This window comes from Mytilus galloprovincialis, chromosome 2 (genome assembly GCF_965363235.1).
Source record: "Mytilus galloprovincialis chromosome 2, xbMytGall1.hap1.1, whole genome shotgun sequence".
Taxonomy (NCBI): Eukaryota; Metazoa; Mollusca; class Bivalvia; order Mytilida; family Mytilidae; genus Mytilus; species Mytilus galloprovincialis.
Genome location: NC_134839.1, coordinates 108,443,260 through 108,558,044, shown reverse-complemented (window position 1 = coordinate 108,558,044; position 114,785 = coordinate 108,443,260). Strand labels below are relative to the sequence as shown.

At 32.7% G+C, this 114,785-nt stretch overlaps 2 protein-coding genes across 13 annotated transcripts; one reads left to right on the top strand and one right to left on the bottom strand.

Annotated features, from left to right (window-relative positions):
- Positions 1 to 25,227: 25,227 nt before the first annotated feature.
- Positions 25,228 to 91,045, top strand: LOC143065325 (ATP-dependent translocase ABCB1-like). Of its 12 annotated transcripts, none has more exons than XM_076238833.1 (31): positions 25,228 to 25,356; positions 27,314 to 27,385; positions 30,842 to 30,889; positions 32,942 to 32,983; positions 34,140 to 34,163; positions 38,115 to 38,278; positions 38,629 to 38,852; positions 40,309 to 40,421; positions 41,024 to 41,195; positions 41,748 to 41,919; positions 43,419 to 43,543; positions 46,402 to 46,579; positions 47,807 to 47,920; positions 48,391 to 48,501; positions 51,185 to 51,310; positions 51,886 to 52,089; positions 53,064 to 53,234; positions 54,025 to 54,186; positions 54,647 to 54,668; positions 56,973 to 56,984; positions 62,549 to 62,703; positions 63,377 to 63,538; positions 64,724 to 64,828; positions 66,092 to 66,169; positions 78,772 to 78,855; positions 81,613 to 82,058; positions 84,863 to 85,025; positions 85,733 to 85,930; positions 86,122 to 86,328; positions 86,847 to 86,993; positions 87,968 to 91,045. In XM_076238833.1, exons 2-31 carry the CDS (start codon positions 27,340 to 27,342, stop codon positions 88,166 to 88,168), a joined length of 4,176 nt encoding a protein of 1,391 aa, XP_076094948.1. In that variant the 5' UTR covers positions 25,228 to 25,356; positions 27,314 to 27,339; the 3' UTR covers positions 88,169 to 91,045. The 12 variants fall into 12 exon arrangements, with proteins under 12 accessions (XP_076094948.1, XP_076094947.1, XP_076094953.1 ...); XM_076238832.1 differs by lacking the exons at positions 78,772 to 78,855; positions 81,613 to 82,058; positions 84,863 to 85,025; ... (2 more) ...; positions 86,847 to 86,993; positions 87,968 to 91,045 and adding exons at positions 70,134 to 70,217; positions 71,114 to 71,559; positions 72,312 to 72,474; ... (2 more) ...; positions 74,400 to 74,546; positions 74,745 to 77,675; XM_076238838.1 differs by lacking the exons at positions 30,842 to 30,889; positions 78,772 to 78,855; positions 81,613 to 82,058; ... (3 more) ...; positions 86,847 to 86,993; positions 87,968 to 91,045 and adding exons at positions 70,134 to 70,217; positions 71,114 to 71,559; positions 72,312 to 72,474; ... (2 more) ...; positions 74,400 to 74,546; positions 74,745 to 77,675.
- Positions 91,046 to 92,784: 1,739 nt separating this feature from the next.
- Positions 92,785 to 106,801, bottom strand: LOC143065328 (carbonic anhydrase 1-like). Its single transcript, XM_076238847.1, has 7 exons — positions 106,622 to 106,801; positions 97,543 to 97,695; positions 96,788 to 96,951; positions 96,179 to 96,271; positions 95,059 to 95,131; positions 93,777 to 93,925; positions 92,785 to 93,137 (listed from the first exon to the last, which is right to left on the bottom strand). The coding sequence occupies exons 1-7, from the start codon at positions 106,764 to 106,766 to the stop codon at positions 93,015 to 93,017; spliced, it is 900 nt and encodes a 299-aa protein (XP_076094962.1). The 5' UTR covers positions 106,767 to 106,801; the 3' UTR covers positions 92,785 to 93,014.
- Between the last annotated feature and the right edge of the window lie 7,984 nt (positions 106,802 to 114,785).

Sequence of the window (114,785 nt, the reverse complement as noted above, 5' to 3'; positions counted from 1 at the left end):
AGGGTATAATGTTTTTGACCCGTCCATCTGTCCATCCGTCTGTCCGTCAGTCCTGTTTCTTGTCAACGCAACTACTCTCAAACCACACAACAGAATTTCATGAAACCTATTAGATAATAAGGACATACTATGTAGATGTGCATATCAACAGGAAATAACGATTCAATTTTTTTTCTAGGAGTTACACCCCCTTTGAACTTATTTGCTTCAAAATACTACTGCAACAGTTTGTCATCTCAGCTCCTCTCAAACCACACAACAGAATTTTATGAAACCTTTTTAGATAATAAGGACATACATGTACTATGAAGATGTGCATATCGACAGGAAGTTACGATTAATTATTTTTGTGAGTTACACCCCTTTGAATTTATTTGCTTCAATATACTTCTGCAACAGTTTGTCATCGCAACTCATCTGAAACCTTTTGAGATAATAAGGACATACTATGTAGATGTGCATATTGACAGGAAATTACGATTCAATTTTTTTCTACGAGTTACGCCCCGCCCCTTTGAATTTATTTGCTTCAATATACTTCTGCAACAGTTTGTCATCGCAACTCCTCTGAAACCACACAACAGAATTTCATGAAACTTTGAAGATAATAAGGACATAAAATGTAGATGTGCATATCAACAGGAAATTATGATTCAATTTTTTTTCTTATACAATTTTTTTTTCTTAGTTATTTTATTTCTCCAGTGACAATTTGGGGACGTGGGGTATGTGAGCGCGCGCTCACTAAGGTTCTTTAATTAAACATACCTTCAAAATGTGGTTTGCAGACAATAACCAGGTTAAGAGAAGATTTGGGCTCATCAGCCTCATATACATGTTTCACCTGGACACATTCTGCATGTCTCTCCCAATACAGGTGCCCGTCCCAAGTCAGGAGCCTGTAATTCAGTGATTGTTGTTGATTGCTATCAGTCACATCATTTTTCATTAATTGTTTTGTATCAGATCATTGGTTTTCAACTTGAGTTTTATATTTTGTCCTGCTGTTTCCTTAAATATCTTACTACACAAACACAGTATTATTTATGGTCGTTGTTGAAGGCCATTAGGCAACCTTTAGTTGCTTACACAAATGTAGGATATCTGCTTAATATCGGATATTTTTATTGATATTTTTATTTATTTACTCTGCCCTTTCGACTTACCTGGGCATGTGAGGTTTCAGTATAAAGATAGCATTCATGTAGTCAAAAACTGTATATGTATTATCAATTTTCAAAATTTGTATCACTAATTTTGAGATAAACAAAACATATTGCATTGGTCACATTATTCTATATCCTATACATGAATAGTTCTCAAAGGTACCAGGATTCTAATTAGGTACGCCAGACGGGCATTTCGTCTACACAAGACTCATCAGTAACGCTCATATCAAAATATTCATAAACCCAAACAAGTACAAAGTTGAAGAGCATTGAAGATCAAAAATTCCAAAAAGTTGTGTATGAATGAATATACCCTCAGATATTGAAGTTGCCAAATGATATTTGTGTATAACCATACTTGTCCAGAAACTTGTGTAAGGTGCATCAATCTAATATCTGTTATAAAATTTCAATAAGTTCATTGTTAAGTAATCTTTTAAACAAATTGGTGTTATCTTCCTTTGTCTATAATTGTAGTTGAACCAACAAAAATATACATTTTCAATTTGTAGTGTTGTCTACCTAAGATTAAAACAATGCTATGTTTAATTTTTATAATGTCGCACAAGCCAAACATAAGTTTTGCATTTCCAGTGACGTTGACGGTCAATTCTTCTTTTTTTTATAATTCCCTCAAATATTGTGATCCCTTGATGGAACAGTTAAAACGAATGTGACCTACCAAATCAGACTATTTACCGGGTTTGTAATAACAGGAGCTTCACAACAGGTGCCACATGTGGAACAGGATCTGCTTACCCTTCCGGAGCACCTTAGATCACCTCCAGTTTTTGGTGGGATTTGTTTTGCCAAGTCTTTAGTTTTTTATGCTGTATCTTGTGTACACTCCTTTTTCTTTTTTAGCCATGGCGTTTTCAGTTTATTTTCGATCTATGAGTTTGAAAATCCCTCTGGTAATCTCCTCTAGCGTATTCACATCAAGGTATACCAAAGTTAAAATGATGAAAAATCCTCACCAGAAGATTTGCACATGCACAAAAACTATTTACAGAAATGAAATTATTATAAACAGGTAGCACTCATAAGTTTGTCAAGATTATATATTAATCTAATATGAACTGTCTACAATGATTTAACTGTTCTGACGTTGTACTGTTATACCACTGTCCCAAGTTAGGGGAGTGTTGGGGTCCTGCTAACATATTTAATCCCACCACATTTACCGTTTGAATTGTTTGATATACTTGATGTGCAGAAATTGTCACTACATAATTTATCTACCCTAAAACACATATGCTGGATGTGCAAAAGTTGTTACAATTGATGTATCACCCCAAAGGCATATACTTGATGTGCAGAAGTTGTTACACTTAATGCATCACCACAACACATAGACTTGATGTGCAGAAGTTGTAACAATTAAATAAACTCATCATAGATACCAGGACTAAATTTATCACCCCAAAACACATTCTGGATGTGCTGAAGGTGTTACTACACAATGTATAATCCCAAACACATAAAATTGATGTGCAGAAGTTGTAACAATTAATGTATCACCCCAATATACATATACTGGATGTGCTGAAGTTGTCACTACAGAATATATCACCCCAAACACATATTTGATGTGCACAAGTTGTCATTACACAATGTATCACCCCAAACACATATACCTGATGTGCAGACGTTGTTACAATGAATGTATCACCCAAATACGCATACTGGATGTGCTGAAGTTGTCACTACACAAGCTATCACCCCAGACACATATACTTGATGTGCAGAAGTTGTCATTACACAATGTATCACCCCAAACACATATACCTGATGTGCAGACGTTGTTACAATGAATGTATCACCCCAATACACATACTGAATGTGCTGAAATTGTCACTACACAATATATCACCCCAAACACATATACTTGATGTGCAGACGTTGTTACAATTAATGTATCACCCCAATACACATACTGGATGTGCTGAAGTTGCCACTGCACAATGTATCACCCCAAACACATATACTTGATGTGCTGAAGCTGTCACTAGACAATGTATCATCCCAATAAAAATTAAAATCACAAAAATACTAAACTCAGAGAAAAATCTAATCGGAAAGTCTATAATCACATGGCAAAATCAAATGACAAATCACATCAAAAACGAATGGACAAGAACCGTCACATTCCCGACTTGGTACAGGCATTTTCAAATAACACACATTCTGCATGTGCAGAAGTTGTCACAACACAATGTATCACCCCGAAACACATATACTTGATGTGCAGAATTTGTTACAATTAATGTTTCTTTCCTAAAACACATATACTGAATAAGCAGAAGTTTTCACTATACAATGTATCACCACTAAAACACAAATACAGGATATGCAGAAGTTGTCACTACACGATGCATCACCCCAAAACACATACTGCATGTGTGGAGGTTGTCACAACAAAACGTACCACCCCAAAAAAAAAACCACACATACTTGATGAGCAACAGTCGTCACTACACGATGTATCACCCCTAAAACACATATACTGAATACGCAGAAGTTGTCACTATACAGAGTATCACCCCTAAAACACAAACTGGATGTGCAGAAGTTGTCACTAAACAATATATCACCCAAAACACGCATATAATTGAGGTGAAGATGTTGTCATTACTCAATTTTTCTACCCTAAAACACATATATACTGAATGTGCAGAAGTTGTCACTATACAATTTTCACCCCAAAAACACATATACTGGATGTGCAGAAGTTGTCACTACATAATGTATAACCACCAAAACACTTATAAAGGATGTGCAGATTAGTCAGAAGTTAGTTGTCACTGCACAATGTATCACCCCAAAACACATATACTGAATGTGCAGAAATTTATACACAATTATACCTATTCGTATCAAGCCAAGGTTTTCCCTCGGTTTTTGAAAATAATAATGGCGGAGCATTTAGACTTCAACTTTATAAACGGTATGTATAATGAATGGCGAATGGGCATGTGCATTGCTGGAGTTATTGTTCGTACCACAAGTTGAGACGTGTCTGATTTGCACGGATTTCGTAGACCAGACGTACGTCAGAGGAAAGACCCTGCCTTTACTTCAATAGGCAGGGGTTTTGAACGAAGATATCGGGAACATTCAACATCGTGTATGAAAAACCAATTTACTTAAGAGTAACCGGATCCAATTTGTTTCAAATCGAATTCGTCTTGAGGGTCGACAATCTCAAATTCTGTCGCCCGTAAGACGAGCACATGTTTTGCTAACTGCACTTTCGAAAGAAACCTGCAGAAAGGGTGAAGATGTTCAGTTGACCTATGTCGTAGCTTTTATTCTTGGCCTCACGACCTTCGACCACATATGAAAAAAAACAAGCATTCCAAGGCCGTAACTAGGCATATTATATTATAATATTACTGAGCCGAGCCCAGCGAGGCTAAAACAAATTTGGGAGGGTACTGAATGAATGGTGCAAAATCCTGCATTCTAGGCATTTCCAGAGTTTCACAATGTTTTAAATTTGGACACTTTTTATATAATTTTTTCATATTTAAAGAATTTACTAGCACCAAATTTTTAACAAAAATGTCTAAAATATGTCAGATAAACATCCAGATATCAATTTCAGTCTGTTGCCCGAACACAGAACAAACATCGATTAAGTAATTTTTCTATGACCGGTTTCGTCAAATCGTTTCAGAATATTTAGTCTGCTGACATCCTTATCGCGATGAACAATGAGCATGGCAAGACCGCACAATCTCTCGCCACTCATGCATGCCCTTCCCCAAGTTTTCAGTCGTTTTAGGGCAGTCTGTGATTCTAACGATAGCATACTATCATCAACATAATGATCGACATCTTCTTCCGATTCCTTCTCCTTCAGCAATTCGGTAGCAGCATCGGTAGTAACAGTTGCGTCTACAAAAGGGAATTAAGCTTTCCCGTAAGCACCATCGTACAGTCGCTGTTACAAAATCATAAACTCGCTTTTATGCTGACAAAGAGTAACTTGATCAAACTAGGGATAGAATGAGATAAGATACATGTATATTATTCTATCTATTATAGTATACTAGTAGTTAGTTTACTTGTGTGATATGGGTACATGGGAATTGGACTGGAGTTTTCGTCGTTTTCGTGTAGGTCCGTGATTTCAAATTATTTCTGGAAATAGTCAGTGGTAAGATATTTTAGTTCTAGAATCGATAAATTTAGGGGTTATGGGTTTAGGGTGTCCGATCCCTAAATCCGAAATATGAGGACACGAAATTCCGTAGTTCCAAATTCGAAAAGGCAAAATCATACCGTTTTAAAGGTCTGACCGTTCCTCAATAATGTCAAGCTATATAGCCACTCTATGGGAAAATAACATTGCTTCTGCGAGTGGAATTTCACCGCAGTATTCTGGTCGATATAGAAAATGTGACTTTTTCGATCCCAGTATGAGGAAAATGATCATGGCGTATTCGATGATTTGATGTCAACATCGGATTTACAGAGGGCAGTAGTCCTCTTAAATGAATTTGTGTATGACGTTATTCAGCAACAAATGGAAGTTTTTAACGACCTTGACTGGCTATACAGCCCTTGCACGGTCGGGCGTTATTCAGCCATATAATATTGCAGGTTTTTTTTTCATTGGTTGAAAAATGATGTCGTGTGTTGCATCATCAATGCCACCATAATCCGATTAGACAAATATGTCCTTATACAGATTAATGAATAGGGGATAACATCCTTATTTGGTTATATGATTTTGCAGTTTTAACATTGGTCGAAATTTTTGTCATTCGTCATACGTTCTTCATCGGATTATACCTTCAATATTTAGTGTGCCTGAGGGGAATTCCATGATGGCCGCCATCTTATACCCTATGTTTTGTAGGTTTCATAAAAACCCTCAATCAGTACTACTGGTTGAAAACCCCAGAACCCTTGTCCTGAATCCCCCACTGTGCACAACTATGTACAACATAATCAAGTCGTGCACATATACAACATAGAAAGCAGGTTCCATCCACCTACAGCAGGAAAGTTATGCACTAAATCAGGAATATGACAAATGTTTCCATTCGTTTGATGTGCTTGAGCTCTGCTTGATTATGTCATTTGTTGTTAAAAGACTTTCCGTTTTGAATTTTCCTTGGACTTCCACATTTTTTTTTATTTGACTATTTTTGAGAGTACAAGATCAAACACACAGAATGTTCTTATAAAGTAAACTTGAAGACAAGAACAAATGTTAAAAGGTAGTTGCAACTTTCAAAATCACATTGAGATAGGTTAAATAACTAAAATTGGCACACAATGGCAGAGACCATGCATATAAAAAAAACACATTAGTTTTGGTTCGAAATACTTACATGAGCTGCCAGCCAAATGTTTATCACGTTCTTGAAATGGATTTAAAGATAATTACTTACGCAACTCATTTGGTAGCTCATTCCGACGTTAAGCACCTGTATACCTTAAATAAAGTTGAGAATGAAAATCATATATATGTCAAAGAGACGCCAACCCGACCAAAGTGCAGACAACAGCCGAAGGCCACCAATGGGTCTTGAACACATCGGGAAAATCCCGCATCCGGAGGTAGTCCTCCATCAGCTGGCCCCCATTTTGAATTGTGTACTAGTTCAGTGAAAATGGACGTCACACTTAACTCCAAAACATATAAATGACCTAAAAGAAAACATACAAAACTAACAAAGGCTAGAGGCTCCTGGCTTCGGAAAGGGGCAAAAATGCGACTAGGTTAATCATGTTTTATGATATCTCAACCCTCCCCCTATACCTCTAGCCAATGTAGAATAAATAAACACATAAAGCAATACGCAAGTAGGAAAACTCAGTTAAGAAGAAGTCCTAGTCCGATGTCAGAAAAGGTAACAAAAGAAGCGAAGCAAAATGACAATAATACATAAATAACAACAGAATACTAGCAGTAATTGACATGCGAGCTACAGACCTCAATTTAACTGATTGAAGGATTATGTCTTCATCATATGAAAATTAAATACAATCCCTCCAGTTAGGGGTTGAGTATCATACCATCATAAAGTATATGAGAAGAATTTCCTGTATTTTGTGTTGCAGAATATTCGTTTTCATCCTGTCTCCTGCAAGCTTATTCATTGTCAGCTCTTACAAGGCCAATATATCCATTTTCCAAACCCTCTTCTAGAAATCAAATCCTAGTCCAGCAGAGACATGCAATAATAACGTGAGGGCATCCAAATTTCACCTATTTTGTCATTTTTTTTATTCATCTTCATTTATTTATGAACCCGACAGAGGTTCCGTTCTGTGTTTACTTTGAAGATGAATCTCTAGTTACTATTTAGTTCCACTCAAATGTTGACTTTGAATCCTTGTTGAATCATAGAAAAACGTCGTGTTTGAATCGATCTGCAAACGATCCATGATTCTGTAATGAGGATTATTCTTCTTCTTTTTCCAAATATTTCCTATATTCAACACGATGACTATTCTGGTAAGTTACATATGATTTAATACTGGTTAAAAAAATTGTTGAGGTGATTAGTTATAGAGATTTTCGTCTCAAGAGACTTTGCTGTGGCGAAATATGGAGGCAGTGTGCTCAAATCCTTGACGATGTTCAAAAGTGCTTTCACTTTGTCTGATGTTTCGCCTTTAACATGTGCAATAACTACTATACTTGGGGTTATTTGGTGAATAATTCATTTGTACATTTGTTTGTTTCACTTCGAATGCCATAATGGTGCAATTTATGCAGGCGTTACCTATGGGACACCTTGTTAAAAGTCTTTGAAAAGTCTTTTTTTTTCGTTTTCCATTTCTTTTTGGTGGTATCGTCGATACATTCAAGGAGTTGTGTCTCGCATGATCTTTTTCTCCTGAAGCCATGTTGAAGAGGGTATAGAATTTCATTAACTATAAAAAAAAAATAAAAAAAAGAAGATGTGGTATGATTGCCAATGAGAAAACTGTCCACAAGAGACCAAAATGACAGCCATTAACAACTATAGGTCACCGTTCGGCCTTTAACAATGAGCAAAGCCCATACCGCATAGTCAGCTTAACCTCTGCTTCATGATGTTAGGGAACGACTATTTAACTTCAAAAGAGGGGTTATGATTTTTTTTCTAAAAAAAACATTCTGATCCCCAATTTAATGAACAAAAAATATTGTGGTCAGTCAGATGACAAAAATATTTATTCTTGATCCAGATTTTCCATAATCCTGATATATGGCATTCAATTTGTTTTATTTAGATTTTTTTTGGATTGATAGCGTCGAAAACTGACTAAAACATTTTGCGCAAAAACAAATTTCTGACTCAAACTTTAAAAAACACAACATTTAAAGTTAATTGTTATGTGAATCTTTCAAATCAGACTAAACCATATAAGAAATTGCCTGATATCTGCATATACAATTGATATTGAGAATGGAAATGGGGAATATGTCAAAGAGACAACAACCCAACAATAGAGCAGACAACAGCAGAAGGTCACCAACAGGTCTTCAATGCAGCGAGAAATTCCCGCACCCGGAGGTGTCCTTCAGCTGGCCCCTAAACAAGTATATGTATACTAGTTCAGTGATAATGAACGCCATACTAAACTCCAAATTGTACACAAGAAACTAAAATTAAAAATAAAACAAGACTAACAAAGGCCAGAGGCTCCTGACTTTGGACAGGCGCAAAAATGCGGCGCGGTTAAACATGTTTTTGAGATCTCAACCCTCCCCCTATACCTCTAGCTAATGCAGATGTATCACAAGATATAAAGTGATGTTCTAGCTTCTGTCTCAACTTCAGTGCAAGATTTGCAAAAACGTTGTTCTCTTGGAATTCTGGATTTATCAAATATTTTTATTGATGATGTCGTAAAAGATTTATTCAATGGTAGCTGTGAACCAGTTAGAGTTGGTGATTTGTCTGTAAATTATTTATTATATGCTGATGATATTGTATTACTATCAGAAAGCAAAACTGGTTTACAAACCAGTCTCAATATTCTTGGTACATATTGCTAAAATTGGAAGCTACATGTTAATGTTCAAAAATCAAAGGTATTAGTATTTAATTCTAATGGTAAAACATATCTAAACGAGTTTTTCTATAATAATAATGCCTTACAAACCGTCTCCAAATATTGTTACCTGGGAATAATGTTAAAGTGTAATGGCAACTTTATCTTAGCTGTATCCTTACTAATGGAAAAAGCTAGGAAAGCATGTTTTAAGATTAAGAAAACAATTGGATTGGATAATCCTTGTAAACTTTTAGAAAAGTTATTTGATTCATTAGTAAGCCCCATATTGCTGTATTGTAGTGAGATTTGGGGTGTTTTTGATAGTTCAGGAGACAATTCCATTTTGGAAAAATTCCATATGAAATTCATAAAAGAAATTCTAGGGATTCATTGCAAAGCAATTAATGCTGCGTGTAGAGCTGAACTCTGCAGGCTACCGCTATGGTCAAAAATAACAACGTCTTCACTGTATTAAGTTTTTTTTTTATTATATTTTAAGGTCTGAAAACACACTTGTATCCAAGGTTTTTCTAGCAACTGAAAAAAAGAACCCCTGGACAAAGAAACTTTATTCTATTTTAAACAATCTAGGATTTTCAAACCTAGCTGGGGGAAACTTTTCTATTAAACAATATCTACCAAGTATTAAACAACGAGTGATTGATCAGTGCACACAGGATCAATCATAAAAAATTCATGATTCATCAAAATTAAAATTTTACCAACAATTTCATAATTCAAATCAGCGTAGTTCTTATGTTGATGTTCTAAGTAATAGATTAGAAAGGTCATCTCTGTGTAAAATAAGATTGAGTGCACACAATCTTGCTATTGAAAAGGGGCGATATTTAGGCTTACCGCCACCGATGAACGAGTTTGTTATGTATGTAAATCAGGTGAGGTAGAAGATGAAAATCACTTTTTACTGAAATGTGAAATTTTTTCCAACCATAGAATTAACTTTGAAAATATTATATTGAATATACTTCCTACATGTTGTAGTGAAAATCAGCTAAATATTTATAGATGCATTAATAGTAATTCTTTAAAAGTCCTGAAAGTGACTAGTTCTTATATAAATAAATGTGTGGTGTATAGAAATGAGATATTAGCTTCTTAATCATAACATATTTAACTACTAGTATGCTGTATTTATTGTTGTAATGCACTGAAATATGGGCCTTTGCCAATTATTGTAATTGTGTTTGTGACAATCAAATATTTGTATTTGTGTTTGTATTTCTACCCGTTCTATTTTTAAACAATGAGCACTGATACGTAGTTGTGTCATTTTACTTTTATATAAATGATATGTTTTGCTAAGATTGGTTTGAACATAGAAGACTATGATAGAAGGGAACAAAATTTTGAATAATGCGGTCCTCAAATATAAAGATTTTTTGTGTCTTTGCGAAATATTGAAAGATTTTCGCTGATAGTTCTGCTAAATGGGTACAGAGGATCAGTGCAATTTTGGTACTCGGTGCAATTTTTACATGTCCAAGTAATGTGATCACCAACAACATTAGTTTACTTGAACTATTCCTTCTTTACCTTCAGTATCGCTTTTCCCTTTTCTGCAAGAGCCTGTTTTTAACGATTATCATTACTAGGTTAATGAAATCGAGAAACAACACCCGTTGAAATGATGAGTTATATCCAGGAGGAATAATTTAAATGGAATGATTACAAATTATAAAATTTAGGTTGCGACAGAACAACAAATGTCTATTATATTTCGTATTTAATTACCATAAAAATAATCAAGTGTCGAAATTTTAGTCTCAATGGTAGTTACGGCCTTGCATTCCCAGCAGCAGAGAAGAGTACGCAGTACCTTAGCAGCAGCAACGACAAGACTGTTATTAATCCGTCTACCATCATGATCGTTTCTAAACCGACCTCTTGTGGAAAGACGTTTTTTTAAATGAAAATCATTCTACAAGAAGTAAGGAGGGTGTGCCAACCATACACACTGACAGAAAGGATTGTGTGGTTTTAAAAAAAATATGACAGCCACTCTATGGGAAAATAACATTGCTTCTACGAGTGGAATTTCACCGCAGTATTCTGGTCGATATAGAAAATGTGACTTTTTCGATCCCAGTATGAGGAAAATGATCATGGCGTATTCGATGATTTGATGTCAACATCGGATTTACAGAGGGCAGTAGTCCTCTTAAATGAATTTGTGTATGACGTTATTCAGCAACAAATGGAAGTTTTTAACGACCTTGGCTGGCTATACAGCCCTTGCACGGTCGGGCTTTATTCAGCCATGTAATATTGCAGTTTTTTCGTTGGTTGAAAAATGACGTCGTGTGTTGCATCATCAATGCCACCATAATCCGATTAGACAAATATGTCCTTATACAGATTTGACAATAAGGGATAACATCTTTATTTGGTTATATGATTTTGCAGTTTTTACATTGGTCGAAATATTTGTCATTCGTCATACGTTCTTCATCGAACTATACCTTCAATATTTAGTGTGCCTGAGGGGAATTCCATGATGGCCGCCATCTTATACCCTATGTTTTTTTTAGGTTTCATAAAAACCCTCAATCAGTACTACTGGTTGAAAACCCCAGAACCCTTGTCCTGGATCCCTCACTGTGCACAACTATGTACAACATAATCAAGTCGTGCACATATACAACATAGAAAGCAGGTTCCTTCGATCTTTTATATCTGGGCGTCACTGGTGAGTCTTGTGTGGACGAGGCGCGTTTTTGGCGTATTAAATTTTAAACCTGATGCTTTTTGTTATTCATTAATCATGTGTTTCTTTGTCTAATAATAATTGAATTCCTAGTATCGGATAACCCTTCACATTCTAGGATAAAATGTTCCAGCGTTTCGTCCCCTTGGTGACATATAAGACAGATCGGGTCTGTTTCATTTTCATACATTTTGATTCTGTGTGACTGCAGAATGTATGTGCCGGTTAGCATTTATAGAATTCTTCCTATGTCTCTAGCTGATTGACATTTGATTTTTAGTAGTGGATGTAGCTTCCCTTGGTGAAATTCCGTGTAATTTAAGTGTTGTAGGCCTTTGTAGTAAGGAACCATTCTTGTTATTGAGTCACTCCAGTGTTTTTGGATAATTCAGTTTATCAATGTGATCCATTTTTCTTTCTTCATAGGTATATCTAGGTAGGTGTTGATTTCATCCATGTTATATTTTGTAAGGATCTTTTTTGAGTTGTATAAACCAGCTATTACTGTCCAGGGATTTAACACTGATTTGTCTCCGCGCCAGTTGTTTTTCCGTGCTGCTTTCATCTTGGTTACAGATGTTGTTAAATAATCCCAGTGCTCTTTTGTCAATTTGCGCTTCGACGGGTAGAATTCCTGATAGTATGTACACCGCCTGGTCTGGTGTTGATGTTGGAAGTGAAAGCAGCTGTTTCAGTAATCTTTTCTGGAATTTTTCTAGTTGAAGTAGCATAGCTGTTTTGGGTAGTAATAGTTCCATTCCGTAGAGTAACACAGGGCTTATGTAAGTTTTAAATAGGTGTACCAATGTTTCTGGATCTAGTCCATTATGTCCATGGAAACCACCGCCAAATAAGCCGTATGCACTTCTTCCAGCTTTCTTGATATTTTCCTCCACATTTATAGCAACGTTTTCCTTCATTGATGTTGTTCGAATTATTCCAAGATGTAGTGCCTGCTTGACATTTGGCATAACGTTATTTCCAATGTTGAATATGCACTCGTTGGTATTGTTCTTTTTAAGAGTTTTTGACAGCAGGTTTAAGGCCACACTTTTTTTGGGCTGTAGCTCATAGCCTTCCATATACGCAAAATCGTGCGCCATATGTATCAGGACTTGTGTGTCGTCTTCTTTTGTACTCATTAAAGCTATATCATCAGCACAGGCGCTGGCATTGCTTGTTATATTACCAATCCTTATACCAAGATTTGAGTTTTCCAATCTGTCTAGTAGTGGATTTACGTACAGTTTGTATAGGTCTGTGCTGAGTATTCCACCTTGACGAACACCCAATGAGACTGGGAGGCACTCAGAGATATTTCCTCCCATTTGATGGTACTGGCAGCATTTTGGTGCAGACTACTTATTAGTGACCAATGTTTGTCTTCGATACCTGCTTGGTACACTCTTCTCATCATATGGGTATGTATCACTTTGTCAAACGCTGATTTGGCATCTAGCAGTATTATTTGTGCTTCTGTTTCACCGTCATGAACTTCACGGTACACTTCTTCTACTGGTAGTGCTGAGTTCATTGGTCCTGAACCACTTGTGAATCCACGTTGATATTTATGTTGCACGGCTTTTACTGATGGTTGTGTTCTATTTTTTAGCACTGTGTCTATTATTTTGCTCACTACAGGCAGCACTGTTATTCCTCTGTAATTTCCTGCATCATTCTTACTTCCTTTGTTTTTGAAAATTGGTGTGAGAAGTCCGATTTTTAGGAGATCTGGCACATATCCTTGTTGGAATATTTCATTTATGATGTTTTGGAGCAAGATGACCATGATTTCTCCCGCATTAACTATATGTTCAATTGTGATGCCGTAGTAGTCAGCAGATTTACCCTTGTTGATATTTTTGATTGCGTTTGAAATTTCTTCCCTTGATGCATCAGGAATGTTCTTGCCTTTGACCAGTTGATTTATTATATGAATTTCATGTTCCACATTTTGATGATAGTCGTTGTCAATGTTGATGTTTTCATCGTATGTTGCTAGTGTGCGGAAATGTTCCTTGAAGCCTGCTAGTATGTTTTCATCTCCAGTATAGCAGTGTCCATTTATATTCAAGTCCATTATAATTTCTCCGCCTTTTTTACGTGTATTTCTGACTAGCCTATGGAATAGTTTCATATTTCTGGTTCTAGTTTCCATGATCAGCTCTTTTTCGTCCTCTCTTCTTTTTGCAATTTCTACACAAACTGTTTTTCGAAATAGTTGTTTTGTTCGTCGTTTCTCCAGGAAAAGGACATTATCTAGATCTTCATGTTTTCCAGATTTTGCCCACACATTGTAGCTATTTCGCATCTCCTTAAGAGCAACCTGTACTGCAGGTGTCCATACTTTGAGTTACGGTTTTGCATTGTACGAGGGTTTGATGTTGGAGGATTTAATGGCTGAGTTGGCCATTATCTCACATGTCGTCTGAATAGATTCTTCCAGTCCTATCTGATTATTATCTAATTTTTCCAATATCAACTTTGATGATGTGTCGACCATAGCTTTATATAGGTCCATGTCCATTTTGTCCTATTTTATTTTAGGGGTGACGTTGCTACCTTTCCTTTGCTTTTGTGCGACCTTCGTGAAATCAAGCACACACGTCATTTGTACTGGACGATGATCTGACACATTCATTTTTACGGAGTGTAGAACTGTTTTGTTTGAGTATAACTTTGGGTCTTTGAGAGTGTGTAGAAAATAATCAAGTTCTGAACATTCTACTCCAGATGCCTTTATGAAGGTTTTTCCTGCATTGTTGAAGGAGAAGTTACACTCTGAGATAAAGTTTCTCAAATATCTATTTCTTTTGCTTGACGTCGCAGTATCATTTAAGTCCTCGTTTAGGTCTCCTGCAATTATTATGTCGTGCGTTCCATAGTATTTTTGATAAAGTTTGTAGAGTTTGGTCAATACATTCTAAAAATTCCTCAACATGGTCTCGACTTACGGTAAGTAAACTGACACTAGCAGCAAGTTGTGCGCACTATTGCTTAATATTTCTATGCATTGCATCTTTTCTGATCCTTCAGATAATGGTTTTATTAGATGATCAATACTTTTTTGCCATATGATAGCAACACCGCCATAGCCTCTTGACATATACATCGGGAGTAAAGGGTTATTAATATCGACTCCCTTTTCTGCATAGTTGATTTCTGAGTGCAGATCACTTAACATATGAATTTGTGATTGGAAAAGCCAGTGTTCTTGTAATAAGATTAAGTGATTTGATTTTATCAGTTCATCGATTGCATGGCCACAGGTTTTGATGTTTTTGCAGTTATATGAGGCTATTGTTAGATGTCCCTTCCCCTTGTTGCTATCGATATGTGTTCCTGCTATATGTTCTGATTCTTGACGCCTGGTCTGTCTAAAAAATGAGCATTTGTTGGTTGTATAATTTTCTCTGTGGTTGTATTGTTTATCATCTGTGGGTTGCTTCTGCCTTGGTTGAATGGGGCACCTGCTTGGTCAATAGGTTGTTGCAAACTGTATGTCTGGTATCCTCTGTATACAAGTGGTTGACCTGTTAGGCTGTTGGCTAGGTTCCATTTGTTAGCAGTATTACTTGGTTGCATATATCGTTGTGGATTGTTCTGTACCGGCTGCCCCGCATGGGGAGCAGTTTCTGCTGCGTTCTTGGTGGTAATAGGTGTTTTGTCCTATTTTGATTGCAACAGTGTATTTCTTTCGATGTTGTTAAGTTGAGGATTTATTTCTTCCGTTTCTTTTTGGTCCTGTTTTGATTGTAATGTTGTAGATCTTTCAACATTATACATTTCAGGATTTATTTTCTCCATTTCATTCATATCTGCCAAGCTAATTTTGTCCAGTTGTTCGTCTATTTTAGAGAAGACTATGTTTGTTAGCTTTTCGTGTAGGGCCAGAACCTTGTCGAGCAATACGTACTTTTTGTCCTACAATTTCTGGTGCATTTTATACAAGCAATGTTTTCAGAATCTTTATCTTGTGTATTTTGGCTATTGACTTCTTCATACTTCATTTGATTTGCATTTAATATGTTAGTCAGCTGTTCCCGTAACATACGATTAAGGTCATCAATATCAAGTTTAGTGTTATTGCTTGTACTAGAAGAAATAATATTGTGGATGTTCTGCAAGTCTCTATCAATAAAGTCAGACACATTTTTACCATTCACCAGTAGTCTGCTTGTTGTACAGTATATATTCACTGTGTAGCTTTTGTTCGGTGGTTGTACTACTCGCACAGTGTTTTGGACTGTATGGAGTCGAGTGCTGTCTGCTGTTTTCTTTATGTGTGCGACTTCATGATTTGGGGGGAGTGTTTCATAATATCTCATTGCCGCCATTCTGAAGAGTTCAAATGTTGCTGCATCGGATGTGATAACCACGCCTCCGTTGGTAAATTTGTATTCAACATGTTGTAAACGTTTTGTGGCTTCAAGTTTTTTCTTCAGTGTTTTTTCAACATTAAGAGTGTAGTCACCAATTACAAGCTCTGTCACCTTTTTGTGCGAGTCTGTTGTTTTTGCTCTCAGTATAAGGGAACTTGCCATTCATGTTTTAGTATTAGATGTTATTGAGGTAGTCCAGTTGTTTTTATGCCGATCAGACAGTGTATTGACAGATTGATATCAAGTACTTAAAGGTGTCAGTGTGGCTTGGTCATTCCATGCCTCCTGATCTTCAAGCATTAATATAAGTGTCACTTTGTTATGCCCTACAGTCTTTCTGAACTTGTTCCACTATTTCTGCTAGCCAGGCTTTATCTAACAGCTGCTTTGGGTGAATACCGTCTTTGTACAATTTGACGTTATAATACTTTTTGCAAGGCTTATGTTTCCCTCTTGATTGTTGTTTTCAAGCACGAAGATGATGGTTGAGTAATGGAGAGCGACTACCAAGTTCCTGGTTTGTTGTGTGGATCCACTCGTTTATGTTTTCAATTTGTTTTTGCAATTGGTTATCTTGGTCTTTAAAGGTTCCAGGGTTTTAATGTCCTTTGTACCTGTTCCATTCTGTGATAGAGTAGACTGGGATTTCAAGTATAGTTAGTTTTGAGGATGGATATTTTTTTAACAATATGACAAATTGGCCAAGTTTGCTAATTATTTCATCTGTGAAGTGTTCCTGTTGCGATGTAAGGGTGACTTCGCCTTTTTTATTCTTGGAAGTAAGGTTACATGTGCCAAGGAATATGTATACACTGATGTTGCCAAGTTGTTCAATTTGTTTAACAATGTTTGACTTCAGCCAATGATATCGGTTATCAATGGTTGCTCCTCCTTTACACCACCAGATTATGTTTCTGTCAGACTTATTGACTACCTGGTCTCTGAGGTATGACCCTTTGCTATCAGAAAGAATTGCTGGGGTAAGTTGTTGTTTACCCGCAAGTGGTTTCCTTGCTGTTTGCAGAAATTTCACGAGTTTTGTCTCAGACATAAAGTTTACGGTTATGCTTTTTGTTTTGTTTACTTTATGTTTATAGTAGCGACAATGTTTATAATATAGCAGTTGTAGAATAAACGCACTTTATTTTTCAGTCGGCCATATTGTAGTGGTGGCCCTGGTCATCTGGCCGGAATATTGAAGTGTTTGTGTGGGCTTGCTAATAACTTACCAACAATAACTGTCAGATTAGCGTAGCTTCTATATATTCTTTATACTTCTTGTAGGAGCTGTGTAACACACCTCAGACATAGACCATGGGTTAGAACAGGAAGCCCCGAATTGGAAGATCTCACTTCCGGCTAAGGAGATATATTTCTCCTGAGAGTAGGAGCACCTCCGAGATTCACTACACTCCTCCCTGTCATCTTCTTTTTGTTGACCATTCTCATGGTTGTAGAGGCAATTGCAGTAATGTTCCTATCCGCAGAATTTCCATTTATCCAGGTCTTGATATACATAACACGTTATTGCGAATATCCATATATTTAAAATCCGATTCAATGTAATTAAATGTTAAGAACTCGTCGGAATGACATGAGTGACTTTGAACGTTCCTTCACCATTCCGATCTCCTTCCTTACATAAAACTCTAGGTGAACAGCACAGCTGTCGCATACTAGAATTGCGCATAACATAAATTACTCTGATTCTTCATCATCCTATCCTTACACAAAACTCTAAGTGAACAGCACAGCTCTCGTACACTAGAATTCCGCATAACATAAATTACTCTGATTCTTCATCATCCTATCCTTACACAAAACTCTAGGTGAACAGCACAGCTGTCGCACACTAGAATTCCGCATAGCATAAATTACTCTGATTCTTCATCATCCTATCCTTACACAAAACTCTAGGTGAACAGCACAGCTGTCGCACACTAGAATTCCGCATAGCATAAATTACTCTGATTCTTCATCATCCTATCCTTACACAAAACTCTAGGTGAACAGCACAGCTGTCGCACACTAGAATTCCGCATAACATAAATTACTCTGATTCTTCATCCTCCTATCTCATTCCTTCCACCAATATAATTAGTTACATATATAGATATAAATGTCCATCATTCACACATTCTTTAAATCCTTTTAAAGAAGTAATATTATTATTAGCCCACATAAAAAAATATGTACATATATATAAAAAGTCACAAGTATTTATATCTCACTGTAATTTATAGATTTTCTTTGAATTTTCCGTAGTAATTTTGATGACATCCTCAATTGGTTGCTGTAAAAGCTCAGATATTTTCATTGCTACTGCATGTATTGAATAAGGATTTCCAATGGTGTGAGAATGTAGAGGGATATAGGGAGCGTCTGATTCCAAAACTACATGTGTAATGCCAAAAGTTTTCATAATTTCTGCAATATTTGAGTACCGGTCTTTTAAAATAAATGGGGTAATGCCAAAAACAATATTAGAGAACTGACTGACGGCTGCTGAGTAAAGTTGAGTGGTGCAGGTGAAACAATGCCAATGAATAAATTGATCTGGTTTATATATTTCACTTAAAGTTGCCAAAACATGTTCATGCAGTGATGGTTTTCCTCTTGAATGGATAACTACGGTTAATTTCAATTCTGCGGCCAAATAAAGTTGCTTTCTAAAATATGTTATCTGACGTTCAAAATCTCTTCTTGAAGGGTTAGTAGAGTCATCTAAACCAATCTCTCCAACAGCCACTGTTTTTGTTGATTTTAGTAAATTTTGAAGATCAGTCCAATAATGTTCAAGAGATGATGTTGACGATGAGCTTACAATTTTAGGATGAATGCCAAAGGTGAATCTTAAACGGTTATCTTTCCTGAATTCGCTGCGCTGTGCTGAGTTTGGCCAAGCTGACGGAAAAACAAAGTTAGCAATGGCATATTTTAGTTCTGTCTTATAAATGCTTTGGGAGCCAAGGTCATCCAGATCCTGGAAAGCTCCACTACCCATCTGCCTGCATAGTTGATCTAGATGGAAGTGAGAATCTATAATATGTAGTGGTCCGGATAACTTTGTACTCAACTGTCCAATTTGAAGTCCTTCTTTGTTTTTCCTTTCCTCGAATTTTAACAGCCAGAGTTGTTCATCTGAATTTAAATAGCCAATGAGATTTTTCAGAATTTTCCAATGTAGAATGTGATAAATTTCCAATAATGGAGTAGCTGGAATTTTGTAATCAGCGGGAGGTTCCAATCCATTTAATTTCAAGAAAGAATCCACGAGTTTAACTTCTGAAATATGAAATTCTGTAGGCGGCAATTGTGTCCTTACTCTCATTATGGCATTCAGTTTCTCTTCAAGACCTACAGGGAAGGAGGTACCTAGTGCACGTGCTAACTCTCGTAGAAGACCGTTCATTAGCTCAGCGTACATCACTTCTCTGTTCTTAAAGGTAGCATCAATAGCATTTGTGGGATGACAGCGAGTTATGTGCTTGTTCAGGAAATTGGCTGTCTGTTCCTGAGTACCACAAATCCAACAGGCAGTCTCTGGTGCCACATACCATGGTAGATGAGTTTGAATAGTGTGTCTTCTTGGGTTGGTAAATGTGTGAAAGCAAATATCACACTCCCTGTGCCTCAAGCGGACATTTGTAGCCTCACCTCTGATAGCTACCTGCCTTTTAGGTTCAGTTAAGTGGTCCTGGTTCTCCTCCTCCTCATAATCCAATTCTTCCTCACTCATTATACCAGTCTAGAAAATACTGAATGAACCTACTAATTATTTATTGTTACTTAATTTTTTTTTTTATAAGGCTTTGAAAATGAGCAAGTACTATTACCTTTATGTGTATTCATAAAATAAAAATAAAAAAAAATAGGAAAAATATTACATACTTTAACATACTACACAAAAATATTTAAAAACATTTGTGACGAACATCATCACTCAAAACTCTTCGCTAACTACATCCACCACATAATCTGACAAATAGCTTGGCAGAAACCTCTTTCTTTTTACTCTATCTGTTATTTCAGTTTTATCAGGTACTTTTAAAGTATTCTTATCAGGAGACAAGAGAACAGCACTGCTGTCACTATTGCCATTACTCATGTTAGCCAAATCCAATGGATCAGCACAACTACCATGATTAATATCATTCTCACTGTCTAAATCCAATCCAGGTACTTTTAAAGTATTCTTATCAGGAGACAAGAGAACAGCACTGCTGTCACTATTGCCACTACTTTCATCATTCCTATTCAATTGGACAGCACTGCTGTCACAGTTTGAATTTGGAAGTGAAAATAACACATCTGACCAACCATCAGGCAACTCGTTTTGTTCTTTTCTTGAATCCATATTCCCCTCTGGAACACACTGACCAAACAGACGGTTTCGAAGTCTCTTTATCCACAATGGGACAATTTCGTCGTCACATTGTTTTATCCTATCATGATGTATTACCATCTCTTTCTTTCTACCTGTAATTTCATACAACACAGGGGACAATACTCTGGTTACTACATAGGGTCCCTGCCAGGGAGCCCTGAGTTTCTTGCTCTGACCTACTTTTGATGTTGAATCCAACTTAAAAACAATATCTCCTACTTCGTAAGTTTTATGATATAATTTTATATCGTACGTTCTTTTCTGACGAAGCTGAGCTGCCTGTAATTTCTTGCCCGCTAACTTATGAGCTTCCTGTAGAGTATTTTTCAAGTCAATTACATGATGAACTGTTTCCTTGGCCTCAAAATTGACAGAACAAGTTCCTGTCAGTAAATTGATTGGATGTAGTACTTCCCGACCTAACATCATCATGTAAGGTGTAAACCCTGTCTGTCTATTTACAGTTGATCGTATAGCCACAGCAATGCTTTGCAAATTAAGGTCCCAATCTTTCTGTTTTCCCTTCAAGTAACATCTGATGGCTTGTAAAATGGTTCGATTAAATCGCTCAACTTGTCCGTTTGAACACGGTCTATATGGAGTGGTCCTAGTCTTGACGATTTGTAATAGTCTGCAAATATCATGAAACAAATGACCATCAAAATTTTTCCCTTGATCAGTGTGAATTTGAACTGGACATCCCAATCTTGAAATGAAGCCGTCTAGTAATGTTTTAGCCACAGTAATTGTGTTTTGGTTAGGTAACGGGAACATTTCCATCCATTTTGTAAATTGATCTTCTAACACTAATACATATTTGTTAGCAGAAGAACTCTCATGTAGTGGTCCTAGAATGTCCATGTGCAATTTTTCCATAGGAATTCCTGCATGAAATTGACCTAAAGGCCCCTTTGGTTTGACGTTGGCTTTTTGTTGACATTACAAGTATGACAAGACTTCACATAATTTCTTGCATCTTCCCTTAAACCATACCAAATGTAATTCTGTTTTAATCTTTCAATAGTTTTTGCTTGTCCAAAATGCCCTGATAGTTTAGTGTCATGACAATTCTCTAAGATTTTGTGTCTTAAAGATCTCGGAACAACTAGTAACAGTCTTGAATGAACTGGATCTAACTATTTATAGCACAATATACCATTCTTAAGTACTAATTGATGTTTACAATTCCATAAATGTTTAATAGAAGGGCTACATAAATATAATTCATGCTCCTCTGGTTCTTTTTTATCCTCTAACCATACTATCAATCTGCTAAGTTCCTGGTCTTCCCTTTGTTCAGCTCCCATATCGGTAATTTCAGACTCGCTTATCCAATTACAATTCACTAAACTATCTAAATTGGTTTCATCCAAATCTTCTTCTTGCTCTGAAACACTCCTCACAGACAATGGAACTACATAATCAACATCATCTTCAAAGGAACTCCAGACTTTTTGTGCTCGAGTACAATATGAGCAACCACCGCAAGGTAGCAATTTTATATCTGCACCAGCATAATAACAATTACAAGAGTCTAAATCATCTGGTCTCCTTGATAGCCCATCTGCATTGGTGTGTAATTTCCCTGCTCTATATTGTATTACCATGCCATATTGAGACAATTCCTCTAAGCATCTTGCTAGTTGTCCTTCGATCATTTTAAACCTTAGTAGCCATGTCAAACTGTTATGATCTGTCCTTATGATGAATTGTTGGCCTAATAAATAATTCCTGAATTGTCTAGTAAATACTACAATCGCTAGCAGTTCTTTTCTAGTGGTACAATATTTCCTTTGGGCTGGTGCCAATACCCTACTTGCATAACATATAACATACTCTTTTCCACCAATTACTTGTAATAATTCTGCTCCAATGGTGGTGTGAGAGGCATCAGTATCTAAAATGAACTTTTCCTTTGAATCTGGATATGCTAATGTAACTGAGTTGACAAGTGCCTGTTGTAATGATTCAAAAGCTATCTGATGTTGCTTTTCCCATTGAAAAGTTACTTTCTTCTTTGTCAGAGCTTACAAAGGCTCAGCAAGGGTGGCAAATCTTTTAATATGCTCCCTATGATAGTTGGTAAACCCAAGGAAAGATTCAACAGCTTTCTTCGTCAGAGGAACCGGCCAATTCAATATAACTTCTCTACTAGAGGGATTAACAGCTATTCCTTTCTCATTTACTAGTTTACCTAAGAAAATAACTTCTTTTTGGAAAAATTTGCATTTTTGTGGCTTTAGTTTCAAATTGTTTTCCCTTTTCGTGTAACCTTTGTTTTGATAATTGTCTCCCTTCGTGTAACAAACTGAAATTCAGTTCATACGGTTTATATTTTATTTGTTTTCACCTTTATTCAAGTGAAATGAGTATATTCAATTCAATGGTTCAAAGTTGTATTGGTAATGGTGTGGAAATAATGCGTGAATGTTCAATTCACAGGAATAACACGGTTCAATTGACAAATTTGACCCGCGAAAATCAAAATTTCAACACGACGCGTTTCGCGTTGAAAAGACTATTTTCCACCTGTGTCAATTACTTTTACATCTGACACCAGTGAAGTGTTTGTGTGGCTTTTTCCCAGAGGTTGATGGTTCTACTAGTAGGTTTGGGTCTTGTTACTTTAGCTGCTAGGTCTAATAGTACGATGTCGTGGTCACTGTTTCCGATTGGAGGAAGTGTCTTACATCTCTCAAGATGACCTGGATGGGATGTAAACATAAGGTCCAAAGTGTTCTCCCCTCTTGTTGGTTTGTTCACTAATTGTTGGACGCTCAGGTCTGCGGTCATCCTAATAAAAGCTTGATTGACCTGTGCTGGTACTTGATTGCTGTGGGTATCATATGAGGTCCAATCAATGTCCGGAAGATTAAAGTCACCTCCTAATAGGAAAATATTGTTCTTATTTTTCTCACGCAGGTTTTTTATTTCTGCCACTGCTGTATCTATATATTCTAGGTCTTGTTTATTTGGTGGTCTATAAAAACAGTTGAGCGATATTGATTTCCTAGGTCCTATTTTGATGTTTCCTGAAATTAGTTCTGTTTTGTCGCTACAAAAACTCTGTGTGACATATAGACATATACACTTTGACATATAATAGAGCTGTCTCATTGGCCTTCATACCATCCTTATCTTCATATTTATATCTTTTATAATATAAATATATAAATGTATAATTCAAACTCAAATAAGGAACAGATGCTGTTCAGTTTTATTTTCCTTCGAGGACACAATTTAATAACATTTACTAGAGTGGGGCGCTCATATTCGCCGTGGACACAATTTCGCCGTTTTATGATTTTGAGGTGTAAAAACTTCAAAGGATGGCTGAAATGGCAGAAATATGCCGATAAATTATATTTTTATAACAAATATGATTATTTTTGAAAATGAGACCAACTTTCGGCACTTACCGCAAAGGACCGAAAAACGGACTACGATTTTCAGCCAATTTCCTGAAAGATTTCAGAGAAGTATGTCTTAGTAATTCTTTGACTGATTGCCCTAAATTTCAGTTTTTTACACCTTTCAAATGTCTGCTATTCATCTATACTGAAATTTATTTGATAATTATTTTTTAAAGCTGCAGTTATTTGGTTTTAGATAGATGTGTAAAAACGGCGAATATGTGTCCCCCGTTGACAAAAAATCAGGAAATTTTAAACACCCTTTAATCCAACTTTTCAGATGATTTTCTCAAAACAAACACGTTTTCAAGCTAAGAATATTTTGCATTTGAAGTTATCTTCATATAGAAATATCAGTATACTTCAAAAACATAAAGACCTGAACATAAACTGAAGAAAACATGGAAAGATATGGCGAAAATGAGCACCCCACTCTACAAAAATTGCTGTAAAATGCTGCCCACTTAGGAGACAGTATTGCATGGCAGTGGACATTATTTATTTTCTATTGACTTCTTCTCTGACATACACTTCCTTCCTATTGTTATTCTTTCATTGTCATTAATTACCATTTGCTGGGAACAAAATTTTGAATAATGCGGTCCTCAAATATAAAGATTTTTTGTCTTTGCGAAATATTGTAAGATTTTCGCTGATAGTTCTGCTAAATGGGTACAGAGGATCAGTGCAATGAATTTGGGTACTCGGTGCAATTTTTACATGTCCAAATAAAAAAATCTTATAAGAAAACACTGCATGAATTTTGTTTGTATTTAGTAATTAACCTCAGTACCTTGTGCTTCAACTGAGTCCCCATCCCGTTTCATACAAAAAGAAAAACATGCGCATGTGGTGATTATTCACTGACTTGATTGAGATATTTTTATTTTATGATTGATAATATATAATAGTAGATCCCCTAGACAGAAGAGAGAAATACCACGCGGAATGAATAATTTCTATGTCCACTTGTACCTGGGCTTGTGTGCACGCAATAAAATATCATACGAGTCTTCTGCAATTCACACAATAAATAAAAATTTAAAAAGCATACACATGACAATGACTGACTTTTTTTTCAGACCGTCCTAATAATTGACATAAGAAAGGTCAAGGTCATACAAAATAAAGAGCTCTCGAAAAACTACTAATATTTTTTTTTCACCTGACCCGGACGTGACGTACGTCAACAACTGGAGGGAGATATATAAAGGTTGGGATTCCACGGTTATCTAATTTGGATTAAGCCAAACATATCAAAACCATATATGCTGTAAGTATTTAACGTACACATAGCACCATATAGATATTGAGAACCTACAAAACAAATAAAAAACGGGTTCGAAATGTTCTGACTTATGTAATCGCCTATGTTTCAGTAAGTCGGTCACCAGTGTCAGTGAAGTTGGTTCGTCTAAACGCCGGTAACGGAGTCTAATATTTGAGTTACAACTTCAACCAAATTGTTTTTCAAGTGTTAAAATTCTGTTAACTTAATTGCAAACAAAGAGACGTATAAGTAAAAAAGTTTAGACAAGGAGCTGACAGAAGAGGATTCCTCAGGAATCCTACAGTCAGAAGAGGATCTGTGAGTATCTGTGAGTATAAGTGTAAAGCAAAATATTGGGTACCACAAGACAATATTTCATATATGTATCATGAAATATTGTCCTCGTCTATGGAAAAATGTCCAGAGAAGGACAAATTTGCATAGTGAAATTGTGTCTGTATAGAGACAATATTTCACAGATGAATACTATGGAATTTTGTCTTGTTAAAGGGAGGTTATATGTTGTGTGAATTAAGACAATATTTCATAGATAAATACTACAAAATTGTGTCCTGTTAAAGGGAGGTTATATTTTGGTTATATTTCATTAGTATTGAGACAATACTTCATAGACAGATTGTCATGAAATTTGGCTCATGAATGGGAAGTTATCAACATATGTTCATGTATATGATTTGATGGCCTTATTATTGGAACCCCACTTTTTTTGGACAATCAATGCATTTGAATGGGGACATATAGTTGGAACCCCTACCCCCCCCCCCCCCCCCATCCACACTTTATCCTGGGTTGGGAACCCCCCTTTTTAAAATGGCTGGATCCGCCCCTGTCTTAGCAGTTTATTGTTGGATCTGCTGATCACCAGAATATAATATTACAGTGCTATGTTATCAAGGTGTCAGACATATGTCAGATATGTTTTTTTTAAATCTTAACCAAGATGCTATTCCAAATTCAAATAAATTAGTTAATAGATTAAGAATGGATAAAAATTGTGCCTTAATCATAATAATATCAGGGAAACATTTGATGCTCTTTGAAAAATACAGAGGAGAACAGGGTGAAACTTGCATATTTATACTTTAAAATTCCATTATTAGTTTGGTTCTAATGATAATGTTCAATTATCCCCCTTTTTTTTGCTGTGTTGCCAGTGAAATATATTTATCCATGAAATTGAATTACCCAGATTGCATACATGTATGTTGGTATTAATATTGATTAACTCATAGGGTGTTTGCATTGGAAATAAACATATTTATTTTAAAACCAGTTGTTGGCAATGGCATGATATGGGTTATGTTTTGAAATATTTTATAATGGCATAATGCTAAACCTGTAACAGGAGGGGTTATGCTATATTTTCATATGTTGAAGACATACTTAATCTTTCTTCTTTAAAAGTAAAACTGAGTTAACTGTGCATATTAATTGTTCTGAGGTAGAATAATTAGCTAGAGGTATAGAGGGGAGGGTTGAGATCTTACATAAACATTATTAACCCAGCTAATTTAGTGCCTATCCCAAATCAAGGCCTCTAGAATTTGTTAGTCTTGTATGATTTTGTATTTTATTTTATTTTATTGTCTCTGTGACATATTCTCCGTTTCCATTCTCAATTTTTATACATGTACATGTACATGTATGTCAAGTTTAGAAAAGTTGTACATCATGTACATTTTTTACATGTAAATAAATTGAAAAGAGAATTTGATGTTAACAAAATAAGAAGAAAAAACCCTACTTTACAAATGGAGACGATTTTTATTGATCCTAGCTGGTTGCATGCTTATTTTACCTCTGAAAAAAAATCTAGGTCCAATGTAAATGACTCTGTCTGAAAAAAATCTAGGTTCAATATGTAAATGTACATGATATAAAATGAATTACAATTTATATCAGCTCATGTACAAATGTGATTTGTTTTTATGATTTTCAGTTTGTTGAAAATTAGAGTAAAGAGTTATGCCTGAACCAGAATTATTAGGATATAAGCCTACAGCTACAGAAGGTATGTCAGATAGAGAAACATTTCAAATGTCTGAATTATTTTGTTGTAGGATTTATATTTCTAATGAAGTTATTGGTGTTCATTGTTTGCAACAACTAAATAAGTGCTCAGAATCTACATGTACCTTCAAAAGTTTGTATTTGTTTTTGATTGTTGTATAAATGGAATGATACATTTTTCTGAGTTAAAAAACTACTGAAAACGAAATGTAAATACTGCCACTCTACCTGATACTTTCAATAAACTATCATGACTATGTACTTGTTAAATGTTTAATTTACATTGGAGAGAAAATACATTTATTATTAGATAAGATAAGATCAGATTTATTTTATTTAAGTGTCACCATCCATTACAATATCAATATATATATATATACTATTTGACCTGTTTAAGTATTATTTTTAACCATAGTAGATTTTTAATTAATAAGGGTAATGTCAATTAAACAGAAATCATGAGGCTAAAAATAGTTTCAAACTGATTAATAAAGTTTTATGCATAGGAACCTATAACACAGTTTGAGTTTTACACATTTAATTCTTTCAAAACTAGATTAAATCTGAAATGTCTGTGACTATGAGAACAATATATTAATGACTGATATCTGTAGACGTATGTTGTCTGTTTGTTTACCACTTGTGCATGAACCAGTTTAAATATTTTACATGTGTATATTCAATGTTAGGTAAATTGTCAAAAAAGACCCTCATTCATATATGTTATAAAATTTCCTCTCCATTCTATTGTAACTTGATCAGTTGTTTTATAGATGAAAACTATAACACCAAATATTTTATTTAAACAAGTATTAGATTTTGTTTGTCACTTCATCTTCAATTTGCACTAAATGTTAAAAGTTTTTTTCATCAAATTTCACAGGTATTTGTCGACATAGTCAGCTTCTTGTCATTATTCAAATTTATTTAAGTCTTGAGGACTTTAAACAAACAGAAATCCATTGTTATATGACCACTGGTACACACAAAAATCAATTGGTATTTATTTAAGCATATGTGTATAAATGCCAGAAACTGGGACAGTTCACCTCTAAGGATTTAATGTCAATACTAGTATTCTTGTACCTGTATTAAAATTCTATATTCAAGGTGCCAAATCAAGATGTACTTAGTTACTTCATTGAACTTGTACAAAACAGGGAAACTACCCTTTGATGTGTGTCATTTTGAACATTAGTACTGATATATTACATAAGACAAACATTTTTTGGAATATTGACACAAAATTGAAACATTTATTTTAAATTTTTATTTTTCCTTCCTTAAATACTATTTATGTTTTAAACAATTGACATACTATTTGTATATTTGCTTTTTTATTGAATAAAATCACAAGCTTTAGTAAGAGACTCACAATTACAAAGTTGATATAAAATAAAGTAAGCACTTTAAGTATTGACAGACTGCAGGATATGAACAGATCTAATGAAAAAGGAGGACTTCACATTGAAAGCTTGTAGCCCATTTTGAATAGACCTTTCTGAAAAATAGTCATTGTAGCATGGACTTCACATTGAAAGCTTGTAGCCATTTTGAATAGACCTTTCTGAAGAATAGTCATTGTAGCATGGACTTCACATTGAAAGCTTGTAGCCATTTTGAATAGACCTTTCTGAAGAATAGTCATTGTAGCATGGACTTCACATTGAAAGCTTGTAGCCATTTTGAATAGACCTTTCTGAAGAATAGTCATTGTAGCATGGACTTCACATTGAATGGTTGTAGCCCATTTTGAATAGACCTTTCTGAAGAACGGTCATGGTAGCATTGAAGGGTCGTAGGCAGTCTAAATAGACTCCCCTAATAAGTCATTCTGTTTAAACATTTTGTCATTTGTAGCTTGCAAATTAATAAAATAATACTTTTATAATACCCAGATGAATGTAAAGATTATCAATGTCTACATTTTTTCTCAATTATTAGTTAGGTCAAACATCTGCTGTTAAAGATATCATTATAAGTTTATACTCATGTACATTTGTACATGTACATGAATAAAAAATGACCACTTCAAGAGATTAGTGTCAAACCTGTATTTAAAAGTATTATTAAGTAAAACTTCCATGTACAGCAGTTTAATGGATAGTTTGTAATTCATTATATCAGTAAATTAATATTTCAAACCATAAAAACTTTTTGGCAAAATGTTTATAGGTATAATTTCTGTGTGGCTTTTAATATTTTGTGAGGTTTATGTCTGCACCATATCAAAATTTATAACAGGAAATATTCAGACTCTCAATACTGAACAATAATTTATAAACCTAATAAAGTACATATTTGATATTATTGATTTTCTCCATGTTTTCTCTAACCATTCCTTAATGTCTTTATTTCCAACAATATATATTTTGCTCCTATCAGAGGATTTCCTATTATTTTTACCTTATTAGTTCTGCTGGAATTGATTTTATTCTATAGGTAAAAAATGATTTTGGGTCAGATCTCACAGGTGTTATATGTTAATGTACTTAAAAGGAAATTTAACTTCGGAATGTCATCAGAATTTTTTTTATTCAGATTAAATAAAAGTCATTGCTGGATGACAATAATATTCCTTTGCCAATCCTCAGATTTTTGTTATATCATTCCTAAATTTAGTTTTGTAAATCACCTCTAAGGGAGAATAAATTAAGTCAGAAATATAGTGCATACACATGTTATATTGAATTCATGATCTATAAATAGATGTGATATAATGTTTACGTTTCCTTATAAGGCCAGAGGTATTAACTAGACCTGTCTTATAAATGGAACACAAATCAAAAAGGCGGGATGAATTCTTTAAATGAAAAATCTTTTAAACAATTTACATATAAATATAGAAAAAAAGAATTTGTAACAAGAAAATAGCATGGCTGATCATCTGTAGCTTATTCTGTTGTGTTTTATTATTTTCATTTTCTTTTAATGCCATAAATATACAAAACTCTATACTATACATGTAGTTTGAATAATTTTGTTCTTGTTATTTCGTAATTTTTTACTTGAAATTCAAATATTTGTGTGATTTCATTATACCTGCTGTTTTTAGTTCAGTTGTCATATACACAAAATATCTCCACTAGGTAATAGTAATATATTTTGCTGAATGTAAGATTTTGACACTTTTTTTCCACCAGATTAGTTTTGCTTCATACCCATTCCAAAATATTGTTTGTGAATTTTATTTTTTTGAAAGGTTTGCTTGTACATTTAGTTGTTGTGATTGAAAAATCTTCCCCACACACATGTTTCAGTAACAATAACATGCTAAGTTGCATGTACATGTATCAGTCCTTATGTCACAGTTATATTGTAAAGCCTTTGTTCTTTTCCTGCATTGTGTAGTACATGTTTATTAATGTTTTCATTGTAATGTATCTTAACTCCCACATTAATGTGTTAGTGTTTGTTTATGTTGCTATGGTAATGCATGATATTTTTTGCATAATAGCTGGACAAGGCCAATTGCTCAATGGAGCAGACTGGCATCCACCAGGAGGTAAATATACTACACCCTGTAGCTCTCTGTTCACTTCTACAAGTATTACCTTCTTCCTATTATGGAACCAGTGGGTAGACATAACTCTGGTTTTATTTCTGTAGTACAGATGGCTACAATGTCCATCACACAGTTATCATTATAATTTATACTAACCAACAATTTTTATTTTCATTATAGTTGCACTATTTACTGACCAGTATAATGTAGTTCTTCAGTCTCTTATAGTTTATTTCATGTATCCTTACTTTTATATAACTGTTAACAGATTTTATTCTACAAAGGGGGTTTTGCTAAAATTCATTTCATGTACCTTACTTATAAGTAGCTATTTTAATTGCTAAAATTTATTTCCTCATCAAATTGTCCAATTACACCTTCTCTGTCACACTATTTTTGATTGCATTAGTATTTTATTCATATACTAGGTAGAACCATGAAAGTATTATATTGTCAATACATGTATACTACTTTCATGGTATCACAAAATGCAAGTCTAGTTTATAGTAAGGTGTTGGGTCTAGAAAGTTAGAGGTAAAATAAGTAGCCCATATATACGTAGTGTTTTGTATAATAAATTCCTTTTTTGGGGTTTTATCTTGATAAGTTTCAACTCAAAACCCTAAAACTTTCTATACAGTTTGATACATTGAAGAACTTACTAACACAAAGCCCACATTCTATAATGTTACATACATTAGAGACCTTACTAACACAAAGCCCACATTCTATAATGTTACATACATTAGAGACCTTACTAACACAAAGCCCACATTCTATAATGTTACATACATTAGAGACCTTACTAACACAAAGCCCACATTCTATAATGTTACATACATTAGAGACCTTACTAACACAAAGCCCACATTCTATAATGTTACATACATTAGAGACCTTACTAACACAAAGCCCACATTCTATAATGTTACATACATTAGAGACCTTACTAACACAAAGCCCACATTCTATAATGTTACATACATTAGAGACCTTACTAACACCAAGCCCACATTCTATAATGTTACATACATTAGAGACCTTACTAACCACAAGCATTGTACCTACATGTATCCAATTGAGAATCAGACTGCTGATATATTACAAGATAATATTTTATTACATTTATCCCTCCATATATACTTCTTGTTCAGTTGTTCTAGTTCAGAGACTTTTCTATTTTATACAAATGTCAACTAGATTGATTGGTCAGATAATGTACTACGTTTTAGCAGTTGGAATTCTCAGGGAATATATGCTTTTATAGATCAGATGAACAGAATGGATAAATATCGTATTACACTCGATGCAGTGGTGGAATCTATATTTATAGATCAGATGAGCAGAATGGATAAAAGATTCAACCATTAGAATTCATTAGTTCCTTTCTAAAAAAATTAATAATTGTGATTTTTTCCAATGTTTGATAAAGTGATAAACTTCTCCCGACTTTAATTCTTTACTATAAAATGTAATAAAGTGATAAACTTCTCCCGGCTTTAATTCTTTACTATAAAATGTAATAAAGTGATAAACTTCTCCCGACTTTAATTCTTTACTCTAAAATGTAATAAAAAACTAGCAAACAAATCTTAATTGTTTGCCAACATAAGTTATCATACATATAGTGGAAATTTCTCTTTTTCCATTAATTCAAACACTGACTTATAAAATCATCTAACCCAAAGGGTATGCCACCCCATTTTCTTGTTCTGATATTGATTCTGCTAAAGCTTACAAAGGGAGACAAATCATTCCCTATTGACTATTTATTAAAAACAGGATTACAAATTGATCTTTCGATACATTATTTTCTATTTCACATATTTGGTTATAATTTTATTTATGTATATCATGACTTGCATATATTTGTCCAAATCTTTACTAATATATTTTGATATCTGTAGAAGCATTCATTATTTCATAGATTTTCTGGGACAAAAAAAATCATTTTTTTAACCAGAATTTTTCATCACTTTTTCTAAATTAGCTATGCTTATATGTTTTGTTGATGTTGCCTTGGTAATAGTGCATGATATTTTTGCATGACAGGAAATGGTCAGTTACAACAGAATGGTGCTAATGGGATACCAGGTAAATATCAGTTAGTCTCTAACTCAAACTTCACTGTAGTTGTCAGTAATCAATGCACTACATTCAACTTTCTTTGATTTCTTTAGACAGAAAGAATAAGAATACAAAGTCCCACAAAATTATGTAATTCACTGTTTAAGGATCTAATGCATTATGAGTAATATTTTCAAAAGCATACTTCAAAATGCAGTGATTGGCTAACAGCTTCCTACTAAACAGTTCAAATTCAACCAATGACTTGACATCAATTGGTCAAATTTTGAAGTATGAACAGTGGAATTTCCAAAATCTTAAGATTCTGAAACAGTAAACAATATCTTATCTTGAAGTTCAGCTATTATGTTAACGATTTATTAATAAGAATTGCTCAATCTCACATCTGGCATTCAGTCTCATTTCAACTACAATGAAAGTCGAGGAAGAGAATTTTCTAATGTTTAAATACTAATCTGCTACAATATACTAACATTTTAACAATTTTAATGACCCACCATCATTGTTTAATTGTAACATGCATGTATTTTCCATGTACAAGGATGTTCACTAAAAAAAAGAGAGCTCAATTTCATTCCAATTGGAAAAAAATGCAAAAACATGGTAGTTATCGTATTATATTGTTTGTATTGTGTAAGATTTATGTTATTAATCATAGAATTAATCTTGATCCCCCAGAAAACCAGTCACTGACCATTTAAACTCATTTCTTCAATATTGACCTTTCATACTTGTGTTGCATTCATGGTTTGAACTTTACAACTTAGCTTGTTACATACCATACAAGTCTATATCTTTTGCTTGCATTACACATGTTATTATTTTATTGTCTATAATAAATTACTGCTTGAGTGTATCATTAATGTTTGCTCTGACATTCAAGGGTCAATAATGCTTATGTAGTCGATCCTACTTTCTATGCACATGACCAGACAATAAGATGACATGCACATTTTATAACATTTTATTAAATATAAAAAACATGCTTGAAAAATGTCATGCAACATTGTGATGTTTTTAGTTATAAACTATAGTCAGATGTCTGAAATATATTAATCTGTATTCATACATGAAATGAATAATATAATTTTGATTTCTATTGCACTACCCAGTCCTGCTCACCTGCTTTCAATGTTAGGTCTATATATTCTTCCTATTTCAGTGAAGAAAAAAGAGTTTCTCTCAGGTAATACTAACCTAAGCCAGAGACTGTAGTTTGTCTTTCTGTGTTTAACCTGCTTTTAATACTTGTAGTGAACTCTTTGCACTCTGATTGGATAACCATAATCCAAACTGTAGTTTGTCTTTCTGTGTTCAAACTGCTTTTAATACTTGCAGTGAACTCTTTGCACTCTGATTGGATAACCTGCTTTTAACACTTGCAGTGAACTCTTTGCACTCTGATTGGATAACCATAATCCAAAAGTTCTTCCTCTTGTAACCATTCTTTCCTTCAGGCAAATAAGTTGCTGAGTTTAGCATCTTACATTTGTCTTCAGTATAGCAAGAATTTACACAACTGAGAATTATGTGAAGCAATTAACAAATAATATTTGACTTCGGCTTTTTTTTTTCATTGTAAATAGCCTCTTCTGCTGTTTACCACACATCTGATGTTTTGGAGATGATATCTAGTATCTAGTCCTTTCAAATAAGTGTTCCTTGTATTTTTGTAATAATTAATGGCTTAATAGGTGTACTTTCTAATGTAATACAAACAATAAAATTGAGAATGGAAAAGGGGAATGTGTCAAAGAGACAACAACCCGACCATAGAACAGACAACAACAGAAGGTCACCAATAGGTCTTCAATGCAGCTAGAAGTTCCTGCACCCCAAGGCGTCCTTCAGCCGGCCCCTAAACAAATATAAATATACTAGTTCTGTGATAATGAATGCCATACTAAACTCCAAATTGTACACAAGAAACTAAAATTAAAAATAGTACAAGACTAACAAACACGACAAAGGCCAGAGGCTCCTGACTTGGGACAGGCGCAAAAATGTGGCAGGGTTAAACATGTTTATGAGATCTCAACACTCCCCCTATACCTCTAGCCAATGTAGAAAAGTAAACGCATAACAATACGCACATTAAAATTCAGTTCAAGAGAAGTCTGAGTCTGATGTTGTCATTTCTCAATGTTTCTACCCTAACACGCATAAACTGGATGTGCAGAAGTTGTCACTACATAATGTATAACTCTGATGAACTCTACAACTCTGATTTTCTTGTTGAATGTTGATCGGTAACTGTCTCATAGACTTTACCCTACACAATGGTGACAATACTGCAGTATTCTTCTTTGAGCAGAAAAAATATAGATTTAAAAAAAGCAATAGGCTAAATTTTCCTTACAAAGTAGTAAGCACATTTTAATGAAGAAAGTAAGAATGTTACTTTCATATTTTAGGTTGTATGTGAATAGAAAATTCATATAGACACAATAGAAGTTATATGAAGTCAACCTATTTTCAATTTTGTATTTGAGTCCAGCATGAATATTATCATGTTTTCTCTCATGTCTATATACATACAGTAGTAGTTCACAGTAGATAGCAATCATTGATCTGTCATTTCTTAGTAACAAAGAATTGAAGAAACAAAAATCCATTAATGTCTTGTGCTCTGATATAGAAATTTATTTAAACAAAAAGAAATCTGGCGAATTATAATTAAATTAAAAATCCAATTGGAGGAATAAATTGACTTTTGAGGATCCTTTAAAAATGTTTTTAAATCCTTAGGAAACACAGGACAGATGGGATTCCTAATACAGGGGTCTTCTTTCAAATGTGGAAGATATCATATCTTTGGTATTTAGTTCAGCAACTTAATTTTTTATACGCCCGTCAAAATTTTGACGGGACGTATTATGGTATACAAATGTCCGGTGTCCGTCCGTCTGTCCGTCCGTCTGTCCGTCCGTCCGTCCGTCTGTCCGTCTGTCCGGCGTAAACATGTCGCACCGTAACTTGAGAACGACTTATCCAAATTTCATGAAACTTAATAAAGTTGTTTCTTATGATGGTCAAATGATCTGTATACTTTTTGGTGAAAATAAGATTTAAACTTTTTGAGTTACGGCACTTTGTAACTAAAACAGGGGTGTGTTTTTTTTCACATGTCGCACCGTATCTCAAAAACGTTTCTTGATTATTGCTTAAAACTTTACACACTTCTTAGTTATATTAATCTTAATATCTGTATACTTTTTGGTGATGATTCAAAATTTCATTTTTGAGTTTTTGAGTATTTTATAAAAAAGGGGGAGGGTTTTTTTACATGTCGCGCCGTATCTCAAAAACGATTTTTGATTATTGCTTAAAACTTTACACACTTCTTTGTTATATTAATCTAAAGATCTGTATACTTTTTGGTGATGATTCAAAATTTCATTTTTGAGTTATTGAGTATTTTGTAAAAAAGGGGGAGTGTTTTTTTACATGTCGTGCTGTATCTCAAAAACGATTTATGATTATTGCTTAAAACTTTACACACTTCTTTGTTGTATTAATCTAAAGATCTGTATACTTTTTGGTGATGACTCAAAATTTTATTTTTGAGTTATTGAGTATTTTGTAAATAAGGGGAGGTTTTTTTTACATGTCGCGCCGTATCTCAAAAAAATTTATGATTATTGCTTGAAACTGTACACACTTCTTTGTTATACTAATTTAAAGATCTGTATACTTTTTGGTTTCATTCAAAATTTTATTTTAGTGATATTTGTAAAAAAATGACAGGGTGAGGAGGGGGGGGGTTCACATGTCCCGCCGTGTCTCAAAAACAATAAATGGTAATTGCATAAAACTTTCACACAAGACGTCGGGCGTATCATGCGCTCATGGCGCAGCTGTTTATTTTATAGGAAATAGATTGGTGTTAACCATGTTTCTACACTTCCTCTCTATACTACCTTGGTATTTAAAGTATTTATAAACAAACAGTTTCATTGATTACTGTGATTACTGTGTTTACACTAGCTATATACAGTTTGATTTAGCATGTGGTAAAATGGTTTTCATCACCACTAATCAGATTAATTTTGTAGATATATAATACAACACTTATGTTAGCATATAAACGTAGACAATACAAACTTTTAAATTAAGCTTATTAAAATCAAACTGAGATTTGTGGTGTCATCTGAAAGAAAAGTTCATTCATGAAAATATGAATTAGAAAAACTCTGTAAAGAAACCAAGTCCTATCAAGCTTCAGAGAAAGGATACATTAGCTATCCCTCTCAAAAATGAGGGTTTGATTATACAAACTGACATCATGATATCTTGTAAATAATGAACTGAAATTGAAAGAAACAACATTAACTCTAGGCGTCTGGAAGTGGTGTTACCCAAGTTAATATTTTAAGAACGATTTTTACTTTTCAGTTGTAGGGGGATGCTACTTGTGGAAATGCAAGAAAACTAAATTACAAATTTCATTTTATGTCATTTCATTCAATTCAATGTAGCAGTGCTGAGCAGAGAAAAAGTAAATTGGTCATAACATTTGATAAAGCCAAAACTTCAAAAAATGTTTTTTCTCTTTGGAAATGATTTTGGTGACCATTTTGGAACATTTGTGCCACTGAGGACCACTGATATGTTCCACTTGTTGTTGCCACAGTTATTTTCTCTTCATCCATTGTGATATCACCCAATTAGACTTGTGTCTATATTTAAACTTGACATGAGCAACACAGTGTACCCGTGTCACTTGTTAAGGAGCATCTGATTACCAGTTTGGATCACCTAAGATCACCTAATGTTTTTGGTGAGGTACATAATGCTCACTCAGTCTTACATTTTCTATTTTGTATTTTGCTAACTGTTGCTTAACTTATCTCTCCTTTGTTTTTGAGATGGTGTTGTTTGTTTTTCTCTGCTTTGAATCTTCTGTCTATTTATTTTTAAAGTAGCAGACAGATTGTTAATTTAAATCCTTGTTTTTGGTGTATAGATATTGTCACTAAACTTGCTTTCGACATTTTATAATTAAAGAAACTATATATGCTTTGTAATATGTATTTTCCCTTTTATTTTGTGTATAGTAAGGTTTGACTTGATCAGTCCCTGTAATATATATTTTATTGAGTATAATAAGGTTTATATATTGACTTGATATATATAGATCCTGATATTGATACAAGACCAACATCCACTGCAGATCCAGACAAAGTAAATTTTAAGAATGGACGAGTGTCTCCTACAGATAAAAGTGACAAAGATGAAAAAGATAAAGATAAAGATAAAGAGAAGAAAGAACCAGAAAAAATGGTCGGCTTCTTTGAAGTGGTAAGTGAAAAGCAATATGAAATGCATTGGGTTACAGTTGTCATGGTTATAGTGTATGTTGTTATTTTTGCTTTTCCACAATGCCTATAACTTGTTTTCAGTTAAGGTAAAAACATATTCAAAGAAAATTAAAGCTGTAAACAAGGATTGGATGTGACATTTCAACTAAGCATCATTTGGGAGGTATGATCTGACAGTTTTACCAAGAATCCTTAAGATTGGAAAACATGATTTTTCAAACTGATTAAATATCTTACCAATAACAAGGAAATGGTTTTGAATCTGAATTTTTATTAAAAAGCAAAATTAAACTGTTTTAGAAATGAAGATATTTTATTTGTATTTTGCAGTTTAAATTCTCCACATGTGTAGACAAGTTACTTATGATTTTTGGTTCCATCTTTGCCTTGGCCCACGGAGCAGCATTACCAGCTATGATTATTGTGTTTGGAGACATGACAGATTTGTTTGTAGAATCAGGGATGTTTGAACAATTTTTAAACGATATTAGAAGTTATTTACCTACACTTGGATACACATACGATCAAGTCTACGACAATCCTTTATTACTGAAGTAAGTAACTGTATACTAGGATAAACATATAAAAAAATTCTTTACAATCCTTATTCCTAGCTGCCAACCTCTAGCAATGAAAACCATGTCATTATAAAAATAAGAAGAAGCGATATGATAGCCAATGAGACAACTCTCGGCCAATGACCTAATAATGTTGAAAGTTAGCTTCAATAGGTTAGGGAATCACCTACTTCAATGAGCAAAATCCATACCTCATAGCAAATGATTAAGAGGCCAAAAAAGAAAAAGATTGTAAAACTTTTCAAATGAGACAACTAACAGCCCAATAATTTCAGACAACATGTATCAAAAAACAAATATAATCAACAACTGCTGAATTATAGGACCATGATTTGGAAAAGGCACACACATAATGTGAAGGTGTAAAACTTATTTGTGGACGGGTAAACACTCTCCCTCAGATGGGACAGTGGTGTTACAGCACATTATAAAATCCCCAATAATAATCAGTTGAACAGGACTTAACTCATCAGTTCTGTACGAACCTCAAAAAGCAGAAAAATCAACTAAAATACAAAAGACACAAGTAAAGATCTATGAGTACACTCACAGTTACTGAAAGCTAATTGAAAGCCAATAATAATAATGATTTGGTTAGTGATCACTTTCTCTCAAACCTATAAAATAAAATTGAGAATGGGAATGGGGAATGTGACAAAGAACAAAATGAAGAGAGAACAACCCAACCAAAGAGCAGAAAACAGCACAAGGCCACCAATTGGTCTTCAATACAGCTTCAGCTGGTACCTAAGAAAATGTGTACTAGTTCAATGAAAATGGATGTCACACCAAACTACAAAACATAAAAATGAACTAAATTTAAAAACATAGAAGACATACAAAAGCCAGAGGCTCCTGACTTGAGACAGGCACAGTCACTGACAAACACATGCTCCAGACCTCAATTAAAATGATTGAAAGATTATATCATCATCACATACATATCAAGCACAATCCTCCCGTTATGGATTAAGTGTCATACCATCATAAAATATATATGAAGAACATAACTTGTATCATAACAACAACTGATTGTAGAATAAATGTGTTTATTTCTGATGCAAAGACCCTATAAGTGAATCAATATTTTGAGGAAATAGTAGTTACAAAAACTAAAGATTGTAGATACAAAAACTAAAGATTGTAGATACAAAAACTAAAGATTGTAGATACAAAAACTAAAGATTGTAGATACAAAAACTAAAGATATTATCAGCCTTTATGTTATGGACACAAGAGATTGTTTTGACAGCCTTTCGGAATAACTGAACCTAAATTGTTAAAATGTACAGGTCATGTTAGATATGTTTTTTTATGAGAGATTTATTTTTTTATGGTATTAATTATTCCTTAATTTGTTGCAATACCTCTCTTTAATAACATGGTTGTAATATTGAATACATGATTTAATAAATTACTAATTATTTTGCAGTAATAACCGCACAGCAATTCAAGCACAATTGAACTATACTATTGACTGGAAATGGCTTGAAGTCCAAGATGAACTCCTGGATCAAATGAAAACATTTGCATTATATTACATAGGTGAAAATTATACTGATAATAAATAATTGTTCTAATCTTTTTGCTTCTGTGAGATTTAATAACTAAGTTGGACTGTTGGTTTAATGTCCAGAGGTATTATCAAAGTTAAGACCTACCTTTACGGTTCATATTGGTATTCATGTTGAGAAGATCGTTAGCAACTACTTGGCGTTATTTTCATATTTCAGGTTTCTGTCACTGAAATGAAATCTATATCTCACACTTCATTGCTTTTAAAAGTTCTTAATTACACAACAAAGATCATATTTAAGGTACTGTTTGATTTAGATTTTTCTTGATTTTAAATGTAATTATTACAATAATTAGAGTGTCAGCATCCAGGTGAAAGAAAGTTAGTTTGACCTCATCTTCATTTTGTAATGCTTGTGTTTTTGCTATTAGATTTATATCATAACTGCCTGCTTTTCATATTATTTGACTTTGGTTTATGTTAACATCCATATCCTATCCCAGATATTATAAGATTTAGTAGAACTTCTGTATCAGACATTTTACCTGTCCACCAATGTATGAAACAACCTTGCATGTCCAGAAATTAGTTTGATACTTTAATTGACCTATTATATAATTGATGTTTTTAGCCATAGCTGGTGGTGTTATGGTATGTGGCTACGTCCAGGTCAGTTTTTGGGCAGTTGCAGCCGAGAGACAAGCACACAGAATAAGGGACATGTTTCTACGAAATGTTCTTAGACAAGAGATTGGATGGTTTGATACACATGAGACAGGAGAACTCAACACTCGTTTATCAGAGTAAGAAATTTCAATAAAAAATTTTATTACTGCAGAAAATGTGGTATAGATATATCATAAACGATGGATTCATTTATTTTGTTTCACATCAGTTATTGTCGTCAGAAAAACAAATAAACCAAAGCCCCTTTCCAAGGACATAAATGCAATAGTAGTTTCCGTAATTTAGACAAAGGTTTTGGTCATTGAGTTACATTATATGGACAAGTTTTGGGAATTAGACATGTTGTAGGGAAAAGATGTGTTTCTGAGGTGTAACATACATACTGCAGATACTCCGGGAATTTTTTCTACATAATAATGGAAAGTTCACAATAGAAAAAAATTACATCTTTTGTTTTAGCTTTTTGTTAGAGACTGACCCTCACCGCAATTTTCTTAGGTGCAAGATATGAAGCCGGTTTAATTTTTAAACTTTCAAATCCAATATAAAATATTTTATATTTCAAGAACACATTTTCTATTTTTAATTTTATGTTATTTATCTGATCTAAGATTCATGCACATTTGTTATAAATAATAGATTAAGTCAGAATTAATTTTATTTTTCAGTGACATCAATAAGATTCATGAAGGTATTGGTGACAAGATGGGTTCCTGTCTACAGTGGACCTCTGGTTTCCTGACTGGATTTATCATTGGATTCATATATGGGTGGAAACTTACCTTGGTTATATTGGCCATCAGTCCTTTATTAGCTGTTACAGGATTTGTAATGAATAAGGTAAAAATCTTCTGTAATAAATAAGGTAGCAGAAACCAGTTTATTTCAATAATTCTATAGAATTTCATTGATGTTTTATCTAATTTTCCCGAAAAAAAGTTTATATTCAAATAAAAGCAGTTTTGCTTATATTTCAAGAAAGAAACTGATAAATTTTTTGGAAGAAATGGGTATTTATATTAATATTTATTTCCTTGGTATAATTTGGTCTTTGTTTTTTATTAAGTTTTTTTTATATATCTGTACAAAGTCCTACTGTTGATTTTTATCTCGCCTTGGCGGAGTCAAAAAGTGAGACATAGGTATGCTGTTCCCGGCGGTGGCGGCGATGGCGTCAACGATTTATTAGTTTGTGATTAGGTCTAGTTTATGGTGAACCACCAGTGGTTGGTCAATCATATTTGGTATGCAGTTGTATAAGCATTGGCACATCTCATTTTCATGGTGATTATTTGGCCCTGCCCCTTCAGTCATGGTCTATTGACTTCAAAACTTTTGCTTATTTTACATGTATTAGTTTGAGATTAGGTCAATTTATGTGGAACCACAAGTGGTAGGTCAATGATATTTTGTATGCAGTTGTATAAGCATTGGCACATCTCATTTCCATGGAGATTATTTGGCCCTGTCCCTTAGTCATGGTCTATTGACTTTGAATGGTTTGCTTACTTTACATGAATTAGTTAGTGATTAGGTCAGTTTATGGTGAACCCCCAGTGGTAGGTCAATGATAATTGGTATGCAGTTGTGTTAGCATTGTCATATCTCATTTCCATGGAGATAATTTGGCTCCACCCCCTTAGTCATGGTCTATTGACTTTGAAAATTTTTCAAAGTTATCAGTCTTAGTTTATGATAAGGTCATTTCAAGGGGAACCACTAGTGGAAGGCCAATAATGTATAAGCATTGGCACATCTCATTTCCATGGAGAATATTTGGCCTCGCCCCTCAGTCACAGTCAAATGACTTAGAAACATATCTTAGTTTACATGTATTAGTTTGTGATCAAATCAGTTTAAGATGAACTGCTAATGTTAAGTCAATGATATTTGGTATGCATATTTATTGGCATCTGGAAGTATTGTTTCCATGGAGATTATTTAGCCCCCTCTTCATGGTTCATTGACTTTGAATTTTTATCATAGTTTTCAAGTTAATGTTTGTATTCAGGTTTGGAAACAACTTATAATAAGTCAGTGGTATTTGGTATGCAGTTGTAGTAGCATTGGAACATCTCATTTACATGGAGATTGTTGAGCCATGTTACTCAGTCAAGGTTCATTGACTTTGAATATTTGCATAGCTTGTACATGTGCAAGATGTTAAAGTATTGCTATTTTGATTTCAACATTTGCATAATTAAAAATACAAAATAGCGTGACAATCTCTGTGATAACAGTTTATTTTTATTGTTTTTTTACTGCCAGCTCTGTATTGGTGTTAAATATTTTTAAATCATTCAATTATTAATACTTTCATGACTGTTTTATGTTTACAGCTTGTAGCAGACATGTCTTCTAAAGAATCTGAAGCTTATGCTAAAGCAGGGGCCATTGCAGAGGAAGTATTTAGTTCTATTAGAACAGTGGTCAGTTTTGGTGGACAGCAAAAGGAATGCCAAAGGTATTAATTGATGAATAGCTCACTTCAAAAAGGCTATGCAAACTTTTCTCATCAATTGGCTTCCTGCATCTTCAGTCTTCCCTTGTCCCTTGTTCATTATTTTTTTTTACAAAAATGTTCTCCTCTGAAAGTACTGGTCAAAATGAAAGCAAACTTGACCTTGATGATCTTAAGGGGTTTTTCGTTTAGAAAATTAGTCTCATTTATGTGATTCTTTTGGTTGAAGGAATAATCTGATTTTCAAGACCTGTTCAAAATTAGAATTTTCTGCTTTTTGATATTTTAACAGAGGAATCTCATTGGTCTTAATTTTAGTTATACTATCCATGTCATTCCATCATGACCATGATATTGATATTTGTCACTGATGAAGGTAATTTGTTACAACAAAATTCTTGAAATTAAAACAGTTAAGTGGCTTTACTTGACAGCTTGGGTATCAAACATACTGTAAAATAATGTGTGTTACCTCAGCCTTAGTCTGAGGTTATAAATAGTCTGTGACTTGCAAATATTTTTGGCAATATTGTGTATTTCTAACACATTTAGCAGTATAAATTTCAAGTTACTCCCCTTGTTTTACCTTGTTTCTGCCTCTTAAAAGAATATTTATTGGTTACATTTAAAAGCAAATGAAATGCAAAGTTACATACAAGGATTTTAACTTACTGATGATAAACTGAAAAGGATATTGAAAACTATATTATACATTTCTTTAAATGCTAAACTTTTATAAGACATTTACTTGCTGTTTCGACAAAAGCTATCTGAAAAGTTCTAATGATGGATTGTATCAATTTTATGCATTGTTGCCAGATAGTTTTTCGGTCTGTGTGTCTGTTCCTTCATTCGTTCGTCTGTTCATTTGTTCATCAGTTTGTCTGTCCTGCTTCAGGTTAAACTTTTTGGTCAAGGTAGTTTTTGATGAAGTTGAAGTCCAATCAACTTGAAACCTAGTACACATGTTCTCTATGAAAGGATCAAGTTTTTACCCCAATTTCACAGTCCACTGAACATAGAAAATGATAGTGCAAGTGGAGCTTCCATGTACTATGGACAAGTTCTTGAAATTGGGAACCTACTAAATACTGAACATGGAATGACTATGAAAAACTATTTACAATTCCAAATCATAAACCAAGTCATATATGTGACACTTTAACAGATAAATTTATTATTATGACCATTAAATTTATTTCTAGGTACAATTCCCACCTATACACCAAGTCATATATGACCATTAAATCTATTTATAGGTACAATTCCCACCTATACACCAAGTGATATATGACCATTATAACTATTTATAGGTACAATACCAAATTAAGTATGACCATTTTAACTATATCTAGGTACAATTCTCACCTATACACCAAGTCATATATGACCATTAAATCTATTTATAGGTACAATTCCCACTTATACACCATGTCGTATATGACCATTATAACTATTCATATGTACAATTCCTACCTACAGAATGTCATATATGACCATTAAATCTATTTATAGGTACTGTTGTGAACGTTAAATATCGCGGCAGTACCTTTTTATAAATGTAATGTCGTTCCCGGCAAATTTGACAGTTGCTGATTTAAGGTTACGAAATTCCGCCAACATGTGGCGTTCGAATATCATCTTTGTTTTCTAGCTTGTTATGAATCCTACATTTCTTTAGTTACTTGTATTTACATGCTTTATATTGTTGAATCGGTGTCGAGACTTATGACATTGTGCTTGCTTTCTTTATAATTCATATTTATTTACGCACTGACAGTTATTTACATGATAGACCTTGACCGGCAACGAACTATATTCGTACACGCAAGGATAAGGCGTGCTAAGAACTATAAAAACCGGACTTTTCTTATAACGAAATGAATTTGAACTGATCTTGAAAGATTCCAAGAGGTAATAACGCATACATGAAAAACACATTCAAACGTTTTAACATATTGTATTTCATTTACCTGTATTTATTATTATTGATAATAATAATCTCTGATACTTTTGAAAGTTGTTTAGTCATTATTTAATATCCAGAAACCAAAGATATTGTTTTTAAACTAAAGATTGGCAGCAATCTTTACAGGTACAATTCCCACCTATACACCAAGTCGTATATGACCATTAAATCTATTTCTAGGTACAATTCTCACCTATACACCAAGTCGTATATGACCATTAAATCTATTTCTAGGTACAATTCTCACCTATACACCAAGTCGTATATGACCATTAAATCTATTTCTAGGTACAATTCTCACCTATACACCAAGTCGTATATGACCATTATAACTACGGGTATTCATATGTACAATTCCTACCTTCAGAATGTCATATATGACCATTAAATCTATTTATAGGTACAATTCCCACCTATACACCTAGTTGTATATGACCATTATAACTATTCATATGTACAATTCCTACCTACAGAATGTCATATATGACCATTAAATCTATTTATAGGTACAATTCCCACCTATACACTAAGTCGTATATGACCATTAACTCTATTTCTAGGTACAATTCTCACCTATACACCAAGTCGTATATGACCAGTAAATCTATTTCTAGGTACAATTCTCACCTATACACCAAGTCATATATGACCATTAAATCTATTTATAGGTACAATTCCCACTTATACACCAAGTCGTATTATCTCGTATATGACCATTATAACTATTCATATGTACAATTCCTACCTACAGAATGTCATATATGACCATTAAATCTATTTCTAGGTACAATTCCCACCTATACACCAAGTCGTATATGACCATTAAATCTATTTCTAGGTACAATTCCCGCCTATACACCAAGTCATATATGACCATTAAATCTATTTCTAGGTACAATTCCCACCTACAGACTGCCAAGGATGTTGGTATTAAGAAGGGTTATACTAATGGCTTTTCTGTGGGATTAGTATATGTTGTTATGTTTGGAGCCTATGCTCTTGGGTTTTGGTATGGAGCCAAACTGGTTAGAGAGGAATCTGACACCTACACCATTGGAAAAGTTTTGATTGTAAGTTCTTAATATATGATAAAATGAACATAGAAAATATGCAAAACACATAAAGAAAAAACCTTGAAATTAAATGAATTCACAGTAACTTTACAACAACCCTTAAGAAATTTGTCAATGTTCCTTTCCAGACTATAAAGGCTGTTGTTTAACATTTTCATTTTTAAAAGGACCACAAGGACCAGATGATATATTTGGGTGTTTTCAGTATTCTTGATGTATTTCTTGCCATTCCTAACATATAAGATGCTTAAAAGGAAGCCAAACTAAAAATCTAGAATTTGTATTTAAAGTAAAATTTTATATATTTTCTTAATATTGTATGTTTGTAATTAAAGTGATACTGCCACACATTTAGAGAGATGACAGGATTTAAAGATATGCCAGGGTTATAAGAGATAATAGGGTTAAAAAAGAAAACTTCTCCTCATGTTATTTTGTGTCTGACATTTCAGACAGTTTTCTTTTTTGATTGGTGCATTGTCCATTGGAATCAGTCTCCACCATTTGACTTTTATTTCAGATATTTTTCTCTGTTTTGATTGGTCCATTGGTATAGGTCTTCACCAGTTTACTTTTTATTTCAGATATTTTTCTCTGTTTTGATTGGTCCATTGGTATCAGTCTTCACCATTTTACTTTTTATTTCAGATATTTTTCTCTGTTTTGATTGGTCCATAGGTATCAGTCTTCACCATTTTACTTTTTATTTCAGATATTTTTCTCTGTTTTGATTGGTCCATTGTTATCAGTCTTCACCATTTTACTTTTTATTTCAGATATTTTTCTCTGTTTTGATTGGTCCATTGGTATCAGTCTTCACCATTTTACTTTTTATTTCAGATATTTTTCTCTGTTTTGATTGGTCCATTGGTATCAGTCTTCACCATTTTACTTTTTATTTCAGATATTTTTCTCTGTTTTGATTGGTCCATTGGTATCAGTCTTCACCATTTTACTTTTTATTTCAGATATTTTTCTCTGTTTTGATTGGTCCATTGGTATCAGTCTTCACCATTTTACTTTTTATTTCAGATATTTTTCTCTGTTTTGATTGGTCCATTGGTATCAGTCTTCACCATTTTACTTTTTATTTCAGATATTTTTCTCTGTTTTGATTGGTCCATTGGTATCAGTCTTCACCATTTTACTTTTTATTTCAGATATTTTTCTCTGTTTTGACTGGTCCATTGGTATCAGTCTTCACCATTTTACTTTTTATTTCAGATATTTTTCTCTGTTTTGATTGGTGCGTGGTCCATTGGTAATGTTGCTCCACCACTTCAATCATTGGCATCGGCCAGGGGAGCAGCTTTTGTTGTCTTTGACATCATAAAATTGGTAAGGCTTAGTCTATTGGTAGCAAAACAAACCTGAAATAATGATGGATAATGCCAAATTAACATTACTAATATTATGTATGATAGTGTAAGTTAAGCTCAAAAATGCTCTTTACAGATCAATTTATTATTTATTAAACTTTTAAATTTCTTTTAATATGAATTTTATGAATATTGAAGCTCATATCAAAACAAGTTTTGTTACAGTAAACCAAAACACAAAGCTGAATCAAAGCTTTTAATAGAATTCCACAAATTCCTTCCGAAATCCGGATTCTTACTACAGTTTGTTTAACTTGAAGGTGAATATGTATCTTTTCAAAGAATCATGCCTTTTTCAAAAAGAGTTCTATTAATTTTGTTATAGACTATTTATATGATACGTGTATATATGTTTAGGTTCCATAGATATATGATATGTGTATATATGTTTAGGTTCCAGAGATATATGATATGTGTATATATGTTTAGGTTCCAGAGATTGACAGCTATTCTGAAGAAGGATCAAAGCCTGACAAGGTGACAGGAAATATACAGTTCAGGAATGTTAAATTTACCTATCCTGCTAGGAAGGAAGTACAGGTATGTATAAAAACCACTTATATCATAGCTCTATTTCTTTAGATGTTAAATTCTACATCTTCAAGCATTCATAGCTGCATTGACTTAAGTGCAAATAAAATTCAGGATTTACGTTGGACACAGCATATATATAGGAATTAAAATTGATGATAATTTTTACAGCTATTTACTAACTTGATATTTTTGTTTTAAAATAAAAGACCTAATTCAAGACACCAAATAAGAAGGTAAAAGTGTAGGGATTTTTAGGGCTTACTTAATTAAGGATTAAGGAATATAAGGCACATCGAGAAGTGTATACTCTTTAGTGTTAGTGAATTGAAACTGGAAAATGGTTGTTATATAAGTTTTGAAACTCCCTAAAAGTCATTTACAGCATTCAAGGCAATGACAATCCAAAATTGAGAAATCAAAAGCGAGACATAGCCAACCAACCCACTTTCCTTCATCAGTGGCGTCCACAAATTTTACTCTGTGGTTGAAGTTTTTTCAATTTTGATAACTTTCCTAAAGTATCCTTGATTTCTACTAAACTTGAACAGAAGCCTTTTTATGATCATAAGATAAATTTCAAGAAGTTAATTTTGTAAAAAATAAAAATTCAGTTTTTCTGTATTTTACTTATGTATGAAATTATGAACTTAGTTTTTATGCCAGGTAACATTACATTCACACTGTGGTTAAAGTTTTTAAAATTTTAACAACTTCTCTAAAATACCCTGGATTTCTACCAAACTTGGACAAAAGCTTTTTTATGATCATAAGATACTCGATTCAGAAGTAATATTTGCAACAAAAAAAATCCTTTTCGTATATAACTTATAAATGGACTATTTTTTCAGTTAACATTACATACACTCTGCAGTTAAGGTTTTTGTCGAGCCTGCGACTCTAGTTGCAGAAAGCTAGACATAGGGATAGTGATCCGGCGGCGGTGGCGGTGTTAGCTCACTTCTTAAAAGATTTATACTTTAGAAGGTAGAAGACCTGGATGCTTCATACTTTGTATATGGAGGCCTCATGTTACGAAGTTTCCGTCAGTCACATGTCCAATGTCCTTGACCTCATTTTCATGGTTCAGTGACTACTTGAAAAAAAAGTTAAAAATTTTTGTAATGTTAAGTTCTCTCTTATTATAAGTAGTAGGATAACTATATTTGGTATGTGCATACCTTGCAAGGTCCTCATGCCGTCAGACAGTTTTCACCTGACCTCAACCTCATTTCATGGATCAGTGAACAAGGTTAAGTTTTTGTGGTCAAGTCCATAGCTCAGATACTATAAGCAATAGGTCTAGAATATTTGTTGTATGGAAGGACTGTAAGGTGTACATGTCCAGCTGGCATGTGTCATCTGACCTTGACCTCATTTTCATGGTTCAGTGGTTATAGTTAAGTTTTTGTGTTTTGGTCTGTTTTGCTTATACTGTATGCAAATGGTCTATTATATTTGGTGTATGGAATGATTGTAAGGTGTACATGTCTAGCTGGTAGGTGTCATCTGACCTTTACCTCATTTTCATGGTTCAGTGGTCAAAGTTAAGTTTTTGAGGTTTGGTATATTTTTCTAATACAATAAGCAATAGGCCAACTATATTTGGTGAATGTAAATATTTTAAGATCTATATGTCAGCCACGCAGATTTTATTTGACCTTGACCTCATTCTCACAGTTTATTGCTCAGTGTTAAGTTTTTTGTGTTTTGGTCTGTTTTTCTTAAACTATAAGCTATAGGTCAACTATATTTGTTGTATGAAAGAATTGTTAGCTGTACATGTCTGCCTGGCATGGTTTATCATGTTTATCTGACCTTGACATCATTTTCATGGTTCATTGATCAATGTTTGGTTATCTTGGTTAATGTTAAGTTTATGTGACAGTTGTAATAAAGCTTTACATTTAGGACTATCAAAATAACATCAATGATTAGTAAAGAAGGCGAGATATTTCAGTGTGCGCACTCTTGTTAAAACATTTATTAGATTTCACAACCCCTCCTGGATTTTTACCAAATTTGGACAGAATCTTCCTACAGTACTAGTCAAAAGATAGTGTCTAGAGGATTTGTTTCCCCCATTTTTTTTTAGCCTGCAACTAACAGCAAAAGTAGGCGAGGCACTGGTTTTCGTAAAACCCTTACAATTTTATTAGCTAAATACATCGGTAACCCATCTCCAGCGGGGGTTGAATTGAAGGTCACATGAATACGTATTCAATGAGGTCAAATTATTAACTTAAAAGTGCAAAACTCATCAACCATGTTCCTCAGCTTATTTAACGAAAAAGAACCAGATTGGCTGCTAAAAGTGAATTATAATTTAACTATTATATCATTTTTATTAATGATTTAACAATAAAAAAAAATCATATTTAGTTTTTTCTTATTTCTCGTAGCTAATGCACCTATAACAAAAAGATACATTTTAGGCTGATCACCTTTTTAAGAGTACTCGCTAATTTTCTAGTTAGTATAACCATAACTTTTGATTACAACATTGTTTTAACAGTTAGTAAATAGGTGTAAAAATTCAATTTAAAATTAGTAATTACTGGTAATTACTGGGCCATTTTAGGAATTACTTGTATTTACTAAGTGCATCGGGAATTACATGTAATTCCTAAATTTTAGTAATTACATGTAATTCCTAATTTCACCTATTTACTGTAACATATATATCACACAGGTTTTGAAGGGTGTGGACCTTACTGTACAACCTGGTCAGACAGTGGCCCTGGTAGGATCAAGTGGGTGTGGTAAAAGTACATGTGTACAGTTAATGACCAGATTTTACGACCCGGAAGGAGGAACTGTAAGTTTGATTCAATAAGTTTGAAAGGCAATACATGAAGTTGAGATAACTCACAAAAGAGTGTCAATAAACTGGAAAATCTTTGATAAATAAGGACAATATAGGAAGAATGAAGACAAAACCAATATGCATATGTAACAATATAATTTTAGTTTTCTGTCTATCCGTCTGTTCATCATTCCACCCATAAATATTTTTCATCACATCTTTCTCGAGAACATCATCGTAAGGGTTTTTGAAATTTGGATTCAGGGTTTATATAAGTCAACTTTACCGTGTAACTTCCTGTTATCCAAACACTTACATACACTATTAAAATTAGTCAGTTGTGGCCTGGTTATCATCAGTGATCAGTAGCTCACAGTTTTCCTATTTTTTTATTAACTCAAATGGTGAGAATAAAGTATTTAGACAAGTAAGGTATGACAGACATCATTTTTGTACAAGGACACATATAAACAACAGTAAAATATAAATGATTTATACTCTCATGAATAATTTGATAAAACAAGAGATGATACAGGAAGTTTTATGTGTATTTTTGTTGTAATCGGTGTTTATTTATCTATATATAGATTACTCTGGATGGAAATAATCTGAAGGATTTAAATGTGAAATGGTTGAGAGAACATATTGGTATTGTCAGCCAGGAACCAATCTTGTTTGCCATGTCAATCAAAGATAATATAAGAATGGGACGGAATAATGTTACTGATGATGAAGTCATTGCAGCCACCAAAATGGCTAATGCTTACAACTTTATAATGGATCTCCCTGAAGTAAGTTAATGGTATAAAGTAGTAGACGTATTATTAAAGAGAAAATAGACTGAAAACAAACAGCTTAATAGATAATTATCTGAGACTGAAAACAAACAGCTTAATAGATAATTATCTGAGACTGAAAACAAACAGCTTTATAGATAATTATCTGAGACTGAAAACAAACAGCTTAATAGATAATTATCTGAGACTGAAAACAAACAGCTTAATAGATAATTATCTGAGACTGAAAACAAACAGCTTTATAGATAATTATCTGAGACTGAAAACAAACAGCTTAATAGATAATTATCTGAGACTGAAAACAAACAGCTTTATAGATAATTATCTGAGACTGAAAACAAACAGCTAATTATCTGAGACTGAAAACAAACAGCTTAATAGATAATTATCTGAGACTGAAAACAAACAGCTTTATAGATAATTATCTGAGACTGAAAGCAAAGAGCTTTATAGATAATTACTGGAAAATGTTACATGGGTACCAAGCCTACATATAAAGTCACATGTAATCAGAAGATTCCTATAGATTCTGCGGTCAATATTAAGGATACTACATGGGAACCAAGCCTACATATATATAGTCACATGTTATCAGAAGATTCCTATAGATTTTGAGGTCAATACTTCAAGGACAAAGTAATTTATATGGATATATCTGCTGAAAATGCTATTTCTATATTTACTTAAAGACACTACATAAGTTTGTAACCACACTTGGATTTATGCTAATATATAGAGTGATGTCCTAATGATTTTAAACCTCAAATATTTTATATGGAGTATTGTGATATAGCTCTTGAAGGTTTTTTCTTTGTTAACAAGTTGCTAGTTACACTATGATATCTTGTGGCAATATTCCCTCACTGAATACACACAATTAGGTTATTAACATTCCCATTACATGAATCAAGAATTTACTTATGGTAGTTAACATTTCAAGTTTTAACAAAGTTTTGCAATATTTGTAGAAATTTGATACATTAGTTGGTGAGAGAGGAGCCCAGCTTAGTGGGGGACAAAAACAGAGAGTGGCCATTGCTAGAGCACTTGTACGAGATCCAAAAATACTTCTTCTTGATGAAGCTACTTCAGCCCTAGACACAGAAAGTGAGTCCATAGTACAGGAAGCTTTAGACAAAGTAAGTCAAACATTAAAAGTTTTAAGTGTAGGCATAATAAACTGATATAGGAAACAAAGTATGCAAGAGTTTATCTAGTTTATATTTTCTAGATCACATCTTCAATATTAAATAATTTCAGTTATAACATGACTTGCACATTTTTAAAATCGCAATGCAAGACTAACAAACACATGCTTTCTATTATATTTTTTTTTTTAAAGATTCACAATTGTCGATCAATCTATATATAGAAATAAGAAGACTGGTATGATTGACAATGAGACAACTTTCCACAAGAGACCAACTTGTAGAAGTGAGCAACTACAGGTTGCACTTCTGTAAATATAGACAATGCAATTTCCCATACAAATTACAAACTCCCTTTACAGCTAAAGCTGTGACACTTTTACTATTTTGTTTAAAAAAAAATCATATCCAAGAATAGAAAGTTGATATGCACTAATATTTTATTGAAAGGTCATAACATAGGGCTGTGTGGCAAATTTTCAACAAAACTTATACTAAAATTCTGTACTACCCCTCCCTTCACTTTCGGTCTTCCTCAGAAACAGTACGTAATTAAACAAAGCAAAATATATGAATATTATATATCTCTTTAAAAGGGGTGTGGTTTGTGAAACAGCCGCATTTACAAAGTGAAACCTAGGTCTTCCTATAGCAGCTTGCAACAAATTAGAAAAACATATACCGCATAACAAGCTATACAAGACCTTAAAGTGGAAAAAGAGAAAACGGATGGGCTGATTTGTAACGGTTAAAACTTATTAACGATATCCTATCTTTTCAGGCTAGAGCAGGTAGAACAACACTAGTTATTGCTCATAGACTTTCCACCATCAAAAACGCTGATATTATTGCTGGCTTTAAGGAGGGTGTGATTGTAGAACAAGGAACTCATGATCAACTGATGGCTAAGAGTGGAGTCTATAACTCACTTGTGACACTACAGGTAAATGAATGAATACTTTATTGTAAAAAGCATATATATGCTATGGCAAAGAAAGTATATTTTCATCATGACAAATGATAAACAGCAGAGAACAATACATACAAAGCATTATAAGAAAACAAATAAAATAACAATATGGCTACAATATGTGATTTGATTGGCCATGTAGATTTTATGTAATTACACAATTTCTTAATGTGTAAAACAGAAGTTAATTTTACCATGGTATTCACGTCAAACCTTTGGTTGAAAGTATTACAGTGAAAACATTACATTTACAGTATGTACAATTTACTGTTTACACTTGAGGTAAAAATTGAACATATAACTTAAGACTAATTTATAGCTTGGCAGAAACTTAACTTTTGACAGAATTCATGATATATCCTATTGTTGTTGACTAATACTATGATTTAGGTGGAAAGAAAGCTAAAATGTAGATTTTATTTGTATATTTCAGACAAAGAAAGTAGATGTAGAAGGTATGTTACCATTTATTGCTATATTTACATTTTTAATGCTATAATGTATTTGCAATGAGGTACTGGGAATTCTTTTATTTGGCCTGTGTACAAATTTTCCTGGATTGGGGAACTTATGTGTTTTTAGTGATTAAAAAAATCAACATACAAGCCTATGGGAAATTTTTGCTTTGCTGATCAGTTAAATTCATGATTCACCTTAACTCACATAATCCATGAAAACAAGAACTCTGTGAATACACAACTCTTAATCCAGGAAAATTAGTATATCACAAATTCTTCTGAATTCACAGTACATAAGAAGAGTATATCAATAGCTTAAGTTAGATAACTAATATAGCACTAGTTTCCATTTATATTTATTATAGAACTGCTTCACAAAAATTTTAACAGTATATTATAGAACTGCTTCACAAAAAATCTAACAGTATTTTATAGAAATGCTTCACAAAAAATCTAACAGGTTCATGATTTGCAATTCACTGTTTTAATGTGGTAGGCTGTTTCAATAGAAAAGGAACATTCCACTTAAAAACATTTCAACATTTCAAAATCATTTATTGATTTAACAATTTTTGATCGCATAGTTCTGTATAAAGCTGAAAGTTATTAGGACTGCTGAAATGTTCCCAAATGTTGTTTTAGAATTATTTTTTGAGGCTTCTTGTAACTACAAATGCTTATGCTAAATATGTGTAGCCAAACACAGATGCAGTATATGATATATACATATATACAAACATTTTGACATAAATGTTTCATTACATTTAAGATTAATCGAAAGTAAAATCTTTCACAAAAACATTGATGAAAAAAACCCACCAAAAAACAGACTTTACCTAAATTATTTAATAACATCTAACATATAATTACCAAGGTAACTGGAAGTATAATAACAAAATATATGGTTAATAAATTAATGTGCAGATTAATTAATAATATGATAAAAAAACATTAATATTTATTATAAAATATAAACAGGAAATGTATGTTCCTTTTTATAAATTTTCTGAATCTGAATTTAGTTTTTAAAATGCAAAGAATACAAATCTAATTAATGGATCAAATATTAATGAAAGGGAGAACTATTGTTATAAATGTTAATGTTATTGGGAAAGTATTTTCTTTTTGACCCAAGTTAAGCCTAAAATGTGTTAGTTTCTCTAAAGTAGGTAATTCATTTTATAATTACACATTCATCATTTCATTCATTAGTTTGAAGGCTAATAAATGTGTGCATTATGGGTCCGACATGGAAACAGTCTTGAGTTTGTGTCCATGCAATAAATGGTCTAAATATTCCGACTGTGGATCTCTCAGAGAGACATCTGAATATGCAGATATTTTAACAGATAACAGTTCTTATTTAGATATCCAGAAACATTTGGCAATGTATTAAAGATAAAAATCTGAAGAACTTATTGAATTCCAAGTATGAATGATCTGATTGAAGCTGTTTTCAAATCGATACTTCAGTAGTTAATTTGACTATGGAGAAATTATACAGGCTGATACTAATTTTCTGAAGTTATGGTGTGATTTAGAAGTTGTCACATTGGTTTCTTTGCCTTTTATTTTTTATTGCCATTTGACTATATGTTTGTCTGGTAAACTTGTCTTTGTCAGTTTCTGTCATGTTTACATATTTAAGGTTATATGAGGGTAGGAATGCCCTTTAGTGTCAGATGTCCAACGGTCAGCTACTGCTCAGAATGAATTGGTTAAAATTTTGTTATGATTTGTCAGAGGTTGTCAAATAGTTATCCCTTACCGTAAGTTTTGGAAAGAAGTTTAACATGATTTGTAAAAATCAGTCAATATTTTTATACAACCGCAAAAATGGATATTGGACCATAATAGGTAAATGTCCAATTTAAAATTTTTAAGTTTTTAAGTTTAAGTTCTTAGACCACATTCATTCTGTGTCAGAAACCTATGTTGTGTCAACTATTTAATCACAATCCAAATTCAGAGCTGTACATATCAAGCTTAAATGTTGTGTCCATACTTGCCCCAACTGTTCAGGGTTCGATCTCTGCGGTCGTATAAAGCTGCACCCTGCGGAGCATCTGGTTATAAAGAAAATGTAAATTTTTATTGACATGAACAAAAATAGACTGTTGACGTCATTTGGCAAGACTTTTTATTATTATTCCTCTTGAAGGTACCCCCATTACGACCCTATTATATATGTTACATTTAAGATGGATCCATAATGCACACATCAGAGGTCATAGATTGTAGTGTGCACACATAATAATCACTGAATTTGTTTTATTTTCATACATCTCTGGATTTTACTAGTTGAGGCAGAAGGTATAGTATTAGCTTCTTTTTTACATTGTTATAAAAATAACTCTTTAAATGATATGTCTTGATTATTTGATTTACATAAGGATGTTCCTTGGGATCTATAGATCATTCAGGGATTACCACATCCTTTTTATGGCTAGAGATACTACACCTCTGTATGTTTAGCCCTATCCTTGGGATCTATAGATCATTCAGGGATTACCACATCCTTTTTATGGGTAGAGATACTACACCTCTGTATGTTTAGCCCTATCCTTGGGATCTATAGATCATTCAGGGATTACCACATCCTTTTTATGGCTAGAGATACTACACCTCTGTATTTTTAGCCCTATCCTTGGGATCTATAGATCATTCAGGGATTACCACATCCTTTTTATGGCTAGAGATACTACACCTCTGTATTTTTAGCCCTATCCTTGGGATTTTCAGCACCACTTGTCAATTTTTCAAAGCCAACCTTAAATTTTTTTGATTTTCTGTGGTGATTTTTGATTTAATACAAATTGATACATAACATACTTTAATTTTGTGTATTAAGTTCATCAGCCCCTGTTTGATTTGATTCTAAGAAAGAGTTATAAATTTATTCCTTGATGTTAAAGATAAATTGAACCTATTTTTTGTGGCTTTTTTCTATATTGAGGATGGAATGGAAAAAAGGGGGTTGGGTAATTAACTCTGTTATTTTGACAAACTTTTCTCCTTCAAATTGTTTGTAAGAGGTGGGACAATAATGTATTTTTCATCCTGTAGAGTTCATTGGTAAAGTACATTTGATCTTATATATATGTTGTACTGTTTGGCATGCTAATTATTTTGATGTTCTTTATTTTCAATGTTACAATGATTTTTTACTGTTTTTTTTTTAAATTTTTGTTTCTGCTGACAGGAAAATTATCTTAGCATTTCTTTTCTTTATGCTGACACATCAAATTCAGTGATGCCAGTTGATGATCTTTTAATTGTAACTTTTGTTGAAACTATCAAATATTTCATGCATGTTTGTTTTTTTGTTTTTATTAGTTGATAAATTCTGTTAAAAAAAAAGAAAATATTTGAAATCAGGATTATGTATGCATCTAATTTAATTAAATTGATGCATTGCTTCTGCTTGAGAAAAAGATAACTAATACCTAGGTCAGGAGTAAAAGGTCAATGGTATATGATGACATATCAAAAACAAAATGCTTATAGGCACATACATTTCAGCTTCTTGTTTCTATTATTCTTAAGACTTTAGAATTAGAAGAGATAAACAAGTTGATTTGATAATATCTTAAGATTGATTGTATGGTGTTTTTTTTAAAAGGCAATGTTCTATCTTCAACAAAGTTAAGATTATTATACAATATTCATTACTAATTTCATGTATACTAACATCTCAAAAGAAAGATTATAATATTCAGAACTGTAAACAATATTTCAGAAAGTTGTTTTTAATGAAATAAAACACTTTGGTTTTCAATGTTTTGAATGGATAAAATATTTATGCTGTTGTGTAAAGAAATGCTAATTTTAGAAATATTTAATTTCATGCAATCTGTGATTTAGTTGTAGAACCAGAAGGTAATGCTATATTTATTTATCCGAAAATACAAGATCCTGAAAAGGATACTAGTCCCAACAATTTGGATGATTTCAAACCCCTATTCCCTGTCTTATCAAAGTTTAGAAGGACAGATAAAGTAACTTTGTCATTCCCATCTGTGTTCACATGCATGAAACTATTTGATATATAGCTATATAAACAATGTGCATATGAATATTTGATAGTCTGATAATATTTAAGAAGTAAAGGTCACTTGTCATATTCATGGTTCACTTATTTATTCTACGTCCAAATCTTACATTACAAGCTAAAAGTTTATTATAAATTCACAGCTGCAGATGCATGAAAATTAACTTATGATAAGGATTCATCTACAATATTCTTCACTGTTCTATATTTAAACCTCTTTGACTCGATTAAGTTTCCGTTTACACTTATGATCATATAACTTGGTGATATGATGTTTATTAGGTTTCTAAAATCAGTCCTAAATATTTAAATTAAGACTACAGTCGTAAGGCATGGTAATATAGCCGCATGATAAACAATTTCTTGGGGTAATTTCTGTAAACATTATCATGTCTATCTTAGATTTAAAGTGCTTTCATGAAGATCAAGGCAAATTTTAATTATAAATAAAGTGAGCGGTGTATATCATATGCTTGACCCTTTTCAATGTTATTGTCAGATGCCCTACCTTTATCTATTGCCGAGTCTCATGCTTCATCCCTCACAACATGCTTGACCCTAATCCAGTACAGTATCATTAGCTTGCATCCAGGATATTCCTATTCAAACCTTTTTAACTCACCTGGCCCAAAGGGCCAAGTGAGCTTTTCTCATCACTTTGCGTCCGTCGTCGTCGTCCGTCGTCGTTAACTTTTACAAAAATCTTTTCCTCTGAAACTACTGGGCCAAATTAACCAAACTTGGCCACAATCATTATTGAGGTATCTAGTTTTAAAAAAATGTGTCCGGTGACCTGACCAACCAACCAAGATGGCCACCATGGCTAAAAATAGAAAATAGGGGTAAAATGTAGATTTTGGCTTATATCTCTGAAACCAAAGCATTTAGAGCAAATCTGACTTGGTGTAAAATTGTTTATCAGGTCAACATCTATCTGCTCTGAAATTTTCAGATGAATCGAAGAACCTGTTGTTAGGTTGCTTACCCTAAAAAGTAATTTAAAGGAAATTTTGCCGTTTTTGGTTATTATCTTGAATATTTTTATAGATAGAGGTAAACTGTGAACAGCAATAATGTTCAGCAAAGTAAGATCTACAAATAAGTCAACATTATCAAAATGGTCGACCCCTTAAGGAGTTATTGCCCTTTATAGTCAATTTTTAACAATTTTTCGTAAATTTTATTTATCTTTTACAAAAATCTTTTCCTCTGAAACTACTAAGGCAAATTTAACCAAACTTTTCCACAATCATCATTAGGGTATGTAGTTTATAAAATGTGTCTGTTGACCCGGCCAGCCAATCAACAATAGCAGCTATGGCTAAAAATAGAACATAGGGGTAAAATATAGATTTTGGCTTATAACTCTGAAACCAAAGCATTTAGAGCAAATCTGACAAAATTGTTTATCAAGTCATCATCTATCTGCCCTGAAATTTTCAGATGAATCGGACAACCCGTTGTTTGGTTGCTACCCCTTAATTGGTAATTTTAAGGAAATTTTGCCGGTTTTGGTTATTATCTTGAATATTATTATAGATAGAGATAAACTGTAAACAGCAATAATGTTCAGCAAAGTAAGATTTACAAATAAGTCGAATGACCAAAATGTTCAAACCTCTGAAACTACTAAGACAAAATGTAACCAAACTTGTCCACAATCATCATAAGAGTATCTAGTTTAAAAAATGTATCTGATGACCCTGCCCGCGAACCAAGATGGCAGACATGGCTAAAAATAGTACATAGGGTAAAATGCAGTTTTTGGTTTATATCTCTGAAACTGGAGCATTTAGAGCAAATCTGACTGGTGGCAAAAATGTTCATCAGATTTAGATATATCTGCTCTGAAATTTCAGACAAATCCTACAACCAGTTAGTAATTTTATGGAAATTTTGCAGTTTTTTGCTATTATCTTAGATATTATTATAGTATCTAATGATATCTTATATTATTGTATAGCAATATAATATTTCCCACAGAAAGTAACCAAAAGTTAGCGTGCAATAAATTCCAATATTGCACTAGTGCAATAAATCTTCAAAATTCATGACGTCATCAACGACAAAATCTTAGTTTAAACAATTTTTTACTTTCAAATATTATATTGCTATACAATAAAAGGGTTATTGCATGAATATTGGAGAATATTGTCCCTCGTAGAACATATATTGCACTCGCAAGCTCGTGCAATATAAAGTTCTACTCGGGACAATATTCCCCAATATTCATGCAATAACCCTATACTATAAATAATGATTTTAACCTTATTTTACATGATTTCCAAAGCATCAGTAAATACAGGTGAGCGACACAGGCTCTTTAGAGCCTCTAGATTTATAAAGGCAGTGTCACATGTTTGACCTATATACAGGGCATTGTTGAATGTTTGACCAATGTTGAGGGCAGTGTTATATGTTGGAACTTTGTCAAAGGCAGTGTCACTTACTTGCCCTTTATCCAGGACAGGGTCACTTACTTGCCCTTTATCAAGGATAGGGTCACTTAACTGATATCCAGGGTAGTGTCTCATAAGTTTTGTTAAACCAGAGCATTGTCACATATTTGAACTTTATTAAAAGCAGTGTCATATGTATGATATTTGTCCAGACCAGTGTCATATGTATGATATTTGTCCAGACCAGTGTCATATGTATGATATTTGCCCAGAGTTTGGGTCAAAAAGATCGTGAATTATGTAAAAATGACCGAAAAAGCCTTGAAAACTAAAATGTATATGACCGTTTCATGCTTTGCCCAACCGGACTTTTACCGGACATTATACAAATGACCGGAATATACGACCGTTTTGGAAGCCCTGGTCCAGACCAGTGTCATATGTACATCTACTCTATTCATAAATATAAACATTTTTTCTTTTCTTTTGACCGATAGATATTCTTTACCCATCAGTTTACAAGAAAAAGTATCTTGTGTAAAACACAGTTTGAATTTCTAAGGAAATATGACTTGATGATTATTAAATACTGTGCAAGTACTTTTATTCCTTGGTATCAATTTTCGTAGATTGAGCAAAAAAAACATGTATATGGATTTATGAATTCATGGATTTGAGTTTTCTGGAAAAAAAATTGAGTCAAGAATTTAAAGTCATTAGAAACAAAGATTCTTGAATCTAATTATTTGTTGTTTTATAATGATTTGTGGGACTTTGTTTTCATTTCATTCCTTGTTCGTCTTTCATTACTGTCTACCTTGACAAAATTTTTAATAAAATAATTGCTTATGTATATAAGCTGATTCATTTATGCTTACACATCTTCTTAAAGGATATTTTATATTATCGTTCATGAAAACAACCAAAATTTGGTACCCTATGAATAAAAGTATTTTCACAGCATATATTTCACATATTGATAATGCATATGCATTTTCCCATGTAATTGTATCCATATTTTTAATTTCATAAAAAAGTATTAAGAAACCTCTTCGAGAATGTTTTATATCCATAAGTTTTGTTTTACTGATATCTAAATTTGTAATTTTACCTTTTTAAGAAATAAAATATATTAACTAACATTAAGTTATAAATGTTAGCTGTTGTTTACATCTATCTTGTAGAAATAACATTTACTATCATAAGAAATTTTCCTGTTTGAAAGTAATGCTAAACTGCAGCAGTTTCCTTATTAATTTTTAAATGATAAAATATATAATTGTAAACACATACTATGACCTTGACCATGTGGCTTGTGTTTCGTTTTTGAATGCCATTTCAAGATTTTGATACCATATATAGCTTGTATGGTTTTAATATACTAACAGATACAAGATTTACAATAAGAAGAATATTTTGATTTTCAGAGGAAGAATTAATAAAGGAATACACAGAAGGAATTAAAGATACAGACAAGAAGAAATTACACCGTGGGATGTCTACTTTATCAGATGGCAAATCGGCAGCTCTAGAGAAACAAGAATCTGTGACCGATAAAAAGAAAAAGAAGAAAGGAAAGAAGGTTTGTGATGTACTCATGATCATAGTTTAGTAACCCATACAGTATAGTCAGTTATAAAAGGCCCAGAAATGACAAATGTAAACAAATTCAAAAAGATATCTAATGGCATAATTTATATGCAATTAATGAATGAAAAACGAATATTATAGCCTGTTATTAAAGATTTTAGTTATCAGGATCTGCGGTCATTATCTTTAATGAAGTGGACATTTGTTAAATTTCCTATTTTATTTCACATAATAACGAAGAAAATGTTCAAAAAGAATACTTTTTTCTCTCCTTTTGCAACTGAACAAACACTGCTAAATCATACCTTTTTAAAATCAATGACATCTGCTTCGGCACACACTATGGAATTGTTACCCTGATAATGTTGCATGATAAAATCAGAATGAACATTGGAGTGAGTTTTTGTTCCTATTAGAAGGTCTTACTATGACTTTAAGATGAAGAAAAGCGAGTAAAGTGTTATTCCTTTGCTTGTGATTTTTGCTGTGCATGTACTGATTTTGTTTCATGATCTTTTCTTTTCTATAACAAACAACAATCCATTAGAAACAAGTACTATTATTGGAAGACCAGAGAACATCAATAGTTGATATAACTTTGAAAGGAAAACATTAAATAATTTTATTCAGTCTTCTGACATATTATGTTTTATTTTTTTTTAAAGGGAGAAGAGGAAGAAAAGGAAAAGAAACCTGATGTAGGATTTGGTCGAATTATTCGTTATAATGCTCCTGAATGGCCGTATATTTTGGTTGGCTGTATTGCTGCATGTTTGAATGGTGGAGTTCAGCCAGCATTTGCTGTCATCTTTGCAGAATTAATCGGAGTAAGCATTGTTATAATACTTTTTACCATCAATTATAATATGATGATGTTTCTTCATTCAATTTTTTTGTCTGTTGTCTTTAGTGCAAAAGATTTAGGAACATCAAAGGCCTTGTTAAACCACAAACTTTAAAACCTGTATTTACTGCTTATCCAACAAAATATGTAGACTGTAATCAGCTACTACCACTGATATACAGATTCCTGACTATATTTAGGCACATGCAGAATGTGGCGGAGTTAAAGCATCATTCAGAGGATAATGGGGACAGCACAAAATAAGAATAAACTTTAAAATTCAGTTGGAAATGTCTTGACAAATCAGATTAGCATGAAGCAAAACATTTTGTGTGCATTCATGTCAAAATTGACTGTATGACCAATAATTATAACTTTGGGTCCGCTTTTTCTTTGTCTCAAAAAATAATTTCTGAAAGTAACTTACCAATTTAAACCAAACCTGTCCTGTTTCGTTGGGGAGACGTGGTTGTATATCAGAACAGATTAGCTAAAGTTTAAAGGAAGGCATTATCTCTTTGCTGCATGCTATGACCAGTGTCACACTACATTATTTCTTACAAAGCAGAATGATCTGTTTATCAAAGTATATTGTGAAAACATTGACCAATAACAATCAGTTATATCATATGATGACAGAGATCATTGACCAATAACAATCAGTTATATCATATGATGACAGAGATAAAACATTAACCAATAACAATCAGTTGTATCATATGATGACAGAGATAAAACATTAACCAATAACAATCAGTTATATCATATGATGACAGAGATCATTAACCAATAACAATCAGTTATATCATATGATGACAGAGATCATTAACCAATAACAATCAGTTATATCATATGATGACAGAGATCATTGACCAATAACAATCAGTTATATCATATGATGACAGAGATAAAACATTAACCAATAACAATCAGTTATATCATATGATGACAGAGATAAAACATTAACCAATAACAATCAGTTATATCATATGATGACAGAGATAAAACATTAACCAATAACAATCAGTTATATCATATGATGACAGAGATCATTGACCAATAACAATCAGTTATATCATATGATGACAGAGATCATAATGTCATTCAAAGTTTGGGTAGTATCTCATATTGATAAGATAATGTCAACATATCTTATTATTATTTTCAGGTTTTTGCAGAACAAGATCCAGACAAACAGGAAAAAGAAGTTCTAATGTATTGTTTGATATTACTTGGTATTGGTGTAGCAGGTTTCATAGGATTCTTTTTACAGGTAATTATACCTCAAATCTAGGCGTAGGGGGGCAGGGGGTCTATATTACATTCACCTTGTCCATCCATCTGTCTGTCTCTTATTTATCCATTTGTCCAACTTTTCTCACTTACCAAATAACAAAATGACTTCAAATTTAGTCAGCAGCTTAGTAATGATGAGTTGTAAAGTGTGAAGCATTTTCAATTCTGTCAGATAGCTAATTATTGGTTTTCTGAATTAACTTTAAAAAAAAAAATTCTTCACACTTTTCTCAAGTACCACAATTCAGAAAGACTTCATATTTAGTTTGCAGTGTTTTGGTAAAAATTAATTGTAACATGATATGACTGTTTGAAGAGAAGTAGGATTATGACTAGCAAGAGAATGCATGCAATCTTGTTCATCTTATCCCAGTATTTTTATGCCCTGCCGTAGTTATGGTTGGGGCATTATCATAGTTTATCCTTGTTTAACAGTATCACTCGAAATTGGTTTGGGTTGTCTACCTTTAGTTTGCCTCAACCAAATGAAACTTATACACAACTTATCACCACAAAAAAATCACTTTTAAACAGGAAAAACGACAATAAACATACTTTTTAACCTACAATATGAAATCAAACAGACCTAGAGAAATCCAATTGCATGTGGAGGCAATATTTTTATATTTATATGTGAATCAAATCAGTCAACCAAATGATTTATCCTTGTTTCACTTTCAATGTTGACATTTTCCCCCCTTTTAATAGCTGAATACATGCATTTAAGCGAAGGGGTTAAAATAAAGGTCACATGAAACAGTTTCAATGTGGTTAAAGTATCAATGTTTCTTATCTTAGTTTGACAAAATTGAACCAAAATGGCTGCTAAAAGCAAATTATTATTTCTCTATATCACTTTCACTAATGATTGGACCAAAAGAAAATCATATTTTCGTTATATCTCATAGCTAATGCCCCTTTAAAACCATCTACTGACAGATTTTTGATTGATCAGTGAACCATTTCAGAAATTCAACTTCTTTCCATCTTAAAATATTGCTTATTATCGAATTTGTGATTAACGATTTCTTTTCTGCTAATGACATCAAAATGAATTCATATTATAATGTGTATAATCTGAAAAATAAAAATCTTTTTAGACACAGTCTTTTACGATTATGGAAGAGTCAGATTCCGTTTAACAAAAAAATCATCCGTTAGGGTTTATAGAATGTAATACTTATTTTTAGAATTTTCTATTCGTTTTAATATCATGTAAAAAAATGATTTTTTTTTTCAGGGTGCCATGTTTGGTAGATCTGGAGAAAACTTGACCATGAGAATCAGAAAAAATACATTCAGGGCAATGATTAGACAGGTATGTGTATAACTGTGTTATCTTTTTTATATAATTTATGCATTTACTAACTAGATGGGTATTCTTGACATACAAAAGTATGCTTACACATGCTGATATTATAATAAATATACAAACGAATGCATGCATCCTTTCTTGGAATGAAACCTATCAGTAACAATCCCTTCTTGGAATGATACCGTTAGTAACAATCCCTTCTTGGAATGATACCGTTCGTAACAAGGCATGTCTATTTCTATGATAGGTATTGGTCTTGGTGTTAAAAAGCCATGTCTAGTACAATATCAGTTCAGAAAGACCCCTGATAGGTAACAGAAACCTTTACTTATCAATTCCTATTTGATTTGTTTTGAAGACCAAAATTCCAACCAAATTTATAATAATGTTCAGATATGTATGTTGAATTTTCTCAAAATGATAGCTAATGCTTAGACTAAGGAGTAGCTAGTTAGATCAAGCTTTTTGTTATACGACCGCAAAATTTGAAAAATTTTTCGTCGTATATTGCTATCACGTTGGCGTCGGCGTCGGCGTCGGCGTCGGCGTCGTCGTCGTCGTCGTCGTCCGGCGTCCGAATACTTTTAGTTTTCGCACTCTAACTTTAGTAAAAGTGAATGGAAATCTATGAAATTTTAACACAAGGTTTATGACCACAAAAGGAAGGTTGGTATTGATTTTGGGAGTTTTGGTCCCAACATTTTAGGAATTAGGGGCCAAAAAGGGCCCAAATAAGCATTTTCTTGGTTTTCGCACTATAACTTTAGTTTAAGTTAATAGAAATCTATGAAATTTTGACACAAGGTTTATGACCACAAAAGAACGGTTGGGATTGATTTTGGGAGTTTAGGTTTCAACAGTTTAGGAATTAGGGGCCAAAAAGGGCCCAAATAAGCATTATTCTTGGTTTTCGCACAATAACTTTAGTTTAAGTAAATAGAAATCAATGAAATTTAAACACAATGTTAATGAGTACAAAAGGAAGGTTGGTATTGATTTTGGGAGTTTAGATCCCAACAGTTTAGGAATTAGGGGACAAAAAGGGACCCAAATAAGCATTTTTCTTGGTTTTCGCACCATAACGTTAGTATAAGTAAATAGAAATCTATGAAATTTAAAGACAAGGTTTATGACCATAAAAGGAAGGTTGGTATTGATTTTGGGAGTTTTGGTCCCAACAGAATAAGGGGCCCAAAGGGTCCAAAATTAAACTTTGTTTGATTTCATCAAAATTGAATAATTGGGGTTCTTTGATATGCCGAATCTAACTGTCATGACTGTGTATGTAGATTCTTAACTTTTGGTCCCGTTTTCAAATTGGTCTACATTAAGGTCCAAAGGGTCCAAAATTAAACTTAGTTTGATTTTGACAAAAAATGAATCAGTTAGGTTCTTTGATATGCTGAATCTAAAAATGTACTTAGATTCTTGATTATTGGTCCAGTTTTCAAGTTGGTCCAAATCAGGGTCCAAAATTAAACTTTGTTTGATTTCATCAAAAATTGAATAAATGGGGTTCTTTGATATACCAAATCTAACTGTGTATGTAGATTCTTCATTTTTGGTCCTGTTTTCAAATTGGTCTACACTAAAGTCCAAAGGGTCCAAAATTAAACTTAGTCTGATTTCAACAAAAATTGAAATCTTGGGGTTCTTTGATATGCTGAATCCAAAAATGTACTTAGATTTTTTATTATGGGCCCAGTTTTCAAGTTGGTCAAAATCAGGATCTAAAATTATTATATTAAGTATTGTGCAATAGCAAGTCTTTTCAATTGCACAGTATTGCGCAATGGCAAGAAATATCTAATTGCACAATATTGTGAAATAGCAAATTTTTTTTTAATTAGAGTTATCTTTCTTTGTCCAGAATAGTAAGCAAGAAATATCTAATTGCAAAATATTGTGCAATAGCAAGATTTTTTTTTAATTGGAGTTATCTTTCTTTGTCCAGAATCAACTTAAATCTTTGTTATATACAATATACAATGTATATTCACTTTTTACTACCAACTGATAAATTATAATAAATAACATTCAGTGATAACAAGCAGTTTTTTTTACATCTTAATATTTTATGATGTATTTAAATGAGTAGTTATTGTTGCAAACTCCATTAGAAATTTTAATTGAGATTAGTTTTGGAATAAGGGAAAGGGGGATGTGATTAAAAAAATTGGGTTCAATTTTTCTCATTTGAAATTTCATAAATAAAAAAGAAAATTTCTTCAAACATTTTTATGCTCCACCTACGATAGTAGAGGGGCATTATGTTTTCTGGTCTGTGCGTCCGTCCGTCCGTCTGTCTGTTCGTTCGTCCGTCCGTTCGTCCGTCCGTCTGTCCCGCTTCAGGTTAAAGTTTTTGGTCAAGGTAGTTTTTGATGAAGTTTAATTCCAATCGACTTCAAACTTAGTACACATGTCCCCTATGATATGATCTTTCTAATTTTAATGCCAAATTAGAGTTTTTACCCCAATTTCACGGTCCACTGAACATGGAAAATGATAGTGCGAGTGGGGCATTCGTGTACTGAGGACACATTCTTGTTTTGAGAGGATTAATATTCAACAGCATAGTGAATTGCTCTAAGAGAAAACAAAAATTTTAAGTTCATTAGAACACATTCATTCTGTGTCAGAAACCTATGCTGTGTCAACTATTTAATCACAATCCAAATTTAGAGCTGAATCCAGCTTGAATGTTGTGTCCATACTTGCCCCAACCGTTCAGGGTTCAACCTCTGCGGTCGTATAAAGCTACGCCCTGCGGAGCATCTGGTTTGTTTTGCTTTTAAATATTCCTACCCATTGTTTTGCTGTTGTCATGGAGAGCATGTACAGTAATGGAATTTATGTGTTATTGGGACATAAAACATCACTTCAAGTTTGTCAAATCCATACGACGGAATCTGTACCATTTATGTAGCTACGTTTACACAAACTAAAGGGCACGCTTACTTTTAAAATTGTTTAAATGTAAATCAGAGAAGATTTTGTTTGTCATCAAAATGATGATAATAGCCAAGATGGTTATCTTTGGAATCCGTATTGTACGAGTACATTTGTTCATCTGGATCGTATTTAAATTTTGATTTGATGTGGAACCGAACAACCTTACTTGAGTTATGGCATGTTTCTATTAAATGGATACATTTTAGAGGTAAGGCTGGTTTGCATATTTAGACATGGCAATCTTTGTAGCTTTCAATCCTTGCATGTACAAATCAATCTCTGTTTTTAAACAGTTGATTCCTTGATAATGCATATTAAGTGATGTCTATTCACACCTTTACGTTATATCAATCTCTATAAACTTATCACTTCTTTGACATGCAGGATTCTCATTGACATAGTTAATAAAGCACTGCTTTTATATATTAATCACAAATTTTGTCTTGTTTGCATGTTTTTATACTTAATACTAATGTACATTTCAATGATGAATTTAGAAAATGTATGTTGATTGTGGCCAGATCATACATTCATTTAGTGTAGCAAGTTTTAATTCTGTTCTGTATACACTTGCACTCATGGGAACATTTTTGTTCATTATTTATAATTCAAAATACATGGGTATGAGTTGTGTTTAGTACAAATTTTCACAGATCCCAGTGATATTTATTGGCTTTACATTCCCAATATTTTTCATTGAAGATAATTCTGTGAACCAGATAAATTCAGGCTAGAGTTACAAAATGTTGATGTTTTATCTGAATGTAGGATCTGAAAAGGTCTTTTCAATTGGCCAGATAGGAAGATCTATATTTCTGCTGTCCAATAATTTCTTCTGTCATACATGTATCTTGCTTTGCTATAATATACATATTTCAATCATCTGTTTTCATTAATCTTACTGCTAAGTTTGAGATATATGGGGAGGATGTTAATTTGTAAAATCATCCAAAATTAAGTAGTTGTTATGAAGTAGTCTTGACGCATGTTTTATGCACCAAATTATATATTTCAGGATATATCCTGGTATGATGATCATAAGAATTCTACAGGAGCTCTAACTACAAGACTGGCAGTTGATGCTTCTCAAGTACAAGGGGTATGTATTGGAAGAAAGTGCAAATATAGGAGATATATTTTGATTTTTGTTTACTGTAAATTCAGAATTAACCCTTACTATGCGGTACCCGTCATATGACGTGCGTACCCAGACCACCGTTATTTGACTCCAATGGTGTTCCATACTTTTAGGAGTCAGCTTTATGACACTTATTTCAAAAGTTATGCATGTTCTGTCAACCTGAGGCTATCTATAGTCATGTTTCTCAAGTATAAATTGCATTTTGAGCACAAATACGGACTTAGAAAATTGAAATTAGATGAAACTTGGTTTTCTGGAGGGTAGGGCTTCCCTGCTGTGTCTTACACAGAAAGTTCAGAGGCCTTAAACTTGCAAAAATAGTGCAAACTCGCAAGCATATAACTACTGATTGTAATTATTATTGAAATACGCATAGGAAACGACTACTTCTGGTTTCAGGTCCATTTCTAGTCAAAAATTGGAAAAATCCTGAAATTCAGTATTTTTGGTCCAAATGACCTTCTATAGACTGCTGAACCAAGATCACATTCACTCCCACCTAACAACTGTTGGTGTCAATTTGTGAACTGGGGTCCACTCTACATGCAGGCTACAGGTAGATACCTTTACCAGCATCCCATGGTCTTTGGGGTCAAGATAAAGGACAAAAAATCGTCAAAATTGTCGCTTTTTGCACCTAATGACCAACTTTGGGGCAAATATTTCCTGTCACAAATATATAAGAGGTAGGTATTTTTCAGTTTTGTACTGCTCTCCCAGATACAAGTGACAAATTTCTATCATTACTTTGCACTCAGTTTATTATGGAATCATTTATATTCAAGTACTTATTTTTTTAAACTGTGTTTACAAAACAAATGTAGAATGCTTAAATAGTATTTCTTATTTTATAGGCTGCTGGTGCCAGATTGGGGAGCTTGGTACAAAACATTGCTAACATGGGAACAGCACTGGTTATTTCCTTTATCTATGGATGGCAACTTACTCTTGTTATCATTGCATTCTTGCCTGCCATTGCTGTGGGTGGAGCTTTACAGATGAAAATATTAAATGGTGTTGCTGGGCAAAATAAAGAAGCATTGGAGGAAGCAGGCAAAATTGCTACGGAGGGTGTTGAAAATATACGGACAGTAGCATCATTGACAAGGGAAGACAGGATACACGATATATATCTTGAAAGTCTAAGGGGACCATATAAGGCTGCTCTTAAGAAAGCACATGTTGCAGGATTTGCTTTCTCCTTCTCTCAATCTGTAATCTTCTTTGCCTATGCTGGAGCTTTCTTTTTTGGAGCGTACATGATCAAAGAAAGGGAAATGGACTTTGTTGATGTTTTTAAGTAAGTTTAATTTGAAAGTACCCTCTGCATGTAAGTGTGTTTCAGCTAACTCAGTAGCTGTAAAAGTAAGAAGATATGGTATGATTGCCAATGAGACAACTCTTCACAAGAGACCAAATGACACAGAAATTTACAACTATATGTCACCATATGGCCTTCAACAATGAACAAGGCATACCCCCATACTAAGCTTTAAAAGACCTGGAAATGACAAATGTAAAACAATTCAATCAAGAAAACTAATGGCCTAATTTATGTTAAAAATCATTGGGGAAAAAATTATATTAGAATAACTATTAATACAGTGTTTCAATCAGTGATATGTCACCATATGGCCTTCAACAATGAACAAAGCATACCCCCATACTCAGCTTTAAAAGACCTGCAAATGACAAATGTAAAACAATTCAATCAAGAAAACTAATGGCCTAATTTATGGTAAAATCATTTGGGAAAAAATTATATTAGAATAACTATTAATACAGTGTTTCAATCAGTGATATGTCACCATATGGCCTTCAACAATGAACAAAGCATACCCCCCATACTCAGCTTTAAAAGACCTGGAAATGACAAATGTAAAACAATTCAATCAAGAAAACTAATGGCCTAATTTATGTTAAAAATCATTGGGGAAAAAATTATATTAGAATAACTATTAATACAGTGTTTCAATCAGTGTGATTGAAGTAGTATTTATTAATAATTATTTGATATTCAATTGATTTAAAGCTTATTATGTTTCTTTTTAGGGTATTTTCTGCCATTGTGTTTGGAGCTATGGCTTTAGGACAGGCCAGTGCATTTGCACCAGATGCAGCTAAAGCCCAGGCCTCATCAGAAGTTATCTTCCCTTTGTTGGATACAACACCAACCATTGATGCTGAGTCTGATAAAGGAGAGAAACCACATGCTGTATGTATATAGACATACATAAGAATTAAAAATTTGATATTATACCTCAACTCCTAAGGAGTGGGGGCTATACTGTATTATATTTTTTTTAGCAACAAAGCTGCTTATTTCCTAGTTTTACAAAAAAGTGAAAGCTTCCCTAAATAAATGTGCTGTTACCAAGGGCAGCACTGTTTCCAACAATTTGTAAAAGTTTGTGTGTAGATCCATGTTAAGGGAAATCCTTTTTTCTTTACCAGACAAGGCTTAATTTATACTTAGTCTTTATCTTCTTCCTCCTGCAGGAGTATATACTTATTGACTAATGAAAATGATAAATTTCAGGAAACAGTAACCAGTACTGTCACATTTAGAGACTGCAAGTTCAGGTACCCTACTCGACCAGATGTTGAGGTCCTACAGGGATTGACATTGACGGTAGATCCAGGACAGACACTGGCATTAGTGGGGACCAGTGGATGTGGAAAGTCAACTACAGTTGCCCTGATTGAAAGATTTTATGACGTAGAGGCAGGATCTGTGGTGAGTAAGATTTTATGAAATAGATGCATGATCGGCAAGATTTTATGATGAAGTGGCAACTTCCTGATTTCTAAAATCTTATATTGTCCAACACATGATATACATGGAAGTTTTCATCTCATTTTCTAGGGTACCTAACATAAAAGCTTCATGAAATTGTTGTCAGTCTTCATGTTATAATGCTATACTGTGTAATGCGTTTTGGCAACTTCCTGTTTGCTGAGTACTTATATTTTCCAGCACATCATTACCAATCATAAAATTTTCGTAGTGTTTTCTCATTTTCTAGGGACTGCTAATAAGAGGTTCCTTAAATATGTTATCTGGCTTCATGTAAATATGTCCTTCATTTTCAGATTTTTCATGTTTTCCTACCAATTTTATAGGCGTCTTCATAGCAAAACATGTAAGTGAAAGCTATGACCCAATTTTTTGTTTACAGTTTAGATACCTTCTTGGATAAAATAAAGATTTGACTAGTGACTAAGAAAATTAAATTACATGTGTAAAGACATATCATTTGTTTTTTTCTTATTTTCAGTTGCTTGATAAGTATAACGTGAAAGATCTGAATGTACCATGGTTACGATCTCAGATCGGAATTGTATCCCAGGAACCCATATTATTTGACTGTAGTATCAGAGACAATATTGCTTATGGTGACAACAGCCGAACACCAAGTATGGACGAGATAATCAAAGCTGCTAGGAACGCTAACATTCATGAATTTATATCATCTTTACCAGATGTAAGTAACAGATACTTTGACTTGTGAGGGATGTAGGATTAGATAAATAAATTTCTAGGATTCTGACATTCATGAACTCAAATCTTCTATACCAGATGCAAGTAATTGTCATTTTTTTTGCAATGGTTGAAGGTTAGATCAACTTTCAACAAATTTTGAAGATAACTGTATTGTATTATAAGCATGGCCTTTGTAAAAACACAGATTTTACTGTTGCAAATTAAGTTTACCTAACTACGCATAGCAGAGCTAGGTAAAATGAAATTTGCATCAGTAAAATCCAAGTTTTAAAAAAAATGGTGGTTTTCTTAGTAACAGACTGGTGGAATCTACCCCTTCAAAATATTTGTGGACATTAGAAAATTATCCTTACATTATAATTATTTAATAACCAGCCTTTGGTTATCTGCATAATGGGTGGGGATGAATAGTTATACAGTTAATATTAAAAAAGAAAGAAATAGGGTTTATAATTATGTCATTCCAACAACACATGTAAATCAGCCTTACTTTGGCAAGGGAAAAGGAAGTTAATAAAGACAACTATGTAAACATATCTACTAGACTCAAAACAAAAGGGTTGAGATGAAGATATTAACAAATAAATAGAAGCAATTATTGAAGAAGAAAGTCAATTATATTTTTATTCTTACAGGGTTATGACACTAATGTTGGTGACAAGGGGACACAACTGAGTGGTGGACAGAAACAACGTGTAGCTATTGCCAGAGCTTTGTTACGTAATCCAAGGATCTTGCTCTTAGATGAGGCTACATCTGCTCTAGATACAGAAAGTGAAAAGGTATGATAAATACAATAATCTTAAATATTAAAATGCTGCTGAGTTCTCTGCAAATAGAGACATGAAATGAGAATATTATTCCTAGATATTTAATTCAAGATGACTTCTAGAATCCAAACTATCTTAAATGATTAATACATTTAAAGATGCAGGGCCAGAGAATGTTGAAAATGTAATTATAATTTGTTTTATTTGCAGATTGTACAAGAAGCTTTAGACAAGGCCAGAGCGGGCAGAACATGTATTGTTATTGCCCATAGATTATCAACCATACAGAATGCTGACAAGATTTGTGTGATTAAACATGGTACTGTCAGTGAAGAAGGAAAACACAATGATCTTATGGCCAAACAGGGAATTTATTACAAGTTGAATATGGCACAGAAACGACAGAAATAAACCTTCTTACTTTATCCCTCATTTGTGAAAATTTGTGATTATATTTAACTAAAAAGGAAACATTTTCCTTATTCTTACATTGTAATGATTGTAATGTAATATAGTGATCAAACTAGGAGCTGTGAAGTATAAAATGAAAGTTGAAGGTTTTTTTTGTAGTTTATCATGTGAAAGAGAAGTTAATAGATGGTTAATAAGTGCTGTGTATTGTAAGTGCTAACCAAGGTTTATATTTCTTCAATCAAATCTTTCAAAAGGCAAAACAAACATAAAAATATATGGTTCTGTATGAATTAGTTGTATTTCAGCATTTCTACCTCAGATCAACAGATTTTCATGTCATAGAAACAGAATTTGTTAATTTATTCCCATTTTAAATAAAAGCTACCTGAATTTATATGGTAGACACTTAGATACCCACCCATAGAATTAAACTGTTATATCAGGATGGACACAATAACAGATACCCACCCATAGATGAACAACATTGATACACTTTTATTGTGAGAGAACTTGACATTATAAACATTCCTTTGATTTAGTGCTTGTTGTTACAGAACAAACTCTGTATATTTTGTTGACTAATATTTATGTTATAATCAAAAGAAATCCACATTGTTTTTGTATGTTAACTGTTAGATTTCATATAAAACCGGTATAAGTTATGTGATAGTTATCTAATGTATTAGTTTTCAACTTGTTTTTTAGCAATCTGAATTTTCTGGAATCTCAAAAAATCAAAAAATAACTAATTTTACAAGTTTAGTTATTTCATAGTTATAAAATAGAAGTTTTTATGCTGGGGTTACTCACTACACTTTTACATTCAGCACTTGCCTTCTTTTCAAAGTCTAAAATACATTTTAAAGACCAAACCAGTTAACAACATTCATTGTATTCATTATTTGTTGTTTTCATAAGGACTTTACATACTTATATATTTATTCCAGAAAACTTTAATTGCTACATGTAGGTTTTATTGAGGGCTATGGAATCTCAATCTTATTTGACTTTCTATATTTGGTATTGTTTACGTTTTAGTATATATACTTATATCATGACATACATATATCTACGTTATCTAACGGGTTTAGTTTTACACATTTATGTTTTTTATTAGTGTAGATTGTATATTCCTTTTTCTCGTATACAGTACCTGATTCAAGGTAGTACTAGAGTATATTTTTTAGTTGGTAACCTTCAATAGACTGAGCTTTATTTACCTGAATTATTAAATCTAAATTATAGCATTTTTATTGCTTCATTTGGTGGTAATAATTTTTTGATTTTGTTCAAAATTGTTTTATAAAAATATTTGTATAATTATAGATAATCGTTGATCATCTCAACGAGATTGATTTTCTCAAAGCAATTGAGTTGAGATGACCAATGATAATCTATTTAATTTCATTAGCAATGCCACATGCCTCCTTAGTTTCTAGCAATAATTTTCCATCTCAAACGAGTAGCATGATATGAAAAATTATCAGAAAAAAAGATCCAAGGAAAAAATGCACAAAACAGTGATAATGGGAGATAATTTTTTTAACTTTGATAAAAAAAATCTTTTATAAAATTCCATCTTTCTTGTTATTATAAAAAGAACAATTACATCATTGGTTTTGTTTTCTGAGAGATTTTCTGCCTCATTTAATGGAAAAAGCATCTTTATTGTTAGGATTATTTGGTTCTTATTTGTAAAATTACTATGATTTTTTTCATGTTAAATTCAAATAAAAGAATAGTTTTCACAAAACAGTGAACCCCGTCATATGTTTTTCATATTTTTTTGAGAATAGGGGATATAAACATTGTTGAAGAAAATAAAAAAAAATGTATATATTTGTTTCTACTACCATATTACTTTAAACATTACAGAATTTACATTGAACATATCATACATCATATCAAGGTTATTTTACTATTGACTTTTAAATGGAAAAATGTGTTAATCTTTTCAGAGCTTTCAGATTATGGTTTATTATATCTACCCAAAAAGTAACAACAAGACATAAAATAAATATCAGTTTGGACAGATACACTTTTAATCTAATGGAGGTTACACGAGATGAAATGTGCCTGAAAATAGGAAACATTGTAAATATCCGGGAACAGCTCATCCTAATGTCATAATGTTTAATTTTCTATTGTACTTTTAAAATCATTGTTTTATTGTCATCATAATATGATGTGTTTAACCAACATTTTGCATAGCGATGTTATCAATGAAATTCTATGCTTGTCTAACTCGAGGTTGGAAAAAAAAAGTAAACTATATATTCCATCTTATGGATCAAGATTGAACGTGAAAGTTATTATGTTAAAAAGACCATTGAATTATTAGTTTTAGGACATCACTAGGATGTACATAATTTGAATGAATCTGAAGAGGCTTTTTTCATGTTTGAAGCTGGTTTTATATTTTAATTTCAAAGATAATTTATTTCAAAAGTTTTGTCTTTAATTTTATTTAGTGTTGTTTGTGTGCAGTAATTTGAAAAAACAGCTTTTATCAAACAATCTCAGACACTTAACCTCTCTATTGTGTTTTATTGATTTTATTGTACACAGAAGTATTTTGAAAGATTAACAGGGTATATATTTGACAATCTTGTGACCAGTGTCTGACCTGCCCAGGGACAATGATTGTGTGCTATAATGACCAGTTTGTATATTATATAATGAGAGCATATTTTAAATGTGGCTTTTTAAATAAATGTATTAATTGTTTGATGTGTATTTGTTTTATTCCAAAGTCTTGTTATCCGACAATAAGTTTAATCAATGATAGTGTTCCGTTTGATAATTTAGTAAGAGGTATGTAGAGGTACTTCTGGTTTGTTGATTTTATTATTATTTGAACTTTGTTATTTGAACTTTGTGTCAGGAGGTGCTGTTTGAAAAGTAAGAGCCAGGCAAATATGGATAAGCTAAATCCAGATAACAAAACAAAAAACCAATTACAATATTAAAAACTAAGGTTGGTTATTAATTTAAAGGTACTGTAAATGTATCATTATTTGTGGAACATTTCCAAAGATATGGTGGGTACAGGTGAATCACTAATTAAAATGTGCAGCAAAAAACAAGTTTAGCAGGCTTGTATGCTGGATTAGGTAAAACTACCAAATCAAATATCAATGGAAAACCAACTTTTTCTTAATCCAGGAAATGAAATAAAAAACCCACAGGATTAAAATTGTATGAGATATATTTTGATATGTGAAAAAAAGGTAATACTATATTGATACAATCTAGTGCTTTATTCTATCTTGGTCAACATTTTGTGTGAATTCTTAAGCCAAAGATGTTCTGGAAGACTTATTTTATCAAAGTTTTTATTATTTCTCATCCTGATCTTCCTCAGAGGTCTGATTATGACAAAATAAAACCTCCATGCCCTTCTATACATAACTTAGAGAGTAGACAAAATGTCTCTGTGATAATCCAAGCATTATCAATATTATTAGTTATTTCTGTTGAAAAAGACTATCTAACTGGATATTTAACAATCCTCTATACACATTTACCATTTTCTAAAAAGGTGTGGGAAGCTAAAAGGTATGCAATAAAGATTTCATTAACTTAAGAATAACATGGATATTCCAGTGTAGCAGTTGATAAAGGATTTGATTCAAACATATTTTCTGCTGAATAGAGTTTTCACCTCTCTTAAAATATGGGTTGCAATTAATCCCATACAAACTTTTGAGTACAGCTCAATTTAATATTTCACCTTGATTCAAAGTTTTTGTCAACATCACTCTGAGAATATCAAGTGTTTGTGATGTGAGGTCAGTATTAATATATAAACAATACATTTCAGGATATATCTTGGTTTGATGATCATAAAAATGGAACAGGTGCTCTGACTACTCGCTTGGCAACAGATGCTTCACAAGTACAAGGGGTATGTATTCTAATTTTTAATTGAAGGGCGAGGTAAGTCTGTTATGGCATAAGTATAGAAGTGATCAGAAGTACATGTATTAAGACATGGCTAAAAATAGAACATAGGTAAAGTGCAAGTTTGTTTATTATTTTGGAAACCGTTGTAACTAGAAAAAATCTGACCTGGCAAAAATGTTCATAATATAAACTCCACCAATTGTCCTTTTAAGATAACTGTCATAAAACTTATGAATAAAAAGAGATATTTTAAATCACTAAAATTAACAGCAAGGCAAAATCTACTAACAAGTCAAATTTTGCTGACATAGGAAGTAGAAATTCACTCGGAATGATTGCTCTTGAATGAGGATTTTCTTTACCCTATTTTGTGTTTTGAGCAAAAACTAAAGAAGATGGACAGAAACTAAACAAACTAAAAGATCAGCCCTGGCTCTTTAGAACCTTAAGTTTAGTATACACATAGACCAAGGTTAGAGACACTGGCTCTTTAGAACCTTTAGTTTAGTATACACATAGACCAAGGTTAGAGACACTGGCTCTTTAGAACCTTTAGTTTAGTATACACATGGACCAATGTTAGAGACACTGGCTCTTTAGAACCTTAAGTTTAGTATACACATAGACCAAGGTTAGAGACACTGGCTCTTTAGAACCTTTAGTTTAGTATACACATAGACCAAGGTTAGAGACACTGGCTCTTTAGAACCTCTAGTTTAGTATACACATAGACCAGGGTTAGAGACACTGGCTCTTTAGAACCTTTAGTTTAGTATACACATAGATCAAGGTTAGAGACACTGGCTCTTTAGAACTTTAAGTTTAGTATACACATAGACCAAGGTTAGAGACACTGGCTCTTTAGAATCTTTAGTTTAGTATACACATAGACCAATGTTAGAGACACTGGCTCTTTAGAACCTTTAGTTTAGTATACACATAGACCAAGATTAGAGACACTGGCTCTTTAGAACCTCTAGTTTAGTATACACATAGACCAATGTTAGAGACACTGGCTCTTTAGAACCTTTAGTTTAGTATACACATAGACCAAGATTAGAGACACTGGCTCTTTAGAACCTCTAGTTTAGTATACACATGGACCAATGTTAGAGACACTGGCTCTTTAGAACCTTTAGTTTAGTATACACATAGACCAATGTTAGAGACACTGGCTCTTTAGAACCTCTAGTTTAGTATACACATAGACCAATGTTAGAGACACTGGCTCTTTAGAACCTCTAGTTTAGTATACACATACACCAATGTTAGAGATACTGGCTCTTTAGAATCTTTAGTTTAGTATACACATGGACCAATGTTAGAGACACTGGCTCTTTAGAACCTTTAGTTTAGTATACACATAGACCAATGTTAGAGACACTGGCTCTTTAGAACCTCTAGTTTAGTATACACATAGACCAATGTTAGAGACACTGGCTCTTTAGAACCTTTAGTTTAGTATACACATAGACCAAGATTAGAGACACTGGCTCTTTAGAATCTTTAGTTTAGTATACACATAGACCAATGTTAAAGACACTGGCTCTTTAGAACCTTTAGTTTAGTATACACATAGACCAGGGTTAGAGACACTGGCTCTTTAGAATCTTTAGTTTAGTAAACACATAGACCAATGTTAGAGATACTGGCTCTTTAGAACCTTTAGTTTTGTATACACATAGACCAAGGTTAGAGACACTGGCTCTTTAGAACCTTTAGTTTAGTATACACATAGACCAAGATTAGAGACACTGGCTCTTTAGAACCTTTAGTTACGTATACACATAGACCAATGTTAGAGACACTGGCTCTTTAGAACCTCTAGTTTAGTATACACATAGACCAAGGTTAGAGACACTGGCTCTTTAGAACCTCGAGTTTAGTATACACAAAGACCAGGGTTAGAGACACTGGCTCTTTAGAACCTTTAGTTTAGTATACACATATACCAAGGTTAGAGACACTGCCTCTTTAGAACCTTTAGTTTAGATCTCATTAAGGGCATACCATACAGTTTTGAGCCCGTATTTAAAGCTTGATGAAAATTTCCGTATAGGTTATTTTTTGCCTGATTAAATCAAATATTTAATAAAAAATATACCTTCATGTGCTACTTTTTGGGTTAAATAAGGTTGAAATTTTGTATATTTGCTCAAAATTCAGATTTGTGGCCGTATTTTTCCTTTGGAAAGAAAGACATCATTACTTTTTTTGTTTTTTGTTAAATAATTTCTGTATTTTATAGGTTTATACGTTTTTTTAATAAGAAATAACTCATATTTATCAAATAGTCATGAATTGAGAAAAAAACGTCATTGTTTGCTGTATATTTATCAAAATTAAAAAAAAAAAATCCACTATAATTTAGTTTTATAAAATTTGGTCCACATAATTTCCCTGCAAAATGAAAAAAAATGTCGTTTTAAAAAATAGGGGTCCATGCACTTGTTTTCAAATTAAATCAGTTTGAATGATAATAATGAGTCGAAAAATGCATCTCTTCTCGATATGTCACAGTTTGACGTTGCGAAAATAACATTTTACGTTAGGAATGTCATTACCTCCCCTGTAACTGAAATTTATACACAGAAATTAACATTGGTTAACAACTATTGCCTTAATTTATATGATGATATTGTTTCTAGAAAATGGAAATTAGTTATTACATTTGTATATCTTGCTATGTGACTAATACTGATATATTGGTTTAAAGGAAATAAAAAACTGATTTTTATCTTGCTTGTTCATGTTTCAGGCTGCTGGTGCCAGGCTTGGTAGTTTGGTACAGAATGTTGCCAACATGGGAACAGCTATTGTGATTGCCTTTATCTATGGATGGCAACTTACTCTTGTTATCTTTGCTTTCTTGCCATTTATTGCCATTGGGGGGGCATTGGAAATGAAAATTCTTCAAGGAGTTGCTGGTCAAAACAAAGAAGCTTTAGAAGGTGCAGGAAAAGTTGCAAATGAAGGAATTGAAAATATTCGCACTGTGGCTTCTTTAACTAAGGAAGATAAGATCCACCAGTTATACATAGAGAACTTAAGACCTCCTTATGTAGCAGCACTAAGAAAAGCACATATAGCTGGACTTGCATTCTCTTTCTCTCAGTCAGTTATCTTCTTTGCCTATGCTGCAGCTTTCTACTTTGGAGCTTATATGATCAAAGAGAGAGAGATGGACTTTACAGGTGTTTTCAAGTAAGTTGTAAGATTGGCTATATAAAGGGAGATCTGTTTTTTAGCTCACCTGTCCCCAAGGGACAAGTGAGCTTATGCCATCACTTGGCGTCCGTCGTCGTCCGTCGTCTGTCGTCGTCTGTCGTCGTAAACTATTTCATGAATCTTCTCCTCTGAAACTACTGGGCCAAATACTTTCAAACTTTAACTGAATGTTCCTTAGGGTATCTAATTTATAAATTGTATCCGAAGTTTTGATCTATCAACAAACATGGTCGCCATTGCTAAAAATAGAACATAGGGGTCAAATGCAGTTTTTGGCTTATAACTCAAAAACCAAAGCATTTAGAGCAAATCTGACATGGTGTTATATTGTTTATCAGGTCAAGATCTATCTGCCCTGAAATTTTCAGATGAATCAGACAACCCGTTGTTGGGTTGCTGCCCCTGAATTGGTAATTTTAAGGAAATTTTGCTGTTTTTGGTTAATATCTTGAATATTATTATAGATAGAGATAAACTGTAAACAGGAATAATGTTCAGCAAAGTCAGATTTACAAATAAGTCAACATGACGGAAATGGTCAGTTGACCCCTTTAGGAGTTATTGCCCTTTATAGTCAATTTTTAACCATTTTTCGTAAATCTTAGTAATCTTTTACAAAAATCTTCTCCTCTAAAACTACTGGGCCAAATACTTCCAAACTTTAATTGAATGTTCCTTAGGGTATATAGTTTGTAAATTGTATCCGAAGTTATGATCTATCAACAAACATGGTCGCCATTGCTAAAAATAGAACATAGGGGTCAAATGCAGTTTTTGGCTTATAACTCAAAAACCAAAGCATTTAGAGCAAATCTGACATGGGATAATATTGTTTATCAGGTCAAGATCTATCTGCCCTGAAATTTTCAGATGAATCAGACAACCTGTTGTTGGGTTGCTGCCCCTGAATTGGTAATTTTAAGGAAATTTTGCTGTTTTTGGTTATTATCTTGAATATGATTATAGATAGAGATAAACTGTAAACAGGAATAATGTTCAGCAAAGTAAGATTTACAAATAAGTCAACATGACGGAAATGGTCAGTTGACCCCTTTAGGAGTTATTGCCCTTTATAGTCAATTTTTAACCATTTTTCGTAAATCTTAGTAATCTTTTACAAAATCTTCTCCTCTGAAACTACTGGGCCAAATACTTCCAAACTTTAACTGAATGTTCCTTAGGGTATCTAGTTTGTAAATTGTATCCGAAGTTGTGATCTATCAACAAACATGGTCGCCATTGCTAAAAATAGAACATAGGGGTCAAATGCAGTTTTTGGCTTATAACTCAAAAACCAAAGCATTTAGAGCAAATCTGACATGGGATAATATTGTTTATCAGGTCAAGATATATCTGCCCTGAAATTTTCAGATGAATCAGACAACCTGTTGTTGGGTTACTGCCCCTGAATTGGTAATTTTAAAGGAATTTTGCTGTTTTTGGTTATTATCTTGAATATTATTATAGATAGAGATAAACTGTAAACAGCAATAATGTTCAGCAAAGTAAGATTTACAAATAAGTCAACATGACGGAAATGGTCAGTTGACCCCTTTAGGAGTTATTGCCCTTTATAGTCAATTTTTAACCATTTTTTGTAAATCTTAGTAATCTTTTACAAAAATCTTCTCCTCTGAAACTACTGGGCCAAATACTTCCAAACTTTAACTGAATGTTCCTTAGGGTATCTAGTTTGTAAATTGTATCCGAAGTTATGATCTATCAACAAACATGGTCGCCATTGCTAAAAATAGAACATAGGGGTCAAATGCAGTTTTTGGCTTATAACTCAAAAACCAAAGCATTTAGAGCAAATCTGACGTTGGGTAATATTGTTTATCAGGTCAAGATCTATCTGCCCTGAAATTTTCAGATGAATCAGACAACCTGTTGTTGGGTTGCTGCCCCTGAATTGATAATTTTAAGGAAATTTTGCTGTTTTTGTTTATTATCTTGAATATAATTATAGATAGAAATAAACTGTAAACAGCAATAATGTTCAGCAAAGTAAGATCTTCAATTAAGTCAATTTGATTAAAATTGTCAATTGACCCCTTAAGGAGTTATTGCCCTTTAAAGACTTTTTTCACAATTTGTTCATCATGTTGACTTACTTTAAAAAATCTTCTCCTTTGAAACTGCTGTATCAATTTCAGCCAAACTCAGGCTAAATGAGTTTCAGAGTATCTAGTATAAATTTTAAATTTTATTTCCTTGTATGTCAAGAAACATAGCTCCTATGGCTAGAATAGAACATAGGAGAAAATGATTATTTTTTTTGGCTTTTGAAGAAAATAGGACGATCCAAAAAACATTTAAATAAATTGAAAAGCCAAAATAATCATTGATGAGAGATTTAACCAAAAGAATTAAGGTGAGCGATTCAGGCTCTTGAGAGCCTCTTGTTTCACTTAAAAAACTAAAATAACACTAATATTGAACTCAGACGAAAATTTCTAACGTAAATTCCTTAATCAAATGGCAAAGTTAATACTCAAACACATTAACATACACACTGATTATTGAAGATAAAACACACAACTAAGGGTAGGTATTGATTTGTTATCCAATTGTTAACTCTGTCAAAGAAGACATTACAAGATCCACTTCATTTGCTAAGATTGATGGTCAAATAAAAAAAAGTAAACAGATATGGTATGATTGCCATTAATACAAAATGCAGCAGAAATAGTCAAGCATGTGATAAATTCAAACGAACCATATAACTTATAATATGTATAAGTGTATTGTAAAATTAAAGTCATTATGTTTCATTTTAGGGTTTTTTCTGCCATTGTGTTTGGAGCTATGGCTTTAGGACAGGCCAGTGCATTTGCACCAGATGCAGCTAAAGCCCAGGCCTCATCAGAAGTTATCTTCCCTTTATTGGATTCAACACCTGTCATTGATGCTGAATCTGAAAATGGAGAGAAACCACATGAGGTAGGTGAATTAGAATTAGGAAAGTTCTGCAGTAAGGAAATCACTTTATTATCTTGTTACTAAAAAGTAACGCAATTTGTTTTTCTAAAACTAAGCATTTATCAACTGTGCAATGACTTGAAAAAAGCTTTGACTTGATCTTATTTTTAGATCCAGATTTGAAATTATCATGTTATGCTGGAAAAGAGCAGTTTGCTGTCAATCTGACAGCATCTTGGTTTAATATTTTTTGCATTTATAGCTAGAGACTTAGAATATTAACTAAATATTTTTATCATGACAAGTGACAGACAAAGTTAGCGTTTGATCCTGTCTAATGACTTTTTGCAATGCTCTCAAAATGCTTGGTATTTTATGGTGCTTTGCCAAGTACATCACAAATAGTAAGAAGGGGCTTAAAGTCAGAATAATTTTTCCTGCAAAGAAGATTTGTCCTGTCAACTAAACTTTTATTTTGCGAGTTAGGATTGGCAGATCCAGGGGTTGGGGGGTGGGTGGTTTCGGGGGTTGGATCCCCCTTTTTTTGGACGATCAATGCATTTGAATGGGAGCATATAGTTGGAGCCCCCTTTTTAAAATGACTGGATCCGCCCCTGGTTAGTATGTTTAAAATCTAACTCAGTGTCTTGTTCTGTGTCTGTCTAGTATTTAACAAAGGACAATATTTGGACACAACCCTTAGTAATACATGTATTCCTTGATTTTAGTCTACAGTAACCAGTAAAGTGACATTCACTGACTGTAAGTTCCGTTACCCCACTCGTCCAGATATTGAGGTTCTGCAGGGGCTCACCTTAACTGTACAGCCAGGACAGACCCTAGCATTAGTGGGGACCAGTGGATGTGGAAAGTCAACCACAGTTGCCCTGATAGAAAGATTTTATGATGTAGAGGCAGGATCTGTGGTGAGTAAGATTTTATGATGTAGAGGCAGGATCTGTGGTGAGTATAAATATTAATCAATGTAAATTGTTGTTGCATCAATTATTTAATTAAAGATAAACTATTCATTTAGGCACAAATAAAAGATAAAAAAAATCTCAAAACAGGTTTGATAGAGTTTCTCTTAATTATAACTAAACTATTTCTTTGACAGCAACTAGACAGATATAATGTGAAAGATCTAAATGTACCATGGTTACGATCCCAGATAGGAATTGTATCCCAGGAACCCATATTGTTTGACTGTAGTATCAGAGACAATATTGCTTATGGTGACAACAGTAGAACACCAAGTATGGACGAGATAATCAAAGCTGCTAGGGACGCTAACATTCATGAATTTATATCATCTTTACCAGATGTAAGTAATTGTGTCTTATGGTTGAGTGTAAAATAAGAGTCTGAATACTGCTTAGAAGGCTAAAATTGATGAAGTATGTGAGATTTAAGGTCAGATAAAATTAACAACAATAAACGCCAGACATATTGGATTGAGTGGTATCATGCCAGATAATAAAATTGCAAGGGACTCATATCTGTGAAATTTAGTTTCTTTACCAGCAGTAATTTACTGCACTTCATATCATCCTTACATATCAGGTTAGCTCTAAATGGGAAGGGGGATGCAATTAATATTGGGAGAAGGCAAAGCTTACATTTTTGAATTGTTAAAGTGAATTTAGATAATTTTATGTTAAAAAAATGAAAAGATCAAAAGATCAAAAGCTCAGGTTTGAAGCAATGAGTAGTATCTACACAAATATGATTACAAGGATATATACCAACTATTGTTCACAATGGATCTCACTACAAGGATATATAACAACTATTGGTCACAATGGATCTCACAATTCTATGTAAGTCAATTCATTCTTACAGGGCTATGACACTAATGTTGGTGACAAGGGAACACAACTGAGTGGTGGACAGAAACAACGTGTAGCTATTGCCAGAGCCTTGTTACGTAACCCCAGGATCTTACTCTTAGATGAGGCTACATCTGCTCTAGATACAGAAAGTGAAAAGGTATTTTGATTTGACTACCTCTAATGGCCAACAATCAGAAACTAATAAAATACACATACTGTGGATACATTAATATTGGTTGGGTACTAATTGTCGTGGATTTCGTGGGTTCATATGGACCACAAATTTATATCTTCAACCAACTACAAATTTATATGTTCTACTAACTACAAATTTTCTAAAGGAATGAACCCAGAGTTTGCCAAAACCACAACATAAAATATCCAAGCATTTTTCCTCAAACCATGAAAATTGTTACACATGAAAATAAAGAATCCACGGTACATAACTATTTATTTGACTGTCTTGAAAAATACTAATATTTTTATAAATTTAATTGCTTTGCAGCAAATTCAATTCATAACTTTCTTCTGTATGAAAACTTTTATACAATAAGTGTGTGGCAATAACTTAAAAACACTCTAACAAAATCATTTCAGATTGAGATATGTTATTTCCTGTGACTAAATGAAGTATTGAAAAGTGATAGTTTGATTTATTTTGGCATTTCCATATCTGAATCCTAATAACATTTATTATACTCTTTTTTCCTCTTGTTTGGGGCACCAGATTTTGTAATCATTCCAAACATTTTTTTTATTTAATTAGCTACACCTGTAAATGACCATGGTATTGTTCAAAGGGAAAAGCAGTTGATTTCTGACTTTGATTATTTCTAACTTATTAAAGTGGATTATCAGTCCGGTTCACCCACAAACTGATAAGGTTTTTTTCTCTATTTTTTTTTCTATTGGATTAGTACTTTTATTTATTATATTGATTTTAAGGTTAAAAAAAGCAGACAATTCAATGAGTTACATCTTTTTATGTCTTTTTCTATGCATCCTCACGTTGTTTGGTGCAACAACATCAACAAAGTCTTGACAACACCTAATTTTGAAAATCACATATAGGTTAGATTTTTTTGATGTCTTATTCTATCATACCTATCTATTCTAATTATTTTACTGCAGATTGTACAAGAAGCATTAGACAAGGCCAGATCTGGCAGAACATGTATTGTTATTGCCCATAGATTATCAACCATACAGAATGCTGACAAGATTTGTGTGATAAAACATGGTACTGTCAGTGAAGAAGGAAAACACAACGATCTTATGGCCAAACAAGGAATTTATTACAAGTTGAACATGGCACAGAAACGACAGAAATAGATCTTGATTAGTGTTGTATTAACTCTGTGATAATGTGATTTTATCTTACTTTTGTTTAGTGATATTTATATTTCTTAATGTTTTGAATAATTGTTGTATTATGAGAACAATTCAGAAACTTTTTTAAAAATTCATTTGTGATCACACAATGTTGTCTGTTGACCACTCTTATACCTTTTTATCATATTTTATGTTCTCAATTACAACCCGTATCATCATTTATCACATCACTGGAGATAGATTTTCACTGTCATTAATCAACACTACAGGTACATTTTGTGGAACATGATCTTCATACTCCTTTATGGCCTCCTCAGCTTTATTGTGGTCTATATTGCACAATCTGTAGTTTCTTGGAGTGTTTTTGTAGACTATTAATTTACTTTTTGCTTTAAAAAATGCCTAGGTGTTTTCTGTTTTTCTTCAAATGTGGTTCTTGATTGAAATATTCTCCATTCCTTTTGAGTGAAATCTTCATAAAAATTTGTTTTGCATCAGAACAAAGGTGGTTTGCAATGATTATAATTATTAAAGTCCTTTAAACCAAGAGTTTTGTTTAGCTTATGCAAACTCAAAACAAATAACAAAACAAATAAATTAGTGGGACCTGATTTCTGTGAACTTCCATGTAAGCAAGGGATTTTAAGGGCTTACAACAATATGACAATCTAAAACAACATGAATTGATAGGGCTTACAACAATATGACAATCTAAAACAACATGAATTGATAGGGCTTACAACAATATGACAATCTAAGAAACCATGGAATTGATAGGGCTTACAACAATATGATAATCTAAGAAACCATGGAATTGATAGGGCTTACAACAATATGACAATCTAAGAAACCATGGAATTGATAGGGCTTACAACAATATGATAATCTAAGAAACCATGGAATTGATAGGGCTTACAACAATATGATAATCTAAGAAACCATGGAATTGATAGGGCTTACAACAATATGACAATCTAAGAAACCCAGGAATTGATAGGGCTTACAACAATATGACAATCTAAGAAACCCAGGAATTGATAGGGCTTACAACAATATGACAATCTAAGAAACCATGGAATTGATAGCACTTCTAAACAAACTGTTAGTGCTTTTAAAAACAATCTAAAAAGTTAGCTTGTAATTTGTTTTTGCCTCATCTGACTTAAATACAGCTTTGAAGGCTTGTCAGACTTTGTAAACACAAGTTTTGTTATTGTTAGAGATGAAATAAAACTATTTCAGTGGGTTTTTTTTTACACAAAATTTGCTATCAAAGAACAAAAGCTGCATGTCTTTAACAACACAAGATATAACAGTAGTTTTATTTTATATTTATCTTATTATGATTATCCATAGACTTTCAATGAGTTTCGATTGGCATTAGAAATAGATATATTATACATTTGAGAATACTCTTCCATTAAAACAATAGAAGGATGATATTATAACATGGGAACATTACTATTCTATCATAATACATGTAGAATTTAGGGAGGCCAATATCTGTTTGTTTCTTTCATTAGCATTTATTCAATTTTTATGAACTGACAATCTGAATGATTTTCTTGTGAATACAATTAAAACATATATATTATTTTATGTACTGTGTGTTTTCAGAATATAAGTTTGTAATAGAGTTTGCTAAAGTGACAATTGTTACTTTGATACTTATCTGCAGCCCTGAATGAGCACAAGGGAATGAGTTTTATACTTGAACTGCTGTTAAGTATGAAATACCAAATATATGTGTTTTTTTAATAGTTCTGCTGAAAACTGGTCTGTTGAATGGACTTATTTCACATTGAATGTAATTGCAAATTAACAAATGGCTTATCAGAAACTTAACCAACAAAATATGCGAGGACATTCTTTACCAGTTCTAACAAAGTCATGTTAACTAATTTGAAATCCAAGAATTTATAAGGATAAAAATATAGTAAGAGCTATGGAAGGCAAATATTAAAAAAAAGTACCTTAAAATAGCCAATTTCATTTTAGGTTACGTTGTCTGGGAGAGGTTGAACATTAGTTTAATAATAATTTATTGATTTATTAATTGAGAATTGAAACATGGAGAGAAGGATGAAAAACATGAAAAAACAAATTTAAAAAAAAAAGTTACTTTTCTTCAGTAAACTTCTAAGAATCATCACATATTTATCAGCAATTATTTTTCTAATAATAATAAAAGAATCTCAAATACATATTGATAATATGGTGTACATATAAACAATCATTTAAGAATGTCATTGATTGCTTTAATAATCTGTTATTATATAAGTGGCCGGGGTAGAGAAGTGGTCTTAAGAAATCCAACTACTGTATCAATTGCCTGTCAAAACTGAGGAATTTAAATTTGGAACAGTGCACATGGCAGGTGCTCTTGACTCCAATTGTATTGGATAGGATTGTAAGTTTTTCTACCAAAGCTATGTGGCTCAAAAAAAAAATCTGAACGCATCAAAACAGCTTATATTGCTGAAAAGTGGATAATACATCAATCAATCTATTGTTATATCGATATTTACATTAAAATGTTGTAACATATGCTTTTACATGGTCAGTACTTTGTGTGACTTATTTCTCTCAAGTTAATGTTGTGTTGATTTACAGGTTGCAATACTTGTTTTACTGAAACCTTTTACAGTCAAGTTTGTATTTATATCTACTACTTAATATAGCAAAATATATTCATTATTAATTGAAGTTGATTTACTATACGACACATTTACTGAAATTTTTTCTGTATTCAATTTGTATGGTTGTGAAATATATTTGATAAAATACCAAAGATATTACATTACTTCTTTTTCAATTGGATATTTGTTGTATGTCATACCAGATGATGTTATGATTATATTAAATGAATTTCTTTTCCTGATGTGTTATTTTCCTACCAACGTATAATAGCATGCTTCCTGTTCACTTGTCCATATTCTGAACAAAGGCCTTTAAATCTAGAATATTTCTTTTTTGGGTTTGAATTAGCCTACTGGAACTGAGAATACTCTACGATCAGTACTTTGTTTAATTTGAATTGATTTTTGTTTTTGGTTCTTTTGGCTGATCTGGGTCCACCCATCTCCCAAGCTCTTTTAAAGGTTGTTCTTATTTTGTTCTTTGATACCATTTTCCCAGGTTATGGACATAGTTGATTTCTCATTAGCATGTTTAATCCTTCCCGATTATTAATGTGCTTGTCCCCATGAGCAACCAGTAATTCAGTGGTTATTGTTGATTTCTGTGTAAGAGCAAATGTGAGCTTTTTCCATCACTTGGCATTTGTCGTCGTCCTTAGTCATCTGTGGTCGTCGTCCATCTGGTGTAAACTATTTCAAACATCTTCTCTTTTTAAACTACTGAACCAATTGCAGCCAAACTTAAACTAAATCATCCTGAGAGTATCTTGTATAAAGATTGTGTTTTATTAACTTTTTCGTAAAAAAAATATGGTCGCCATAGGTCAAAAAAGAACAAAGAAGTAAAAGGCTGATTTGGCTTATTGCCCCTGAATTGATAAACTTGATGACATTTGACAGTTTGTATGCCCATCCTTTGGAATAATGTTTTTCAGTCTGTGCACCCGTTCGTCCGTTTGGCCCTCTTTCGGTTAAAGATTTTTGTCAAGGTAGATTTTGATGAAATTGAAGTCCAATCAATTTGACACTTAGTGCACTTGTTCCCTTGTAATTCCAAGTTAGAGTTTTGATCCCAATTTCACAGTTCAATGAACATAGAAAATGCATGATAGTGCGAGTGGAGAATTGTTTGGATCTGCTTTACAGGTTCTTTTTTAGGGAAAGTAAATTCTGTATTTTGATTTGGCTTTAGGGTTCTAGTATGGTGGTATATTCTGTATATTGATTTGCCTTCGGGGTTTTAATGGGTGGTTGTTTATTCTGTATTTGGGTTAGCACTGAAGGCTTCTTGGATCCAGCTAACATGTTTAATCCCGCAACATTATGTATGTATGTGCCTGTCCCAATGTCAGAAGCCTGTAATTCAGTGGTCGTTTGTTGATGTGTTACAAATTATTTTTTCGTTCAGTTTTTGTTCACCGTTAGTTTTCTCGTTTTAATTGTTTTACATTTTTCATTTCGGGGCCTCTTATAGGTTTCTATGCGGTATGGACTGTGCTCATTGTTGAAGACCGTACGGTGACCTATATCTGTAAATGCCTGTGTCATTTTGTCTCTTGTGGAGAGTTGTCTCATCGGCAATCATACCACATCTTCTTTTTATATCTTATGTGTTGTTGTGAATGTTCCATATGGGTTTTCGTATGGAACGTTATTGTATGTATAGCTTTATTTTAAGAGTTCTGAATTGTAAGTTTTTAATTATGTATTACATGGTTTTTGGAACGAGCTACCTCATGTGATAACCCATCGTAAAAATAGATGTGATATCCCATTTATAATAACATTTTTACATGTGCAGCCAATTTTTCAAACCAAATACTTGTACTCTGTTCTTGTAAGGAAGAATTTTTAACATCTTATTTAAGGATTGAATTATTATGCTAACGCTAAATATGTGAACCAAAACTCATGGTATATACAAAACGATGGCACTAGTTTCACTGGAAATTATTTGACCTGGAACGACAGAGTTATCCGATACACGAATCCCAATGTCCGTATTCAACAATAAAGAAAACAATAAAGTATTGCTGCTTTTGCATACTTGGACATCTACTCTTACTGCTAGTTAAACTAGATCAATTTCAATAAATTAATATTTTTATATCATATGTATAAATAAATATTTTGGTCCTTTTAACAGTGAGGAAGTCTGGCGTTAATAAACGACAATCTTAAACAATGTTTCATATTGAGGTAGAGTTTTAGTACATAAAGTTGGCCTCTACAAGTCGGTTACATGATGAATCTTGGATTGGACGGAAGTTTCCATATTTTGATATTATTTCTCCTTCCTTAGTCTTTAATGTCAGAAAAGCTCTGTATGCCTAAAAAGAGATATTAAACAGGTTATAACGTTCTTTTTTTTTTCGCTGCCTAAAGAAATATAAATAAAGGTCATAAACTAATGTTCCTTCATTTCGCATTTATATAGAAACAAAACCTTTGTACTTTTCTGGCTGTATAAAGTACTGGTATACTTCACCTTTTGGAATATAGCTCTTCATTAATTATATAAGCTTGAATTTCAATTTTTTTGGCCACGAGCACCAAAGAAGAGACATGTATTGTCGAAATGCGCATCTGGTGCAGAAAAAATTGGAACAGTTAATGTTATTAAATGTTTCAAAACAGCAACAAAAAATTATAAACTTTTACAAGTGAAAGTGCTTACTGTGAATGATTAGATATTCTGAGTACTTCTCTGCTGGCAGATCATTGATAGTCTCTATTTATGACCACTGTTCAGAGATAGCATTTACACCTGTCAACTGGTATTTAGACTGTCTATTGATCTCTAGAAGAAGTAGTTTAGATATTTGTAGGTTAGATTTGATGTCTCATTTATAAACAAACAAAATCTCCCTTTATTTATACTCCGAAAACACCTAAAAATAATTTAACATAGACATGAATATGGAATAAATTCATGCATTTTTTTCAGAGACCACTTTTAGAAAACTCACAAGGAAAGAGATGTCGCGTGTTTCTTTCATGATTATCCATCGTATATTATTCTTGCATGGCGGAACAGACACAGATCCTCGGTACGTATAGAAGTCACGTTTAAAAGGCAATAACAAGGATGGATTCAAGTCAGCTTTGACAGGTTTACCTACAAATACAAATTATTCAGTATTTTGTTTTATTTTGTGATACAAAAAGTAAAATCACAAAAATACTGAACTCAAATTAGAATAACCAAAGACATAGAACCGCTAACCCCGGAAATCTAGTTAAATTCTAGCAAAGTTGATGGTTATAAAGAAGAAAAAAATGAGCGTCACTGGTGAGTCTTATGTAGACGAAACGCGCGTCCGTCTGGCGTACTAAATTATAATCCTGGTACTTTGGTAACTATCATAGCCACTTTAAAACTAACTTCTAGTTTTATATTACAAAATTTTGAAATGAAGACTAAATGAATTCGACAAATAAAGCTCCAGCAAGGTTTAAGATAATCTTTAAAAATAGAGCTTGAATATATCTAAATCTGGAAAACAATGCTAGCAAAATGAATAATTTAGATCAAGGCCATCTTTCGATAATTATTGTTAACTATTTCCCCCAACAACAAAAAATCAAATTACTGAACTTCGAGGAAAAATGGCACAATCAAATGATAAAACACATCAAACGAATGGACAACAACTGTCATATTCCTGACTTTGTACAGGCATTTTCACTTATTTTTTTTCTCAGAACAATTGTGTGTTTGACATATTGTGTATATATCTAGCTGTTTAGCTATTGGCATAGACTACGTTAAACATTTGATGACTTTTTTTATCAACGAACTATAAACAATCTTAATTGGTAAATCTACACCAGAGTAAATATAAAAAAAGCAATGATATGTTAACACTTAATTGTCTAAATCAGAAAGGTTAATATCAGCAAAAACTAAGAATATAAACTATAATACTGAATCGTCTAAAAGTCCCGTAAGATGAAACTTCAAAACTATCAAGTTGTCATCGACAAACATTTACCATTCAGTACGATACTTACTTTTAGAAACTAAAAATTAATTTCAATAACTTGAATCGGGTGAAAAAATCTGCAAGGAAATAGTATTTAGTCTAGCAATGATTTTCAAAATCTGAAATCGAGTTGAACTAAATAAAAACAAATAGTATTGAAAACTAAAAAAAATCATCAATTAATATAAGGTAAATATCCAGCAGACAAAGGCAAATGAAGTATACAACATCAACCATATGATAAATGTCTTTGTAGAGTTCATACCTTTTGGATCTTTAACACGAGGTATGTTGGTCTTTATGAATGTATCAACATGGTTTGGAGGTCCTTTTCGAATCTAAAATTAATAAAGAAAAGGTACCTTATCTATCAAGTGAGATTGATTGTCTTTCGTATAAGTAATACATACATTAGCAACTAAAGAAGACACAAAAGATATCAAAGGAACATTCGAACTCATAAGTGATGTGTAAATATTGAAAGATGGTTTCAGTAAATAAATAATCACATCACATTGAAAAGTGTTTAAAAATCCCTATTAAGTATGGTGGCCAGATGCAGCCATTTCGCCTTTTCGCGTTTTCGTGTTTTCTTCCTTCACTTTGCAAGCGCGAAATCGGGAAATCGGGAAATCGAGAAAGCGAGAAAACGAAATCGAGAAATTGAGAAATCGGGAAATAGGGAAATCGAGAAATAGGGAAATTGAGAAATAGGGAAATCAGGAAATCGGGAAATCGAGAAAGCAAAAACGCGAAAACACGAACGCGAAAACACGAATGCGAAAACGCGAAATGAATTTCTCGATTTCGCAATTTTGCTTTCTCGATTTCCCGATTTCCCGAATTTGCGTTGGAAAAGTGAGAGGAGAAAACGCGAAAACACGAAAAGCGGAAATGGCCGCGTCCGGCCACCATAATTAAGTCTGTGTTACAAAAAGGGTTTCAAATCAACAACTGTGCTTACTTGTCCAAAGTCAGGAGTCAGTGGTTGTCGTTTGTTGATGTGTAACACATTTGTTTTTCGTTTATTATTTTTTACTTAGATAAGGCTGTTAGTTTTCTCGTTAGAAATGTTAAACATTTCGGGGCTTTTTTATAGCTGAATATGCTTTGCTCATTGTTGAAGGCGGTACGGTGACCTGGAGTTAATTTTTGTGTCATTTTGTCTCTTGTGACGAGTTATCTCATTGGTAATCATACCACATCATTTTATTTTTGTGTTATATGATTGTCTTGTAAAAATTTCCAGAGCGTTCTTAATCAAATGTTTGTGTACAAATTCTCTATATGCTCATATTAAGCGTTAATTTGTGTTTTCTTGACCTTTTCCTTTAAAAAAAACACGTTTCAATGCTATAACTCTTTCCAAATATTGGTACACATACCCGAAGAAAGACAGAAACAGCTATAATCCCATCTGGCATCATGGAAGCTATTCTAGGCTGTCTATATTTAGAATTGTAGTGGACCATATGCACCTGCAATAGATATTGTAAAATAGATTTTTAGGTTTAAGTATACGGTTTGTTTTTCTGGTCTTACATAGTCAAGTTGGGTTATAAACAGGTTATTTGGAAACCGATTTGTTGTAAATAGATGATCGAAATAACATGGATGTACTGATACCACTTCAGTTGTTGTCAATCTCTGCTATAATAATAGGGTTTTCTATCATGATACCACAGTATGTGACCACTTGCGAAGTGTTTCAATAACAGGATTAATGTGTATATTTCGTTTGGAATGCCTATCGTATTTGTTATGTAGATAAATATTTCAATTTGTAATATATTCATGTTAAGTTTAGTGATCTTCTACATGTCTATCAGGTTTACTTATATGTTGTTCGGTAATGGGTATTGACACTTATTTATTATTTACAGCAAATTATATAATGCATACACTATGCACACACTAGTTTTCGTCAGTTACTTACTCTCAATTATATTAAGATATGAAGAAAACTATAACATTGCATATAACTCCGTGCATACCTCAATAGGGAAAAATTGTCCATTTATGGAGTGTTCAGAACCATGTATTCTGTCATTTCCAAAATGGAAGTGTAGTTCGTTCAGGAGGAATTTGTCTTTTGGGGATCCAGGTACTCCATATAAGTATCTCGCTTTCTCCTCAAAGTAAAAGGCTGTTGTATGACCTATTGGAAACATAAGCCAAGCGATTATACATTGCATCAAGCAAACAAGTTCTATTGGGATATATTTGAAAACCCAATACAATTAAATCTATGTAATCGCTCTATGTAATTTTATAGGGGATTGACATACGATGATAATTTTCTGTCATTTTAAATGAATAAACAAATGGATGAAAAAAGACTTGATCCCCGACCAGTACCCAAATCAATGCCACAACCTCATGTTTACATTCTGTTTTCTAATGCTATATGGATGTCCTTGGTAGAGGTATATTACAATTGTTTGCTATTAGCTTGAGTCTTTGATTTTGACATCTGTGCAGGGACTTTTAGTTTTAAATTTTTGAGTTCAGTATTTTGACGTTTCACAAAAAATAATATAATTCACATTTAAGATATTAGTTTTGTACAGCAATATCGTGATTGTACTTACAAAGACTACACAATGTCTCCAAAGGAAAATCGTTGATTGTCATGATGTTAATAGATTGCACAATGCCTAAACAGGTAACCAACTAATATTTCGTACCGTTATTATTTAGATTTATCTAGTTCAGATGGATTACATAAAGTTTTCCTGTTGATATTTACCGTTATTAATGAGATTTCCTGGAAGGTCTTGGTTTTCCTGATTATAACGGATTTCGTAGGGTCTTCCATAGGTAACATAAGTTGTATTAATATCGATTGGAGATTGTCTTGAAAATCCACAAGAAGGCCATTTCATGTTCCAATACCCTGGACCTATGAATATAATGAAAAGTATAATTATAGAGTTTGATTCAGGGAGAAATATTCACTTTTGGTTTAAAAAGTGTCAATGTTTTATCAGTTTTAAAATGTTACAGATCGTCATAAATTCATAAATGATATATGAAATGAGATACATCATATGACGAGTAGCGAAGAATTTTTGCTCCTCATATAAACATTTACTATACTTGTTCTACTTTATTTGTTATCACAATTATTTGCATCACGAATTGGTTGATCTATACGATGTGTCTATGTCAAAACTAACTAATGACATTTTTAACAAGTTTTAGATTGTGGTTCAACATACATTGAATATGTCTGCTAAGTAACGAACGTGACCTATTCCCGAATATGAATGTTATACTGAGAGTAAATTTACATTGCTATACGACGTGTCTTGGTATTTTGTATATCCAACATTAATGTATTTATTTTTTATGTTTTTGTTTTGGTTTCGGTTGAAAAATGTATTATGGCGTGTCCTTTCTTGCCCAAATAATTATAAAATCGCCTTTCAAAACCATTATTTTTCTTATTCCTTTATAAGAGTGTTATACTGAATGTGAATTTTGCAATAATATGCGGCGTGTCTCGGTGTTTTGTATGTCCAACACTCATGAATTTAATTTTGATGTTTCTGTTAGGGTTTTGGTTGGATTATATGTGAAAGGTTATCGTTTTCATTATGTAATTGACTTTTATATCATCATTGCCATGAAAATAGTTGTGACGAATATTGTGAATATAATTGTATGAAGTTCGAAATTGTATGTTAGTTACACAACCGTGTTACTGATTTTTAGCTCACCTGGCCTAAAATGCCATGTGAGCTTTTCTCATCACTTGGCGTCCGTCGTCGTCGTCGTCGACGTCGTCGTCTGTCGTCGTTAACAATTTTTCAAACATCTTCTCCTCTGAAACTACTGAATGGATTTGAATGAAACTTAGCATGATTGTTCCTTAGAGTATCTTGTACAAAGTGTGTGCTTCGATTTTTGATCCGTCAAAAAACATGGCCGCCGTTACTTAAAATAGAACATAGGGGTCAAATGCAGTTTTTGGCTTATATCTCAAAAACGAAAGCATTTAGAGCAAATCTGACATTGGGTAGAAATGTTCATTAGGTCAAGATCTATCAGCCCTGAAATTTTCAGATGAATCAAACAAACCATTGTTGGGTTGCTGCCACTTAATTGGTAATTTTAAGGAAATTTTGCAGTTTTTGGTCATTATCTTGAATATTATTATAGATAAAGATAAACTGTAAACAGCAAAAATGATCAGCAGAGTAAGATCTACAAATAAGTTAATATGACCAAAATTGTCAATTGACCCCTTAAGGGGTTATTGTCCTTTAATGACAATTTTTCACAATTTGTTCATCATATTTGCTAACTTTAAAAAATCTTCTGCTCTGAAACTGCTAAATGGATTTGGATGAAACTTAGCATGATTGTTCCTTCGATTATCCTGCACAAAGTGTGTGCTTTGATTTTTGATCCGTCAAAAAACATGGCCGCCGTTACTGAAAATAGAACATAGGGGTCAAATGCAGTTTTTGGTTTATATCTCAAAAACGAAAGCATTTAGAGCAAATCTGACATGCAATGACATGGGGTATAAATGTTCATTAGGTCAAGATCTATCAGCCCTGAAATTTTCAGATGAATCAAACAAACCATTGTTGAGTTGCTGCCACTTAATTGGTAATTTTAAGTAATTTTGCAGTTTTTGGTCATTATCTTGAATATTATTATAGATACAGATAAACTGTTAATAGCAAAAATGTTAAGCAAAGTAAGATCTACAAATAAGTCAATTTGACCAAAATTGTCAATTGACCTCTTAAGGAGTTATTGCCCTTTAAAGACTTTTTTCACAATTTGTTCATCATGTTGACTTACTTTTTAAAAAATCTTCTCCTTTGAAACTGCTGTATCAATTTCAGCCAAACTTAGGCTAAATGAGTTTTAGAGTTTCAGAGTATCTAGTATAAATTTTATATTTCATTTCCTTGTATGTCAAGAAACATAGCTCCTATGGCTAAAATAGAACATAGGAGAAAATGATTTTTTTTTTGCTTTTGAAGAAAATAGGACGATTCAAAGAACATTTAAATAAATTGAAAAGCCAAAATAATCATTGATGAGAGATTAAACCAAAAAAATTCAGGTGAGCGATTCAGGCTCTTGAGAGCCTCTTGTTTTATTTTCTGTGGTTTTTGTCGTTGATGGTATATGTTCGTTGTTGTTCTGTAGTTTGAATCTTGTAACGACTATAATATTATTTGTCTGTGCGTTTCTCGATCTGTTGTGAAAGAATATGACAGTTGTTATCAGATAGATTGTTTCTATATGTGTTGGCGTTTGTTTTTGTTGCACTTCGGTGTTCCTGTAGTTCTTTTGTTTTCTTCTTATAGTTGATGTGTATCCGTCAGTTTTGGTTTTAACCTAGATTTGTTTTCTCTCAATCGATTTATGACTTTTGAACACCGGTACAACTGTTGCATTTATTTAACAATTATGTCATTTTGTTTTGTTCACACATTGTTGTCAATATATTTGAACTCTCTGCGAGTGTTATACAGGTGAGAGGTAAATAAAGGCAACAGTAGTATACCGCTGTTCAAAACTCGTAAATCTATGGACAAAAAACAAAATCGGGGTAACAAACTAAAACTGAGGGAAACGCATTAAATATAAGAGGAGAACAACGATACAGCAAATGTAACACACACAGAAACTGACTAAGCATTAGACAAAATCCGATGAGAATAACAATTATAACATCAAAATCAAATACATGAATTTGGGATAGAAAAGTACCTTTACACGTCTTATAGTAATGTGAATTCCCACTCAAATATAAGAGAAAACAAACGACACAACGGAAACACAACGTCAAAATGTTACACACACAGAAACGAACTATATTATAACAATGGCAATTTTCCTGACTTGGTACAGGACACTTTTAATCCACCATTTTCTACATAAGGAAATGCCGGTTCCAAGTCAGAAATATGACAGTTGTTTTCTGTTTATTGTGTGTGTAGGAGCTTTTTATTTTTGTTTTTTGATAAAGGACTTTCGTTGGAGTTCGTTATATTTCTTTTGACGCTAACGACAGCTTGAAAACGCTATTTGACGAATTGCTATAACCTGTTTACGCTAAGTTGATATTTACTGTAGGTTTTTTTTTGACGTTTGACCCACTAAGAAAGGCTGAAATATCCAACAGTAAAATATACTATTCATCAAGTTGACACGCAACATAAAACAGTTCAAAAATCTAGTATGTTAACAAGAAGAAGTCATTTATCATAACCATGGTCATTCACACTTCAACAGTTATTAAATATTGGGGAACGACCGTGATTCCTCTAATAAAACATATGTTCAATTAGAAAGCATGAATTATTTACAGTTATTGTTGTTGAATTAGTAGAAGTATCATTTCAAAACGTGCCCAGTTATAAGTATATGATGTAATTGTATGATATCAATCACAAGTGGCAATGTTCGTTGTAAAAATCCTCAACATTAAGCGGATAGTTATTCACGGTTTCTCCGTAATGATATGTACACACCTTATGGTCATACACTATATGAATGATATTCAACTCTGAACAAACGACGACATCGTGCATTTATGTTTTTGTAAGCAAAACAAGAGACACAATTACTTTGATTATCGTTAGAAAAAAGAAACCCTTACAGGAGATCAACAAATACTTTGCATTTCGAACAGATATATCTTTGCAAGTAATACCTCGTTGAAAGGAATTCAAACAAATAGGAATAATTGCTTTACTGATATTGATTGTTTATAAAAATTTCTAGAATAAACAATTCAATTTTTGCCTCATACCATTTTAAAGATATTGTTTCGTTGACTGCGCTGTACCCCTATCTTGTCAAAAAAATACTTATTATATCTGTTCCATTCACACATTGTTGACAATTTAATGAAATTTTATGCTACTGGCATAAAAGTGAGAGGTTTAGCTGAAAAAATGCAGCAATAGAATGAGGTTTAATCCACCATTTTCTACATAAGTAAATACTTGTATTAAGTCAGGAATATGATTTTATTATTATGATATGATAGAAACGATATGATATTTTCTTTTTCTTTATTAAAATGCAGTTGTATATATGCCGTAATAGATCATTTTACGATCATCAAGAGAGGGACAGAGAACACTAAAATAAGATTTTTCTTTTCAGGTCATGTCCTACATTATTTGAAGTTGATAGTTTCCATTTAAGTTAACTTTACAAAATTCTTAGAACGTAATGTTCATGAAAATGTAGTTACACGGTATTTCATAACATTGCGATACTTTACTACAGGATTTTTCTAATCTCAAAATTTAAGATTATATATCACACACCCTTTCTGTCACCATCGTCTATTATTGTACAACCGCCATTTTCTTAGTTTTTTTTTTTATTCTGCATTGGTTGACAAGTTTTTTCTGATTTTTTTTAGTTTAAACTAATAATGATAATAAAACAATGATCATTTGAAACCAACTACAAATATATTGAAACAACTATTGCAGATAATCACGTTTAGTTTTAACAAAAGCCACTTGACAAGGAAATCCGATTAAGTCTGCTGTTTTCTATATGAATATTTGTTGTCAATTACACTAAAAAGAAAATGAATGGCAATTAATGTGTCTTATAAAGGCAAACCATCTTTTATTACTTTTTTTTAATTTTCAATTTTCAAAAAATGGGTTAAACTAAGGGCGTTGTTCTGTGAAATAACATACGATTTAACAACTGTAATTTAAAGAAACTTCAAATACTAATACGTTGTATTGTAACTTTGGTATTAAACATTAAAACATCTGTAATTTATATAACACATGTAAAAGATATTTAGTAATCAATATATGTATGTTTCAACTATTAAAAGAGCAAATTATGATGACTTTTTACTATAAAAGTTATATATTATGATTCACTCAACTAATATATAGTGCCCTAGGTGACCTTCTGATTTTTTTTCAAATATCGACTGAAATATATCAAAGACATTTTCTCCATTAAATTGCGAAATGGATTTTACTACATTACTAAGCACATGTTTAAGCCCAAGCGTGACACTGTTGTTGACTTTGTCACTCTATGACAGAGGTCGAACGGGTTTAAAGCAAACCCGAACTTTTCTCTATTGACCTAATTTGAACGTTCAATCAATCAAGTAGTACAAACAAGATATAACAAGAAGCAGCAGAACACTGCAATAAATTTTCGTACAGTGGTATACTACTGTTGCCTTTATGTCGAACAAACAAAATTTAAAGGTTCTTAACCATTTTACTCAAGCGTTTATTTTTATCTCTATATTATTTGGAAGAAACATCTTATAATAACATTAAATTAGCTTTGGAAGAGGAATGCCATACCGCGATGGAATCACAATGTTAACCAGATTTTCAGACAAAACAAAAGTATGAAAATGTTTGCATTCTGATCCCTGGCTAAATAATCTTGTTAAAAAGAAGCCTTTACTAATACATATGTATTATTTTTTTATTTATCAAGTAAACAAACCAAACAGAAAGCAAACAATATAGAAATATAAAACAGCCAAAATTCATTAGACACAAAAGAACTAATACGACACATATTTTAATTCATGTTTTAACGCTAGTGCTTTGTGACTTATTTAAATTAAAAATAGTTTTAATTATAAGGGCTACGATCCACTGAAAGTGATCAACGTCTATAAAACGAAAAAAAATCGAGACGTCATTATTCCTAAGAACAGTTCAAACTATTATCTCATACCAACCAGTTAATGCATCCAACTTAGAGGTGTTTAAGGCTAACCTTGGAGTTAGACCAACCAGTTACTAGACATAGAATCCCTAATGTATGGTTTTAACTGTACAAGAAGTTTTAAATGTAAATAGAATAGGGGATTACATCTATGTATGCGTGGCATGAGTATCACATAGTTATACACAGTTGACTTCTGTTCATTTATCGACAAGAAGGAAGAAGAAACTATTCTTGTAATTCCCTTTGACGTAATCAACATTGTACAATTTTGTCCCTTTTCACATCGAGGCTTCGTATTTGACATTTTAACTTTTTGGTATCCATTATATTGGTTAATGACGTGTAGTCTGAACCCCATCCAGTATCATTCGTGTAGGTACTCAGAAATGACGCAACAGTAAATATAATACTAAATTCTAAAAAAATGTGTATACAAAGAGAAAGTAAAATTACAAAAATACCAAAGAAAATTGAAAGCTAAACGTCCTTTATCAAATGACAAAATCAAAATAAAAAAGGCTAAAACACACCAAACGAGTGAAAATCAGCTGTCCCATTCCAAATGTCCTTGCGTAGAAACTGATGGATTAAATTTACATGATCTTATAACTAAGTAAACCCTCTAACTTGTAAGACAGTCACATAACTATAGTTCCATGATATTGACAAAATGTATGAGAAAAAAAATTTAAGACATACTAGTTAAAATGTCAAAGATTTGGGGTACAGCAGTCACCAGAAAAACAAATAACTATTTCAACAACAAAATATATATAGACACTCCATAGACAAAGAACATGAGTAAAAGAAGGTAAGAAATACATTAAAGTCCATAGCACAATAACACAATGGCGGGATGCATACATACTGCAAAATAAAATAAAAATTGCAACTGAAATATATGGCAGTTAAAATTTTAAAGTTATTACTTGGCTGGATTTGGCGTTATTGTTTTCACTCGTCACATTTGGTTTTGTGGAATTAAAAAAATACCGCGTAACACACCACTTTTAGGAAATAATTTGTGCCATATCATATTAATTGCGAACTATTGTTAAATGACAGAAACCTTCAACGCACACTAACATGCACACGTGTTATAACGGACTTTAAAAAAGTGAAAGTTCTGTAAGTCTTTTTTTCATAATAAAAATGAATGTTTAGATATCAAACCACAATCCTGTCTGGAAACTATAGAGTGACACAAATGTTCAAGTTTCACACTTAATTTGATGTTACAATCAAACCTTTTAGTTTTATGTCCTATAAACCTGGGACAATTTATCATTTTGCATAACTTTTTGTAAAATTCAAAATGTGGGATTTTTTCGACGTTATAAAATGAAACTGATTCGTGGTTTTTAAGCGAACAAACGAACGTGCTTCCGATCTTTTCATCTTTTGAGCATTAATTTATCATGACAAGGGTCGACAAATTTTCAATTTTTAATGTTAAATTTGGGATCGTACTCGGACATAATGGAACATTCTTATTTCTTTTATGTACAATAAACATCTACGAATTTTGTATCCGAACTTTTTTTTTAATTTTTCGACAGGTTTCCTACTCCTAGATACGACAGTCTAATACATTGTTAGTCAGAATAAATAAAATAAACAAAACTAAACCTAAAATTAGTGAAGTTTGGGTGATTGTTATTTTTATTGTCCGATGATTTTGTGTTAAAAAAATAAGATAAGAGGCAAAAGAAACCAGAGGGACATTCAAACTCATAGTCGAAAATAAACTGACAACAAAATGGTTACAAAAGAAATAGATCAATAAACAAACGATAGTACACAAAACAAAACACAGAAAACTAAAGACTAAGTAATAAGAACCCTACTTAAACACTGGGGGTGATCTCGTGTGCTCCGGGAGGGTAAGTAGATCCTTTTCCACATGTGGTGCCCGTCGTGTTGCTCATTAGGAACATTTCAGCCATCATTTTTGAAACTGACTTCCAATAACGGTCATCCATCTCGTGATGTTGTCCGGGAAATTTGCGCGTCTGGCGTATCAAATTATAGCCTGGTAACTTTGATAACTAATTCACCATTAGAAACTATTAGTTTAATACCTTCCTTGCGAGCAGCAACCTTTTTCAAGTAAATCATTATAGGAAATACAAGCCCGGAAATATCGTTGAAATTGGAAGATATATACTTCGTAAGCAGGCGCTGCTGGAATGTGGCTACACAGAATTAGATAATTCACAATTGGGAAGCTGAAACCATCTCTTTTAACGTAAAGTTTGTTTTTCAAACGACCCACATTGTCATTTATAAATGTAAGTCACGATATGAGGCAGACTCAACTTCAACTGTATCTGTTCTATCGATTATCTCAAGTTCGATGGGAAAGATTCGTTGAATCAAAATTTTTAATTATTTAATGAGAGAAATTATCTATAAAGCGCAAATTAATTTAGAGGATACTGCTTACTTCTTTTCTTTCTTCAAAAGTAGTTCCTTTATGAATACAGCCTCATTAGAATAAAAAAAAAGCACAAGAAGAGGGGAATAGCTCGTTATCATGGGAATGTCGATTGTTAAAAACACGTGCTTCAAACTTAATATAAATGTTGTCAAACAAGAAATAAAGCATATTGGTATTGTCAGTTTCTGAGAATTTTTATTTGAATCAGAGTGATTTTTTACAAATAAGGATTTATCCCTCCCTCAGACATGCTATTTAAAAGGGTAGAACTCGAAGCATGCGTGAGGAAAATAAAATTCAAATTCAACGCTAACTTAAGTTGTTCAGCGTTTTCAGAGTGACACGAGACCTTTTGAAAGATGCTCTTGTTTCATGTTTTAAGACAGTAGCTGAATAAAAAAAAAGACCTCGTGTATTTACAAGATTTAGAGACGATCAATCAAAGCACACTAGAACGACAATGTCGAACCGTTGGAGAAATAACTTTAACATAAATGATGAAATCAAAAATCAAAGCCAGTTATATGAAAATGGGCTGTTTTGCACCTTCAAATTATATCTTATCATCATTCTTACATGAATCAAAATCCTAAATGATTGAGATATCACTATTTCCCATTTTGTTTATAAATAGGCACACGTAGTGGCTGTATATGCCTATTACATACATTACCTTTAATTGAATGAGGATCATATCCGAATTCCATCACTGACATCTCGGAACCCGGGGTATCTTCGCGTATTAATGTGCTGCCATGGATTAACACAAACCGCTGTAAAAATAATAGAAACACAGCCGGTAATCCACCACACACCATACTGATACAGACCCGAGCGACGAATGAACACTTTACTATGAACTTTCAACAGTGATTGACTGTTATTTAACACTTTATCGTACTATTTTAAAATTCGACATATGTAATGTCACGCCAAGCATAAAACACATCATACAAACGATGTTATAAAAACCATGTAAAAACAATGAAATCATGTTATACATAGTTAATATCCGCTAAAAAGACTTGTGTTGTCATATGCATTTTTATTTACTGCAATGATTTGGCAGGTAACTCACCTTAGTAGAGAAATGAACCAAGTTCAAATATAGAAGACTTTCCAAACTTCATTTTAACAAATGCCAATTTTGAAATTTCAATTTCAATCAAACAGGCTTTCAAGAAACTCACATTTATAGTGAATTGCAATTAAACAATTTATTAACTACGAAATTATGTCTAACGAATTTATTTAATTAGAGACTCTCTAATGTCGCTCACCCGTATATTAACAATAACAAATTTTTAGAAAAATAGGCATATTTAAGTATTTTCTTATCTAACTGAGTGTTCCTTCTGAGTTTCTATTTATCTAGTGAACTTTTCAATTAGTAGACAAAACGTGCAGAAAAGTAGTAAATTATCATTTGAAGGCAATAACTTACAAATATTGACTACTACGACTTATTTGTAAATGTTTACTTTTTTTGTCTTGGTATCAATTTTGCAAATTAAAGTTTCTATCTATCTATAATAATTTTTTAGAATAATCAGCAAAAATGCAGCAAAATCGGTTTGACATAATCCACCAACAAATCTTTTTTGTCTATTACAAAATGACCTACACTCCCCTGATTCTCTTGAAATATCTTCAAACACTATTCTTTCGTGTATATAAAATATTGAGTGAAAGTGGTAAGTAAATTTCGATTTCATAGGGCGCCACACCTTGCCGTCCATCCACTGGTCAATATGACCGCCATTATTGTGTTTCTTGTTGTCAGTACCAAATGTGTTTCAAAGACAAATATGAGGGGATGTGCATTTGTTTTAATCGTAACTAGTCGTGATTTTACACTTCATAGAACATATATAAAAGAAGACTTGTAATAAAAAAAGCATAATTCAATAAACAAATGTATTTGAATTTTAAAGGTAATGTATTCTTTCTAAATAGTGGATTTAATAAAACTGTGTGAATGGTCGACCAAAGTCCGTTTTCAGAGAAAAAGATGGTGAGAAAGGTCTATCAAATTTTTCACGATACAATTGTTGTTTAAATTAATATTGATTGTGTATGTATGTAAATCGTACTACTACGAGTGTCTTGTTAAAGAATATGGAATAAAAGAGCATTTCGGTAATCCCACATAAATAACATATCGCTTGACAAGAATGAAATTTTAATGAATCAAAAGTCCTCCGAATTATAAATTTCCCACACCAAAGTATCATAATACCAGCTTCACCTGCATATGGGAAATACACTTTCCAACTAAAACGGTATTCAAGAGCTTACACTTGCTACTCAGATCTTATAAAACGTCACCAGTGACTGAGCAGAAAGTTGATGGACAAGGGTTTTATCAAAGAACATTTCGTTCTTTTAAAAGAAGGGAAGATACCAAGACTTTGTTGATAAATATTCGGTATCAAATACTACTTTATAGGATTGAAGTAAAGATTATAGATACTGACGTTGCTAATCATCTTAATTATGTGTTAGAGTGTTCTTTTTATTTGTCTCTGTGTATTATTTACCTTTGCTCAATATCCCCATTGAGTTATTGTGATATGGGCATTTTTGTATTCTTGTCTTTATTTTTTTCCTTATAACCTTTTCTATAGAATGACAATATGCTTTCATGATTTTCTTTGTTGAAATAGTTATTTGTTAAAATAGTGCTTAAGATTATAACACAGTGTTAACTGGTCGATTCTTATTTATGAAAATTTTACCTATTATGTCTGTTTATTTTACTCGCACTGTCATAAACGTGAGAGATCTAAATAGCTATAAAACCAGGTTTAACCAACAATTTCTTCAAAATTGTTTTCCATTCGTTTGATATGTTTGAGCGTTCGATTTTACCATTTTTAAAAGTACTTTCCGTTTGGAAGTTTCCTGGGAAGTCGTTTTTTTTTTGTATTTTACTTTTTGCTCTTCCAACTGCCAAATAATACAATTTTTAATTCCTAAGTTTTAAGCTGTTTCTGATTTACCGTAGCTATTTTAATTATTGGTGATTTTAAAAGAAGGCTACGTTCTACTGAAACTAAGGTTGGAATTCCCCTTGCCTAAATTATCATTGTTCTATTTTGTACCTTTTCTAATTTAAATTGAGCAATTTATGTATTTCATTACGTAAAACCTATGGTATCCAGTATAGGGAAAACGGTAGTATTTAACTTTCCCAGCATTAGGTTGGCTTTTTGTGTACCCAAGACAGGGCGTAGGAAGTCAACTTAAGAGCACTGTGATTGGATGTAAGGGTACAATATATTTTTTATTTATCTATGAATAACTGCAGTGTGTATATTTACAATATAAATTTTGAAACCTATTGAAATATTTTCTAGAGAATTATTCGAAAAGACTTGCAAAATTTCATAAATTTGGTGCAAAATAACGGTGGGCATGGATAACATAAACAAGCTCCGTTGGAAGTTGGTCATGATACTATTTGGCTTTAATATTTAAAACACAATAATAAAGTACTAACACAACATATAACTGTTTTATCCAGGTTTTTATCTTAAAAAGTGGTAAATTTAGAAAATGTTAATGTTGTCGCCTATGGCAGAATAAATAGTACCGTTTTCCCTATATTGGTCAAGAACATGATGTCTGTTCAGCATCCGGTATCAGTCGTGTATGTTTTCAGAAATGACGCAACAGCTAACGCCGTACAAATTCTTTAAAAAATGTGTGTAATACCATAGAATTTTCTGTTTCTAAAAAGTAAGGTGAATTAATTAGTTTTCACAGGTAATTACACGTTCTTCATACTACTAATTTAAATTTGTAATCAAATGTAAGTGTTCGATGTAAAATTGTTACTAGCTGGATTTGATGTCCCTATTTTCGCTCGTCAATGTTAGTTTCATCGAGAAAATAGATTTGTGTTAGACACCATGCATTCCACTATCAGGAAAATACATTGCGTATGTAGTATATCAAATTAATGTTGTTATTCGATATTTTTAAAAATACTGTTACATTTAATGCACATACACACATACATACCTATGGGAATTCTGAAACAGGAGTAATAACGAATATGTCCGGTTGGGGACATTTTAGCTTCGAATATTAGGTCCATAAGTCTAAGATCACAATTGTTTTAATTGGAGCAACTCTCCATAAGAGACCAATACTGCGCTGCTGCTTTACTAGCTATATACTAGGGGTGAAAAGGGGGCAAAACGTCCATTGGAACTGGATTCGACAAAGTGATTGAAAAAAATCACCAACGATACCAGGATAATAATTCGGTACGTCAGAAATAAGTCTTAACTTCATAATTTCTAAGTTTAATTTAAAGAAGTTAGTTGTTTAAGTTGATTCAAATTTGTTTTCAACTGTATAGGAAATTATTGAAGCAATATACGCGAAAAAAGCTAAACACAATCACTATCAACGTGTGTGTTGTTTTTCGCCTCCATGAGGTGTAATAAGCAAAAAGACGGCGTTTGCGGCGGTTTAAATGATGTATTATAAAAAAGAAGATGTGGTATGATTGCCAATGAGACAACTATCCACAAAAGACCAAAATGAAACAGACATTAACAATATTAGTTTGAAATTGGGTTATAGTTTAAACAACATTTTTAAAGTCACACAATAAAAGACAATAGAAGTACTGGGGTTCGGAAACAAGATAAACGTATATACATATGGTTTCCTTAAAATAAGGTTGTAGATAATGTATATTGTAAGGTTTTCTTGTTTCGTTAAATACTAAAAGGTGTCGGAATTAAATCCATAAAAGACTGGCAGTATGTATTTCTTTGGACGATCCAGATACCAATTATATTGAATTTAGAAAAGGAGATGCTATATAATTTTTGTTTTTATCTCCTTCAGGACATCTTTGACCGCGGAAAAAATATATTTTTTAACACCTTTTTAATAACTATTGTTTTTTCGGGCACTACATATCAGAAAAATAATACTATAATACCCCTACCCCAATTATAAAGTATGATACTGTTCCCCTATGTATATCAAAAATTAGAATATCTGGTTATTTAAAGGTACATATAAATGTAACAAGAACTGTCACGAAGAGAGCCAAAACATCGTAACCTACATGTAACTGGAAAAACGTACATGTATAGGTCATTATACAGTGTGAATCAAAACGGTTACATACATTTGTTTTAAAAATCCTACAAACGAATGTGATAAGATTTGATCTGTTTTAAAAATATTGGCATTATCAAATTTATCTCACATATTGTCCCTTTATTGTAGCAATAAATTCACCAAACTTGACATTCATTTTTCGAAAGTTCAAATGTGTGTTAACAACGTTTTCTAGTATTTCGGTTTTAACCCCCCCCCCCCCCCCCACCTACCCCCCCCCCCACCCAATTGTCAATATCCCACGGTTTCTCTAATATCAATTGAATGTTAGAGTAATCTGTAGTTTCTATTTTGATCAGGAAAAACAAATACCATATCATTACTCTATGTGTTGATGCATATGTCATTGCATCTCAAATCCTCTCGGTTGTTTCTTCAAAAGAAGTTACTATCGTACTGAAAAAATAGTATAAAAAATAGGTCATTAATAACTGGTATATAGTTGTATCAGCTTCGGAAAATCCCATTGCCATCAATATTTAAACTCGCCCCTTCAACCATGGTATATTGCCTTTGAAACTTTTCCTTAGTTTACATAAAATTGAGAATGGAAATGGGGAATGTGTCAAAGAGACAACAACCCGACCAAATAAAAAACAACAGCAGAAGGTCATGCATATGTTTTGTACAAATTTTAATATTTTACAAATCATCATTTGTACAGAATTTGTGTACACGTTATCAGTGTTTTATGAATCGCTTATTATTATTGTCATTATCCTTATTAATTTCATTATTAATATCTTTATTATTACTTTAACTATTATAACTATTATTATTATTATTATTATTATTATTATTATTATTATTATTATTATTATTATTATCATTATGATTATTATTATAATTATTATTATTATTATTATTATTAGTAGTAGTAGTAGTAGTAGTTATTATCATTATTAGTATCTATTATTATAATTATTATTATTATTATTATTATTATTATTATTGTTATTATTATTATTATTATTATTATTATTATTGACACAAATGGATGATACAAGCACACAGTCTTTTGTGTCGCTTATTTGTTTCACATTGTTATGACTGCATGTAACAGTCTTATACTGAGCATTGATACAAAAAATAGTATCATAAGAACACAAAAAATCTTTTTATGGATATAATTTTGTAATGAGGAAAAAAAACCATAAATGTGTCCTTAATTGCAGTTTAAAAACAAGGACATTAGGATGGTAAACTTTGAAGATAAACTTTAATCATCTGATGTAAAAAGACACGTGTAAAACAACTGATAAGTCGTCGATGGGTCGATGCCTCTGCTGGTGGACGTTTCGTCCCCGAGGGTATCATCAGCCCAGTAGTCAGCACTTCGGTGTTGACATGAATGTCAATTATGTGGTCATTTTTATAAATTTCCTGTTTCACAAAACTTTGAATTTTTCGAAAAACTAGGGATTTTCTTGTCCCAGGAATAGATTACCTTAGCCGTGTTTGGCACAACTTTTTGGAATTTTGAATCTTCAATGCTCTTCAACTTTGTACTTGTTTGGCTTTATAACTATTTTGATATGAGCGTCACTGATAAGTCTTATGTAGACGAAACGCGAGTCTGGCGTACTAATTATAATCCTGGTACTTGTGACAACTATTGTACAAGAACCCTCTACAAATTGTAATGTGTACAAACTTGCAACTTGTACAAAAATATTATAAACCAATCAAAGATTCGTGGTTAAATCTTGTTCGTCAGATAGGTGCATCGTCCACAAAAATTCATCAAACAATAAAAATTTTGGAAAAAGTCAAGGGACAAAGTATAACAAAACCTACTAAACTCCAAGGTATATTCAAAAAGGGGAAGTCAATAAATTTGAACGGATGAAAAACAATCTCCTGACTGACTAATGAAAAGTTATTGATATTCGTTTTTTTTCAGTTGCACTTGAATGCCACATCTCCGTTCTATAAAGATAGCTCGATCGTGCACTCTTGGTCAATGATTTTAGAATAATTACCAAATTACCTACTTTTTACTCCGAAGTATATAAATTTTTCGCAAAGATTGCTATAAAGCCTGTTTAATCCACAACTTTCTAGATAAATAAATGCCTATACTAAGTCAGGAATATGACAGTTGTTATCCATTTATTTGATGTGTTTGAGCTTTGTTTTTGCACTTTTGATCAAGGACCTTCCGCATTGAATATTCCTCCAAGTTTGGTATTTTTGTTATTTAGCTTTTAAGTTACGAAGGTGTCATACTACCAATTAAAAATCCATATCTACTTAACCAAATTTTGCAAATTTCTCAGCTTTCTAGATATTAAACCTCAAGTTTACCTGCATATAAAGCATGTTTGTTCTGAATTGCTCATGTCTGGTTTTCTGGAGATCTTGAATAAGTATAACACGGAGCGCATTAATCCTCAATGTTTAGTACAAACTCACGGACAGGTAAAATTATCGCTCAAAATAGGAAACAAATATTTATCTTTCAGAAAAAGATAATTTCAAATGTGTTGCTAAGTTTAAGAAACTAGAGTCTCTAAAGAGCTGTGTCGCTCACCTTGGTCTATGTGCATATTAAACAAAGGACACAATAACTCCATAAAGGGTCAACTGACCATTTTTGTTGTTGAACTTATTTGTAGATCTGACTGCTGAACATTATTGCTTTTTACCGTTTATCTTTATCTATAATAGTATTCAAGATAATAACAAAAAACGGCAAAATGTCTTTAAAATTTACCCATTTGGGACAGCAACCCAACAACCAGTTTTCCATGTCATCTGAAAATTTCAGGGCAGATAGATATTGGCTTGATAAACAATTTAACCCTTGTCATATTTGCTCTAAATGCTTTGGTTTCAGAGTTATAAGCCAAAATCTACATGTTTCCCCTATGTTCTATTTTAAGCCATGGCAGCCATCTTGGTTTGTTGGCTGATTCACCGCAGACATTATTAAACAAGATACCTAATAATGTTTGTGGCTAAGTTTGGTTAAATTTGACCCAATAGTTTCAGAGGAGATGATTTTTGTAAAAGATTACAAAAATTTTACGAAAACTTTGGGCCAGGTGAGCTAAAAATGACATCAAGAATACTATTTTTGTCAACGAAGGTCTAATTTTACATAGTTCCAAATTGGATACGGGTTATTGGTCGTCGGAAAACTAAAGAGACATTCAAATGGACTAGCAGTCTTTTGTCCTTTGCCTTCATCTTAATCCTGAGTCAATAAGTAAAGTGAATCAAATCACATCTCATCATGATACGACCTTTTTATCAGTTATAATAGTCATTCCTTACAGGATTAAAACATAGTTTAAAACTTGGCATTTAGTAAGATGATACATGTACGATTCATGATATTCCTGGTTTATGGGAAGTAAACTTAAGTTAAAAATTGTTGTCTTGGAGACTTTATGAAAGTAACATGTAAAACCCCACAACATTCTGTATGTATGTGCCTGTCCAAAGTCAGGAGCCTGTAATTAAGTGGTTGTCGTTTGTTGATGTGTTAAATATTTGTTTTTCGTTCATTTTTTGTACATGAATTAGGTCGTTCGCTTCTCGTTTTAATTGTTTTCCATTGTCATTTTGGGCCTTTTATAGGTCACTATGCAGTACGGGTTTTGCTCTTTGTTGAAGGTCGTACAGTGACCTTTGGTTGTTAATTTCTGTGTGATGTTGATCTCTTGTGGAGAGTTGTCTCATTG

Excerpts from the sequence above, each read along its gene's own strand:
- LOC143065325 (XM_076238833.1), top strand. The coding sequence starts at position 27,340 with ATGCCTGAACCAGAATTATTAGGATATAAGCCTACAGCTACAGAAG. Across the intron at positions 43,544-46,401 it reads CAGCAAAAGGAATGCCAAAG|GTACAATTCCCACCTACAGA; the intron begins GTATTAATTGAT and ends ATCTATTTCTAG. Across the intron at positions 53,235-54,024 it reads TACAGGAAGCTTTAGACAAA|GCTAGAGCAGGTAGAACAAC; the intron begins GTAAGTCAAACA and ends CTATCTTTTCAG.
- LOC143065328 (XM_076238847.1), bottom strand. The coding sequence starts at position 106,766 with ATGGTGTGTGGTGGATTACCGGCTGTGTTTCTATTATTTTTACAGCGG. Across the intron at positions 96,952-97,542 it reads AGGAAATCTCATTAATAACG|GTCATACAACAGCCTTTTAC; the intron begins GTAAATATCAAC and ends TGTTTCCAATAG. Across the intron at positions 95,132-96,178 it reads CTGTTTCTGTCTTTCTTCGG|ATTCGAAAAGGACCTCCAAA; the intron begins GTATGTGTACCA and ends TATTAATTTTAG.